General features: G+C 38.0%; 5 protein-coding genes and 1 long non-coding RNA gene across 8 annotated transcripts; 3 read left to right on the forward strand and 3 right to left on the reverse strand.

Moving 5' to 3' along the window:
• The first annotated feature begins 8,235 nt into the window (after positions 1-8,235).
• Positions 8,236-57,789, forward strand: LOC135119209 (uncharacterized). The gene is made up of 3 exons (XR_010278049.1): positions 8,236-8,482; positions 13,970-14,005; positions 57,762-57,789. It is a non-coding gene; the product is annotated as an uncharacterized LOC135119209 (long non-coding RNA).
• LOC135119242 (uncharacterized) lies at positions 21,056-45,033 on the reverse strand. Its single transcript, XM_064043450.1, has 4 exons — positions 44,912-45,033; positions 44,188-44,267; positions 34,488-34,591; positions 21,056-33,813 (listed from the first exon to the last, which is right to left on the reverse strand). The coding sequence occupies exons 2-4, from the start codon at positions 44,228-44,230 to the stop codon at positions 22,648-22,650; spliced, it is 11,313 nt and encodes a 3,770-aa protein (XP_063899520.1). The 5' UTR covers positions 44,231-44,267; positions 44,912-45,033; the 3' UTR covers positions 21,056-22,647.
• A 1,069-nt stretch (positions 57,790-58,858) lies between the features above and the next one.
• Positions 58,859-60,662, forward strand: LOC110381348 (spidroin-1). Its single transcript, XM_049839901.2, has 2 exons — positions 58,859-58,957; positions 59,386-60,662. Exons 1-2 carry the CDS (start codon positions 58,930-58,932, stop codon positions 60,429-60,431), a joined length of 1,074 nt encoding a protein of 357 aa, XP_049695858.2. The 5' UTR covers positions 58,859-58,929; the 3' UTR covers positions 60,432-60,662.
• Positions 60,663-61,245: 583 nt separating this feature from the next.
• On the reverse strand, positions 61,246-63,818 carry LOC110381356 (uncharacterized). The gene is made up of 4 exons (XM_021341661.3): positions 63,741-63,818; positions 63,024-63,209; positions 61,970-62,250; positions 61,246-61,668 (listed from the first exon to the last, which is right to left on the reverse strand). The coding sequence occupies exons 1-4, from the start codon at positions 63,769-63,771 to the stop codon at positions 61,363-61,365; spliced, it is 804 nt and encodes a 267-aa protein (XP_021197336.1). The 5' UTR covers positions 63,772-63,818; the 3' UTR covers positions 61,246-61,362.
• A 4,172-nt stretch (positions 63,819-67,990) lies between these two features.
• Positions 67,991-70,411, reverse strand: LOC110381355 (uncharacterized). Its single transcript, XM_064043432.1, has 3 exons — positions 70,286-70,411; positions 69,312-69,455; positions 67,991-68,751 (listed from the first exon to the last, which is right to left on the reverse strand). Exons 1-3 carry the CDS (start codon positions 70,314-70,316, stop codon positions 68,039-68,041), a joined length of 888 nt encoding a protein of 295 aa, XP_063899502.1. The 5' UTR covers positions 70,317-70,411; the 3' UTR covers positions 67,991-68,038.
• An 11,491-nt stretch (positions 70,412-81,902) lies between these two features.
• LOC110381349 (igLON family member 5) lies at positions 81,903-120,982 on the forward strand. Of its 3 annotated transcripts, none has more exons than XM_064043248.1 (11): positions 81,903-81,950; positions 96,623-96,726; positions 99,832-99,921; positions 105,576-105,703; positions 108,732-108,926; positions 110,679-110,838; positions 111,564-111,661; positions 112,098-112,219; positions 116,015-116,195; positions 116,856-117,023; positions 117,774-120,982. In XM_064043248.1, the coding sequence occupies exons 2-11, from the start codon at positions 96,663-96,665 to the stop codon at positions 117,921-117,923; spliced, it is 1,356 nt and encodes a 451-aa protein (XP_063899318.1). In that variant the 5' UTR covers positions 81,903-81,950; positions 96,623-96,662; the 3' UTR covers positions 117,924-120,982. The 3 variants fall into 3 exon arrangements, with proteins under 3 accessions (XP_063899318.1, XP_063899320.1, XP_063899319.1); XM_064043250.1 differs by having other exon boundaries at positions 110,697-110,838; XM_064043249.1 differs by lacking the exon at positions 81,903-81,950 and adding an exon at positions 83,516-83,626.
• The last annotated feature ends 360 nt before the right edge of the window (positions 120,983-121,342 follow it).

Raw genomic sequence — 121,342 nt, forward strand, 5'->3', positions numbered from 1 at the left:
TCTTGATAGACCTAACACAAATACCTACATATTAAACAAATAAACTACTGCTTAAAATAATGATTCAATTAAGTAATTGTTACTTATTGTTTTTACGTTGGTTTTTATTTTTGCTGCATTTTTTACCGAGTTTTATAATAAATAGGATTATGTCTACCCATAACGACTGCCAAAAGTTATAGTTATCGGCACGAATCTTGAGCTCTGACCTTCACCTGCGCAGAAGTAATTTATTGGGTCCCTTTTGTGGTATTTGTGAGGCGCGGGGGCTAAAGCGGTGATTGGCCCGCAGCGCATCGCGTCATAGCCGTCACTCGGGATTGGTTCTTTGCTAATAAATCACTTCTGCGCAGATGTAGGTCAGAGCTCAAGATTCGTGCCGGTAACTATATACAAAGGACAGCAGTTACCCACTAATTTAACATGGCTTCCGTAACACGGAAGAACTTATCATGACAAAGACGGTCACCCATCCACGCAGTGATGGCACCAAGCGTTGCTTAACCTTATGATCGACACGCGGCTGTTACTTAGCCACGAGCTCTTACCCTATTGTTCTAAATCCCATCTTAATTCATATCTCATCATCCTCCGAGGCTTTTCCCAACTATGTTGGGGTCGGCTTCCAGTCTAACCTGATTCAGCTGAGTACCAGTGTGCCACAAGGAGCGTCTGCCTATCTGACCTCCTCAACCCAGTTACCAGGGCAACCCGATGCCCCTAGTAAGACTGTTTGTCAGACAGACTTGTTGGCTTCTGACGACCAGTAACGACTGCCTATACCTAATGTTCAATAGACAAATAAATGTTAAACGTCAACCTTAAATGAATTTAAACACTGATTTCATGTCGACATAGAAAATATTAACCCGAGCAGAATGCTAATTATTTCTGAATAATCATTGTATGAGTTTGTTTCGTCGAGATAAAATGGCCTACATGTACCCTTAATTGGTTTAGCCAGCCCGTTTCATGGAATTATAATAAAAAAAACTGCCAGGGATGTATTTAAAACTTAAAAAGGAAGAAAGAAAAATTATTTGATTGGCACATAAAATGAAATAGCAACTTAATTACTAAAAACTATAAACCACCACAGTAAGGGCCACTTACTGTGTAGTATGTAAGGATTAGTAGTTGTTTTGTACTGTGTTATAGGTATAGTTAAGTTATAGTTAAGGAAATAATAATTCTAAGTAGGTACTATGTCGAATTAGACTAAGTCCATAATAGTTTCTATGAAAGATCCGAAACGCCGGGATAAATAATAGGTACCTATTAATATAAACGCGATAAAATCCGTTAAAGCAGTTTTATTTAGGTAAATGTTCGTGGGTGTACCTAGTGTCTAAAATGTTAAAATGCTAAACCCTATAAAAAGCAAAAAAAAATACTTCAACACCACGTAACTACCAACTAAAGCATGTCAGACTATCTACTCGGGACGTGCCTCGGGACGTGGGCTTTATAAGTCGGAGTCTTGGTTATCTGCTGTTGACCGTAAATAATTATTGAAACAAAAATAGATTTTGTAGCGACTTAACTAAAGGTAAAGGTAAATCTTGACATGACTTTAAATTAAAAGCCGAGTTTAAAAATAATAATGCAGCTGAATGTCAGAGTAAATACAATAAAAACAGTAGCTTAATAAATTGAATCATCAAGCAGTAGTTTTTTGTTTAATATGTTTTGGTGAAAACAGTCTTACATTGAACCAATTGCAATAGCCAAAATATAGCTAGATACCTAACCTACCTGCCTTCAAAAGGGACTTAAATATTCATATGTGATTTGTATTCAATATATTACACCTTTTTCTATCCGCCGAGCAACCAATTGATTTGGCATCATACATATGGACTATAGAGTACTCGTATGAACTATTTTATTTTGATAGACCGGGTCCTAGTTTATCCGAAACGAAACGAAAATACGGAAGTGTTATTTCTTATATCTACAATGTGTTACCCGTTATGCCGAAAGGGGGTAAAATGACCTCTTATAATAGAGTCAATTAACATAATTTTTAAATCATTAGGTACATCGATTTTTGATTTATCGCGAATTAAAAAGCAACAGTGAATTCATCATCGAATAGGCTCCAAAACCATTTAACTGATTTGAAAAATTCTTTCACTGTTGGGGCGCTACACTCTTCCCGAGTAACATAGGCTATGTTTTATCCCGGTACCGGCAGCAGTTTCCACAGAACTCGAGTAAAACCACAGACACAAGCTAGTATTACTCATAATTATAATCTCTCGCAGTCCGTGCCTGTACTCTGTCACTCAATTAAAAATAAAGGGGGCTGTCCTTCGCACCCTTGTATACAGGGGTGCAAGTATACTCGTCTACATAATGCGTTGTTTTGTGTGCAATAAAAAATCTATGTTTTTAACCAACTTTTAAAAAGGAAGAACATTCCTATATTTGAGTGTAACTAATAAAAAATGATTTTTTTTTTAAATTGGGATGACCTAATTCATTTAATTAATGTTTTCTTTAATTGATTTATTGCTGAAAACTATTATTAATAAGATGTATTTGGGTGTGAATTTTTATCTAGCAATACAGCTGTTATGTAAAAAATACATAATTGTCCTGTTTTTTTTGTAATATTGTAAGCTGAAACTTACTTATTTCGATTTAGGCTTAATAGATAGCGGAGTTAGCTCGGGACGTCATAAAAATCGTGAAAAATGTATTTCGAATTGTCTGTCACTGAATACTCAAATTCAAAAACGGTCATTTTAAAATTAGGCTGATAAATCAGCACGTTTCGACTGCAAAAACAAAAGACAGCCCCCAAAACGCCCACCCTTCACCACTTCCTATGAGTTATTGCTGGGAAGAAGAAGTGGCGCAACAAACTCCCCAGCAACACATGTCTGTCTGTAGGTTAGAAGAACCAGATTATCAGACGTGGGCAGGCAGCCTGAAACACTTTTGACGTGACAACGTCTTATAAATTGGTTTGCCGGGTGACACTTCAAGAAACTGCGTTACGCTCCGCTCACGTTATGCGTTCACAATGAGAGCGAGTGAGAGGCACGCGTCCCTTCCACTGGGGCATGGTTAGCCCGCCTAAGAGCGAGAGAGACAGACATAAAAAGTGAAAGGCACGCGTCTCTTCCACTCGAGCACAGTTAGCCCGCCTAAGAGCGAGAGAGACTCAAAGTCGTTGTCACGTAAAACTATCGCCCGTATACCGACTTTACAGGCAACCAATTTTTTTTATGACTTTTTTAACTACACCACTTGTGTGCTCAACTGTACAGTTAAACGTACAGTCGCCCACAAATGAGTCCCGCCAGAGATTGCGTTGTAATCTGTGTAATATGATTACGTGATGTCAGGGGGTAGCTATATGTATGTACCTATACCTTGTTGGTATAATAGGCATTTTGTTTTGTAGATATGACTTTAAAAAAGGTCAGTTAAACATTTTTTCTCGAGTATATTTTTAAGGTCGTCTGTCCACCTTGTTGGTGGACGTAATACGCTGCGCTTGCTAGTCCGTGGTCTCCACTCCAGCACTTTTCGACCCCATCGGCCATCTGCTCTGCGAGCAATATGCAATGCACTTTTCGCCTCCAACAGGTATCTGTGGAGATCTAAGGGGGAGGCCTATGTTCAGCAGTGGACTTCCTATGGCTGAGATGATGATGATGATATTTTTTTTATTTTTCTAGAAAAAAAATATATTTTTAGTAATATTTTAGGTAACGGCGATGGATAGAGAAAAGTGGAAGGCTATGGGGGACGCCTTTGCCCAGCAGTGGGACAGCATAGGCTAACAAAAAATACTTTTAGGTTGGGATGACAAACTTGGGATGAGTCTACTCTATGTTTATTAAAAAGGCGGTAAAAGATCTAAAAGGCTTCCAGTCTTACTAGATGCAGCTGAGAATCAGCGCTTTACAAGAAGCGACTGCCTATCTGATCTCCTCAACCCAGTTACCCAGGCAACCCAATACCCCTTGGCAAGACTGGTTTTTACGTCCTGGCTTCTGACTACCTGTAACGACTGCCAAAGATGTTTAATGACAGCCGGGACCTACAGTTTAACGTGTCATCCGAAAAACCGTCATTACTGTCCAAGATATACTTAGAAAGTGCATACAAACTTAGAAAAGATGCATTGGTACTTGCTTGAAGAATCGAACCCACACTCATTCTTGAGAGGTTAGCTTTTTACCCTACTACTAGGCTACCACGAGTAAAAATAAAGTATTATCTTGTTGAATAAGTAGTGGTGGCCTAGTGGGTAAATGACCAACCTCTCAACTATGAGGGCGCGGGTTCGATTCCAGGTCAGGTAAGTACCAACGCAACTTTTCTAAGTTTATCTAAGTATATCTTAGACACCAATGACTGAGTTTCGAATGGCACGTTAAACTGTAGGTCCCGGCTGTCATTGAACATCGTTGGCAGCCGCTATGGGTAGTCAGAAGCCAGTAAGTTTGACACCAGTCTAACCATGGGGTATCGGGTTGCCCGGTTAACTGGGTTGAGGAGGTCAGATAGGCAGTCGCTTCTTGTAAAGCGCTGGTACTCAGCTGAATCCGGTTAGACTGGAAGTCGACCCCAACATGGTTGGAGGTAAAGGCTTTTGACATTTTAACTTTTAGAGAAGGTAGCTTTTTTCATAATTTTATTCTTCCAAGAAGCTACTGTCGGCCTCTGTTGAATCAGTTTAAAAAGTACGTTGCCACGGGCAGACGCAACTTACACACTTTTCCTTTGTCCCAGCAATTAAATATATCTAGTATCAAAACCACACCACCGCTGTACACAAATTTTCACCATTTGTTAGTAGCATAGAGTCGTAACTTCTAGTTCTACTTATCTGTGCCGAGTTAGTTAGCCGATTGTGAATACGGGACACTTTTGACGTATGGCTGGTTTTATAACTATGTTGGTACCTGCGTTGTATGTGTTTTTAACCGACTTGACTTGAATAAAGGGGATGTTATGAGGATGCTTGTGTTTTTCGACATCAAGACTTAGGTTATTTTTGCTGAAGAATAATTTAATGTTTGGAAATGAAAATATTTTTGATTATTCTTCTATCTCTCTCACTGTCTCGTCCCTCATATGATAGGCATTTATTCATATTCATATTATTTATTTGCATATCACAATGTATAGAGTAGGTATTACAATTTGGCTTAGAGCTAGGTACAATTGGGGACCTTGTAGGGTACAGCAAAATAAAATTAAACTTACAACTAAAATAATAATAAATCTATAGAAAAAAAAAATAGAAGCGCTTCGCTAACTACATAATGTAATCTAAATAAATATTACTGGAAAAACATAAACGTTATTGAAAATACTAGGAAAGTCGATAAATGGAGTTATTTCAGTGGTGGAAAGCAAACACTAAAATAATTTTTCAAAACGGTCCAATAGTATCTGACTTTATCGCGTTCACACATATAAACCATACATAATTAGCACTATATTAATATTTTAACTATTTCCTAAGTATAGACCCCTTGAAATTTTCGTTCATAAGAACTAATGTAGGAGTGACAAAATCCATCCCTGTCACAGAAGGGGTTCATCAGGGTTCGGTTTTGAGCCCATTCTTATTCAGCCTCGTGCTGGACACGCTCACCGAGGACGCTCAACAGAAAGCATCGTGGACTTTTGTATACGCGGATGATGTAGCAATCTGTACAACGACTCGTGAGGCTCTGGAAGACGCTCTGGAGGCATGGAAGAGGCAGTTGCAGGCAGGTGGCCTAGTTCTGAGCGTTTCGAAGACCCAGTATATGGAGTGCAATGTGCCTATCCCCCGTACTGACCCTATAGTGGTTGATGGACAAGTAGTTCAACAGTGCGAAGAGTATAAATACCTGGGTAGCATAATTGCCAAATCCGGAAGCCTGGAAAATAACATTCAGAACCGAATATCAGCCGCCTGGCTTAAGTGGCGCGAGCTTACAGGAGTTACCTGCGACAGTCGAATGCCCATTAAACTGAAAGGGATTATTTACAAGTCTGTCATAAGACCAGTTCTCATTTATGGAAGCGAGACGTGGGCCGTAACAAAGAAGCATGTCAGTACCATCCAAGTTGCCGAGATGAAGATGTTGCGGTGGATGTGCGGAGAAACGAGGCTCGATAAGATCCGTAACGAGTACGCGATGTCGCCGACAAAATACAAGAAAAACGGCTGCGATGGTACGGACATGTTAAAAGGAGACCACCTGAGTACATCGGCAATGCGACACTCAATCTCGATATACCCGGTCAAAGGCGCAGAGGCAGGCCAAAACTGCGGTGGTTGAGTGTCGTAAAGAAAGACATGAAAATCTGCGAACTCAAAGAGGAAGATGTCTAGGATAGAGCGAAGTGGAAGAAGAAGATACGGAAAGCGGACCCCGTCACAAGACGGGATAAACGCTAAGAAGAAGAAGAAGAAGATAGACCCCTTGAAAACAAAAAAATAAACAAAAGCAAATCCACATTTAAGATACTACCCAATCAAAAATTATAGTTTCAACGACGCCTACGACGTAGCATGACGTAGTAATGGCTACGGCGTAGCGTTACCTACGAAAATATCGTAGTCAGTAAAAGTTGGATTTCAAAATCTTGATTTTTAAATCAATTTTATTAAAATATAAGTACTGGGATAAGTAAGTATGCTTAGTAAGTGCTATTTAGGTAACATTCTGACTATTTGACGGCAGTTTTACAGAACTTTAAATCATTCTTAGATATTTTTTTTTCATTTTTTTCGAAATATAAGTACTGAAATTTGACTGTTTTACGTCAATTTACCACTGGATTTTGAGAAAAAATTATCTTAGCTAAAAAAAGTGTAGAAAATATGTGCCTGTAGCTGTCTACAGAATGAATCGGGAGATATGAGAAAATACGTGTCCATTATTTAAGAGTTATCTAGAAGATGGATTAATTACTTTTTCATTCATTTTCATTTCATTAACTATTAACTAAACTAAAATTGTATACAAAGGTCTGTCTAGCTAGGTATATCTATCTCAGTCTCCATACTCAATTTCAATACAATCTGTTCAGATATATTACTACAAAAGCATACTTACTTACAAAAAGTGTATTTAATTGTAAATACATGAAAAACACAATAACGAATTGTAAAACCCTGTATTTAAGCACAAAACAAAACTTAATTATTTTCAAACAACTCCCAAATTACGTCACAAAGTAATATTTAATTACAATATGACAATTAAAAATAGATTAAATAAGTCTATACTATGTAATATACTAGTCATTTCCCGCGGTTTCACCCGCGTCCCGTGGGAACTACTGCCCGTACCGGGATAAAATATAGCCTATGTTACTCGGGAAGAGTGTAGCTTTCCAACAGTGAAAGAATTTTTCAAATCAGTGTAATAGTTTTTGAGTATATCCCTCACAAACAAAAATATATTTTTTTATCCTTAAAGTATAGATTGTAGGTACTAAAAATATACTGAAATATTAAAAATAGCTTTTTAAAGTAATATTAATATAAAAAACAGTGTATTAAAACAATAATATTATAATATTAAATATAAATATATGTGCTTATGTACTCGCGCCGATATGCTTTCTCTTTCGCACGCTATCTATCCTTGTCTAACATGGATCGTGATTTCTTAGCTTGGGGCATTGGATGTGGTAATGTGAAAAATATTTTGTGATAGCAAAAGACTTTTTGATATTATGTATATAGAATTGTTATAGTATATTGATAAACATACTTCAGGAAGGTATGTTTCGTTTCTAAATACTAGACATATGTATGTACATATTATCTACGCCAGCTATTGATACCTATTTTATCCGCACTCCCTGAGACCTACTCAGCGCACCCGGTTTAAAGGTAGCTTAAGCATTTCTCGATAAATGGGCTATCTAACACTGAAATTATTGTTCAAATTGTTCCGTATTTCTTAAGATAACCACGTACAAACAACCTCCTAAATACTTTTCAGCTTACTAATTCTCTGTCTGTGCAACTGTGGATCGCTATTGATATTCATAAAACATTGTGCAATAGAAATACTCTAAATATGTCTTTCCATAATTCATAAAACAATCTAATATCTCATTTTCAACTAGCAATCACTACAAAAACCATTCACACATTACAAACGCAACCCCAGAAAGCCAGATCCAAAACGGCACCCCAAACTTATAGACTCCTGGTCACAAAATATCGAACCTCCTCAGTGTATGCCGAGCGGTGTTAGGGAGACCCCGCGTTTCCATTCACAAGAAACCTTAACAAAAACCTATTGAAAAAACCCAAAATTTTTCATAAAAAAACTAATTTTTTGTCAAAAATTTCGTCTCGGTCAAATTGTGTTTATAATTTGTGTGGCTAAAAGTGTGAACTGGGAGTTTCGTTAAGAAATACTGTGAGACCAATATGGCTGAATTTCAGAGCCAGTCGTTGGATTTTCAGTCGTTCTAGGGTGTTGTCTATCTAAAAACAGCGGTAAGTCATCAAAATCTTTCATTTTAGTAGTTATTTTTTGTGTTTTGACGTATATTTTGAGTTCGGGAGTCGATTTTAAGTCAATACTCTATCTTTGTACAGGACAATTGCAATATGTGTGGTGTATTCGTTCCTTTCATGGTTTTTAGCTATAGCAGACGGTATATCGTCAAATCTTTAGTATAGAGTACAAAAAACCTTAAAAATTACAGTTAAAAGTATAGATAAAGACAATAGTAGCAAATTTGTGTAGAAAAAAGGCTTTCAGACTCCAAATTTTGTTAGCAATACATACATATGTATAGAAAGTATATTCGTACGAGTTCATGGTTGTACCAAATATACGTTTTTGTCTACCAATGACTGAGTAAAGGTGAAGGAAAACATCTTGAGGAAACCTGGATTTTAAAGTCTGAAATCTGTCTTGAGCAAGCGTGGTGATTAACGCTCAATCCTTCTCCGTGTGAGAGGAGGCCGCAGACCAGCAGTGGGACGATAAAAAGGCCGATGGTGATGAAGTAAGCAAATGTCAAAAATCTTGATATTGAGAAAGGTTATAAGTGAAAATATTTCAGTAAAATATAGTAGTACGTGGTTGATTGTGTGATCTTTTGAAAAGGTCAAAGGGGAGTCAATATTTTGTGCTGGCAAACCATAGTGATTGTGCAAGTATAAAGGCTATATTTTTAAGAAAAGTGTTAAGACACTGCTGCATCTGGTTAGACTGGAAGCCGACCCCAACATAGTTGGGAAAAGGTTAGGCAGATGATGATATACTCATATACCTACCAGTTAATTGTGAGATGACGGCAGATAGCAGAGTGTGATAGAAGAAAACATGCTGCGCCGACCACAAATAAAATTGATATAAAGGCAGGAGTACTAACTAGTCACGAAAGTCGTCTTTGGTTCTCGTGGCCCCTCTCTAAAAGGCAGAAGACGGCACAAAAGCTGAGGTTTTTAGTGGGTGCAAGCCCCACATAACCGTCTCCCCGGGCGGTGTGTGTATGCGTCAGGCATTTTCCTCAGCCTAAAAAAAGGGAGTACTAACTGGTTCCTACCAGTTTCGCTCACGTCCTGGTTGAACCACTTCTTGCAACCGGGTATAAAGTTGTTTATTTTGTTTCTCAGGTTCTAACTTCCAGGTAGGTCTTTTTTCAGCTTCAAGTTATATTTAAATGAGTAAGTCTGACTCCAGTCTAACCAAGGGGTATCGGGTTGCCCGGGTAACTGGGTTGAGGAGTTCAGATAGGCAGTCGCTTCTTGTAAAGCACTGGTACTCAGCTGAATCCGGTTAGACATACAAACTTAGAAAAGTTGCATTGGTACTTGCCTGACCTGGAATCGAACACACTCATACTTGAGAGGTTGGTTGTTTACCCACTAGGCTACCACGACTTTATATATTTAGTGATATGTTTATCAAAATTATTATTTCAGGTGACCTTGAGTTTTTATTTAATTTCACCTTTAGTTATCAAAGGTTAGGTGTCAAAACGTCTAAAAAAGTAAGTGGAAATATCATGATAATTGTGGTTTATAATAACGTAATATTCAATTATTAAATAACTATTATAATATGTTTGTGAATAAATAAATGGTATAATTATATTCACCTACAGTATTTTTTTTATTAACCGTTTTCCCGCGGTTTCACTCGCGTCCCGTGGGAACTACTGTCCGTACCGGGATAAAATATAGCCTATGTTACTCGCGGATAGATTAGCGTAGCATATCGCTACGAGAGGCCTACGATAGCACTACGTAGTTGCTACGAGATACCTACGAAAATACTACGTAGTTGCTACGAGAGACCTACGATAACACTACGTAGTTGCTACGAGAGGTCTACGATAATACTACGTAGATGCTACGAGAGGCCTACGATAATACTACGTAGTATCTACAAGAAAAAGATAGAAGGTTACTCACTGTTCAATGTAGGGCAATGACTGTCTTATAGTATTTTATATACAAGTTGAATGCCATGGCTTCGCTCGGTGTAGTTAAGTCTTTAATTTGTAATTAGAACATAAAAATATCCATTTAGTCGGGTTTTCGCTTTAGTTATCCGGATTCGGGAAGTAGGAAGCATGTGAAAACACTGGCCGAATATTATTAAACTATTATATAGTTTTTTACGTTTTTATGTTAAAATGGACAAATCAAATTACATTTATCTTTAGGGATATATTGCTCCGATTATAGCCTACTTTTAACCGTATCAACGAAATTATCAATATCTCTGGTATAAAGGTTTTTTTTTTATGCAAATGAAAAAGGTCCTGACTTGTCGATGTGTTGTATTTTTTAAAATTCGTGTATCAAACAAAAATACTATATTAATTTTATACCTTTGCAAGAAGCCTTACCAAGCCTATTTTTGTCCCATTCACAGTTAACTACTCAACTGATTTAAAGTAAAGTTTTCAAAAAAGCTATAAATCTCAAAGCTCACAAAACCATAGCAAACAGCTAGTATTATTTATTTATTTCAACCATCCCCACACACTTACAATATAATAATATAAAAAGGTTTTCAAACCCCCACAGGAATAGAGTTTATGCTACAAATTGGGTTTTAGACAGTCAGCTACAAATCAAAGAGGGTTTGCTTAAAAGCTTGCTTTTATATATGTATCTATACTAATATTATAAAGCTGAAGAGTTTGTTGGTTTGTTAGAAAGCGATAATTTCAGGAACTACTGGTCTAGTTGGAAAAAATTTTTCAGTGTTACATAACAAGTGTTATCGAGTAATGCTTATTTTATAGAGAAGTAATGACGACAGACAGAATAGAATAAAACAATAAATCTTTATTTTTTCTCTTCAATTACAGTGTTAAGTACCTACATTACAGTACAAGTTGCATTTTTAAGAGAATGGTGTCTGTTTAAATAGAACAGTATAATAGTTTATTTGCAATGGAATGTTGCTACAATATAAATACAGATGTTACAAAAATGCAATTGGCGATCCTTGTACATTCTGCCTTAACTTAGACATGCAAAAACTAAAACATTGAGGATAGGATTAAGTTAATTATAATATTAAAATTGCATGTTATAACACGTCATGAATGACATGAAATACAATTGCAGAAATTGATATTTTTCATGTGTTTTTCTTGCTTTCAGTAGAATTTCTATAGAATTGAAAAAAACATATCTTGTGTGAGAGCCCCGTCAAATATGTATTTATTACTACTTTTCAGTATTCATTTTTATAGCGGCAACAGAAACACACCATCTGTGAAAATAGATAATATAGTAATAGAGCCCGGTTTTACCCTTTGGTTACGAAATCCGAAAAACATTTTAATTAAATTATGTACTCAATTCATTAATAAAGTGAATAAAATAATTGATATAAAAAAATAATCATGCATATTAAATAAAAACGTCTTATAAAAGGAAGGTACTTACCTACCTTGAGTCTGTCATCAAAAATAGATCAAATGATCATTAACGTCTTTTAATACCTGTCGGAGATAAATTAATGAGTTTCCTTACTATGGATTAAGGGTGCTAAGATATATAGGGGTATTTAGGATGCTTTACAAATTGAGTGGCTCGTGGTTACTCGAGCAGACACGTGGTAAAGTGGCGGGCACAATACTGTTCTAAGATCAGAGAGCGCGCTGCGGGTTGTTCGAAAGAGATACCGCGGCCCTGGCACATAAAAAGGCCTATGACAGAACACGACGGTTTTTAGTCAGTAAGAGTCTGACACTCCCTCACCGCTGCTAACCCACAGCGGGAGGGGTCATTTGAGGATTTTTGAAAAAAAGATCAGAGAGCGCAGGACATATTATAATGGTGTCTAGTGTCGATTTTGGCCACGGCGGCTGTTCTCATGTAAGGAGATCAGTCAGCTGCGCAGGACATATTATAGTGCACGCACATTTGCTTGGACACAGGTGCACTCACTATTCCTTCACTCTTATAGTTTTTAGTGCGAGTGTGTGGGTTCAATGCCGGGTCAGGCAAGTAGTAATGTAACTATTCTATGTTTGTTTGTACTTTCTAAGTGTACATTGGATACTAATGAATATAACGTCTTGAGTAAGCGGTGATAAACGCAAATTCTTTCTCTGAATGAAAAGAGACTTGGTACACAGATAGTCTAGAGCCTGAGAAAGGATGCTACTAGGATAGGAGTTACTTTTTATCCTGATGCGGGAAGTAGTTACCTCTGCACGCGACTTGCATCATGTGGAACAGGTATTTATATTATAAGTACCTTTTTTTTTAAGACGTCAAAAATCATCAAATGACCCCTCCCGCTGTGGGTTAGCAGCGGTGAGGGAGTGTCAGACTCTTACTGACTAAACACCGTCGTGTTCCGTCGCAGGCCTTTTATGTACCAGGGCCGCGGTAACTCTTTCGAACAAACCCGCAGCATATTATAAGTACCTAAGTATCTTCCATACCAGTAAGAATTATAACCCTCCCTTCACTGCAGTCGGTAAAAAAACAACCAAATCCAAAGCACTTCACTATTTATTAAAAACTTCACCCAATAAACGTCAAATCTTTGCCTAAAATCAAACTTTAAAATCATTTGAATTTCATACAACGATACACAATCAATTTTCAACCATACTCTTATAACCATAAGGATTATATTCCCGTAGCAAGACGACGCACCCAATTTTTGAATCCCCCTCTAATACCGACAAAGGATTTTCGTTCTTAAGTCTTAGGCATTAAAGTATGTTTTTCCGTGTAAGTTTTTTTGTACGGGGTTTTGAAAAGTCTAGTAATTCAATTCTATAGGATTTTTGCTATAAGATCTTTTTAGCCATATGTCAGGGGCTCCCATTTAGAGTCCCCGGTTAGACTGGAAGCCGACCCCAACATAGTTGGGAAAAAGGCTCGGAGGATGATGATGTAAGGGGGTCCCATAAAATGCTATTATGGGGTGTGTCTGTTTATTGATAGCTTTTAAAAATAATAGGATCAGGTAGTGGGCTTTCAAGTTTTAAGGGTAGTAAGTTTGGTAAATTTTAAATATTAATTCGATTTTTTTGTTGTTAAAAACATTTTCAGTTGAAGAGTGCTATTTCTTTAAGCACTTTGTTTATTTTTTAAAAGAGTTTTATAAATTTCGATTCTACTTTTACCTATACCTTCATGCTAAATTTCATTGAGATCGGTTCAGCCGTTTGCATAAAAAAAATCAAATAGGTAAACTGGTAACCAGATAAACTGATAAACTGGTAGAAAACGCCTAAGGTGTTAAGTCCGCCCTTGTACAGAATGTGCACAAGTATTAAATAAAGAAATAAATTGAGTTAATTGCTGGATATAGCAACATCTATACTAAATGTAAAGACGTAAAGTTTGACCAAGTTATAGTTAAGTTTAGGCTACATTTTTTTCGCAGTACGTCCCTTGAGACGCGGGAGGGGGAAAACTGGCTATTTTCCTAATTATTATGGCAGTATTTTTCATTTATTAATTTATTTATCTTCTTTATTTTAGGTACACATTGCAGCCTCCTGCATTGGAAATTAAGAGGTATGTTTTTTTATTTTAAATTATTATTAGAATAAGTTTTAATCATCATTGCTATTCTCTCTAAGGAGATCAAGGTGTATCCATCACCAACTTCCAGGCTCTGGACTTTCTTAACACGCTTTTATTAGCTTCACTTGTAACTATGTATGTAAGAAAATCTTGGAATCTTAATTTGACCCTACTTCCCGGTGTTCCATTAGGATGAAATTTTGCACACGTTCTGAGTTCCGATGACAATACATGACTAGCGTGTTTTTTTAAGTCTTTTTTTTCTAAGAAATTTACATAAAAGTCGCATAGCCATTTTCTCGACCCGGCAATCGAACCCGAGACCCAGTGCACAGCAGTTGCGACGACTAGACCAAAGAGGCAATTAAAATTGAGCCGACCACAAAATAAAACAATTGTGATTTGAATAGGTTTTTGAAAATTAAGACCACCCGTCGTTCTTTTGTTTGTTTTAACAAATCTAGCACCCTCTTGATTGCTTTCAACCCTTTTATAAAAGTTATTGACTTTAGCCACCCTAAAAAACTAGTCTAGACTTTAATTTAGACTTTTTTAGGGTTCCGTACCCAAAGGGTAAAACGGGACCCTATTGTTTTCGTTCTTCTGTCCGTCCGTCTGTTCACCAGGCTGTATCTCATAAACCGTGATAGTTAGAGAGCTGAAATTTTCACAGATGATGTATTTCTGTTGCCGCTATAACAAACTGAAAACGAGAATTAAATAAATATTTTGGTGGGCTCCCATACAACAAACGTGTTTTTTTGTCCGTTGTATAAATAATGGTATGGATCCCTTCGTGCGCGAGTCCGACTCACATTTGGTCGTTTTTTTAGGTTTCTTTATACTACTGTCGGGGCTGCGGGATTGTTCGCGCTCATTACCGCGGCGCTGGTACATGGCTTAAGAAGGAACATGGCGGGGTTTAGTCAGTAAGAGTCTGACACTCCCTCACAGCGGGAGGAGTCATCTGATGATTTCCCATTAAAACAGGGTTCTTTGAACTTCTTTTGAGTCGGCAACTAACAGTAAACAAGTTTGATGCTAAGCACTTTTTACACAAATACATATTAAACAAATAAACTACTAGTTAAATAATGATTCAATTGATTAAATAATTTTTAAATAAATACATATATTTCTTTGTCAATCGCGAATTCAAAGTTTTTAATTGGTCCGATACCTGTTAAATACCTGATATTACCTGATATGATACCTTTGTAATGTTCGTAATCCCTACTAATATTATAAATGCGAAAGTAGCTCTGTCTCTCTGTTTGTTAGGTACGCTTTCACGCCTAAACCACAGAACTGTTAATAAAATTTGGTACAGAGATAGAGTTGACCTTGAGAAAGAACTTAGGATAGTTTTTATCCCGGACTTTTGAAGAATTCTCTTGGAAACGCGATATAACCGAACACTACGCGGGCGAAGCCGCGAGCGGAAGCCAGTGAGTAATATTGGTTAATTCGGGTCTAAATAACTATAGTAACTGAAAGGTTCACAAATAGATAATTTCTTGACATTTTAAACTTTTCTATTATTCTGACATTTAGCGCCCTCTACAGTGATATTTTGAAATTATTAGTTCTTTGACCTTTGAAATGCTACCTTGCTTACTCATCCAGTTACAAATTGAATATTTATTTGTTTTTTTATGGTTCCGTATGCAAAGGTAAGCCAATAAGTCTGACACCAGTCTAACCAAGGGGTACTGGGTTGCCCGGGTAAATGGATTGAGGAGGTCAGATAGGGCAATCGCTCTTTGTGGCACACTGGTACTCAGCTGAATCCGGTTAGACTGAAAGCCGACCCCAATATAGTTGGGAAAAGGCTCGGAAGATGATGATGATGTATGCAAAGGGAAAAAACGGGACCCTATTACTAAGACTTGGCTGTCCGTCTGTCACCAGGCTGTAACTCATACACCGTGATAAAGACAGTATTTCTGTTGCCGCTATAACAACAAATACTGAAAACTATAACAAAATCAAAAAATTTTACCACCCGTCTTACCAAGAAGTGTCATGGTATCCCCAAAAGATGACGTCAGATAGACAGTCGCTCCTTGTGGTACACTGGTACTCAGCTGCATGCGGTGAGACTGGAAGCCAACCCCAACAAACCTAGTTGGGAAAAGGCTAGACAGATGAGTCAATCTCTAAATTAACACTTTTTGAACGTTAAAAATATACAAAGACAGCCCCCAAAACGCCCGCCCTTCACCACTTCCTATGTGTTTTTGCTGGGAAGAAGAAGTGGCGCAACAAACTCCCCAGCAACACATGTCTGTCTATAGGTTAGAAGAACCTTTCAACAATGGTTTACCTATAAATTGATATACAATGTGCAAATTGCAGGAAAAAAATATACAGAAATGTCCTATTTTTTTGTGGAACTGTAAATTCTGTTGTAGAAAATTCCCAGTCTAGTTATAATAAGTTTATGCTATATTAAGTGATTAATAAATGAAGGCAGCACTATTTCTAGTTACAACAATAAACATATAGATGGCGCTGTACACAATTAGGTTGATTAAAGTTAAGAATAACAAGAGAAGGGTGGCTTAGGGTTATCACCACAAAAAAAAGATATCTCGGAAACGACTGGGCTGATTGAAATAATATTATTTTTATCTATACCCACTAATATAATTAAGAGGTCACATTTTCTTTTTTTCGCGGTTTTAATTAGAAGAGAGAAAAGAGTTTGTCAATTTGTGACATACTTTTGGAGCCTTTAAGGTTTGAGTATAGTCTAGCCACTATATTTCTACACGGTTCTAACCGAGTCCCGATGGAAATATTTCCCGGGCCACGATAAAAACCCACATTATACCTAACTTTCGCGTTTAAATAAAGCTGTCATTAGAGCATCTTTAGCAGTCGTTACGGGTAGTCAGAAGCCAGTAAGTCTGACACCAGTCTAACCAAGGGGTATCGGGTTGCCCGGGTTACTGGGTTGAGGAGGTCAGATAGGCAGTCGCTTCTTGTAAAGCACTGGTACTCAGCTGAATCCGGTTAGACTGGAAGCCGACCCCGACATGATTGGGAAAAAGGCTCGGAGGATGATGTGTTTGGCCGACTTATATAAATTCCATGATATGACGATTTATATGAACCGGCATGATAGGTATAAGAAGACTGATAAATATATTTTTTATTCCTTTATAAGAAAAATATTAGTTAAAAAGCTTGTGGCAACCCTACCATTGTATAAAGGTGTAGAGCTCGCGTGACAAGTAATAATATATTCTACTACCTGGTTAGGCCGTTGTTTTTACTGTTTAATTGTGAATGTGAATTAAAATCATTAGCACTGGGGTTTTCACTCGTTTAATTAAGACGTAATTTTTGGGAAAATCTGTATCTTCTGAGCTTATTTACTAATATTATAAAGAGATTGCCCTGGTAAGTCGCTCCTTGTGGCACACTGGTGCTCAGCTGCATTAGGTTAGACTGGAAGCCGACACCTACATAGTTGGGAGATGATTGTGAAAAGCACAGGAAACTTTGTGACATTGTCCTTACAATGTTAAGCGACTATCCCTTGATAGTCGCAAGATTTACTTAACCGATTTTGAAGAAAAATATTTACCAAGTGTCCAAGATATAGTTACTTTTATATAGTAGATACAAACTTGGAAAAGCTGCATTGGTACTTGCCTGTCCTTTAACCAAACACACTCATACTTGAGAGGTTGGTTCTTTACCCACTAGGCCTTCAAGACCTAATTAATAAATTGTGAAAATAATAACATAGTCGTGTTGGAAGCTATTATGAATAAAACAGTGTCAACACGTGATTATAATTCAATGTGCAGTTGCTTGCATGCAACGCTGCACTATTAACTATATTGATTTTAGTTAACTTTATAAGCTGTGAACATGGGAACATTTTTAGGGCTACGTACTTAAAGGGTAAAATGGGACCCTATTATTTAGTTATTCAAAGTATATTAAATTGTCTCTATTTTCATTGACTACAGTAGCAGGTTTTTTTTATTTACTTAAATAGTTATTTATATATTTACACAAACCCTATTACTACGACTTCCACGTTGGTCGAGTGATCGCAAGCGCGTCTGCTGTGCACGAGGTCTCGGGTTCGATTTCCAGGTCGAAAACACTTTGCGGGTTTTAGAAACTTTCACAAAGCAGCCCGAAGTCTGGAAGTTGGTGATTGATACACCCGTACATCGTGTCGCACATTAATGTCGGTCGACTGCTTGTGATCTCTCTCCGGTGGTGTCGGATTGTCGTCCCATCGCGCGCAGAGAGTGAAGGAATAGTGAGTGCACCTGTGACGGCTTAAAACTTTAAAATTACTTTTTTTGCCTGAATTATTCCACTTTTCGACTCTAATTTATTTTTCAATTGTTCTTTGCAGTCCTAAGTTCATAACCACAGTATACAAACATGTCACCCGATGGTATCGCTCACGCGAGCGCTACGTTATCATATCCTATGCACAGCACACAGTGCACCTACTGTGTGTAATTATACTGTGACATAACGTGATTGACGGCATGTAACTTGTGTTTGCTTAAACTAAATATTATAGGTACGCTAGAATGATTGGCTTATAGGATTTTCATGTGATTTTTATGAATTATATGGGTATTAGCTTCCACCCCCGGCTTTGCCCGCGTAGAGTTCGGTTATATCGCGTTTCCAAGAGAATTCTTCAAAAGTCCGGCGTAAAAACTATCCTATGTTCTTTCTCAAGGTCAACTCTAGATCTGTACCAAATTTTATTAAAATCAGTCCAGTGGTTTAGACGTGAAAGCGTTACAGACAAACAGACAGAGTTACTTTCGCATTTATAATATTAGTAGGGATGTGATGGCACGACTTCCTGAATCCGGGTAAAAAGTAGACTATATGTCCTTTCTCTCTTGTTTTGTCATGGTTTTGGAGGGTACTACATATTAATATTTGCATAATAAGTAAATTACTTCCTCTAAGAAATTGAAAATCATTATTGATATAGAACCAATTTAACATGCTCGAAACACAGAGGAACTCGTCATGACAAGATGGTTACCCATCCACCGAGTTTATCAAGCCTTGCTTAACCTTATGATCCATCGTTGATAACTAAGCCACAAACCCCACTTTTTTGATGGGAAATCATCAGATGACACCCGCTGTGGGTTAGCAGCGGCGAGGGAGTGTCAGACTCTTACTGACTAAACCCCGCCATGTTCCTTCTTAAGCCCTTTATGTACCAGCGCCGCGGTAATGAGCAAGAACAATCCCGCAGCCCCGACAGGCCTTTGGCCCCCACACTTTAAAATTACAGGTATCTCCAAGTTTTCGTTTGAATAATTGAATTGACTTTCTTACTGGAATATCCTACTTTGCAGGAGTTGTATGTTTAAATATTAGATGACTTTTAAAAGTAAAGTAAAGTCAATCTTTTGACTTCCAATCAGATATTGATGATGTTGTTTTCTTGACTAGAGTTTGCCTGCGGTTTTACTCGCATTTTCAAGTAATTTTAAGCAGGATCGTTTTTGGTGGGTTAGTAGATGTTAATACTATTATTATAAAGCCGAAGAGCTTGTTTGTAAAACTACTACTGGACCGATTCGAAAAATCTTTCAGTATTAAATACACAACCCAAATATGGGAGAAGGCTATACTATATATATGTATATATAAAGGCTACTTTGTATTTACAAAAAAGCTAGAAAAGACAACCAGTCTTTTCAAGATTTGCACGGGTAACTGGGTTGAGGAGATCAGATAGGCAGTCGCTCCTTGTAGCACACTGGTACTCAGCTGCATCCGGTTAGACTGGAAGCCGACCCCAACATAGTTGGGAAAAGGATGGGAGATGATGATGACTTTTTATTCAGGCAGGCGCGATGTAGTGTCTATGAGACGCCAGTGAAAGGATAGCGGAAGTTTTAACAAATAAAATCCACAAAATATTCAAAGGTTTTTACTCTTTAAAGGGTCAGGTAAAACTTTCCACTTAGCCACTCGTGAAATTGTGACATTCTTGGGGTTAACCCTCAAACCCTTTTGTGAAACAAAGATGTTACGTTACTGGACGCTGAGAGGGTTAAAATGAACTGAAAAAATCTCTATTTTACTTGGGTAAATAACATCCCGCGGTTTCACCCGCGTCCCGTGGGAACTACTGCCCGTACCGGGATAAAATATAGCCTATGTTACTCGGGAAGAGTGTAGCTTTCCAACAGTGAAAGAATTTTTCAAATTGGTTCAATAGTTTCGGAGCCTTTAGGGTACAAACAAATATGTGATTTCTCTTTATTATATTAGTATAGATAATTGAAAAACAATAGTTATTACTTTTATATTTTATTAGATAATACATTCAGTCTCACTTAAAAACAAAATTATAAACATTTATTTATTTCACTCATCACACTAGTTTGTGTACAGTCAGTTACAAAAAGTAAACCAACTAAATCAAGAGTTTTACAATATTTTTTCCCAAAGAAACTTATTTTTTATTTTTCATTACTTAAAAATTACCGAAATTGAGATATTAAGAAATTTTCATTGCATTAGTGGACTTTTGTGATAGACTGTAAGTTAACTTTGATGTTAAAAACACCTGAAGACATTCTTTGCAAATCTTGGTGGTGTGATACTTGTTTCTGACTTATATAACTTCTTGACCATATTTTGTAGTTTCTTATATTTGATGCCTATAGATATTTCACATCTGTCAAACATTTTGTGAAAAACATTTAGGGCTGTTTAAGTTTTTGTAGTAAGAAAAACTTAAACAGCTGTTGAACATTTGTCTAAAAAAAGTGTGGCTGCTAAACGGACCTTATTTCAAAGTCATAAATTAAAAGTTTTAAATTTTTTAGACATGTGTTCAACAGAAGTTTATAAGTTTTTGTTGTACGCCGTCTAAAGACATTGTTTGCAAACCGTGGTGGTATGATACTTGTTTCTGACGTTATAACTTCTCGGCCATATGTAGTTTCTTATATTTGTGTATATCTATCTGTAGATATTTCACATCTGTCAAACATTCCATGAAAATCATTTACAGAGTTGCACCATTTAACTATAACGATAACCGAACCATTTTCAGTTGTCAAATCGTCGACGTGACCAATGGGCGGCAAGTATACGGCTGGTTATGGTTTGGTTATCGTTATAGTTAAATGGTGCAACTGACGGCCAGTTTCTTCATCAAAAGTTAAAGTTAAAGTAATGTCTAAAGTAAAAGTAACGGTCAAATTCGTTTTTTCAAGGCTAAAGTGACAGCAAAATTCATAGAAAAATTGAATTTAACCGTTACTTTTACTTGAGACATTACTTTGACTTTTACTTTGGCTTTAACTTTTGATGAAGAAACTGGCTGTTAGACTTAATAAATAAGAATAATTTTACATTTTCTACTATAATTATAATGTCTAAATACTTAAAATTAAACCTATGTTTTGATTACACTTTTTATTTCTAACTTTTATATATTTTTTTGTATTTTTTTAGTATTTTTTTTAATCGGTGGTAGTTATTATTTTGTGTTATCATAGGCGATATTCCCCCTTGGTGCGGCACTGTTTGTCACACCGCATGTATCTCGCGGTGTACTCGCTGTAGCAAACAGTAACACATTGCGCGCGAACATTACTAACATGTCCGCGACACTGCAACCGCCGCGCAAACACATGCTAGCTGTCGACTCGCGACATAGCGTACAAATTTTGATAAAATCTCGAAGGGAGATGCAAATTACAATCTTTGTATTTTGGTTGCTAACTAGCTGTGTCCCGCGGTTTCACCCGCGTTCTGAGATAACTGCTATACGCTTCTAAAATCCTTTTGTCACAAAATAGTCAAAAATTCTTTCTTTACAACTGTATTTTTAAGTTCTTTTTTTTTTCATTTTAAATTTAAGTTTACGATTTATGTAATTGGCTGCTAAAGCCGTGTAAGTCGAATAAATAAATAAATAAATAAATAAATAAAAATGGTCAATGTTGAAATGACACCCCGGGCTAACTAATTTAACGTGCCTTCCGAAACACGGAGGAACTCGTCATGACAAAATGGTCGCTCGGAGACCAATCTTAGAAGGGTTTTTTGAACCGCTTAAGAGAACATCGATATTCAATTCTGATGACAGACCATTTCATATGGAGCCAGGAGTGTCTTCTCTTGAGAGAACTCTTCAACGGTTAAGAGCATACACATGAAACTATTTTAAAATAATTAAGTTTTTTAAGGTTCCGTACCCAAAGGTAAAACGGGACCCTATTGTTTTCGCTCCTCTATCCGTCCGTCCGTCCTTCCGTCTGTCACCAGGCTGTATCTCATGAACCGTGGTAGATAGAGAGTTGAAATTTTCACAGATGATGTATTTCTGTTGCCGCTTTAACAAAAAATACTACTGAAAACTAGTATAAAACAGATATTTTGGGGGGCTTCCATATAGCAAACGTGATTTTTAGGGTTCCGTACTCCAAGGGTAACACGGGACCCTATTGCTTTTTTGCTCATTTTTGCTCTGGTACGGAACTCTTCGTGCGCGAGTCCGAATCGCACTTGGCCGGATTTTTTATAGTACGCTAAAATCATGAAAGGATTAGATCAGCAGTTTTATTTTAAAAATTACAAACGTTATTAAGTTTATTTCTTCAAACATAATAAGTGGGCCAGAGCAAATTATATTTATCATTTTCATTACGATTCAAATCTTTTATAACTGTATACTGATTATCAATCGTATAAGGTTCATTCACCTCTATATGATTTCCATATTTATCATCAATATATTTCTTTATTATTTTCCGTATCTCTTGTATGTCATATTCATTCAAATTATTTAGTATAGGCATAAAGTTATACACTGATACTTCATTTGTTTTAAATTTAAGTTCTGCTTTAACTAATTTCACGTTAGATTGCCAAACTTTTAGACCTATTGATGGATTGCTTGTGGGTAAAACTTTAGCCGTATGTGGTTCTTTCTTTGTTATAGCAATATCACCTATAGGTATCGTTATTTCTTCATTATTAGTGTATAGTTTATCTTTTAAGCCTTTGCTATTAATATAGTTTATTATACAGTTCTTAATTTCATTGTTTCCATCAAAATTATCTTTCTTAACAGTAACTTCATTTGTAGGATAATAGTTATTGTAAATTGGACTCTGTGGCTGCACTTTAAGGTCTGATTTTGGTTGTATATGTGATTCTAGAGTTTCATATTCAGGTATGTAAGTTTCAGGACTTATTGTAGGTATATAAGAATATGGAATAGATGGTTTTGGTGTACTTAAAGGTACAGCAGGATAGTAAGTTTCTAAAGGTATATTAGAAGACTTTTCAGCTAATTTTTGAGTGGGTAACTGATAAGTTTTGTATCCAGAATACTTTATATCGTCTATATTATCTTTTGGAGGATAATAATATTGATTTTCAGGAAGATATTCTACTGGATTAGGGTGATATTTCATTTGTGGAGATTTGAAAGTAGGTTTGTCTAAATATTTTGTATCTAAAGAGATTGGATTTACTTCAGTTAAAGAAACAGGTATTGAACGCAAATTTTCACTTGGCGTAATGAAATTATAGTCTGAATCAGTAGCTAATTCAATATTACCGCTTGGGTTTTCATCAAGATATGTTATATCTGGGTTTATCTCATTATAAGGCAGTTTAGCATCAATTAAAGATTTTATAGGTTTTGATTCCCGCCTCGGATCTATCAGACAAATTAATGGACTCGCTCCTATATGGTTGTTAGCATAGAAATTGTCAAACGTAGCTGAATTTTGTGGTTTTTGAGGTAAATGTAAATTAATACCGATATTTTCAGGTTTATATATGTTTTTACATACATTGAAATCTAGAAGGTTTGTAGGTAACTCTTCATATTGATTTTCTTCTATTAGTTCTGAATATTTTTCAAATTCAGTTTTAGGTGTTTTTGATTCTAATAATTTTGCTAGTTTTAAGTACTCTGCTTCTGCTGGATTTTCAGTTGTTTCGGTATACTCGCACGGAGTTAATTTAGCATTTGTTTCATCAGCCATATTGTCATTATTTAGTAATACCCAATCCGAAGAGTCTTTTGGTAAATTCTGATATTCAGATATTTTGGGAATTTCGATTTTCGAAAGAGGATTATTAGGTAAGATTTTAGGAGCTTTAGCAAATAATTCTGAAATAGGAAAACCATCTAATTGTATTTGTTTAACATTTTTAGTCTTAGGAGCATATTGTGTGGAGTCTACCAAAGCTGGTTCCGTATACGATGGTATTTCACTTGGGCATATATTATTGATATCAGGCATATATTCTACAATAGATTTAGGACCGTATTGCATGGAAATAGGGTTGATTTTTGAAGGTCTGTGTGGAGGAGTAAAGATCGATGAAGGTTTAACAGTTGATGGGTGCAAAGTTTCTGCCAATTCTACTGGACATATTTCTTGGTAAGATGAAGTAAATAATGGTGATTTGGTGGTCGATAAAGGAGTCATAGTAATTGGTGATATTTTTTCAGTAGAATGAGATTGGTATTGGTCAAACAAGGGAGCTTTTATAGCACAAGGTTTAATATCTGGTAATTCAGATAGGATTGGTGCATTAGGACTTAAAGTTTCATCTATATTACAAATAATTGGTTCATGTGTTGATAGTTTTGCGTTATCAATTTCTGAAGGTTTATGTTCATTATTTTGTGGTACAAAGAATGGTGAATTATAAGCATTACCAATTAACTGTTTTAGTAGTGAATTAGTTGGCGATATATACTGTGGAATATCGGCACTTGAAGCAAAAACATTTTCAAATTCAATTGGTATTTCTTCTTTCATTAATTCAGGCAAAGCTTTAATTGGTATCATTAAAGGTTTGATTAAAGATGATGATTGTAATGGTTTAGGTAAAGGACAGGGTTCAATATATTCTTCATAATTATCAAGGCTTGAAATATCCGATACTGTATTACTTTCTTTAGGTGTAGAAGTAATTATATTAGTTGGAACAGATAACGGTGATCGTATATCGTTAACTTCTGATTTTATAAATGGATTTATAAGTGCGGGTGGTAATGTATTTATCATATCTAAAGGCATATAAGTTGGAGATAAATAAGGAAGCTTCACATTAGTAGCAAATGGTAAAGAATTGTAACCTGTAAAAGGTGGAGCTAACAATTGTTTTAATAACGGAGATGATTCTGAAATGTATTCAAAGTTAGAAGGAGTTTGAACTTTATTTACAGGTGCATAAAGTTGTTCTATTATTTGACAAGGACTGACATCTACAGGTAAATATTTAGCTAGGTCTGGTCTTGATTTAGGATGTGGTTTCAAAATATCTTGACTGTAAGGTTCTGTTTGATAAGAACTGTATGTTTCAAGAGGTTGAGTGTCAGATGACGATGGGAGAATAGTATATTCGTCTACTGGTAAATGAGGCTTAGGTTGAGGGGAACTTGGTTTTATCAAAGGTCTACATGGCAACGACGGAGAAGCTTCTAAGTATTCCTCTATAGGTGAGGTATAAGATGCATAGTTAATAGGTGATAAGTTATCTGATGCAGGTCTTCTAATATCCTCAGAAGACGGAGACATAGTGAAAGGTAAACTTTCAATAATGTTTGGAGATTTGACAAGTCTAGGAGATGAAGCTGGTTCAAAGAAAACTGGCGACTCCTTCAGTGGTACAGGTGTTGGTAGATGCTCAATGATGTTTTGATATTTTGGTGCGGAACTAGGTCCAGGTTGCTCATAAGATTCATATGAAACTGCAGCTTCTTGTGAAGGCAGAACATTTTGTATTGGCAATGCAGAAGTAGTGCTTGGACAAGGAATTGGTGTCATTGATTTTAAAGGTAAAGCGTTAATAGGTGATTGAACAGGCGTATACTCTATTGGAGATGGACTTTCTGTGATGGGGGATACAAATCTCAACTGTTCTGCGGTCGGTGGTGACAATTGAAGACCAGGCAATGGAGTCATATTAGATTGATATGATGGTAAATAACTAGCTGGTGAAGGTAACCTGGTATATGGTGAAGAAACAGCTGATGGTAAATATGGCGTACCTTCAAAAGGCACTAAGTTTTCTAATACATTTGAATTAAAAGGTAATAATGGAGTGTAATTTCTAAATGGTGCTGTAGTAGGTATTTCTGAATATTCTTCTACAGTAGCTGGATAATACGGAGAAGATGAGTATGGAAGAGAGTCTAGTTTATTTTTATATGGAGAACCTTGCAAAGTAGTTTGTAAAAATGATGGGAAGTGAGGTAACGCTTGAAGATATGGACTTTGATTAAACGAAGGTATGAAAGGTGGTGATTTTGAGCATGGTCTAGGTGAGCCTGGTGGAGAAATTGGAGAATAATCTGTATTAGATAATGGTAGCCATTCCATATTTGATGCTTGAGGAACTTCAAGAATAGGTTGATAATATTCAGGTTCTTTTACTTGACTATAAGATACCGGACGTCCATGATTTAATTTTGATTCTGTAGCATAATTACTTATAGGAGTCTTATAAACTTCAAGATTTTCTTCCGTTTCTAAACTATATGGTACAGTTTCTAAATGTCTTTCTGGTACAATATCTTCATGTATTTTTGTACCACTATCGTTGGTGTTGTAATTACTTTTTTCGTCGTAACTTGTCCATATTTCAGAAGAAGCTGTTTCTAGTTTTTGTGAATTCAACTCTAATATAGGGGCAGAAAGTTCATTTTTCTTTGAACTGTTTATTTTTATTGGTAAACTTTGAGTGACTGGTTTTGGTTTTGAAAGTTCTGTTCCAAAACTTAGTGTTTCTATTGGGCTTGAAGTCACATCTTCTTTTACCACAAGTTTAGGATATTCTTTTGAATCTAAAGTATATGGTACAGTTTGTAAATGACTTTCTGGTACTATATTTTCGTGTATTTTTGTACCACTGTCATTGGTATATGCGTAACTATTAGTTTCATCATACGCGGTCCATATTTCAGCAGGTGCATCCTTTAGTTTTTGCAAATTCGATTCTATTGCAGTGCTAAAGAGTTTATTTTTCTTTAAATTCTCAATATTTATTGGTATGGCTTCATACGGTAGATAATTTGGTGTTTGTAACATAAATGGGTTTGGCTTTATATTAGCGTTGTTCCATGGAAATATATTATTTGCTATGGGCTGTAAATTCATAGCTTTCATAAACTGACGATTTGCCATTAATTCTCTAAATATTGGATTTGTTTCTGGCAAAGGTCTAAAACATGGCAAACCTGATGTAGCTGATGAAAAACTTGGAGGTTCAGTTAATATATTAGCAGGGTTGATAAAAGGAGAATCAGTATATGCTGTAGAAGAAGGACTGTAGTAAGATGGAGACATAAATTCAGTAGGATTTAGTGGAGTAGAAGATAATGGCTTCAAAGGTGCGGGTAATATTGGTAACTCTTTTGACAAAGCTAATACAGGTAAATTGGGAGTTTCTATAGGTACACCAGTTTCAAATAATGGTGCATTTGAATGGGTAGGTAAATAAGGACTGGTATAAGGTTGAGAAGGTTTACAAGGAACACCTGGTTTCAGAGATTCTATAGGCATGTTATAGGTATCAATGTATGAAGGACTTGAATATTCTGGTAAATATGGACTACCATATGTCTTAGATGGTCTCGAAGGTACAGGAGTTGGCATTGGTCGAAGGTTAGAAGTTGGTAGATTTTCAGAAGCAGGTACACTTGTATATTCTTGTAAACATGGAGGTGATAATAATGGTGATATCTGAGGCTTAGCATAAGACGCTGGACTTGAACTAGGTTTAACAGGCAAAGCCAAAGGTTCTGGTAACATTTCATACGGATAAAATTGATCTGTATATGATAATTTTGGAATCTTCTGAGCTACACTAGGTTTCATCATCGGAGTGTTAACTGGTGTCTCAAGCAATTGATAGTCTTTGCAAATATCAGCTTCTTTTAATGGGTCATAGAAGACTTGTTCTTCTACTTTTGGCTTATATTTTGGCGGAGGATTTGTTGGTAAATCTATTGCATCAACAATATGTAATTCTGGCTCTAGTTTTATAAAGTCTGTTTCCTTAAGATTGAGTTGTTCTTTAGCTACATTCAATGGTTCTACAAACGTAGTAGCTTCAGCAATATATTTTTCTACATTATCCTCAAGTAAGTATTTAACTGTTTCACATGGCGGTATAGACGCTTCTTCAAAAGTTTCATAATTTCCAAGTTTATTATCATGTTTAGCTTCTTGAATGAATTTATCTAACTCCGATTCAATCATGTGATAGTTTTGATGATTTAAGTCAAATAAATTATCAGATTCTTTTATTTGTAAAGGCGAGTAAGTCTTAGGAATTGGTACTTGATTTTTGATTGGTTTAAACGTTGGTTTAACAGGTGTATTTTGAACTTCCACTGGAAGACTCTCTACTTCTTGCCAATTGATTTCAGTTGAAGATAGCGGAGTTTTTGTTTGAGGTGCGAATGGAATAGTAGATTTTAACGGTTGGAAATTAAAAGGTATGCCATTTAGTGCTTGCAAATATTGATTAGGTAGATCCTGGAAATTGGGTAGGCGTGGTAAACCAATTTGTGATAAAGGCTCGGGAGGCTGGATAGGTGAATAGTAAGTTATGGCATCTTTCAAATGTGGATTATTTAATAAAGCATTCAAAACCAGAGGGTTTTTAACAGATTGTAGATATTCAGGTTTCAGATAGGGATTGGAGAAAGGTGTATGAGGAAGGTTATGCAGTGGAGAATATTTTGAAAATGGCGAGAAAGGAGAGAAAGGAATGGTATTAGCATATAACGGAGATTGATGATCAGATAGTATATTGGAAGGAAGATTCAAAACAGATGCTGGTAATCCGTTATTTAATAAAGAACTTGTCAAAGGTGATGATGTAAAGAAGTTTTCGCATGGTAATGAATGCTGAGGTGCATTTTTAAAAGGCGTAGCTGGAAGGTATAGATCTGGTAGTTTTAAATATGTAGTAGGTTTTAATTCTTCAAGGAAACCGTTTGATACTATAGGAGTACCTGCTTGTGTAATATAGGGATTTGGTAATGAAGTGCCAGGGTGTAGTTTAGACAGACCAGGACCAATCAAATCATGAGTAAATGATATTTTAGGTGCAAAAGGTGGGAGACTTGGTAGTTCTTCATACGTAGGTTTAACTGCTGGATTAGGACAAATTACTGAAATATCAGCTTCCAAAGGTAATCCTTCTCTTTTTAAGTCAGATGATAAAATGTTTGCAGAAGATACAATTGAAGGACCGTTTGGTCCATTAATACTCTTTTCTGTATCAATAAGATTATCTATCAGAGATGAATCTAATGTTACTGAGTTTGTTTGATCAAACTTTGGTTTCACTTCATTTGTTTCAGCTTTTATATTTAAATCTGGTCCTATTAATGAGGCATCAAGTTGATATTCTGAATACGGTACTGATTCTTCAACCAAAGGTTTCCCATCTACTATTGTTGGACCTGGTTTACCATCATCAATTTTTGTACCAGCTTCTAATTTACGGAGCAAGTCTGGTTTGTTTGCATCTATAATAAGATTTGGTCCAATTAAGTTGCTACTGAAATTAAGTTTAGTATCTGTTTTACTGACCTCTTCTGGGGCATTTATAACCTGTTCTAAACCAGGGCCAACTAAAGAACTTTCTATATTTTCAAATGAGTCTTTTATGTTGTTATGTGGAAGCAAACTTGGGCCTAATAAATTACTTTCAAAGTTGATAGTCGGTGATTCTGAAGTAGGTAATATTTCTTGGAACTTTTCTGACGGTGTCGTTTCAAGTCCAGTCGTGTCATTTATTAAGGATGGACCAATCAAAGAATTTTCAAATGTTAAAGGATTAGAAGACAATAATATATCACTTTCCTTTATAGCACCTGAATGCTGTAGATTCTCAATATCTGATTGTCCTGAAACTTCTAATGGCTCTATACAAGGAGGTATAGTTGTTTTTCCTGAAATTGGTTTTATCAATGAACTATCAAGCTCAACAACTTTTGAAGGCACATCGTTCAATGTTTCATTTATATCAAATATTGTGGGACCTGTCAAATCAGCAGTAAAATCCAATTCAGTAGAAGCTATTCCTGGTTCTTCTTTTAGTTCATCCAGAGTGGGTCCTACTAAAGAGCTATTTAGTTTATTATTAGGTAATATTTCTGCCGTTATATCTTCAGTAGGTATATTCATTCCACTAGTAAAAGCTGGTATAAACTCTCCAGCTTCAAATTCGTTTATAGTATCTTTATCTTTTGTGTGTGTTGCATCAAGAGCGACGAATTCCGTTTCTTTGTTTGTAGTAATAGATTTTTCATTTGGTTTGGTTTCTACTAGTTCAGGTTCTAAAACATCGAGATTATTATCAGCAATGTCAACCGAAGTATTTATTGTTATATTTATTGTTGACCCAGTAGGTTTTTCAAGCAATTGTGGATTTTCAGCTTCAGGTTTAAGGTCGATATTTGTTTGTACTGATAAGTTTATATCGGGTTCACATACTGTTACATTAACATTAGGAATGCCGTCTACAGTTTCTAATTCTTGAGCCACACTTTCTGTGATATTATCTGATTCTAAATCTATAAGAGTTGAATCCAAAGGTTGTGGACCAGCGGTACCAATGTCTACTTTTAATTCTTTTTCAGTTAAGTCTGAAGGCAAAATTGTTATTGGTTCATCTGTAACGGAGTATTCAACATCTGTTTGGTTTGATTCTTGTTTTATGTTTACAGTTTGATTCAATTCTCTTTCAGCATTCTTATCAGACTGTTCTAATGGAATAAAGGCTGTTAAGCTTGAGTCTTCGGTCAAATTTACAGTATCAACTTTAGTAACGACTGAATCATCTGATGGTATTGGTAAATCTGTACCTATTAATGAACTATCGAATTCAGAAATTCCTGCTCCATCATTTAGTGCTTGTTCAGATTTAATGTTTATAGTTGCAGTGACGTTTATAGAAGGTTTATTATTATCTACGGCAGTACATGGAGCTGTATCTACATTTAGTTCTGTCGAACTACTATCTAGTATTAAGTTAGAATCTTCACTTAAATTAAATTCATCTTTAGGTTGTGGTTCTTGATTCAAATTAATAGTAGTGTTTAATTGGATATGAATTGTATCAGAATCAGGGTTTACAAGTGAACAATCTAAATGTGTTAATTTATTAAGTTCTGAACCAATAGAGCCATCACTTATATTGACATATGTATTAGAAACTATAGGTTTAGTAGGTTTAGTAGGATTTAGTTCAAATGAATGATCTCCTAATAGAGAAGCATCAAAAGTGACTAACGGTTCATTTTGAAGGTTTAGACAAGGTTTTTTAGTTATATGAGCAAGTTCTGAATAAAATGATGTTTCGTCCTGTGATTCTAAAAGTGGATTTTCTAAAGCATTAAATATGATTGGTTTATCTTGATTGGGTGTTGATGATGAAAATATGTTCGCCTGAGTTGGTCTAATATAGTTCGATGGAGTAGTTCTATATGGATGATCTATAACTGATAACGGTGTATTTTGTAAAGGAGAAAAAGAGTCTTGAACTTTAAGGTTAGCATTTAGAGCCAAATTGTCAGCAATTTGATAGTTTTCTAAATTCAATGGTGAAACATTATTATACGGAGATGTACCGACTGGTCTTGGACAAGGCGGTGAATAGTAATTTGGTCTTTCCTGCCTAAGACTTAAAGGTGACATTTGATTGACAGGTGAAAGAGGTAGAAATGAATTTGATACAGTTCCTGGTATTCGGTTTCCATTTAAGATAGAATTAGTATATGCAGATGGTGAAGAATTTATTACTGATCCAGGGCTCGGATAAGAAGCCATCGGATTAATAGGTTCAGCATATGAATATGAAAATTGAGGTCTGGTTATAAACGGATTAATCTTAATATCAAATATATCACGCGATGGCTGTGAAAACATATTATTTTGATTGAACATGGGTTTGGCAAAATTATTGTTTTGCTGCAATTGGTTAAGTAATCCTAAATTCATGTTAGGGGGAGAAAATTGTGAATATGGACTTGTATAAGGCATTTGTGGAAACTGACATATTTCTGGTCCTAATTTAGAATTTAGTGGCGAAGGCATTGTAGTTGTTGGTGAATATGAAGCAACACTTTCAAAAGATTTTGGTAAATTATTCAAAAATGAAGTAGCATCTATAGGCATTGTAACATCAGATGGTTGACTGAAATAAGTAGTTTCAGGATTAACTGGGGTTAATTTTTTGAATAAATGTGAATCTGCAAAAGACTTAGTTGCCTCAAAAGGTGAAGATAATAAATTAATTTTATATTTTTCTTCATTTGATGAGACTGTAGGTGGTGAAGAAGAAATAGTACCTTGTGATAAAGTTTTTAAGTCACATGGTGTTAGAGTCTCTGGACCTAGTGAGTAAGGTGAAGACCTTAAAGCAATATCAAATGGTGAATATTTAGGTATAGCAGCAGTTTCTGAAGAAGATGATACAATTGGAGAAGATCCACTTTGAGAAGAAAATGGAGTACCATGAGTTACTTTTGGAGAATAATAATTTATATGACCTGGAAGTAAATTATCGTTTGCAGTTTGTAAATTTCGATTTGTATACAAAGTTATTGGTGATTCTTTTTCAGTAGCATCTGACAATGATATGTCATAGTTCGAGAGTAAACTTGGGACCTCTTCATCATCAGGTAGATTTGGTAAAAGATGTATATCTTTATAACCGGTGTAATCCGAAATGATATCTGAATGATGACCAGTGTAATCAGGTAGAGAAAATATATGCATATTATTTCTATTACGCGGATTTTCAACATGAAATACAGGCTCGTTTAGCTGTACAGTATTCGTTCTTTTATATGTAAAATTATCGGCACTTAAATCGTTGTGATGCTTATTTGTTTCTACTAGATGTATTCTATGTAATTTATCATCATCATCTAAATTTTCATCATCTGTATCATTTACATCTGATAGCATTTTATCATTATCACCTAGTTTTATATCAGGTACTTTAGACTGATATTTATTTGTTTCTTCAATGTCTTCTGTTCTTGCAATTCTGTTGTCACTATGTTGACGATAAACGTCTTTTTTATTATGTTTGTCATGAATAACAAACTTTCCTTTATCATTACTTGAATATTCATTCAATTGAACTTTGATTGGTTTATCATTCAAGTCATTATTAAGCTCTTTGTCATTTTCTTTGTCACCGTCGATATCTACGTAGATAGTTCTTGGATCCCCTCTATGTTTATCTTTTGGTAGAAATACTTCGTAGTATTTCTGTTGTTTATTGAATTTAGGGTCTACTGATACGCGTTCTCCATTTATATATCGAGTTTTTTGATCACCTGTAAGTTTAGCTTTATGTCTTCTGTAATGTGTATCCAATTTAGTTGTATCTTGGATAAAATTGTTATCATAAACATTTCTATTGGCTTTCTCTGGTGTTTTATCATCAATTATATAAGTAGAATAAAGTTTATTACCGGATCCTTTTAACCTCACTTTGTGATTCGAATCTCTGCCATTTATTTCATCAATAGGTTCAGAAGTCATCAACCAATTCTCATATTTTGCCAGTAATTTATCGAATAGTTCTCTATTAACATCTATGGTGCCTAAATTATGGTATTTGTGGTCGGAATAATGGTAGAAAGTGCATTTGAAGTCGTTACCTCTGCAATATGCGCTTGCTTTGTGCAGTATTTCGTAAATGTTGCTATCGGCAGAGATGCAGTAGACCTTTGAGGATGATGGTGCGAGCTTGTGTGGGGCCTGAAACATAAACAGGAATATAAATAACTTAGGTTTATAATAGAAGGGCTGCGGGATTGTTCGCGCAAATTACCGCGGCCCTGGTACATAAACTACGAAGGAACACGACGGTTTTTAGTCAGTAAAAGTCTGACACTCCCTCGCCGCTGCTAACCCACAGCAGGAGAGGTCATTTGATGATTTAGCCATCGTACAAAAAGGAGGAAGGTAGCTTAGACCCAAAAATACATTGGATAGTTTTTGTCACCATCCAGCTACACGAAGAAGTTATTTAGGGACGCGGGTGAAACCGCGGGCAGAAGGATAGTCTATATATTAAAGACAGTCGTGTTAGTTACATTACTTATAACTCAAGAATGGCTGAAGCATTTAAGCTGACAATTTTAATGGAGGTAGCTAAGACCCAGAAATACATTGGATAGTTTTTGTTATCATCCGGAACGCGGGTGAAACCACGGGCAGAAGCTAGTAAATTATATGTAAGAGAAAGTCGTGTTTCTTAAAGTACTTATGACTCAAGAATGGCTGCAGCGTTTAAGCTGAAAATTAGACGGGAGGTAGCTTAGACCCATAAGGACATAGAATAGTTTTTGTCACCGTCCTGCTATGGGAAGCAGTTTTCGCGGGACGCAGGTGTAACCCCGGGCGGCTAGAGTAGTAATTTATGAGTATACCTGTGTACCACTTGGAGCGTGGTGCCTCCTCGCTGTGTCCTGGTGATGGGCCACGTTGTGACGAGCAGCAGGCTCGGCGACATTCTGCTCTATGAATATCAGACCTGGAATTATATTTAAATGGATTAATGTGCATTTTGTCACTTTTTCAAATCTAAACTGATTTTAAAGAAACTTGGTAATCATATAGCTTATATATAGGTACATTAGACAGCCCGTTTATTGAAGAAGACTATAGGCTTCTTTTGATACGGCTGCAGGAAGTTGCTGCGTTAAGAAGTGGATAAAATCGCAGGTGGTAGGTTTATATCCAGAGTATTTATTGTTATAATAATAATAATAATAATAAATCATTTATTTCGGATTCATCCTAAAATTACATCCATATTTGTTAGTAAAATTACAAGCTTATAAACTAGTGTTAGTAACTACTAATACCTAAAACATTTAAATCACAATAAATAATGAACTGGCAGGTTCGGTTGGACAGCTAGACGATTGCATGCAACCGTATCCAGCGTGCCAGTATCGGAGAGTCCCACCGATCCACCAGCGCGCGCAGAATGCTGTTGGGACTGTCGCGCGTGCGGCGCATGATAGAAGCGCACCGCTTGCGCATAATGGCAGCAAAGCCGTCTGTGCCAGCCGCCGCAAACATCGCGGAGGCGCTGCAGTGGCGCGGCAGCCCCATCAGCACCCGGAACGCGTTATTGTATTGAACGCGCAGATCGCTGTACGTCCGCTGCGTATAGTTAACCCACAGGGTACAGGTGTAAAAGGACTGACAGTATGCTTTAAAAAGCGCAACTTTGACAGTCCCTGTGCACCGTGAAAACCTGCGGGCCAACATGTTACAACGGACGGACAGCGCTCTGCGCTCCCTTTCAATATCCTCACTGTCCTTAAGATCCTCGGTGACCCAGTGGCCCAAATACTTAAATTTTTCAACTTTATTTAGAGCTGTTCCACTTAGAGTGAACTTCGGAACGAATGTGTATCGCTTGTTGTCCGGTCTGAAAATCATTATTTCACTCTTTTTTGCGTTATATTTGAGCCCATGAGCCACCGCATAGGACTCACAAATTTTAGGAGCTTTCGTAAGGCACCAATCGATGGACTCAGCAGCACCATATCGTCTGCGTAGCTGATGTTATTCACGCATACTCCATCTATATGACACCCTATGCCGGTGCTGCTGAGCTCATCGATCAGCCCATTGACGTACAGGCTGAACAACGTGGGAGAGGTCAGCCCCCCCTGCCTCACCCCGCAATCCAGCCTATATTCCTCCGAAAGAGAGCCTGCCCATCTTACACAATTCTTTTGCTTATTATACCAATACATAAATAATAGCACAAATTCCCTAGGTAAACAAGTTTCGTCCTTTAATTTATCCCATAGAATATCGTACGATACTAGATCGAATGCTTTCGATAAATCTAGGTAGCATGCATAGACTGGGGTCTTTCTACTCGTGTAGTATTGTACAGTCTGCTTGAGGCACAGGATAGCACTCTCGGTGGAAAGCCCAGGCCTGAATCCAAACTGCGCATCATTTAGCGAGACGTGTTTATCCAGGTGCTGACCAAGCAGACTGTCCAACACTTTGGCTATCACTGTGGCTAGTGAGATCGGTCTATAGTTGTTTACATCCGATGTATCACCAGTTTTATTTTTAATGACAGGTACAACTATAGTGCGCATTAGATTATCAGGCAGATGAGCGTGGCCTAAACACAGAGTAAAAAACATAGCAAGCACTCTGGGTAAGTGTACACCTGCGTGCTGCAGGTGCTCGATGCTGAGGCTGTCGTGACCCGGGGATTTACCCCTCACCATGCCTTTGATCACCGAACGCACTTCCTTCGCAGTAAAATAAACACTACGTTCACCACCTTCCTCAGCATCGGGCTCCTGCCGCGCTGGCCCCAGAGGCGAGACCACTCTGAAATGGTGGGAGAACATAGTGGCGATCTCACTAGGCTCGTGCATTCCCGCCACGCTGACGGGGAGGCCCGGCTTATGATTCATTTTATTGGTATTTTTCCAGAACTGACCGAATTTTTTATTTGAGTGAAGTTCGGCAATAATATCCATTTTTATCTGTTCTTGGTTCTTTTGACACCACTTTAATTTTGATTTAAAAGCGCGCCTTGTTGCACACATATCATCATAAAGACGTCCCGCCTCAGGCTTACCCCCATACAGCCAAGCCAGAAAACATATCCGAGCCCTCTCATGAGCGCCTCGGACATGCCTATTCCACCCAGTAATGTGTTTACCTCTACGCTTTTCAGTAACATTATAACTACTTAAAGCGGCCTCCGACATTATACAAATAATCTCGTCATACATGTTATCTAACAGGATTTTATGACTTTTGTTACAACACATATTATCTGAGCAACTTCTTAATTCTGAGGGAAAATCAATTTCACGAAGTCTAGAGTGACATACACTATTATATTTCGCTATTTGAGTCGAGTCACGTTCGCCCCAGACTATTCTATTTATACAAACAGTGGGTATACAAATCTTAGGCTTAATCAAATTAAAATTACAACGTATAGATATGGGGTAATGATCAGACCAATAAGTATTATATAACACGCAGGCTGCGGACACGGACTGCCGCGCATCACCTGTCACAAGACAGTGATCGAGCCAGCGCCGACAACCGTGCGCATCACTGACAAACGTATGACTGTCCGACGGCATAAGTTCTAGGTCTACACAGTACCACGATTGTTCTGCACAAAAAGATAAAAGTTCGGTAGCAAATGACTCACCGGGGTGCGCATTGTAGTCCCCTAACATGAACACTGACTGTACATTGTGACTGTCAATTATAGCTGTCATTTCACTAAGACACTCTGTGAATTCCACTAAGTTATCATTGATTCGGTAGGCATATACACAGAAAATATTAAGATGGAACGATCACTGAGCTCGATTTTTATCGCGGCGAGACGCACACTATCGCACTTTACTACGGTTACCGTCGGAAACGCAACCTTTCTCCACAGTAGGGCAACTCCGCCATAGGGCCTGCCGCGTAACACTCCTGCCGCTGTATCCACTGCAGAGGTACCCGTGCAGGCGAAGTCGTTGTCTATCGTGGCCAGGTATCCAAGGTCGTGCGGCATAAGCCACGTCTCCTGCAGCGCCACAACATCTGCCGAGCGACAAAGCTGCCGCACGCATTCCACTGACCTCGTCACATTTTTGCAGTTAAAACTTATCAAGTTGATATTATTCATAAATTATTCGATTTGCCTATATTCTCGCTAGTCACACGGACATTTTCCTTATCACGTTTGATAATGTTAACAAATCGACGATAGGCTACCCCCTTTGGCCAGAAGTCATCATTAAGGAAATTTATTAAGGAATGTTTTGGTACGAATATTTTGTATGATTCGTAATCCTTCGCTAACTTCATGTCCATTTTTTCAATTTTAACATCCATGTTAGTTTTTTTCTTTATGTAGGTATGGATATCACACACAGACACGCATCAATTATAGCAGCATCAAAATCAAAATCAAAACTCATTTATTCAAACTTGGCTGCGAAACAGCACTTTTCGAACGTCAAAAAAATATACAAAAGACAGCCCCCAAAACGCTCGCCCTTCACCATCGCCATCAGAAATACATCATTTTAGAAATTTTACTTGTCTTTAACTTTAACATTAATACATAGTATACCAATTACGTGGTTGAAGTTCCGTGCTTTCGCCGGGATCAGTCAGTTAGGAAATGCCGACCTCGTTCTTAAAATGACGTGTAAAAGTGATTTTATGCCCAAATTGCAAAATAAACGATTTCATTTCATTATATTTTATTATGAGTAAGTAGGAATATGGGTACGATACCCTAACAATACGTAAGAAAATACATAAGAATAGAACTTAAAATTGTTTAAAAAATCTTCAATGCCGTGTTTTCACGTTGCCTAGCAACCTATTAAGAATTTGTACCAATTAGGCGGAATCTCGGCAGATAGCAGCGATTAATTAATGACAACATTACAACAATGCTCAGGTGTTCTACAAGATACAGATTTGTTTATATTTAAGTCTTAATTTGTTTTTCTTTTGGGGTGAAACTCTTCTTGAAGAAAAGTGTGCTTAATGTTGGCTAGCTAACTATTTTTTAATGGCAATTTTCTAGATTTTCAGTTTTTTTTATTGGTACCTAAGTTTCACACCACCACAAACTGGGTCCCTGAGGATGGAAGGCGACCGAGAGGGAGACCAAGAAAACGCTGGAGAAAAGACTTGGACAGCTTCCTCTCGGACTGGCCTCAAGCAGCGATGGACAGAGAAAAATGGAAGGCTATGGGGGAGGCCTTTGCCCAGCAGTGGGACAGCGTAGGCTAATTAAAAAAAAAAAGTTTCTCTAGGAATCACTGTAACACACCATATGAAAATGTTCTTCTTCATGATTCAACGTATGTTCAATATCTACTGATATTCTTATATCCTAATCTATCTTTCTATATTATTACCTAGGTATATAATTAAGAAAGAGAAAACAAACTAAAAAATGTTTTCTCTGATCTGAAACGACAGAACCGATTTGAAAAATACATTCACTGTTGGGACAACATAGGCTGTATTTCAACCCTACACGGGCATTAGTTGAACGACTGTCTATCTGACCTCCTCAACCCAGTTACCCGGACAACCCAATCAGCCCCGGATCTAGGGGGGGGCAAGCCGGGGCCCATGCCCCGGGCGGCAAATTCAGGGGGCGGCAAAATCAGGCAGCTGCCTGATTTTAAATCCTAATAATACCAATAATAGTTACTTACAGGGCCGTCTTAACTTACGGTGCAGGGTGTGCGAATAACCCGGGCGCCTCGGTCTCAGGGGCGCCGCACCACCAGGAAATTTCGATGAAATTACACCCGTTTGATAAGGAAGTTCCATTGTATCATGATAGTGCAAGCAAAATTTCTAAAAAAGTCGCTTCGCTTTGTTTAATTGATCATTTTGATTATTTTTCACTTTTAACATCCTCCAACTAAGTGAAAAAAATTTCGCTCGCTACGCTCGCGGCTAAATGACAATGTTGTTTTTCTGTTGGTTTATCATTTTTATTGACGAATCAACAAACACAAATGGCACTCGCTCTAATCACGGTTTCTTTTTATCCTACTAATATTATAAACGCGAAAGTTTGTATGTATGGATGTATGGATGTTTGTTACTCTTTCACGCAAAAACTACTGAATGGATTTTAATGAAACTTTACAATAATATAGCTTATACATCAGAATAACACATAGGCTACAATTTGTAAACATATTGTTCGAAATACTAAACCTGCGCAGACGAAGTCGCGGGCACCAGCTAGTTTGTACATAATTCCCAGTTTAATTTGTGAGTCTTCAAACAAATAATTTAAAAAAGTTCGTGGCTTTACAATGTACTCAGTCACTATTACTGTGTCGTAGGCTCAAAAAAATTCGCGCTCGCTTCGCTCGCGCAATATTATACATACGTTACTTTCATAACTTTATGACTCAAATCCACGCTGTATTACCTTTTATAAGGTCAAATGTAGCAAAAAATATTATTTATGGAGTCCTCAAAAACAAAAAAGTTTGCGCTTCGGACTGCTTGTTTGTTACTTTACAGTGCTTTTTAAAATTTATTAACTTTTTGTGTCCTAAAATCAAAAAATTTGCGCACTACTTTCGCTCGCGCAAATTTTTACAATAATTGCATTATTCTGTCTCGACATTCATAACTTAAACCTGGCCAACAGTTTGAGCCTACCAAAAAAGTGACTTTCATTCGAACGTTCTTATTTATATTCCTTGTCACTATTCTAAGTACTTCGATCATATGTACTACTCAAAATCTTCCAATACATAGGTGGCGCTTGGGTGATGATTGCACCCAGGCGCTACATGAGCTAGAGACGGCCCTGTGAGTCTTCAAACAAATAACTTAAAAAAGTTCGCGCTCGCTACGCTCGCGGCTACTTGTTGCTTGACGATGTACTTATTCAGGTACTTTTGTGTCGTAGGCTCAAAAATTTCGCGCTCGCTTCGCTCGCGCAATATTATACAGGACTTACGTTGTTGATTGCAAAAGTCAAATTCACGCTGTCTTACCTTTTATAAGACAAATGTAGCAAAAAAATATTTATGGATTCCTCAAAAACAAAAAAGTTTGCGCTTCCAACTGCTTGTTACTTAACAGCGCTTTTTTTAACTTTTTGCCTACATTAATCTGTCTCGACTTTCATAACTTAAACCTGGCCAACAGTTTGAGCCTACAATGATTTGGATACTTTTTTTAAGTCATTTACCTACCAAAAAAGTGACTTTCGTTGGTGAAAATAAACATAAGTAGGTAGGTAGGCGGGGCGGCATTTTTCAGTTTTTGCCCCGCCTAAAAAAAATTGAAGATCCGTTGCTGAACCCAATATCCTTGTTAAGACTGGTTGTCACACTTTCTGACTTCTGACTACCGGTAACGACTGCCAAAGATTTTCAAATTAATGCGAAAACAAAAGCTAGTACCTACAAAATATATTAAACAATCGAATCACGTCGTCATTATTAACTTTGGAACAATTATATAAAAGGCCATCTTCTTGAAAAACATTATTTTTGAAAACCACTGAAAAAGTGACGGACGAAAACTGAATATACAATGAGGAAGGTATTTTGAAGATAGCAACGAGAATCGAATTATTAAGTACAATCCGCTCGAAGCTTCGCCCGCGTGGAGTTCGGTTATATCGCGTTTCCAAGAGAATTCTTCAAAAGTCCGGGATAAAAACTATCCTATGTTCTTTCTCAAGGTCAACTCTATCTCTGTACCAAATTTTATTAAAATCAGTTCAGTGGTTTAGACGTGAAAGCGTAACAGACAGACAGACAGAGTTAATTTCGTATTTATAATATTAGTAGGGATACGTACTAAGAATCTTTGAGAATAAATGAAGACAATACTACATATACAGACCTATCAAAGCTACATCCGGTTAGACTGGAAGCCGACCCCAACATAGTTTGGAAACAGGCTCGGAAGATGATGATATTTTTTTTCAGGAAGCAGTAACTCTGACTATTTATAAGAGCCTTATTTTTAGAAACGCGTAATGTTTCACCTTCTTCCCGAGGTTATATTATTCTGATATCATAGGTCAATAGGTCATAGGTATATCGATGTTTCATCAAAATCCATGTAGTAGTTTTTTGCGTGAAAGAGGAACAAATGCATAAACTTTCGTGTTAAAATATTAATAGGAATTTAAATACAAACATCTGCTGTGCTCATGTGTCTTAAATGGCTGAACCAATTGAGATAAAATTGAAAACGCGATTGTTAGAACCCCAGAGACGGCTACAGGGTACGGTTTTCCTGCTGCCACTAGACGCGAGTAAAACAGCCTTTTTGAGTTAGTCACCTAATATTTGTTATCTACTTAACAATTAATCATTGCTCATTACTTAGCATAAGCTAGCATGTAAAACTATCATTAGTTCGAAGCTTTTGTTAATTAATTCACATAAATCCAAGTGTTGACCTAAATTAATTGGCGCTATATTTAAACGACTCCCTCAAAATAGAAAGGTACAAATTGTCATTTCATTTACCCGCGTCCCGTGGGAACTACTGCCCGTACCGGGATAAAATATAGCCTATGTTACTCGGGAAGAGTGTAGCTTTCTAAAAGCGAAAGAATTTTTCAAATCGTTTCAGTAGTGTAGCCTTTAGAGCACAGAGACAGAAACTAAAAAAAATCTTTGTCATGAAGTTTATCTGTTTGTTGTGTAAGAATGGTTCTCATTTAAGGAGATCAGTCAGCTGCGCAGGACATATTATAGTGCACGCACATTTGCTTGGACACAGGTGCACTCACTATTCCTTCACTCTCATAGCGCGATGGGACGACAATCCGACACCACCGGAGAGAGATTAGGCGCAGAACCGACATTAAACGAGCTTGATGGAGCAGAAAGAATGTTACTTGACTTTACTGGTGTTGATGTCAAACAGAGAGTGTTTTGTCCACTTCAGTGAACGTCACAAAAATATTGACATTCGCTTTAATGCGATTTGTCAAGGTTGGAATGCACGTGGCATGATACTGAAGGAGCTGGTGCCCGATTCTCCTAAGTTAATAATGTCAAAATCGAATAGAAATCGAATCGCAATATGATCGCAATAGCAGTTTTAACCATATCTTGCATTCTGCTACTTATATAAGACCAATCGTATTCCAACGACATTCGATTGGTTTGCAATTGGTCAGCTATTTTGGTGATTTTGGTCTATACGGTAGTTTGCTCTACAATCATATTGCAATCGTAAATCATTTGCCGACACAATGATTCATTATTGAATGACAGAAAAGGATAAAAACGTTTATTTAAAAGAAAAAATAGCGGAACGTCACATACACTTCAATCGTAATTGAGTCGGGATTGGATCTCAGTCAAATGTGAATCGTATGTCGCTTGAGTAAAATTAGGAGAATCGGGCCCCTGGTGGCTCAGTCACAGCCGCAAGGGATCGATCGAATATAGGAACGCTTGGCTTGACTTCTTGTCATGACGAGTTCAATACTCAATGCTCAAGTCTTTATTAGCATTCCACATGTAATATACTGGTGGTACATTTTAAAATAGGTACAGTCTAGAAACAATATGGACCCAATAGGGCACAGCTTAAAGAAGTTCCCCCGTGTTACGGAAGGCATGTTAAATAGGTGGGTCCCGGCTGTCATTTGAACATCTTTGGCAGTCGTTATGGGTAATCAGAAGCCAGAAAGGTGACAACAAGTTTTATGAAAGGGTATAGAGTTGCCCGGGTAACTGGGTTGAGGAGGTCAGATGAGCAGTTCCTCCATATAAAACTGGTACTGACAACAAACGAATTGAGAAAAAAAGCTAAGCTTTTCTGATGTTATTAAATGGTGAGATTCCACCAATGTGCAGCACATTGACACACACATATGTTTGCTTACGAGCTAATGTGCGCGAACAAGTTTGGCAGAATCTTGCCATACATAACAGATTGAATTTCGTTTCGGATAGTGAGAGTCTAGAAAGTTCATAGCAAAGCAAATTCGTATATAACACTCGCATGGTCCGCGGTCGATTACCGACAAAAATTACAAACATTGCTTGTTTGATAGTTCTAGTATGATAAGAAATTAAAAACTTTGCACCAGCAATATACCTACTACCAAAAATTATGAACGTAGAAAATGTCTGGGGAAATACTAGAATTGCCCAATTGATAGGGTCTCACCTTGCGTGGACCATAATATGAGTCGTAAACAATATATCCCAGCTAAGTCGTCATCATCTATTTTAATACCCCACTGCAGGGTACAGACCTTTTCTCATACAGAGAAGGAATGATTGAGATTTAATAATCACGCTTGCTCAGGGCAGATGAATTGTAAAATCCAGGTTTTCTCAAAATGCTTTCCTTTACTCAGTCGTATCTGTCCAGGATATACTTAGACATATTGCTTATACCTACTATAACAATGTATCTCGTGGTGTACTCGCTGTAGCAAACAGTAACACATTGCGCGCGAACATTACTAACATGTCCGCGACACTGCAACCGCCGCGCGAACACATGCTAGCTGTGGACTCGCAACATAGCGTACTTACTTAGGTAGAATCTAGTCATAATGAATAACTTTTGAATACTTACATAATAATAAAATCCTGGCCGTGGTCGCTTTTAATGTTTTCATATCTTGCTATGCATTTAATTGGCATTTAGATTTTTATCTGTAACATAAAACAAAGATTTTTTAACTTCAAAATCATTGGAAATAACGTACACGATGCTAAGATTTTAAATCGTAAACTCTTTCAATTCTCCTTTAGAGCACGCACTTTTAGTCTGCCGGTAGTTGGTTTTTACTCATAGATCAGTATGACGACGAATGGTAGTACGCACATTACAAAGATCAGGTGCTAAACCGGTCAAAAAATAAATCAGACCAACAAAGAACTTTGATCAGAGTCAACATTTAAAAAAATAATGTTTTTCCAACCATTCGGCCAGCTGTCAGCAAGACTGTTTACACCATACTTTTCTATAACACAAGATTCTTATCATCATTCTTTCATTCATATACCGTGTTTTGTTTCGTTGAAATTGCTCCACCCTGCCCCGTCTATCTCTCCTATGTTTTATTTTTTGACACAGGATTAACATATTAACAATCTGACACCAGTCTAACCAAGGGTTGCCCGGGTAACTGGGTTGAGGAGGTCAGATAGGGCAGTCGCTCCTTGTGGCACACTGGTACTCAGTTGCATGCAGTTAGACTGGAAGCCGACCCCAACATAGTTGGGAAAAGGTTCAGACGATGAGAACACGGAATTAACATAATTAACTGTATGCCATAGAATAAAGAGTTAAAAACCTGCAATTTCACTGCCGTCCATACCAATAAGACACAAACCACTATCAGAAAAAAAATTGACAAACTGCTGGTTTTCGGCGAGAGTTACCTACGCCGAGACTCGCACTGTGAGTCTGATGACGGACTGAAGGCAGAAGACTGTAACTCTTCAAGGTCACATAGGTAATTCTTATCTGCCTGTTTATTTCTAGGCCTTTGGCAGTCGTTACGGGTAGTCAGAAGCCAGAAAGTGTGACAACCAGTCTTACCAAGAATTGGGTTGCTAGGGTAACTGGGTTGAGGAGATCAGATAGGCAGTCGCTCCTTGTAAAATACTGGGACTTATCCGGTTAGATTGGAAGCTGACCTTAACATGCGTTTTGAAAAAAGTCCAGTAATTTCGTAGATTGAGCTACACATACAAGTTTTTTTTTATAGAAAAATATATATGTAAAAATACTTACTTTTTTAAAAGATATATTTTAATTACATTATTTAAAACACTACTATATAGCTATAAAAATACTGGAATACTAATTGAAAACTGTTTAAAAATACTACAGTATGACGAATTTGGAATTTTCAAACAGAGATATTTTCAATCTTTATGCTTACATACTAACTTTTGTTCGCGGTTTCTCTTGCGAAATATGTATGTAGAAGCATTTTTTTACGCTTAGGTACTAATATTATAGAGATATGTCATAAAGTCACTCAGTCTGTCGGTTGCGCTTTCATGCTAAAAGTCCAAAGGCAGTCGCTCCTTGTGGCACACTGGTACTCAGCTGCATCCAGTTAGACTGGAAGCCGACCTCAACATAGTTGGGAAAAGGTTGAACGTCCTCTGCACTACAGAACTCAGTTATTTATAAATCAGAATGTTTGGGTATTAAATATAGGAGCTAAAGTGACAAAATGTAGCCAAAATCTTGCGCACATTTGTTCGCGAACGAATAGTGTGCACGCTATGTCTTGAGTCCACAGCTAGCATGTGTTCGCGCGGCGGTTGCAGTGTCGCGGACATGTTAGTAATGTTCGCGCGCGATGTGTTACTGTTTGCTGCAGCGAGTACACCACGAGATACATGCGGTGTGCCGCACCAAGGGGGAATCTCTTTAGATATAAGAATAAAAATACTCACATTTAGGAGTAGGACGAATTTAGGTAACATTGTTGTTTCTTGAAACATATTTTAACAAGTCGCGATGATAACTGAAACATAATACATCATTTTTTTCAAAGCACAATTAAGCTATTAATGTAGGTATATCTATACTAGTTTTATAAAGCATGCTTATCTTAGGATATATAGACCAATGTTGTCCAAGACTTATTGAAAGTAGAGCAAACCAAAAACAAACCATTTTCGTCGAAACGTCAATATAACTTAGAAATATAAGTATGTACCTACTTACATACAAATATTGATTAAGTAAACGGCCTTGTTTTTATGCAGCATTATTTACTATTGAATATTATTATTATTTAGTTTTTAAAGTTACTAATTAGAAGTATATTAAAGTAAATACTTCTTTCTATATACTTTTCTAAATCCCAACTAAATGGTCGACAAGATTTTTTTATTGGAATAAAAATAACAAAATCACTATTAAATCGATTACACATTGTTTTTAATTATTTTAATAATATAATTCCATTATATTAAATAATGTATTTTATTACTGTATAGAAATTATTATTAAAAATCTTATGTTTTGATTGTTTAAAATAAAAACATGTCACAAGTGAATGCTTCTTTAATTATGTTTAAATTATATCTAATATTATTATTTGATAAGAAAAGTCGTGAAGGTCTAGTGGGTAAAAAACCAACCTCTCAAGTATGAGCGTGTGGGTTCGATTCCAGTTCAGGCAAGTACCAATGCAACTTTTCTGAGTTTGTTTACTAGGTATATCTTGAAAGTCTATGACCGTGTAGGTACGATAAATTGGTTGGTCCTGTCTGTTATTTGAATATGTTTGGCAGTCGCCACGGAAGCCAGTAGGTCTGACACCAGTCTTACCTAAGAGGTTTTGGGTTGCCCAGGTAACTGGGTTGGGGACGTCACAAAGGCAGTTGCTCTTTGTGGCTCACTGGTACCTACGGTAAACTGCACATCAGTGGTAACTGTCATGCACCTTAACTCAATAGTAATAAGTACGATTTTCCTATAAAACTGTTACCACTGACCTGAAGTTAACTGTACTCAGCTGCATCCGGTTAGACTGGAAGCCGACCCCAAAATAGTTTTGAAAAAAGGCTCGGAGGAGGATACTATAGGCTATTTTTTAGCCATGTGCGTGGAATTCTCAAGGAGGTTAGTGAAACCATGGGCTAGAGCTTGGCTAACCTAATATCATAATGTATGAAACATGTATTACGCTAAAGACTCCGAAACTACTAAATCGATTTGAAAAATTATTTCACTGTTGGGAAGCTACACAATCCCAAGTAACATAGGCATTTTATGCATTAAGCATTTTATCCGGGTACGGCAAGTAATTCCCCCGGGACGCGGGTAAAGCTAGGACATTATAAAACCACGAATTTTAAATCAATCCAAATACAGAATTGGGGTAAAAAATTAATAAAAAAAACAATTTTCGGATTCCAAAAAGTTTGTTCATCATCAAAAGTTTTTATTTAACTTGGAATTTCAATTTAAATAAATACGTCTCAATGGAATACCTACGGAAAAAGTAATTAAAAATACCTTTAAAAATATTGTTTTTGTTAATTTCCCCACTTTTCCTCTGGTTTATTAAAAAGAGGGTCTTCCTCAGGCTTTTTAAATAGATCTATGGTGTGTTTTGGGGTTTTATCCGCATCTAGAAGAAACTGTGTACTGTAGACTGCACATCAGTGGTAGCTGTCATGCACCTTAACTCAATAGTAATAAGTACGATTTTCCTATAAAACTATTACCACTGACCTGAAGTTGACTGTACTTACTTCTCAAAAGCTCTAAGAAGCCAATTGTGTAATTCTAGTATATACTTAAGTAATCATCTGCCTAGCCTTTTCCCAACTATGTTGGGGTCGGCTTCCAGTCTAACCGGATGCAGCTGAGTACCAGTGTGCCACAAGGAGCGACTGCCTATCTGAACTCCTCGACCCAGTTACCCGGGCAACCCAATACTCCTTGGTTAGACTGTTGTCAAACTTACTGGGTTCTGACTACCCGTAGGGACTGCTAAAGATGTTCAAATGACAGCCGGGACCGACCAATTTATCGTGCATTCCGAAACATGAACTCTTCATGACAAGAAGGTCTTCCACGGAGCGACCGCGTCAAGCGTTGCTTAACCTTATGATCGATCTATCCTTGCAGCTGCTACATAGCCACAAATTCATAGCCATAAGTCAGGAAAAAGGGATGCTGACAGCTGCAACTTTATTATTGAAGTGCCAGCAAGCGTCCGGAGAGCCCTAGTGAATCAAAACAGGATCTATATTAACTGGACCTCATGCCCGGTACGAGATTTCACCCTCGTGACTCGGTGCTTCAAGTGTCAGCAGTATGGTCATGCATCCAAGACTTGCAAGTCCATCACCTCTACTTGTAGCCACTGTGGTGCAGAAGGACACACGACTCAAGAGTGCTCTTCGAAGGAACAACCACCGAAATGTGCAACCTGCAAGCGCTACAATAAACCCCACAACCATAACACAGGAGATTTGGATTGCCCTGCTAGGAAAGCCGCTGAATACAGGTACATTAACTCGGTGGATTATGAAGGCGCCTGAGAGCGCCACGCATTAGATTTTATCAATTTTACACAATACATAATTGTATGTTTTTACTTAGAGATAGTTTGTTTACTGATTTTATACGCCAATTGTAATAAATCAAAATTACCTAGAGATAATCGGAACATTTAGTTTTAAATTAGTATGTAAGCATTATAATAAATATGTGTAATAATAACACTGTGTTTGTCACATTGACCTAGTTTTTAGTTACTATAGCAATTTATTGTTAATTCGCTATAAATATTATAATAAGCACTTTTACGCCCGAGACACAGGTTTTTACCTAGTTCGGGCAAATTATACATCAGCACTTTTTAGAATTAAGCAAATATTGTAAAAATTATGTACAAAGTGAAGTAATAAACAATTTATTTATTTATTTATTTATTTATTTATATTCTTAGGCCGAAGATTATTCAGTTTTATTTTCTGCAAAGCCTTTATAAACAAAATATAATAATTTAAACAAATATTTGTAGTAAAATTGAACTTTTAGAGTACCCATACACTGTAGACTAAACAGTTGACATATAGTTGACCGATGGCATGCAATATTTTTTTAAAAGAAACTCTTCATTCCAATCAAAGTTTTCAGTCGGTCTGACACCGGCTAAATACCTGATCTTTGTAATGTGCGTACTACCATTCATCTTCATACTGATTTATGAACCCAACCAAACTATCGGCCGACTAAAAGTTTGCAGTGTGCAAATCTGTTTGTCCGTTTGATGGATTAGACAGTTTTGCTGAAAATAGATATTGGTAAACTGTATAGATTGATACCCTTTCATAATATTTGATAGTTTTACGAGAATCTTCAATATAAATATCATTTTTAGGGTTCCGTACCCAAAGGGTAAAACAGGACCCTACTGTTTTCGCTCCTCTGTCCGTCCGCCCGTCTGTCACCAGGCTGTATCTCATGAACCGTGATAGTTGGAGAGCTGAAATTTTCACAGATGATGTATTTCTGTTGCCGCTATAGCAACAAATACTGAAAACAGAATTAAATAAATATTTTGGGGGGCTCCCAGACAACAAACGTGATTTCAAATAATGGTACGGAACCCTTCTTGTGCGAGTCCAAGTCGCACTTGGCCGGTTTTATTCAATAATATTTGTTACGTAGTGAAATTCCCTCAGTGTGCGGCACTGTGACTTTGAGATTTGACATTACTTGTTTGGGTCTAATATTAAAATCCTATCTCTATTTATTTTTCAATATTGGGACCTCCAATTATTGAACAACACATGTACTATTGTAGGTAGGGTAATAAAACAATGTATATTTTTCTGTCTTTAATTTTACAATGTCTTAACTATGAAAAATTATTATAGGCACTTAGTACAATCTCTTAACTCAACATCAGTACCATATTCACTTGAAAATAAAAACACATCGTTTTTTCTGAGGTGCCGATTACCGATTTGCCAATTCTGAAGTTGCCTGCTTGCAACTGATGATTTTTGGAGGTCATAAAAATGGCAAGAAGCGAGCGGCAATACCTCTTTTTTATTAACATAAGTTTCCAAGTTTATATTTTTGATGCACAGATTTTAAAGGTACTAAACCAATTATTTGTGGTTAGATTTCGCCATCATAAGGCCAAAGTACACTAACGTCTGTTTTCTTAAAACAACTGTTTATTTTGAAAATTGATGGTAAAAATTAATCGTAAAATGTTGATTAAAGAAAACAGACGTTTATGTTGTCAGGGAGCTAGGGCCCTAATATGTGTCCTTACCCTAATGTAGGTAGGACAAAAAAAACAACAGCCAGATTTTTTTATGTATTTAATTTTACAATATTCATTAAACTACACTATTTTAAACTGTAATTTCCCCACTTAACATTGTATCAACGACCGCCCCAGGTATAGAACATAGAGACGCAAAAAATTGTTTAGGCGGCGAAGGACACAAGAACATCGCTCTTTTTTCTTAGGTGCCAAAATCAAAATCAAAAATCATTTATTCAAACTTGGCTGCAAGACAGCGCTTTTAGAACGTCAGGAATTTACAAAAGACCGCCCTCAAAACGCCCACCCTTCACCACTTCCTATGTGTTATTGCTGGGAAGAAGAAGTGGCGCAACAAACTCCCCAGCAACACATGTCTGTCTGTAGGTTAGATGAACCAAACCGATTCTGGAGGTGCTGTTTCTGAAGTCGCTTGCTTAAATCAAATTAATATTTTTGGAGGTAAAAAAAAAATACAAGAAACAAGACGCCTAGGATACCTCTCTTTTTCATTAATATCCTATTTTTGATGCATAGATAGATATAATTCTGGGTTAAGCTTGCCGTTGTACATACACTGTCTTTATTATTTTTATGTTTATTGTTAAGTGTGCAATAAGTGGCTGTCATTGAACATCCCAGAACATCACAGAAGCCAATAAGTCTGACACCAGTCTAACCAAGGGGTATTGGGTTGCCCGGGTAACTCGGTTGAGGACAGTCGCTCCTTGTGGCACACTGGTACTCAGCTTCATCCGGTTAGACTGGAAGCCGACCCCAAAGTAGTTGGGAAAAGGCTCGGGAGATGATGGTGAAATGTCGACATTATAAGTGTTTTTGTACCCTAATCTACGTAGGTCAACAAAAAAAACAACAGCCAGATTTGTTATATTAACTACACTATTTTAAACTGTAATTTCCCCGCTTAACATTGTATCAACGACTGCCCCGGGTATAGAACATAGAGAAGCAAAAAATCGTTTAGGAGGCGGCGAAGGACAGGGACAAGAACATCGCTCTTTCTTCTTAGGTACCGAATCTTGAGTCGTTTCTTCAGGAGCCGATTCCTCCGAAGGTTTTGGCTTCTTGACCTTTGGGGGTTCAGGCTTGGGCTCTGGTTTCGGGTCTGGTTTCGGTATCTCTATTTGTCGGTATCGAGTTCTAAAGCGTTGGGGAGGACATTCTGGTAGGTCTTCGTAGTCTTCGTACTCTGAAAGGGGGGTAATGTTTTTAGTGGTTTTGTTAGTGGTTTGTAGAGTTCGTGGATAAATAACAGACTTATGCGTTGATTGATTACTAGGCAATGCTTGACGTGGTCACTCCGCGGACCATTTTATCGTGACGAGTTTGGCAAGTCACGTAAAATTGGTTCAGGCTATCATTTGAACATTTTTAACTGTCGTAGTGGATAGTCAAACCAAGAAATTATGATAATCAGACTTTGTAGGAGTGTCGGGTTGCCGGTTAACTGGCTCCAGCAGGTCAGATTGGCAGTCGCTCCATGTGGTCACTGTTACTTAACCGTGCTCATTTAGGCTGAAAGCAGACCCCAACATAGCTGGGAAAAGGCTAGGCAGACGTAGATCCTATAGTTGTTGTTAAAGATAAAACTGACTCAAAATAACCGCAAGTAACTCTATCTGTCTATCACGCTTTCATGGCAAAACCACTGAACCGATTTAAAGAAAGGTACATAGATAGTCTAGACTTCTAGAGCCTAAGAAAGAACATAGGCTACTTTTAAACTGGGTGCGAGAGCGAGTTCCCTCTTGTATGCTACTGGCATATAGGAATATGTAAATCATAGCTGATATATTTCTGAAGTTATCCTTACCATAATACGTAGTTCTCCCTACAGCACTGGGTTTCCTAGGAGGCGGTGCCCCACCAAACGCCTTCGGAGCTGAAGCCGGGCAGAAGAATGGACACGGTACTGAACAGTAGGTGTTCACAGCGATGCTCACGTCCCAGGGGACTGTAGACAAAGAACCAGGGTCAAAGCCAAATCATTTATATCATTCAGGCCTTCACAAGTACATAGGACTGTCAAAAATATAAATGATGATGATGCGACGCCTAGGCGCATATTGGCTATTGACATGGCGGCTGTTCTCATGTAAGGAGACCAAATTTTTTACTCTAACTACTTTAATGACCCCATATAGCTCTACATACTATTTTGACCCCAAGTAGCTTCGGAATAAAGGCAGAAGATTGGTAGTAAATTATGGGTTTTATTTATTACTATACTTTTGGAATTTACTTACCTTTCTAGAATAACTCGTGGCTAAGTCAAAGCCGTCAGATTGATCGATCATAAGGTTAAGTTAAGCAACTCTTCAACTCTTGGTGTGGTTGGTTAGGTGACCGTGGATAGGTAACCATCTTATCAGGACGAGTCCTTCCATATTTCATGATAAACTGGTGAGTACCGGCTGTCATTTGCACATCTTTGACAGTCGTAACGCGTAGTCAGAAGCCAGAAAGTCTGACAACCAGTCTGAAGGGGTATCGGGTTGCCCGGGTAACTGGGTTAGGGTGATCAGAGAGGCAGTCGCTATAACACACTAGTACTCAGCTGCATCCAGTTAGACTGGAAGCCGACCTCATAGTTGGGAAAAGGCTCGGCAGATGTTAAGATTAAACTTACCAATAAATATTAATAATAGAGTAACACTAAAACCCGTCATATTTAACATCTATTCATGGACTACATTATATTAAAGCCAGTTTATTACTTAAGGCCTTATCAATTTTATATTCTTCAAATAGTTATAACAGGTACAATGAAAATGCAACCTTATACCTTTAACTGTAGAGTCTAAAATAACAATTTCTAAAGTGTTAATATTATATTTTCAATCGATACATTTGATTGGCAATTAAAAATCAACTTTGAATTTGTTTAAGAAAAAAACTGATATTATTTCAGACTAATCATTAATGTTATTAAAATTTCAAGATGTGTGTTAGTGTGTGATAGTTTTCAGCGTGTAATTATTTTAAGTATAAAGCAGGTCTATCTAAAATGTTGTTAAGTCTGTTTTTCAGTTTAACGATTTTTTTAAGGTTTTTCTTAAGCCTATGTCATCATCTCCCGAGCCTTTTCCCAACTGTGTTGATGTCGGCTTCCAGTCTAACTGAATGCAGCTGAGTACCAGTGTGCCACAAGGAGGGACTGGCCTACCTGGTTAGATGTGTTGAGGTGGTTACTTCAACACATTTATTGGTTAGAAAGAAAGAAAGAAGAAGAAAGAAAATAAATTTTATTGCGCAACCAGAAACTTAAAATTAGACACAGAAATAATAATATAATAGACACCTCTTTTCGTCAACTCCTTAATTTGATTTCAAATAATAAACTTTAAAACGCACATCTGGGCTAAATATAAAAAATACAATAAATTTGCAACTAGAAATATTAAATACAGACGTACTAGCGGTGAAAAATTGTTCTCTAAACATTATTTATAAATTAATCAGTTCTTCTTATGGTGTTACTGAAATCATAATATACATATCGCTATAAAATTTATTACGCCTACATTTTTCACTCGGTTTTACCCAGATTTTTCAAGTTCACAGTTTAATAAATAGTCCAAAATACGTCAGTTGTATTTAAAAAACTGTTTACCTTCTTTGAAAAAATAGAAAAAAAAATGTCGTTTGGACAGAAAAGGGCCCTATATTGTACAAATACATTGAATTTTTATGCAGATATTCTCGGATCTGTCTTTAAGCATGATTTCTCATAGAATAATTTTTGAATTGACATCATACTCGTACTAAAGATTTCTACACCCTATCCATCCCTTGTTTTGCTATTACATATTGAAAGACATAATTTACATAAATCTGTAATCGCAAAATCAACGGAAATGTAGGATATATAAATCCATCCTTAGAAAGTTCTCATCTGCTTAGCCTTTTCCCAACTATGTTGGGGTCGGCTTCCAGTCTAACCGGATGCAGCTGAGTACCAGTGTGCCACAAGGAGCGACTGCCTATCTGACCTCCTCAACCCAGTTACCTGGGCAACCCAATACCCCTTGGTAAGACTGGTTGTCAGACTTTCTGGCTTCTGACTACCCGTAACGACTACCACAGATGTTTAAATGGCAGCCGGGACCTACAGTTTATCGTGCCATCCGAAACACGGAAGAACTCATTATGACAAGATGGTCACCCATCCACGGACCGACCGCGCCAGGCGTTGCTTAACCTTATGATCGATCGATCCGCGCGGCTTTGACTTTGCCACGAGCTTAGAAAGTTCTATAGTATTCTAATGTCAATACCGTCGAGACCGAAGCTGTATGACGTCACGATAAATCAAGATGGCTACCTGTCAAGTTGACAAGACAAATAGTGTACACACTGTTAGTCTAGACTAGGCTAGACTATTGTAAATATTAGGTAGAAAATAATTTGTTAATATTGTTGAAATGTAGGCACATATTTTAATGTAAAAAACTGGTATACTGACTTCAGGTCAGGGTGATTTTGGTCTTAGGTACTGATATTATAAATGTGAAAGTACCTAACTATGTTTGCCTTTCCGAGTTTTACAACAAAACTTTCTTAAATAATAATAATAATAGAGGAACTCTCTGAAACACTGAAATTAGAAAGAACCTTTCAAATCGTAATCGTGGTACCTCAGATTTGCATGCGCAAACAAAAATATTTTTTCAACTACTTAGATAAAGAGTCGTGGTTCCTGAGATTTGCGTGTTCCAAGAAAAAAATATTTTAAGCTAGATATAGATTAGAAAAACATAGGATTTACGTGAGGTAAATAAAAAACAGGCATTTGTGTTTCTAATTTTATTTATATAAAGATGTACATATGAAGTAAACAAATAAAGCTTAAAATTATTTAAAGACAAATTTTTGACCCCCAAGACAAAACCACAAATTGTTTAGTTCATACAGATTTAATAACTTCTAATACACTAGGTACTACAATTAAGTCATAACTAGACTCCAAATTATTAAACAAAACACTTTCATAACTCCTTCCAGTTCTTAAAATTTTACCCCAATATCTAATTTCTAAGTACTTTAATGACCCCACGCAGCTCCACAATTTTTGACCCCCAAATAACACTATGCACTTTTTTGACCCCAACTAGACCACACAATTTTTTGACCCCAAATAGCTCTAAGTAATGACTTTAGTTCCTCGTCCCCCTCGCCCCGCATGTCGCGCTACTTTCTCAGGAGATATTGCGTTATGACATCTCCGCTAGTCATTTTGTGCCCCACCACAAACTTCCGAGCTAAGATGATGTAGATGGTTGCATATTAACACTTGGTATATTGATTAATTTTGGAGGAAATCTGGGTATAAAGTTATATTTAAAAAGCAGCTGCTTTTTATCCGTGTCCATACCTACTCCCAGTCCTGATTTTGATGGCACTGGACATAGAAGTAATCCTGAAATTAATTTTGAAAAATATTATGAGATTATTTCAAGAAATAAATTAGTCTAAAGCCCAAGTTCACTGACAACAAATACGTCAGTTTATTTAAAACAATTGTGTGGGTAATATGATTTTTCAAAGTAGCGCAAAGTAACCGTTTTTAGGGGGTAAAACGGGACCCTATATTGTTTTCGCTCCTCTGTCCGTCCGTCCGTCTGTCACCAGTCTGTATCTCATGAACCGTGATAGTTAGAGAGTTGAAATTTTCACAGATGCTGTATTTCTGTTGCCGCTATAACAACAAATACTGAAAACTAGAATAAAATAAATATTTATAATTATTACAACAATCGTGATTTTTTGGCTCTGGTACGGAACTCTTCGAGCGCGACTCCGACTCGCACTTGGCCAGTTTTTTTTACGTAAAATGACGTTTAAGTTGTCGGTGGAAATGGGCCTAAAGTTAAAATGTGTAAACAAAACGCTACATATTTTGCTTGTTCAATGCGTCAATATTCTTCAAAACGACAAAATTATTTGATGACAACTGTCAGGTGAAATTCCGCCTTAGTGCAGCACAGTGACCACAAATACATCTCCTGTAGACCCGGGAATAGAACCCGAGACTTCGTACACAGCAGCCGCGCTTGGAACTTGACCAACGAGGCAGTTAAAAATACGAATAAAAGAAATACGTACCTAATAATATGATAAGAAATATCCGCAACGCCATTCGGACCAAACTGAAAGAATCTTTTCAATACCTTTTAATACATGCAATGGTTTTTCCAAAACATGCATCCACGGTCATTGCGCTTGTTTTGCTAAAATCAACTTTGAAACTAAGCGGGTAAGGTTTAAATTCCCTTGTCTTGCGTTACACGGTTAATTTCCGATTAAAAGTCAATATTTTTCTGATATGAGACGTTTCGTATAATTTGTTTAATTTATAGAAGATTTGGAAATGATTATAATCCAAGAGCTAGCGAACGCCAGACTTAGGTTATTTTATAAAGGCTGAAATATATATATATGTTTTTAACTATGCTAAAAATCATCAAATGCCCGCTGTGGGTTAGAAGCGGTGAGGGACTGTCAGACTCTTACTGACTAAAAACCGTCGTGTTCCGTCGTAGACTTTTTATGTACCAGGGCCGCGGTAACTGTTTCGGACAATCCCGCACCCTCGTGTGTGTATCTACATTACAGTGAGTATGAACGAAAGACTACCACGAAGTCGTACTGACATTGGCTTTATATGCCAGCAATCGTTGATTTCGTACAGGAGAAAAGTCCTAGAACTTCAAAGGATGTCCCACCTCATCACATGTCCACTGTGCCCTGAAACTTGCTCGCGGCAGGACCTCATGAGTGCATCCGGCCGTGCTCTCGCTGTGGCGGCATATTGGGCTGACAAAGTGTAGTCTCACTATAAGACATGTCATCGACACGAAAGAAGAAGAAGAAGAAAGGATGTTTAAAGGTTGATTGGTTGAAATGAATAATTGCTCTCATAGAAAAAGTAGACCGTTTTAATATAAAGGAAAATACGACTGTCAAAAAAAAAATATTTAAAGATAATAGTTTCAGCCTTTATAAAATAACGAAGGTCTAGAAGTCGCTGGCTCTTGATCTAAAAAGAAAAACAACCACTTTTTGAGCAAGATTAACCGACTTTTAAAAAAGAGGTTTTCCCTTTTGTTTGTATGTTGTATTGAATGTTAATTTTGAAACTTGTTTAGGGGTACCGAATATTTTGTGCAGTTGACAGCTGTCAGTTTTCAAGGGAAACTGACAGCTCACAGCAACTGTCAACTGCACGAAAAATCAGTCAGACTGTACCTACGTGAAAATTCTGACGTTCTGACCATTTACTTTTTTTTAAACTTAGGCCTAAATGGCCTCTCTTTTTAAATACTGATAATTAAATCTGTATTTTGTCTATTTTCAGGTACGTTAAGGAACATAATTATAAATTGGTAAGTTAATTAATATAAGTTGTTTGTGACCCGGTAGGTATATACTTCGCTACATAAATCTGACTCGACTTGATTTTGTGTAAACTTCACATAAATCAGCTATTTATTTTTCATTCATCTTATTTATTTTTATAAACATAAATAATTTATAAAAATAATTACAGCAAAATATTATTTTTGCTGTAAATTTTGCTATAAAGCAAATATTCGCAAAAATATTATTTTTGCTGTAAATATATTAAGGTTGTTACAAGTGCATTTAAGTCATATTTTTTCGGCAAAAAATTATAATTTAAATTAAGATGTTCATTTAAGTAGGTAAGTATTTGGCTTAAATAATAATTTGAATACACCCCCATGCGATTACTTGTTATGAGGAACATCTCATCCTCCGAGCCTTTTTCCCAAACTATGTCGGGGTCGGCTTCCAGTTTAATCGGATTCAGCTGAGTACCAGTGCTTTATAAGAAGCGACTGCCTATCTGACCTCCTCAACCCAGTTACCCGGGCAACCCGATACCCCATAATTAGACTGGTGTCAGACTTACTGGCTTCTGACTACCCGTAACGACTGCCAAGGATGTTCAATGACAGCCAGCCGGGACCTACAGTTTAACGTGCCATCCGAAACACAGTCATTGGTGTCTAAGATATACTTAGAAAGTACATACAAACTTAGAAAAGTTGCATTGGTACTTGCCTGACCTGGAATCGAACCCGTGCCCCTATACTCGAGAGGTTGGTTCTTTGCCCACTAGGCCAAAACGACTTTTTTTGTTATGAGGAACAAGAAAGAAAAAAAAATTGAAATAAATAAAAATAAGTTCAAGTAATACAACAACTTACCATTTTCTGATTAAAACAACTTACCATATTCTAAAATCTTTTAAAACTGAAAATCACACCTTCAAAGCCACTAATACTTATACCAAAAAAACTTTAATTTACCATTATTTATAAAACACAATTTTAATTAAAACTTTCAAATCAAAAAAATCACAAAATATTATTCGAAAGACAAATTGTTTGATAAAACTATTGAACCGTGTTAGATGAATTCCCAAATATACTTTGATTAATTCTTTTAGTATAAAAAGTGACATTTTCGTAGTTTTTGTCACAGACTGTCAAAAGCGTAAAATGGCATCTAAGGCTTTAGTACTATCTGGTGAGTAAAGATTTAATTTTAATAATTATTTTAATTTAATTTTCCAATAATTTCTATATAACATAATCTTCTGCCTAGAATTTTCCCAACTATGTTGGGGTCGACTTCCAGTCTAACAGGATACATAGATTGCCTATCTGTCCACTCAGTTACCAGAGCAACTCAAAATTCCTTGGTAAGACTGCCAAAAAACATCCATGGCAGTCTTTACGAGTAGTGAGAAGCCAGTAAGTCAGACAACCAGTCTTACCAAAGGGTTGGGTTACCCGTGTAACTCGGTTGAGGAGGTCAGATAGGGCAGTCACTCCTTGTGGCACACTGGTACTCAGCTGCATGCGGTTAGACTGGAAGCCGACCCCCAACATAGTTGGGAAAAGACTCGGGAGATAATATGAGTTCATTTCATAATGTATAATTTTTCTTTTCAGCGCTCTTGTGTGTCGCTCGCTGCAACCCTCTTGGGCTCGGTGGCACCACAGTATGTGAGTCCACTGGTAATTATTTACCCGGGCTTGGCGCAACAGTCTGTGAAGGGTCCCTTGGGCTAGGAGGCCTCGGATATCTCGGCGGCCTCGGCGGCTTAGGCGGCCTAGGCCTTGGCCTCGGCGGCTTGGGCACTGGCACCGTTTGCGAATCCGTGCCTAACTATGGCTGGGCTGGTTTAGGAGGCCTAGGCGGGCTTGGTGCCATCGGAGGAATCGGTCTCGGCGGATTAGGAGGCCAAACTACAGTCTGCGAGTCTACTCCTAATATTGGATATGGACCCCTACTTGGCGGCATAGGAGGGATTGGCGGCATCGGCTTAGGAGGCCTAGGCAGTGCGACTGTATGCGAATCTGTACCCAATTTCGGACTCGGGAGAATTGGCCTCGGTGGATTATCTGGCCTTGGCGGTATTGGCTATGGAGGTGTAGGCACAGTATGCGAATCGGTCCCTAACTTACCCTTCGGTTACGGCCTTGGCGGCTTAGGTTATGGAGGCGTCGGCACAGTATGCGAATCAGTCCCTAACTTACCCTTCGGCTACGGCCTTGGCGGCTTAGGTTATGGAGGCGTCGGCACAGTATGCGAATCGGTCCCTAACTTACCCTTTGGCTATGGCCTTGGTGGTATAGGTTTGGGCGGAGTGGGTACTGTATGCGAATCAGTCCCTAACTTACCTTTTGGGTATGGCCTTGGCGGCTTAGGTTTGGGCGGAGTCGGCACAGTTTGTGAGTCAGTTAATAACTTACCCTTCGGCTACGGCCTTGGCGGCTTAGGAGGCCTTGGAGGTATAGGCCTTAACGGATTAGGCGGGTATGGCGGCTTTGCCGGTATAGGAGGACTAGGCAGTACGAGTGTATGCGAATCTGTCCCCAATTATTTGGGAGGATATGGAGGCATAGGCTTAGGCGGTTACGGAGGGGGAATAGGAGGCCTCGGTCTTGGCTTAAACGGCTTGGGTTACGGTGTAGTAGGCCGTCCTTTTTTATAAACAGCAGTACGTCGTCGGCTAATCATTGTAGTAACTTCGAAATGATTGGTTTTCACCCGAGGATCTCGACACAATCTTCTTCCAGTTACAATAACCACGCTCAAATTATGACCTACTGATATAATATATTTAAATTGAAACTGGCATTACAAAAAAATACTTCAGATATATTTTTTTGATACTCCTCCCATCACAGTTTTTTTTCGAAATTTTTGCTCTTTTTATTTTCTTATTTTTTTAAATTGACAGAATAACAATTTGTGTTTTTAATTTTTCATAGTTGAACAGATCTCAATGGAGTTTCAAAAATATGTCTGGATAGAAAAAAAATGTGTATTTTTTCAAAATTTGTTCTGATATAATATATTTGTATTCATGTATGTATCTATTTCTCATTGGCAAATAAAAGTATGTATTTGAGTTTTTGTTTAATTTAAAATGTGATTTTACTTCCTATTTTATTGAACTACTTCCAATCCTTTTTGTTCATCATTTTCCGAGCCTTTTCCAAAACTACATTGGTCGGTTTTCACTCTAACTGGATACAGATCTCCAAGAAATACTTAGAAAGTACAAATAAAGTTGCATTGGTACTTGCCTGACCTTAGCTCTCGAGCCTTTTCCCAACTATGTTGGTGTCGGTTTCCAGTCTAACCGGGTGCAGCTGAGTACCAGTGTGCCACAAGGAGCGACTGCCTATCTGACCTCTTCCACACACAGTCAGTTTGCTTTCAACGAAGCCTTAGAACAATTTGGTTTTTGGTCAATGGTTTGATGGCAAATATTTTATGTATATAGAAAAAAAAAACAAAAATTAATAATTGCTCAAATTACCCGTACTTTATTTCGAACGCTCATTCATTTACAAATGTATACTTAATCATATTTTATATCATATACATATATACATAAATCTACATATATTTTTTATTTAGAGGCCACAGAGGCACGGTGGGGGCGGACATGGGTTGGGGCAATTGCAGGGGCAAGGTGGGGGCGGTGGGGGTGGTGATGGCCCACATGGGCAAGGTGGTGGGGGCCCGCATGGGCAAGGCGATGGCAAGATAGCATCGTTCTGTGCACCCGTAGCTCTGCATATAGTTGCCGCCCCCAAAGTCCTGAATATTTGGGGCGGGTTGGGGCGGAAGCAAATGGTTGGGGGCGCAGGTACGACGATCTTGGGTGGTCTGACTACCAACGCGTCTGGTACTGGTGGCTGCACTGGGGGCGGTTGTACCTGGGGGCAGATTGGGGTTGATATATAAAGAAATATTTTTTCAATTGGTAGCATTCTTTAAATAATGTCATTTCATTTATCGGTGATGTAATGATTTTATATTTTCTTATTAATAACTGTTTGCCGCGGTTTCAGTCGTGTCCTTATGAAACTATGTCTTTTCTAGAATGTCTATGTACATACATTAGTATGTGCATACACAGTCTAGCATAGACCTATCTTAATAGATAGGTTCAGTAGTTTTGACTTGAAAGCCAGACAGAGTCTCACATTCGCATCTATAATATCAGGGTTAACTTACCCTAATCGGGGCTGGTCTGGGCACAGGCACGGGTGGAGGTCTGACGATCAGTGGCGGCGGGGTTGGTGGATTCACTGGGGGCACTCTCACGTAGAATGGCGGTGGGGTTGGTGGCTGTACTGGGGGCGGTCGCACTGTTATCGGCGCTGGGGTCGGTGGCTGGACTGGGGCGGGTTTCACCCAAATTGCGGGTGGTGTCGGCAGCCTGATCTCACCAGGACGGACCACGATCGGGGGTGGTGTTGGGAACCTTATTTGTCCTGGCCTGATGAGGATGGAACCTGCAATAGAAACGATATTAGAAAGGAAGAAAGGAAATACATTTCATCATCATCATCATCATCTCAGGCATAGGACGTCCACTGCTGAACATAGGCCTCCCCCTTAGATCTCCACAGATACCTGTTGAAAATACATTTATTCACTAGAAAATGACGCGTAGACAGAAATAGAGAGAGTTACTTTCTTGAACAACTAAAGCCGTACGATTCGATCGATCATAAAGTTAAACAACGCTTAACGCGATTAGTGAGTGACCATCTTAGCATGACGACTTCCTCCGTGTTTCGGAAGGCACGTTGTATTGGTGAATCTCGGCTGTCATACAACATCCTTGGCAGTCGTTATGGGTAGTCTGAAGCCAGATAGTATTGATCAGTCTTGCCAGAGACTATCGGGTTGTCCGGGTAACTGGGTTGAGGAGATCAAATAGGCAGTCGCTCCTTGTAGCATACTCAGCTGCATCTGACTAAACTGGAAGCCGACCCCAACATAGTTGGGACTTTTTCCCAACCATGTTGAGCTCGGGAGATGATGACTAATTCATGAGCTCAAACCAACTACCAGCCTACTTTGGCACTATGGTACTCTCAATAGGGAAAAGGCTAGGCAAATTGTGAGCCCTTGAAGCCGACCCTTATATACTCGTAGTTAGGCATGGGCTAGAGCCCTTAAATCTGACCCCACCATAGTTGGGCAAGGGCTAAAGTACAAAAACCCGAACCCAATAGTTTCCATAGTTGGGAAAAAGGCTTGGACGATGATATGAACTTACCCGTAGGTGCCTGACCATAGACATAGTTAACGGGTGGCTCGCAAGGATTGCATGGTCCAATCTGCTGGGCTGGTTGGGCGGCATCGCAGGGAGTGGGGGCTGGTTGGGGCTGGCAGGGGCACGGGCAAGGGAACTGCGGTTCCGGTTGCGCTAAAGGCTGCCCCAAAGCGGTGCCCAGGAAAAGAACTGTGGACAAAAGAAAGGGGGTTGATGATGATCCTCCCAGCCGATAATCGGCTACGACAGCTGTTCTCATGTAAGGAGATCAGCCAGCTGCGCAGGACATATTATAGTGCACGAGCATTTGCGCAGAAACAGGTGCACTCTCTATTCCTTCACTCTTATAGCGCGATGGGACTTTTCTTTGTCCAATGCGATTATTAGAAATTATAAAAGAATGAGAATATATTAAAGCAGTTATGATATAACTATAGGCAGATGGAACTTGTACTGGCTAAGACTAAAAGTCTCACGGTGGGAACTACTCCACACAATCGTATAAAAAGTAGCCTATTGCCTTTCTCAATAAATGGGCTATCTAACATCGAAAGATTTTATCAAATTGACCCAGTGAGCCTGACATTGACGCGTTCAAATATGCTTTTCAGCTTTATAATATTAGTATATGAAAGTGCATTTTTATTTAAATTGAAGCTAGATCAAATTAAAGTCTTTTTTTATATCGAAAATAACGAATAAATGGATATATATATTTACCCGATAACCATATGACTTTGCCCTTCGCCATTTTTCGATCGTCTGATGAAAATTAACAAGAAAAATTGCCTTTTATACTCTACGACATCCGCCATTTGCAATATTCACTGTCATTCAAAATTCAACCTTATTGGTAAGACTTAAGTATGAAAATTCAATTGACAAATTATTTTTAGATGATCTTCAAATATTTTTTTTAATGTTTTAAAATGGTAGGTGAATATTATTACCAAAATATAGAATTATTTAGACATGCAACACTGAAAATGGGTAACGGTTTTGATTTTTGAAAATTTCGTATTTTTTTAAATAAAAAAGTTTATTTCATTTTAATTTCTTTTGCTTTATGATAGTTTATGGTTTTGACTATTAAGATTAAATAATTATATGTTTGATTTTTGGCTAATACGTGCGTGAAAGAGCTGGTTGCTAAGTATTAACAGCCGCACGGGTAAATCGATCATAAGGTTAAGCAGCGCTTGGCGCGGTCTTTCCGTTGATGGGTGACCATCTTGTCATGATGAGTTCCTCCGTGTTTCGGAAGGCACTCTAGATTAGTCCCTTCTGTCATTTGAACATCTTTGACAGTCGTTACAGGTAGTCAGAAGATAGAAAGGTTGACAAACAGTCTTCGGGTTGCTTAAGTAACTAGGTAATAATAATATAATCTTTATTCACCATGATTTGGTTGTGGAGGTCAAATACGCAGTTGCTTCGCTTAGAGCACTGGTACTCAGACGTATCCAGTAAGACTAGAAGACGACCCCTACATAATTGGAAAAAACTGGGCAAATAAAATACTTAAGTACTACTTGAAATAAACTTAGAATTTGGATCTTCATATTATATATCGGTACATATAGTAAGCATTTTCGACATTTTGAAGCAGGCTCTTCCCATATAAGCATATAGGGGTTAATGTTGCCTAGAAGCTTTTGACCGCAGGTTCACCCCTTCACAAATTCAAAAAATTATGCAAAACGTCGCACGTAAATATGACTCTATCACTCTGTTCCTTTTTCACAACAAAACTTTTGAACTGATTTAAACGCAATTTGGTACACAACTAGCCTAGTTCTTAAAAAAAGGACATCGGCTACTTTTTACCCAGTTCCACAAAGTACTTCTCCCTTGACATAAGTGAAACTGCAGAGAGCAGCTAGTCGTCTATACTATAGACGACTAGACCATAGACTCTATACCTACATATGTATGTACTTAGAATTCTGACATTCACAAAATTTTCGCAAGTCAAGCCAAACTTGTTATTTTTCTTTGCAACAGAACTTCCAAAGTTTCTATTCCCATACAGTTTTAGAAAAACAAATAGTTATACTATACGAGTTGCTTGAATTCCAATGTTTCATAAGTTTTCGGAGATAAGTTTCGAAGACGGGTTCTAGAAATTTTAGTTCTCATATTGTGATAGTGCTTTTCCACTGGTTTTGTATTATTAGGAAGTACTTCTCGTACTAAGAGCTACGGAGAGGTCTATGCTCGGTGTTTCTCCACGTGATCGAATCCAAAATGAGGAGATCCGTAGACGAACTTAAGTCACCGATATAGCCCACCGGATTAGCAAGTTGAAGTGGCAATGGGCAGGCCATATTGCTCGCAGAGCGGATGGCCAAAGGGGTCGAAAAGTACTGGAGTGGAGACCACGGACTAGCAAGCGCAGCGTAGGACGTCCACCAATAAGGTGGACAGACGACCTTATAAAGGTCGCCGTCGACGCTGGATGCAGGTCGCCTCCAACAGGTATCTGTGGAGATCTAAGGGGGAGGCCTATGTTCAGCAGTGGACGTCCGCCGGCTGAGATGATGATGATGATGATGACTTCTCGTACATGGATGGAAAGTAACTGTTATGTTATTTTGATACAGATATAAATTGTACTGCAACTAGAAGCTGTAAAGTCTGAGTTTGAGCAGATAGGCACGTAATGCACATACGTACTTGCATATGAACACCATGGTTCGAGTAGGTATGTAACTGAATCACACATAGTCACATAGTAATCTAAGGTAAGTAACTAAATATTCCAAGGATCGTAGCGTCATGAAAATTGTCAGCTGTATGTAGTTCCGATGACAATACAAAATATGGTACTGTCGAACTGATCTGATGATGGAGCCGGATCTCTTGATTCTTACGTGCATTTCTGATTCATTCATTTATTTCATTATGTAATTTTACTGTAAAAATAAAATAAAATTGTATTGTTGGATACAGTTTCGAAATTGGTCATCATCTTACATATTACCTTCATATTGCTAGGACCTGTGCAAGATTCGTCATAAAACATGACGTTAATTGTGAGGTTTCTAAGGTCAATTACATAAATATAACATTTTTTTTTATTGCTGCCATCATGCATATTCGTTGTGTATTTTTGGAGTAGATAAGAAAACATGCGCCGACTAATAAGTGAAATTGGGACAGGCGGCCGAAGGTGGAATAGCGGCAGGACGACGTATTTTCGATGAATAAGTTATAAATAAAAAGGGATATGTTTAAAATTAAAACATTAATTTATTATAACAGTTTAAACATTATTATTTCTGTTTATTGTTTTCACCGTTCGCCTATTTAACCTTCATAGGGAGAGCATGTAGTTGCCAACTTTCGTCATATTTATATCAACACACGTTATTTCCCTCATTTCACCTATTAATCATTTGAAAACGTCAAAACAACAAAAAGTCCCTCTTTACTTACCCACTTATAATTTTTTAAATATTAGCAAACTACGCAGTTGAGTCGTAGAAATATGTAATTTCAAACTTTGTTATCACGACAGTAACAAATATTTGAAATGCATCAATGCTCGCATTAGTTGTCATGTTTTGCCAAAGGCGCAGCTAAACACGTTTACACGCGCTGAACAGGAATTTAATTTACATGAAAATAATGAGCTAATCTGAAACCACTTTAAGCTCTCGACAAAGATGGAAAATGACAAAAAACTTTCTTACATTTATTTTTGTATATAACGATCACCGACAGATTTCATTGGCCATCTTCGACTTTTGTTGAACATCAGCGCTAGGACTCAGTCAGGTATAGAGTCACAGCAATATACTAAGTGAGACCCGTTTAAGATGGGTGTGACGAATATATCCCCTCACCTCTTCTCATCTGTCGAGTAAGAGACTCGTTATTATTTTTAAAAACGTCATGAAAGTTTGGTGGACACAGAATCTTGATCTAACTGATATCAGATCTGGTAGCGAAAATTGGAATTATTTCCCGGACTTCACTTTATTTTGTCGGTACTTCAACCATGAATATTGGAACCTTGGACAGGCAAAGATAAAATATAATTGCATAAGGTTTATTATAAATATCTTGGTGTACCTAGTGCCCCAACAATCCCTGTTTCTATAACAATTATGCCAGAGGGCTGGCCTATACTTCGGTCAAAGGATATGCATTGCCATCCAGCGTGGCAATGCAGCCAGCCTTTTGGGCACGATCCCAGCTGACAGCGATGCGGATGAATATTTTGATACCTAGTTTTAATATTTCCCTATAATAAGATCATTTTGTAAAAGTTTAAATATGAATAATAACGTTTTAAAAGTATTATGGCAAGCCACAATGTTTATCTTTTTTTTTCCAAAACTAAATGTAGAAAGAAGTTTTTGGATTTCTATGGTATTTCTCCAATTAATGCAAAATATGTATTTTAAAACTCTTGTTGGAGCTTTAGAAATTCTTAATAGGTTGTAACAGATTGTAAAACAAATCAGGGTTACCTATTTTGTTGATTGCTCTACAAATTCTTTTAAAAATGGTTTCTGATTTTTATTATTCTTTTTTTTTCACAAGGGTCCTAATAAATAAAAAGGAAACAAAATTCTATAATACATATGCGTATAATTCAATATTACAATACACAAATACTTATAAAGTATACATTTGCAAACTCATCACATTCGAAACTTGTACGGGTAATTCTAATCACAAAACCAATTGCATGCCGGGTCAATACATAAACCGTTTAGAGATCTTTTAGTTAAACACTAGTAAAAACCATTTAAATCTAAAACGACCACCATGACAAGAAAACAGTAAAAAACACGTCACAGATTCGTCACACTTCTTCTCTCAAACCTGTGACTACACTCGCTCGTTTGTGACGAAAAGGGCACAACTGAGATTTTACAAGGAACTTTCGATGACGAAACTCAGTTGATGGCTGTTATTTAGTGCCCTATTCGTCACATCAGTCTCGATATAGTTGTCTTTCAATCAGTTGGTGTAACAGGCCGTTATAGAAAAAGTTGTTTAGTTACTTAGCATGGCGAAGGTGGCTGATCGCATGAGCACGGAGGAGGGGGGAGAGGCTCACACCCGCACGGTGGGGGTGGTGGTGCAGGATTCTCGCATGGGCAACCACATGAGCATGGGCACGGGCTAGGCGCTGGGGCCGGCTGGCCACAAGTCAGCTGCTGTGATAACTGCTGTGAAATCTGCTGACCCAGCTGCTGTGACAACTGATTTGATGACTGCTGGTTCTGCAGCGACGAGGTCGACACACAAATCGTAGGGGGCTGGATAGTCTGAGGCTTAGGAGGCCTTACAACGATCTGTGCGGGATGAATCGGCGATGGACGCGGCTGGGTCACGCTGATAGGCGCTGGCTGGATTGGAGCAGGCTTCGGGACCCTCACAACTAGAGGAGGTGGTTGGATGGGCGACAACGGTCCAGGACGGGCCAATACCGGTGGGGGAGTGATGGCCGGTAGAGGAGGAGGCCTTACAATAATCGCTGGGGGAGTAACCGGAGCAATTGCGGGTGGCTGAACCGTCAAAGCTGGTGGTGTGATCGCAGCCTGTTGAGGAGGACGGACTAAGATCGCGGGTGGCTGGATGATCACGTCAGGGGAGGCGCTGATGTAGAACGTGCCTCCGGGGACGGCGATTTCTTGGAAACCAGCTGATCGTAGACGCTCGGGGGTCGGGTTCTTTTGGAGAAGTACCTTGACTGGCCCATCGCCGCATGGTGCTGGAATGACATGACAAAGATTAATTTTAGGATGATGATGTCCTATGATCCTAGTCGATTGTCAGCCACGGTGGCTGTTCTCGTATAAGGAGATCAGCCAGCTCCGCACGACATAATATATTATAGTACAGGCACATTTGCTTGGACACAGGTGCACTCACTATTCCTTCACTCTCATAGCGCGATGGGACGGTAATTGGGTGTAGCAACCACCAATTTCCGGGGCTGCTTTGTTTCTAAAACCTGCAAAGCGATGTCCGACCCGGGAATCGAACCCGAGACCTTGTGCACAGCAGCAGCGCTTGTGACAGCTAGACCAACGAGGCACCGCCTTACAAAGCCTTCCTCGATTAAATGGACTATCTAACACTGAAAGATTTTTTTAAATCAGTTCAGTTGTTCATGCGTATATAGCTGGACAGTGTCAGCTTCCTGATACCCTAGCTGGTCATAGACCGACATGTCGGACTGCCAAACCGAAGGGTTTTAGCGGAATCTCGCCATAAGTGTATCAACACTTTATCACTTCAGTTAATAGCTGTAGATCCTCGAATACTCACAAGGTGGAGGAGCGCAAGGATCGCAGGGGCACGGAGGAGGTACCGGCGGAGCTGGCGGCGCGGGGCAGGGACACGGCGGCGGAGGCCCGCACGGACACGGACAGAACTGGGGCGCAGGCGCCGCGGCCGCTGAGGCTACCAATGCTGGAACAGATAGAAACATTAATGGAGAAAAACTAAAATTAAGGGTCCGTTGAGACAGACCGGCTCGGAGAACATCGGCGCGCATGTTTCATTTCACACAGACCGGAATCGGCTCCGATCGGCTGCGTGAGATGCAATCGGAGCTAAACTTCAGCAAAACCGAGAAAAAGTACGCGATCGGAGCCAGTCAGCTCCTCTTATTATTTCACACCGAGCACCTTCGGGCATTCTTAATGACAAAAGCAGTGCACATGCAAAAATAAACCTTACTTCAAATGCTAAGTACCCGATTTTCAACGAGTTAAGAATTTGCTCTCCTCTCCGAGCCGGCCTGTCTGAACGGACCCTAAAAGGGTCAACAAATTCGTCCCCATCGCTGTCGACTAGGAGCGTGTTGGGCTGGCAGCATTACCTCGTTGGATGGCCTTGCTGATGCTTTGTCCGAGGTAGCCAGCCTTTCGGTCACGAGAAGCAGAAGTCAACTACCCGGCTAGATAGACGTTAGTTAATTGACAATGGCGTCCAAGGCCAATTTCAACCACGGCAGTTGTTCTCTCTAAGATCACCTTTCTTTAAAAGCCCCTATATACTGCGAAGTTTTAGTCGGCCGATAGTTTTGATCAGGCTCATAAATCAGTATGGAGATTGGTAGATCGGCCGGACTAAAAAGTTCGATTGGACTTCCGATAAATTGTCGGCCAACCATCGGGCCAACTATTGGCCGACAGTTTGGTCTGCACTGTATATTGGCTTAAGATTTTCACAACACAAAATTATTTCTTTACTTTTATAACAGTTTTATCAATTAAATTATTTATATTATTAATTACCTATTATTCCCAATGCCGTTAAACGCCCCATGATCGACAACCTTGTGTATTACACTCGATTTTGTACAACCTTTTATACTCCAAATGTATCCTAGTATTGTTTTGAAAAAGAATATTTCAAAGTTTAAGAACCATGGTTGATGGAGCGTCTTAAAAACTTGGAATGTTTGAATTATAAAGATAAAATATTTTACGGTAATTATTGGACTTGTAAAATTTACGAAGTTTAACTTATGTAATTGGCAGTAAGAAACTTCATCATCTGCGTAGCCTTTTCCCAACTATGTTGGGGTCGGCTTCCAGTCTAACCGGGTGCAGCTGAGTACCAGTGCTTTACAAGAAGCGACTGCCTATCTGATCTCGTCAACCCAGTTGCCAATGCAACCCTACACGCTTTGCCAGACTGGTTTCTGACTACCAGTAACGACTGCCAATGACGTTCAAATAAACCGGGACCTACTTATTTATCGTGCCTTCCGAAACACTCAAAAAGAATTCGTTATGACAAGATGTTCGGGTTGACTATGCATGGACCGACCATGCCCAGTGTTGCTTAACCTTAATATTTTAGTAATTTAATAGCTTCGAAAACTGCAATAGAACCACATAAATTTTCTGTCGAAAAGGTCCACGTGCGCGATACTCCCTATGGACCAGGCCACAACAGTGCGTTGCGGCGTCGCATCGCAAAAACAACATTGCACAGCTATGCGATTAATATGATATGCGTCGTTGATTTTTGCGATGCGACGCCGCAACGCACTGTTGTGGCCTGGCCCTATCACTCCCTCTTGGCGATTTTATACATTAAAAGTCTAGGTTTCCTCGAGATGTTTTACTTCCCCTTTATTCAATGATAGGTGTCCAAGGTATGCAGCACATACATGCCTGGTGTTGAACCTGCATACTTCTACATGAGCAGGAGGTTGGTGCTTTAACCACTAGGTCAGCACGACTTACAAAATCTATGTAGGCTTAACAATAATCCAAAGTCAAAATCCTTGGCTTAATTAATTCCTCAGTACTGGCCATAACTTTGTAAAACCACCATGATCTTACCTATATCCATTCACCAGTTTTACCAATGGGGTCCCGGGTAACCGGGACGACTAGATCTGACAGGGCAGGCGCTCCTTGTGGCACACTGGTACTCAGCTGCATGCGGTTAGACTGGAAGCCGACCCCAACATAGTTGGGAAAAGGCTCGGGAGATGATGATGAGTTTCATATGTTTAATATGACGTATTAGTGTAAAAAGTCCTATCAAGGTTGTTTATCTTTAGTTAAGTGCCTACTCAAATAGAGTAGGTATATGTTTTATCTGAAGTTGACGTTATAGTTAATGAAGCTTTCAATAATAGTTAAATATTAAGTATATAAGCGGTAACCGCGGTTAGTGAATGCACTGAAGGCAATATGGGTTTACAGGCATTCGTGGTTCTTGGTAAGTGATCTATATTTTTTTTTACAGTCAACTTTTTCTTGTATTGTAATGAAACTTTTTTACGGACTTGAAAGCCGAGTCTTTAGATAAAATCTATTTACTTATTTTATTTAGTGAAAAGAATTTGCGTAATAATTGAATAGATTTAAACAGAAGTTTTCACAATCCTTTTTTAAATATGTATACTTATAGGTATTAACTTCACTTGTAACTATGTATGTAAGAAAATCTTGGAATCTTAATTTGTCCCACTTACCGGTCTTCGATTAGGATGAAATTTTGCACACGCTCTGATGACAATAGATGACTAGCTAAGAAACGTCATTACAAATCCAATATGGCGGCCTCCCCAAGATGGCGGACTGGCTAGGTAGTTGAAATGCACCACTATGGTATGAGTATCAGATGAAAGGGTTTGCTGCCAGGAATACAAATAAAAAAATCTCGATTGAACATCCTCTTTATGTATTTTTTTCCTTCTTTTTTCTCCAAGCTCTGATCAGCGTAGCAGCAGCCGCTCCCTGGCGATGCTACAGCACATGTGATGGAAGCACCGTCTGCTTCGGCGAAGTCGGCCAACCCACCATCAACCCACCAGCGATCTGCATCGGCCGCCCCAGCCCACCCTGCACGGGCCCAGCGACAGTCTACACCCCCTGTCAGTGCCAAAACCCATTGCCTCCACCCCCACCGTGTCCATGCCAGCCACCTTGCCCAGAGCCCCCCCCACCGTGTCCCTGTCAAAACCCCTGTCCTTTATATTAAAAAAATAAAGGAATAGAACGATTTTTAAAATTTGTATTTCGAAATTTTGAATTGGAATAAAGAAAATGTGTTTCGGATTCTATTTTTTTTGCTCAAATTGATTTTTTTGTAAAGTTGTGAAATTAAAATTTGAAGGTTTGGAATTGAAAATATATTGTGATGTTTTTTTTTATTTAAGTACTTATTTTTCTTTTCCTTCCTTTTTTGGTTTTTAAGTATCTTATACTTTTACATAGAAAAATACAGAAAATGTATCAATGTGTGTGTACAAGACAATATATTTATGAGCTAACCTAACAAAGATCAACGTTTGCTGCCATATTAATACCTACCTCTTGGGAGTCGGTTAAAAAGTGGTCGATTTTATCACATTTTTAATAGAATTTCTTGGACACCAATGACTTCATAAATGTGAAGAAAAACATCTTGAGAAAACCTAGACTTTCAAGTGTGAAATGGCCAATCCGCCTTGGACTTGCATTGATTGTTGCAAGGCGCTCATTGCTTCTCTGTACAAGAAGAGGCCACAGCACGCAAAGGCTGAAAGAAAAGTCCAGTCTTTACTTCATCTGCACCGTATTTTATTGAAATCAGTTTTACAGTTTGAAGTAGAAATTTTCTATAGAAACAGAACTCTTGTTCTTAGAATCTTGTCTAATATCAATACGAAAGTCTGGACAATTTTTATACCCTAACCGAAGAGTCTTAGTCTGAAGCCAGCCAGAAATGAGTAGGTAACTAAGGAAACATACAGGTGTTTCAATTTATTTTTAACACGTTTCCTAAGAAAGAGATTTTTCTACTATTTCCATTATTGCTATACCTGCAGTTTGTTGTTGTTGTGAATTTTGTAAACCTGAAGAGAGATGTGGTCGACATGCTTTGTTTGTCCGAAGTTGGCTTCTATTGATTTCACAAGAGTAAAGAAAATGATGTTCTGAGATGCGTGATGCATCAAATGGCTAACTTCAGAATTGCAAAGTTACGTGGCATGAACTATATCAGGTGTTAACTATAATTTTTATCTTATTTAAATTCCTTACATTCAGTGGGTACTAGTTGAAAAATATCTGGTACTGATGTAGGTAAACCTAACTTCAAAAAAACACAATTACTTATCATTTTTATTTTATTTTCTTAAACAAAAATAAAATTGAAGTTATGTTTTCCGCACGTCTGGCTATGTGCGCGACGGTGGCGACGCGTAGCGTTTACAACATTTGCGGAAGCTGTCAAATAATAACCATGTAAACATTATAATTTTCTTTGCGAATATAAATAAAACCAAAGATTAAAATAGTGTTGTTGACATTATTTAAGTGCAATTTATTCAATAGTTTTACTGTAAAATGAATATAATGATAAAAACCGGGTTTGAAACATCCGCATTTGTTTCCAATTTCTGCCGTGTTGTGCGCTGCGGTCGTTATTGTCCGCCGCAGGCGGATGAAGAAGAAGCTACATAAAAGCCTAGTCTATGATATACAAATAAACTGCCTAGTTGGTCTTAGCCTAGTCGCAAAGCACGACTGCGGTCCACGGAGTGTTTTGTTCGATTCCTAAGTCGTACCAAAATCGCTTTGGTAAAAGCAGCACGTTGCTGTCAGTCCTGCTCGTGATCTCTCTCCTGTGGTGATGAGAGTGAAGAAATAGATACCTAGGCAGTGAGTGCACCTGTGTCCAAGCAAATGTGCGTGCACTGTAACATGTCCTGCGCAGCTGATCTACGAGAGCACAGCCTTAGCGAGACCTTAGCCGAAAATCGGATATGAAGTCATTTTTGTTGCCATGTGCAACCCCATTGCTTTAAAAAAAAAACAGAATTCAGTAATATACTTTCTCCTAAGTCTAACAAATGCTACAATGAAATCGGTTCAGCCAAACAGTGAAATAATCTTGCACACTAAAATTCATATAACTAAGAAACTTCTTTTTAGGGTTCCGTACCCAAAGGGTAAAACGGGACCCTATTGTTTTCGCTCCTCTGTCCGTCCGTCCGTCCATCTGTCACCAGGCTGTAGGTATATCATGAATCGTGATAATTAGAGAGCTGACTTTTTCACAGGATGATTTATTTCTGTTGCCTCTATAACAACAAATACTAGAATTAAATACATATTTTGGGGGGATCCCACACAACAAACGGATTTTTTTGTCCGTTTTTTATAAATAATGGTACGGAACCCTTCGTGCGCGAGTCCGACTCGCACTTGGCCGGTTTCTATATCTATCGGCGTGCGACTGACATGTTTATTTGCATGTATGTGTATTTTGAACCCCTCGCCAACAGTTTATCTGTCTGTCACAGCTAGTAGTTTGTTCCCATACCCCTTCCCATAGTGATTTTTAATTGAAAAGGGATTAATTTTAATCTTATTTAATACTACTCGGTCTGGTTTTGAATGGACGCAAAATGTTTATTTGTGTTGAATAAAATATATAGATTTTTGTGAGTTTCTGTTGTTTTTGTGTAAATAATAGTTTTATTTTGATTGACATAAGAGTAATATTCCAAGTAATAGCCGTAGTATGGTTTGTACGTTTTCTGATACAGTTGAAAAATGCTACCGTATAATTTAAGTAATTTCTCGTGGTACCCTAATGGGTAAAACGCCAACCATTCAGGTATTCAATGAGTATTGTTTGGATTCCTGGTCATGCAAGTTACAAATGCAAATAGATATGTTTGTAGATATGATACGTTTGTATGTATTTTCTTAGAATATATTGAACAACAACCAATTACCAAGTTTCGGACGGCATGATAATATTTTGGGACCGGCCAGTCGTTAACTTTCAGGCATCTTTAGAAAGTGTAAGAACCAGATCAGTAATCTTACTAAGGGGGTATCAGGTTGCACTAGTAACTAAGATGGATAGAAAGGCAGACCCTCTTTGTCAATCGTTCTCAGCTGCATCCAGTTAGACTGAAAGCCGACCCCAACTTAGTTGGTAAGAGGTTCGACAAATGATAGGTGTTTATACTTAAATATTTAGGTGTAAATAAAACAACAACAATAAAGTTTATCCTTTCATTAAACTAGTGAGGAAGTTAAGCGGCATAGATAGTAGAGACAGCGGGTTCTGTGCCCCTTCCGTGGGTGGGGCAGACCCCTGTTGGGGACTTGCTGCTGATAAGCTCAGGAACACTGAGGACAAGAGAAAAATATACAAGTAGGTAAATGTGGGTTACAGCCTTTTTATCGTAAGAAGGTAATACTCCATTTGTTACAGCCTTTGTATCGTCCCACTGCTGGGCTGCGGCCTCCTCTCACACGGAGTAGGATTGAGCGTTAATCACCACGCTTGCTCAATGCGAGTTGGTGATTTCAGACTATATAGTCCAGGTTTCCTCAAGATGTTTTCGTTCACCTTTTTATCAGCCATTGGTGTCTAAGATATTCTTAGAAAATACATGTACTTGAGTTGTTGTGGTACATATTTGAGTAGCCACTTATCTAAAGGGAAGCAATCTTGATATGACTTATCATTTGAAAATTCAGTTTTAAGATAAAATGCAGCTAAAAATCAATGTAAATACAATAATATCAATTGAATAATTTGGGCTGTCATTGAATATCCTTGACAGTCGTTACGAGTAGTCAGAAGCTAATACCTAAGTCTGACACCAGTCTAACCAAGGGGTATTGGGTTGCCCGGGTAACTGGGATGAGGAGGTCAGATAGGGCAGTCGCTCCTTGTAAAAGACTAGGACCCCAAAACAGTTGGTAAAAGGCTCGGGAGATATAATTATTGGAACTAATTCCCGTAGACGGCTAAAATATAGTCCATGTCACCCGGGAATAGTGTAGTAGCGAGGATTTTTCGAAGTTTTCGGTTCAGTACTGTCGGAGCGTTTAGTTTACAAACAAAATTGCAACAATTTATTGAAATTGGAAATAATATATAAGTAATTAAGCTTAAAATTATAAAATAATATGAATTTCTTACCACTCAAAACAGCCAAAACAAAGAATAACCAACAACCACACATTTTGATGTATTTTTAAACAATTTTGAACCGACGTGGTTATCCCTAGGTTTTAAAACCTAAACTAATTTATAAGAAATAAATATTATAACTGTTATATAAGAGTACGTACTTATATAAATATTAACATTGTTTAAGTTACGTGGAAAATCGATTCAAAATATTTTCATATTTTCATATAAGCTAATGATAATTTGTCGGGTTTTCTTGCTATTTTTTATAACAGAAAATATCATCTTAAAATCTTTTCATATACTTATTTCTAGAAAATTCATCATATCCCGAGCCTTTTCCCAACTATGTTGGTGTCGGCTTCCAGTCTTACCGAATGCAGCTGAGTACCAGTGTGTTACAAGGAGCGACTGCCCTGCCTGACCTCCTCAACCCAGTTACCCAGGCAACGAGATACCCCTTGGCAAGATTGGTTGTCAGACTTACTGGCTTCTGACTACCCGTAACAACTGCCAAGGATGTTCAATGACAGCCGGGACCTACAGATTAACGTGCCATCCGAAACACAGTCATTGGTGTCTAAGATATACATAAACGTAAGTACATACAAACTTAGAAAAGTTGCATTGGTACTTGCGTTACAAACATACATACAGATAATATTGAATATATAATGACCAGTAGCTATTGTATTATTATAGATTTAGTATGCTTTAATTACATTTTGTATAAATAATCTGAAATCAATTATTTTTGTTAAAAACTGCGTTTTAAAAATTTGTATGACGATTCATTACATCGCTAAATCGATACTAATATAATATAGAAACACTTTTTGTTTGTTTGTAAAGAAGGCTCGTTTCTGAACCGATGTGAAAAATTCTTCCACTATTGGAAAGCTACACTCTTCCCGAGTAACATAGGCTATATTTTATCCCGGTACGGGCAGTAGTTCCCACGGAAAGGTTGAAAACAAGGCAAACACTTACAGCCTTACTACAAACACTTAAACATCTGTTGAACACTTGTCTAAAAAAAGTGTGGCAAAGTGGACCTTATTTCAACGTCATAATTTGATTTTTTTAGACTACTGTTCAACAGACGTTTAAAAGTTTTTGTGGTACGACGGTTAGAAGATAATATAAAAAAAAATATTTCGCCTGCATTTTTAAACAGCACATATTAAAAACTTCGACAATACAGAGTAAAATTATAATCACAACCATTTTGCATTCAAAACAGCTCAAAATTGTCAAAACAAAAACTTTTTGACAACTCATTAGGAGACTTTTAAAATATGTAAATGTACTAAAGTTTGGCAAAACGTGTTTCTGACTCAATGACAGCCGTTTTGTAATTATGTCGTTACAGACGAACAGACAACCAGTCTTACCGAGGGGTATTGGGTTGCCCGGGTAACTGGGTTGAGGAGGTTAGATAGGCAATCGCTCCTTGTGGCACACTGGTACTCAGCTGCATGCGGTTAGACTGGAAGCCGACCCCAACATAGTTGGGACAAGGCTAGGTAGATGATGACAGACAGCTGAGAAACTACCAATTTTTAGTCGGCCGACAGTTTGTTTGGGCTCATAAATCAGTATGAAGATGAATGGTAGTACGCACATTACAGAGATCAGGTATTTAGCCGGTATCAGACTGACTGAAAACTTTGATTTGGATCAAGATTTTCTTTAAAAAATTCTTGCTAACCATCGGGTCAACTGTTTATTCTGCAGTGGGTAGGTACTATAATATACTTACCTTTCTGTCACCCCTACAAAATGAAGAAGAGCGTAAAGATAAAAACAGAATCACTGAAATAAAAGTACATTCATTGTAGGCAACGTTCACTAAACTTTTTAAATACTGACAAGAGGATTTTTTAGGGTTCCATCGTCATTTTAAAGGTGGTGGAAACCCTAGGGGACAATGTATTTCATTTGTCTTGTATGCATATTTTTATAAAAAAGGCTTAGTTACATAGATATTTACATATTCACAATGAATATAAAAACTATGCTAGTAAAAAAAAAAAACACTATATCAAAAACGCGTCAAAAAAATCATCCCCATCGCTGTCAACTGGGAGCGTACCCAAGAGGCTGGCAGCATTACCTCGTTGGATGGCCATGTTGATCCTTTGTCCGAGGTAATAGCCAGCCTTCTGGTCACGTCTATCAGTCTACCTGTTTAAAATACAGAAATAAGCAACTATATAGCTATTTGTGTGTCTTCTGATATCCGGATAAATATTATAGCCTATGTTTCTTGAGGATAGTGAAGCTTCCTAACAGTGAAATATTTTTTTTTAATTAGTTAAATAGTTTTTGATCCTTTTAGATACAGGCAAACAAAAAACAAAAATTGCTGCTGTAACAACAACTTAGAAAAATTATTATAAGTTGAAGACTACGGAACCTTTCGCAAATAAAAGTTTAACTTGACCATTTTTATTGTAACTTTCAATTCATTAAATTCACTGACTTTTGGTCTGATATTCTCAAAGTTTAAGTTGTTGTGCACCTTTTTGTTGTCAAGTTTAATATTTTCTTTTAAATATTTTAGTATTTATTTTACTTGTGGCAAAATATAAGTCCATTTATTGAGAAAGACTATATTATACTATTTTTCATCGATGCGGACGTAGGATATATTATTACTTAGTTTTTCAAAATGCGTCAAGAATTTCCCATCCATATAATCTAAACTTTAACGTTCACTATGTTAAAATAGGCTTTACTCACCGTAAACAACTTTTCTTTTTCTCTTTTTCCACAGTCCTATAGAAAAAAAAAAACATACTTTTTCACATTTCGAAACTTTGAAAGCCACTGGTATTAAAAGACTGACTATTCCTTTTCATTGACTTTTAAAAAGTTTTTTAATTAAAAAAACAGAAACAGTTTTTATTCAAACCTTTTGAATAATGGTTTCCTCTTTATATATTTATTTTTTAATTTAAATAGTTTAGTTTTTGAAAGGAAAAAAAAGTACTCAGCTGCATCCGGTTAGACTGGAAGCCGACCCCAACATAGTTGGGAAAAGACTCGGGAGATGATGATGAGTTTTGAAAGGAAAAGAGTTTCTTTGGAATTATTCCGTTTTGTGGTAAATTAACGATGTCTTTTTTTATTACTTATGTTAAAGTTCTTGAAAAGGGAAGTTCATTAAGCAATGTTTTTCTCATTTTTGCGTCGTTTTGAAGGAAAACCTTCATTGGACAGTAATAATAAAAAGTAGGATAACTGATTTAATTTAAGTCTATTTAGTGTTTAAACACACTATGCCGAACGTACGCGACCGAAGTTCCGCGGCTGATTTTACGTTCCAACGTAATCGCCTGATATGACACACCATAAGTGCCGAACTTACGCGGCAGAAGTTCAGTTGCGCAATTTACGCGGGGCGCGGGCGGGGGCATGCCTGCCTCCCGCTGCTCGCCGCTCCCGATCTCCGTCGACAGTCGAACCGAACTTCGGTCGCGTATAATGTGTTTTCTACAGAATACGTTGCCGCCGAATTTCCGCTGAACTTACGCCCGACTGAAGTTCGGCTGAACGCTATAACGCAACGTAATTTCGGCATAATGTGCCAGTAATTCAAATAGCATTGCAGGCGTAATCATGCCGAACTTCCGTCGCGTATTCTCGGCATAGTGTGTTTAGACACTTACAGTTTTTCTAATTATCTTTGCAATTTTGAAGTCAGGTAAAAAGACACACTTATGTATAATCTTACTATCCTATCCTTCTAGTCCTACTTCCTACTAATATCATAAATGTGAAAAGTGAGAATGTGTGTTTGTTATTCTTTCACGCAAAAACGGCTGGACCGTTTTGTTTCAAAGGTAGATATATAGATAGATGATACCCTGGATTAGACAAAAGGCTACTTTTGATCAACACACCACGCGTGCGAAGCCGCGAGCGGAAGCTAGTAATGTAATGAAGACAACATATAATTGTTTGTAGAGGCTTTGAAACTTCAGAACCGATTTGAAAAATTATTTCACTGTTGGAAAGCTACACTCTTCCCTAATAACATAGGCTATATTTTATCCATATACGGGAAGTAGTTCTATCGGAACTCAGGTGAAACCGCGGAGAAGAGCTAGGTAGTAAATTATAATAAAAATGCCATATGTAATATCAGGTAAAATATTACAAAAGACATGTTATATCATCAATCTTTAGATAGCTTAGATATTTTTACCGACTGGAACCGCCGAGTACTTTCTATGTGAAAGATTGCCAACTTACAAGCGAGAAACAAGGAATTGTAATGAAATAGTGAATTGATACGTATAGATGTTTTATCTCACTAAAGCGGGTGAGCCATACTTGTGTGTGTAAATGTACATGCACATAGTGTTTGTACCTATGTGTGTGCTCGCTCGCGCTCAGTAGTGGCCGAGTCCCAAACTCACTTCTACGCAGCCGAGCACGAACGAAATGCTCGCAGCGCGCTCGTTAGAGGCTTGTAAGTTGGTCCACACTAGACGAATTGTGTTCGGCTCGTGCTCCGCTCGTGCTCGGCTCTCCTAGTGTAGACTCAGCTTTACACATTTAAGTATGTATGGTTTGCCTCAAAATGTGGCTGTATCTAATGGCTAACTTCAGAACTGTAAAGATACTTGGCGCTATCTGCATGTTTTTACATCTTTGGTAAAGAAAAGTTTATGTCATCTCCAGTTGGTTCAACAGTCTAAGTTCTTTATCGTTACCTCACCTTACAGTCGAAAGATAATTTATTAGTTTTAATATAACACATATTGAGGTCTTCATGGCTCCTGGCTCGTGGCTAAGTAGCAGCTACACGTGTCAATCCTAACTAATATTATAAATGTGAAAGTAACTCTGTCTGTCTGTCTGTCTGTCTTTTCTTCACGCCTAAACTACTGAACCGATTTGTGTGAAATTTGGTACAGACATAGTTTGGAACTTGAGAAAGGACATAGTTTTTATTAAAAAAAAAATAAAAAATAAAATTTGTTCCGAACATATAGCGCCATCTATTGGTCAAACCAAAAATATGCCGGAAGTCACTATATCATGCGAACGAAGTCGCGGGCAAAAGCTGGTTGATCATAAGGTTAAGCAACGCTTGGTGCGGTCGGTCCGTAGATGGATTACGAGTTCCTCCGTGTTTCGGAAGGCACGTTAAATTGGTGAATCCCGGCTGTCATTTGAACATCTTTGGCAGTCGTTACGGGTAGTCAGAAGCCTGATAATCTGACTTAGTATAAAAAGTAGTACTTATCGGATTGCCCGGGTAACTGGGTTGAGGAGGTCAGATTGACAGTCGCTCCTTGTGGCACACTGGTACTCAGCTACATCCGGTTAGACTGGAAGCCGACCCCAACATAGTTGGATTTGCATTTTCATACTTTTCACGGTTCAATAAAGTATTTTTGACTAGATAACAATTAACGTTCCATTTGTTTAAAATAGTTTTTGTTTTGTTACAGATTTTAAACCGAGCTTCAAATCACACAAGGTGGCGTCAAAGAAGAGGTAAGTAATATAATCCTTCATAATTATGAATTATTATGAACCGATCTCTCTCCGGTGGTGTCGGATTGTCGACCCATCGCGCTATGAGAGTGAAGGAATAGTGAGTGCACCTGTGTCCGAGCAAATGTGCGTGCACTATAATATGTCCTGCGCAGCTGGCTCATCTCCCAGCCGCTATGGCTTGCAATCTGCTAGAAGTATATTGGCGTTATTTTTAATATTATAAATGCGAAAGAATATGTGTTTGTCTATCGGGCTTGCATGACAAAACTATTTAACCGATTTTACTTAACTTCAGGAACATTCATGTATTATAGAGCTCTATGCATTTCCTATAAATACTCAAGAATGCGGGCTTAACGAAATTAATATTATCTCGTCAAATGATTTCCAGCTTTTAAACGGAACAAGCCAATTGATCTATATTGAGACTTATGGCATTTTGATAGAATGAATTATCTATGCATAAGATACTTAATGCAATAAAGATACTTATACCTATTCAGTTGACTGGAATCGTCTGTTTTGTCTAAAAATGTTGCCTAAATTAATGTTAAAGCTAAAAAGCTTCTATTTCACCACCACCCTAAGGTAGACTGACAGAGAACGCCTATGGCGATATCATCATCCTCCGAGCCTTTTTCCCAACTGTGTTGGGATCGGCTTCCAGTCTAACCAGATGTAGCTGAGTACCAGTGTGCCACAAGGGCACCCGGGCAACTCAATACCCCTTGGTTAGACTAGTGTCAGACTTACTGGCTTCTGACTACCCGTAACTAGTGTCAAGGATGTTCAATGACAGCCGGGACCTACAGTTTAACGTGCCATCCGAAACAGTCATTGGTGTCTGAGATCTACTTAGAAAGTACATACAAACTTAGAAAACTTGTTGCCTATGGCGATAAGTCCGCCATTATATATTCAGCAAACATTTTTGCTTGGACGCGCTTATGAATCTCAGAAAATGATTAGAAAAATAGTCACATCTAAATTCGAAACCTCCTCTTGTAAATCGGTTAAAAAAATATTTGTAAAAAACCAAAAAAAAAAAAAAACTCAAAAAGCTTTGAAATCACAAAATTACAAAAAAAACTTTGATCCAAATGCAACCGCCCTTGTTATGTTCCCTCCCTTTTTGAGATTGCACCAAAGACCCTTTAGAACCAGTCGTTGTCAAATAATAGAGGGACGCAGAGGTCTCGTTCGTAACCAATAAATACACACGTATTTAAAAATATTGTAAATAGCAAAAAAAGTGTTAAAAAAAATCGTGAAAAGTGGGAAAAAAAGGATTTTTTTTTTTTTTAATTACAAATAGTTTACAAAAAAAATTTCTTACAAAATGCTTGTTTTATAAAACAGTAAATTTTATGTTTTGTAAAACATGTAAAACAAATTCGACTCATTAGTCGTAAATTAGATAGGATAGTGGTATTTTGACCTTTAGTGATATTTTGATTATAAATAATGCGAACTGTAACTGATAGTAAAAAATAAACAGTATAAAAGTTGAGATATTTATTAAAGAAGATTTAGTATATGTTGGAATGAACTAACTATAGTGGTACCTAAGTATCTACAGTGTTTTTCTACAAATATTCAAGGAGAGTGAAAAGTGTGATATTTTTGTGTTATTCTCGAAAAGTGTTTTTATTGGATTGTTTCTTTTTTAGTTGGTGAGTTGAACTTATTTATACTTCTTTAATTTCTGTAGTAGTCTGAGGAAATATAATTTGGTTTGTTTATTTGTAAAGGCTTTGAAACTACTGAACCAAATTGAAAAATTATTTCACAGTTACATAGCCCATGGCGTGCACTTAGAGAGGCCTATGTCCAGCAGTGGACTGCGATAGGCTGATGATGATGATGATGAACATAGCCCATTTATCGTAGAAGACTATACCATTAAGATAATTCTTACTTAGCTGCGCGAAATAGTTCCTACAGTTGAAAATAAACAAACAATTACTAAGCCAGCAACATTTTTAATTACTGGAAAAAAGTTCCCTCCAAAATTGTGTAACTTTCTCGAACATTCCAGCATCAAACTTCCCGGTCCCTCCCAAACTTGAGAGCGACTTCGAAACATTCTTTGGAAGTCGTTAGACTTTAAAATTTACGATATCGAACAAGCGGACAGCGGAATTTTTGATATTACATACTTCAAAGTGATAGATATTTGTAACAGCGCCATCTAGTTAAGAATTTGAGTAACTGGACAGTTAGAAATATGGTATAAGTCACGGAAGAAGGAAAGAAAGCAGAGATTCTATAAGGTAGGTCAGACGCCTTCTTGTAGCTCAAGCAACGTACGGTAGCCGTGATCAGTTACTAGAACTAACGAGGCGTTCAGGGGCGCGATTCTACTAATTTTACTTAAGCGACATACGATTCACATCCGACTGAGATCCAATCACGACTCAATTACGATTGAAGCGTATGTGGCATTCCGCTATTTTTACTTTTAAATAAACGTTTTTACCCGTTTCTGTGATTCAATAATGAATCATATTGTCTGCAAATTATTAACGATTGCAATATGATTGTACAAACTACCGTATAGGCCAAATGGCAGACCAATCGCAAACCAATCGAATGTCATTGGAATACGATTGGTCTTTTATTAGTAGCAGAATGTCCGCAAGATTAAAACTGCTATTGCGATTCAATTTCTATTCAATTTTGACATTATTAAATCAGGTCCCAGGTTCCTTGTCAAATCAAAACGAAACTGTCAAAAATTGGTGCATTGATTGTTTTATATGGGTGATGGTGATTTCTAAAGGCGTGTTAAGGCGAAGACAGTAACATTCCTCGTCCCCCTCGCCCCGCTTGTTGTCGCGCTACTTTCTTAGGAGATTTTCCGTTAAAACACCTCCACTAGTCATTTTGTTCTCCAGACTAAATAATTTTGTAATAAAATTTAGACTGATTTGTCTAAATTTTATTACAATCTAAAATTATGACATTACCGAACATCAAACTTACTACTATCCATTTTAGAAAACGATCAACCTACCTAGGTTCGAACACAGGAATTTTCAATTTCGACCGCAAACTACGACAATAGGGCTGGCACGGATATACCCGGATATCCGAGATGCGGATAAAATAGAAAAAGAACCGCTTTTGTCAATGGACTTTTTGATCCTTTTTGCTTTATTGTCTACTAGTTTTTGAATTGATTTAATTGAGCTTCGGTATTTAGAAATATTGTATATGTCATCTTTCTAGCCCTTTCCTAACTATGTTGGGGTCGACTTCCAGTCTAACCGGGTGCAGCTGAGTATCAGCGTGCCTCATGGTGCGACTGCCTATCTGACCTCCTCAACCCAGTTACTCGGGCAACAAAATACCCCTGGGTAAGACTGGTTGTCGGACTTACTGGATGTTCAGTGGTAGCCGGAAATCTGACTTAATATTATAAATGCGAAAGCTTTTAAGTACGGATGGAAGTTTGTTCCTCTGTCACGCAAAAACTACCGAATAGATTTTGATGAAACTTGGCAGTAATGTAGCTTATATACCAGACTAATACATAGGCTACTTTTTATCCATATATCTGAAGTAGTTTCCTTGCTACGCGGGTGAAACCGCCGGTAGAAGGTAGTATTTATTTATCCGCGTTGTGCCACCCCTAATACAGATTTAGTTAACGTACAGTAATTGGAAATTGTTCCCTGGTGACGTCACCGCTTCTACTAAACGAGTTTATGTTCACTTAACTAACATACATACATATATACGTACATATAGGAGGTAGTAGTTAAATTGAAGTCACGACAGGATTCAATCACATAACATCTACATATGCTTCTACATATCTATACTAATATAATAAAGAAAGAGGAATTATTTTTGTTTCCTTGTACCTAAATGCTCCCTGTCCTAAAAAAGTTTATGTCCTTTCTCAAAATCTAGACTATCTGTGTACCAAATTACATTTAAATCGGTTCAGTAGTTTGGCGTGACAGCGCACAGCGCAGAGTTACTTTCGCATTCCTAATGATTGTAGGTACCTACTTAAAGATGTAGTAAATAGATTGAACGGTGACACATATACCTAAATAGTTTGTACTTGTGAAAAGGTGAAAAGATACGTTGACAGTTGTGTCTTTTTAACCGACTTCCCAAAAAGGAGGAGGTTATCAATTCGGCCGGTATGTTTTTTTAGCCATAACACTAAGCATTCTATAAACGGTTTTGACTTTGACTTTGATGAAACTTTATAGAAATATAACTTACACATCAGACATTTTATTCGCATGCCAGACGTAGCTCCCCTGAGACGTGGGTTAAACCGCCCAAAAATTAAGGGTATCGTTTTAAAATCAACCATATCTATACAATAGTTATACAATGCAACCAGTTTCTACTGATAAACAATTGAGCGTAACAAATGCTACTCGTTATCGTCTCACAGTCGGCACGCGGTCGGCACGTGGTCGGCACGCGATCGGCACGTGGTCGGCACGTGCACGCTTTACGTAGGGGTCAAGAAATCCTGTTAATTTTCCAAGCAAATGTCGTGTTTTGTTTGTTATTTTCTTCTATACTTATAGTAATGTTATGAAGAGGAATTGCTGTGTGATGTTTGTTTGTAGGCTCCAAAACTATTGAGCCGATTTGAGAAATTCGTTTCGAAGTTTCTTCGGGACGGTAATGAAACCTGGTTTTACCCGCATTCCAAAGAATAAGCATTCATGAATAATATGTATTTTAGTTGATAAGCCTTACTGTTACAGCCTTTTTATCGTCCCACTGCTGGGCTGCGGCCTCCTCTCACACGGAGAAGGATTGAGCATTAATCACCACGCTTGCTCAATGCGGGTTGCTGATTTCAGACTATATAGTCCAGGTTTCCTCAAGATGTTTTCCTTCACTTTTAAATAAGCCTTAATAAATAAAATAAAATTGCTTTAAAGTGCTTTTTGAAGTCGTTTTTCTCTTACATTAAACTAGATTTTCCACTGATATTAAATCATCTATACTAATATTATAAAGCTGAAGAGTTTGTTTGTTTGTTTGAACGCGCTAATCTCAGGAACTACTGGTCCGATTTGAAAATTTCTTTCAGTGTCAGATAGCCCATTTATCGAGGAAGGCTATAGGCTACTTTTTATCCCGGTACGGGAAGTAGTTCCCACGGGATGCGGGTGAAACCGCTGGCAGAAGCTAGTGGAGAATAAAATGACTCATTTTTCCTTACTCCGTGTATTAAATGTAGAGTACCTATACCAAATACCGTTGTTATTAAACCTTCTACATTCTCCCCAGAGAGACATAGCTACCCCTAATTGTAACTACCCTGACGTCACGCGTGGCTCGCATTTATCAATATATATCAGTATTTGGGGGAAGAGGGTAGCTTTCTGTGGGATAGTGTTGTTAGTAGCTTAGTTTTTTTGTGGGTTTTGCTGTGTAAATTGTGTTTTAAGTAAACATCAATCCTTTAGTAATATAATCGCGCACAAATTATTTCAATTTCATTGCCAGTTTTTTTTATTAAATTATGCGTGGCGAGATAAAAACAACTTTAGGTAATTTTTATATAACTGTCAAGAAAACCGTCTTATCGTGAAAAGTGTAGTTAAAAATCCTGAAAATCAGTGTATTAGTTTCAAAAATTATCCAATGCAGAAAAAAACATTTAAAATACTCTATCTTTCAAGTTTAGTGATATACTACTTTGGTGGGCTTGCCATGTATTAAATCACACCATAATTTATGTTACTACACCAAGTAATAACCAAAAGATATCTTTAACCAATAAATAATATTTGGTTGGAAACATACGGGACTATAATGCATGCGGTTACACTGAGAGATTCCTTAGGTAGTATTAAGAGTTCCGTATCTTAGGGCGCCCATACAAAAGTGCAAGGACAAAACTGGGGAGTTTGTTCCACCACTTCTTCTTCCCAGCAAAAACACATAGGAAGTGGTGAAGGGCGGGCGTTTTGGGGCTGTCTTTTGTTATTTTGACCTTCAAAAAGTGCAGATTTTCTTCCTATTTTGAATTAATAACTTTTGATTTTGCACTGCCGCATCGCATCCCAGTTTTGTGTATGAACCCTTAAGGGAAAACCCTGTTATAAAACTTCATTGTCCGTCTGTCACCAGGCTGTATCTCATACCTATTATTGTTGCCCCTATGTGTAACCAAAAATAAATACTGAAAGTTATAATATTCCATTTTCATTATTTGTTATTACAGCGGTAACAGTAATATATTATCTTCTGTGGTGTATGAGATACAGTCTAGTGACAGACAGACAGCGAGGTCTTAGTAATAGGGTCCCGTTTTACCATTTAAGTACGTAACCCAAAAAAAATTGTAGGTACATACGTTGAATTAAAAATCCCGCGATGCGTTTTTTACACAATGAACTCCCGTATGTTTACACAAACAATTAATATTCATAAGTCTGAGTCGTTAGCGGCACCTGTCGCTTCGACAATTTGCGAACTCAACACCCGTCTTATTTGTTATTAGATAATATAGATAGATGTACTAGTGGTAGCCTAGTGGGTAAAGAACCAACCTCTCAAGTATGAGTGCATCCGATTCCAGGTCAGGCAAGTACCAATGCAACTTTTCTAAGTTTGTATGTACTTTCTAAGTATATCTTGGCCACCAATGACTGTGTTTCGAAAGGCACGATAACTGTAGGTCCCGGCTGTCATTGAACATTTTTGGCAGTCGTTACGGGTAGTCAGAAGCCAGTAAGTCTGACAACCAGTGTTACCAAGGGGTTGCCCCGGTAACTGGGTTGAGGAGATCAGATAAGGCAGTCGCTCTATAACACACTGGCACTCAGCTGCATCTGGTTAGACTGGAAGCCGACCCCAAAATAGTTGGGAAAAGGCTCGGAAGAAGGGGAGTTTGTTGCGCCACTTCTTCTTCCCAGCAATAACACATAGGAAGTGGTGAAGGGTGGGCGTTTTGGGGGCTGTCTTTTGTTTTGACGTTCGAAAAGTGCTGATTTTCAGCCTACTTTGAATAAATGACTTTTGATTTTGATTGATTTTGAAGAAGATGATGATTAGTATAAACTAATATACAAGCATATTTGTTACGGAACCCTTCAAGCACGACTTTTTTTTGACCCACGTCAATTCAGACCCTTACAAAGATCAAAGCTCACACAGGGGTTGTCGCTAATATGACATTAAAACCAATATTGACTGCTCGGTGGTGCAACCCCGTGGGACGCGCGTTCGGTTCCCGGGCGGCGTAATAATTGATATTGTAATTTATGACCTTGTATTGTGTTTGTTTTATTTTTGTTTTTTTGAATTTTGGGTGTGATTTTGGGTATTTGAGATTTAAGCAATTATTGTTTTTGTGCTCTACGTTTTCCAAATGTTCAATGATTAACTATCATATATATACTATGTAGGTGCATTAAAGAAAAACGCAATATGCCTTGCCATTGTATCCAAAAAGCAAATTATTATTATATTTATTTATGTAAGCGAGGACAAATACGCTGTTACTTACATAAAAGTTTTTTAAGCATTTTTTCTAAGCTTATCAGTTTTCAGCTTACTTGACTACGAGCCCCTTTTCTTAAAACTTAGCCCCCTAAATTTGTCTAATTGAATCCAACCTCTTGACCACCCGGTATATATTTTGAAAAAAGTACCTACCTACAGACCCCCGACGTCATTTATTTACCCAGAAATAGGGGAGTGTGCACTCAAAATGTAAAAATGCGTGAAATTGTATCCCTATTATCGGTCTTTGAGTTGAGAGGTTGCACAAGCAATTTGGTTTGCCAAATGTCGGTTTTTCTTTTGGAAAAATTCAAGAAGTTCATGTTTTAGTTCAGAAAAGCTTAAATATGTGTAATATAAATTAAAAATAGAAATACAATAGCAATTGGATTTTTCTCGAACCAAAAATGTGTTCGCCGGTTGCAGTGTCGCGGACACTTTAGTAATGTTCGCGTGCAATGTGTTACTGTTTGCTACAGCGAGTACACCGCGAGATACATGCGGTGTGTGTCACTGTGGTAAAACCGTCAACTTTTTTTAGGAATGGAGCATAAATCAAAAGTCATTGACCTTTTGACACAACAGATAAAATAAAGAAAGAAATACGAAATGATTTAAATGCAGCTAATTTATGCAAAATCACATCCCCTACAATTAAATGTCACCAAAAAGTTAGGGAACTTTTAAATTTCAACTTTCCCATGGTACTGTTTTAATTAACCCGGGATTATACTGACAAATCTCTTAAATGTTTAGCTTAAATATCACTGGTTCGAGGGGACAGTATTTTAAGAGCACACTGCAAACTTTCAGTCGGCCGATAGTTTGTTTGGGCTCATAAATCAGTATGAAGATGAATGGTAGTACGCACATTACAAAGATCAGGTATTTAGCCGGTATCATACCGACCGAAAACTATGAATAGAATTAAGATTTTACGTACAACGTGGCAATACAGCCAGTCTTCTGGGCACGTTTCCGGAGGACTGTGATGCGGAGGAATACTTCGACGCCTAATCAATGTTCTTTTATACATGATTTTATTTTTGTATGTATGTAGTATTTTATTTTATTTTTAAGAAGATAAGCAGTTTTAGGTTGTATGAGTATATAGTGTATAATCATCGGCAAGGATATTGAGCCCTGACCTTCACCTGCGCAGAAGTGATTTATTTGTTTATTGCCATAAGTGTACAGTGCGCAAAGCGATCCCCACTCTTCCGCCGAGAGCTCATTATCCGTGCCGATAACTATACATATATTTGATTGAAAATAAAGACAAACCCTTCTTTAAAAAAAATGCAAACTATCGGGCCAACTGTCGGCCGACTGTTTAGTCTCCGGTTTGCGGGTACACTAAATGTCATTGGTAAGAGGGGACAGCTATTTTAAAGGGTATTTTTCAAAAGGGGTGTAAAAGGAGTGTCTCTTGTATTTTCGAATTTGTTTTGGTATTGTCATTATGGTGTTTGTGGGCTTTTAGTTGTTAATTTTTATTTTGTGATATTATAATTAAGTACGTAGTAGAGGTCAGATAGGCAGTCGCTTCTTGTAAAGCACTGGTACTCAGCTGAATCCGGTTAGACTGGAAGCCGACCCCAACTTGGTTGGGAAAAAGGCTCGGAGGATGATGATAATTAAGTAGTGGTCCGCTCTGGTTTCGCGGGGGTAATTTAGTTTTTAACTGACTTCCCAAAAAAGAGGAGAATCTCAATTCGGCTTCCAGTCCCGGATGCAGCTGAGTACCAGTGTTCTACAAGAAGCGACTGCCTCTACGTAAGACTGGTTATCAAACTCACTATCTTCTAACTATGTACACGTAACGGCTGCCAAAGATGTTCAATGACAGCCGGGACCTACAGTTTAACGTGTCCTCCGAAACACAGTCATTGGTGTGCAAGATATAATTAGAAAGTACATACAAACTAATATTTGCATAGGTACTTGCCTTTTTAGCTACAAATTATTACCAAAAGAGTGCAATACACATTTCTTAAATTCAATTTATTTTAGACCCCCTCCACTTTACGTAGACCCCCAAACGTTTGAGAAATGTCTTAATTCGATAATGCCTACATTTCGTGGTTGTAAGGAATGTAATATATACGTGTGTGTGTGTGCATGTTTTTTTAAGTATAATATGTCTGGTATCACAGGAGGGGGTGAAATCATTCGGAATTAATGTGGTTAAGGCGAATGTGGGGTCAAAGTTTTTTTGATGATATCGAGAAAAAAATTGACGGTGAAGAAGTTAAAATAATACTTTTTGCAGTTTAGAATGTGATATGGAGTAAAAGTAAGAATAGATAAAACTGAAAAACAAAATGTTTTTTAACTCCTGTAATATAACATGAATGTCTGAAAAATGAATAGAATAATAAATAAAGAATAAATTTTTACCGACTGCAAGCTGCAGTGGAAGAGGACGTTTGTAATTGGTTAAAAATCTTTATGCAAAAAAGTCACAAAAAAGCTAGTCTGTTCCATATTTCCCATAAAATTTTATTCAAGTGAATAAAAGTACGTATATTTTTTAATCATTTTACCATAGAAATTAAACAAATAATTTCTCATGCGCAAAACATTTTCCGCCTATTCTACAACACAAAAAAAAAACATTTCACTACCACAAATAAAAACGCAGTAACCAGCTTTAAATTTGTCCTTTCGTCTCCCCCTTAACGCGTCACCCCAATCCACGGAATCAATCGCTCGGCCAAGATTGTCGGTCCCCACACGAAGTATTTATTTATTTATTATTAGGGGGCCCAAGTTTTTTGTACGGAATTCATTTATATCTTGACATAGAACATGTTTTTGTAAGAAGATTTATTTGAAGTGGGATTTTTCATTGGTTTTGATGAATTTTTCTTATGGTTGTGCTAGGGTGCAATGGTATGTCAATATTTTTTTATGTTAACGTGTAATTGGAATTTGAATGTCGGTTTCACTACCGAATATTTTTTACACGGCCACATAAGTCGGGTTCGCTTCATAGATTCAGAGATATTCCGTGTTTCGGAAGGCACGTTAAATTGGTGGATTCCGGCTGTCATTTGAACATCTTTGGTAATCTTTACGGGTAGTCAGATACCTGAAAGTCTGAAAATCAGTCTTACCAAAGAGTATTGGGTTGCCCAGGTCTTACTATAGAGAATCGTTCTGGCCAGGAACCTGGGTTGAGGAAATCAGATCGGCAGCCGTTCCATTTAGCACACTGGTGTCATGGTAACATGTTTTTATTAAACGGTTTTATTTAGCTCACCCCGTTTGTTTTATTCATTCTTGGGTCAAATTTAGTAATTCAAATTTCACCCTCTTCCTGTCAACCGATTAATCTGAAATTTTGTATACACCTTTAATTCCGATGACAATACAATATAGTAATATCAATAACATTGTAAATCCAATATGGCCGCCGGCACAAAATGGCGGATAACGTAGATTTTATCAATCCCATCAATATGGGTATCAAATGAAAGGGCTCAACAAGCAGAATACAATGTACTATAAAAAATTGAAATCCAAGATGGCGGCCGCTACAAAATGGCGGACAACGTAGGTTTTATCAATCCCATCAATATGGGTATCAAATGAAAGTTCTCAACCAGTAGAATACAATGTACTATATAAAATTAAAATCCAAGATGGCGGCCTCTACAAAATGGCGGATAACTTAGGTTTTATAAATCCCATCAACATGGGTATTAAATGAAAGGTCTCAACAAGTAGAATACAATTTACTATGCAAAATTGAAATCTAAGATGGCCGCTGCTACCAAATGCCTGATAACAATTTTTTATCAATCCCACCAATATGGGTATCAAATGAAAGGGCTTCACAAGTAGAAAACCGTCAGTAACTCCAGCGGGGCCCAACAGGGCCAAGGCCTGCCTGGGCTGCGAGATTGTTCGAAAGAGTTACCGCGGCCCTGGTACATAAAAGGCCTACGACGCACATAGGGGTATTTTGCATTTTTAGCCGGGCGAAACTATTAGTGCGGGTTTTTCTGCTGTAAAGTAGATAGGACTTACTAATATTTACAGAAAACCATTGAGACGGCCTTAATTCAAAAGTGAGTATTATGGGCTGATACGATGATAAAATAAAGGAATATTCATGATTTGGAGAAGGTTTTATTGACTAACTAATTAGATAAAAATCATATTGAACAGGTATTCTTTACTTAAATGTTTGTAGTTAGAGCTTCTTGGTATGCCTAAAACAATAAATAAGCGTGTTAAAAAGAAAACATTTAATAATTTGCTTGAAAATAATGGTTAATTGTTTTTAGTTTACACCAGCAGTAACATCTAAGTTCTGACAAAAGTAGCAAAAAGTAGCACCTAATGTGTGTAATATCTATCATCTGACAGTGTTTGTAATACGTTACAACAGAAATCATTAGCCGGAAGCGCTCGGAAGATAACTATATTCACTGTGGAAAGTACAATTCATTAAAAAACGGTTCAAACATTTTGAACTTTAAGAATTGATTTTGAACCTTAAAAAATACACGTAAACATTATTAAATCCTAACAAATAAAACTGTTCTTACCTGTATTATGATAACCAACAGTAGTTTTGGTTAAATAGCTCACAATAAAAAAGTTCTGAGGTTTCAAACACGGTACGTTTTTAATGTTTTTAAAACTGACGCGAGTGCATGTCACAATGATCAAGTTCAGAGAGGTTTGTGGCTGGATGGCGCGGGAGTAGGAGCCTGAAAATGGTCGGATTTTGTTCAGTAGTTACCTGGCTTTCTAACAAGCATTAAATTTTTCTTTTCTGTTGAAGTTTGTTTTTCTAGTTTCGCCCGGCTAGAAATGCAAAATACCCCTATGTGCGACGGAACAAAACGATTTTTAGTCAAGAGTCTGGCACTCCCTCACCGCTGCTGACCCACAGCAGGAGAGGTCATGTGATGATTTTTGGGGTTGTTACAAAAAAAAGTATCTGGAAGGGCTATGTATTGAGGAATTGGATTGTAATAAATTTTCAGGTAAGAGACCGTGTAATAATGATGCACTAAATGAATTAGATAGAATGAGGAATATTCGGTAGGCATTTTCATTAAATACTAAAAACTAGAAAATAAAAAATCGGTAAAAAAAACTTTTAAGTTAAACGGTTTTATCTTATGTGTACTGAAAACTAGAAAATAAAAAAATAGTTACTTACCTGTCAACCTACGTAGGTGGTCCCGGTCATATTAAACTAAAATAAAAACGTGGGGCCCCTGTGAAATCCTACCTATGGCAAAGCATATCTTTATACTTTGGTAGATCGTGAGCTCGGCGTTCGCTGGTGAAGCCAAAAAAATCCACACCTATTATACCTCTAGAAGAAAGTACTACAGCAATAGTTAATGGGCCCCACGTTTTTATTTTAGTTTAATATGACCGGGACCACCTACGTAGGTTGACAGGTAAGTAACTATTTTTTTATTTTCTAGTTTTCAGTACACATAAGATAAAACCGTTTAACTTAAAAGTTTTTTTTACCGATTTTATTACATTTTTGAATAAGTTATCTGATGTTAAAGTACGTTTTGAACTCTGCAATATGTGCAGTCGCTGTCAAAAATCGATGTCAGATGTCTGACATGCTGCTTCAGCTTCGATCCAGAACGGTTTCATTTCATGTAAATACATACAAATCAGTAGTGAAGCTGCAGCCGACTTCATACAGTCGCAGCATGTTCGGTCGCCAGTTGCGGGGTCGGGGTCGGCTTCCAGTCTAACCGGATGTAGCTGAGAACCAGTGCTTTACAAGGAGGGACTGCCTATCTGACCTCCTCAACCCAGTTACCCGGGCAACCCGATACCCCTTGGTTAGACTGGTTTCAGACTTACTGGCTTCTGACTACCCGTAATGACTGCCAGAGATGTTCAATGACAGCCGGGACCTACAGTGTCTAAGATATACTTAGAAAGTACATACAAACTTAAAATAGTTGCATTGGTACTTGCCTGATCTGGAAACGAATACACTCATACTTGAAAGGTTGATTCTTTACCCACTAAGCCACCACTACGAGCGGTCGGCAGTTGCAGCAGTAACTACTTGGCTAAGAGGCAGTGGTCGCCTTTGTTACCACAAACATAACGACAGTCTTCATTATTTATGACTTTAAACTTATATTTAGCTTGCCAAGATAAACTGCAGTGTCGGCAAGTTTTTCTGAGTAAAGCCGGTAAAATAGTTTTTATTAGCATTTATAATGAAGTAATTTATCTTCTAGATCTTATGCAGAGATAATACGACTTTGATGCATCGCTTCTACTTTGTAGTGGAGTTATTAAATGATAGTTACCTTTTTAAAATGGTGGTGTTATCACCTGGATTGTGGTTTTTTCTTGAATATGCTTGATCGGTATAATAAACGTTTTTAGTCAAGTAATAATTAATTATAAAAACTTCAGGGTGTTAAATACAGTCGCCATTATTCATTGTCAAGCTAGCCCTTAAAAGACTTGTCTTAAATCTAACTACTGGTCTTGAAGTATATATCTAGGACATTTCAGTTTCTGTACTTAGAAAATGGCTCGAATCATGATGACTTACGGAGTCTCTATTTATTTATCATACATATATTTTTTTTTAATATCGAACATCATTTGTTTATATTCAAAGTAAATAAGTTCATTGGAAAGTTTTTCACTTACCTCTGAATATAGCGAATGTGTTATAACTTATTAAATGTTATAATTTATTGTGAGCCTTTAATATTTATCATACATATTTACTTTGCTACGAGTATATATCTGGTGTGTCGCACCTAATCAAGTTAAATTCTATCACATATACTTTATGATATTTTATAGCGAATTGTTAAAAAAACCCAATCCACTCAGTGGTTTAGCCACACACAGGAGTCATTTTTCGTTTTCATAATTTACAACATCATTTGAAAAGCAGATATACATAGTTAGGAGTATCAAATATTTTGTACCACCAGTATATTAACGTAGATATTTAATTTAATGTGATTAGGTACGACACACTCTGTATATATCTTACCACAACTTACTTAACTGCCCCTTTCGTCCCAACTGTCACTCGCCCAGTTTTCATTCCTGGATTCGTCCGAAATCACCTTGTAGGCTTTCACCAGGCTATCCTCGGCTCTTAAGCTAAATGTTCAACGTATGTTTATCCATTGTTACAGATGAGGTATTCCAGTTCGTGGGGGGGTCTCGGTTGACACGATGGAGGTGTCGTGGCTGGTGCTCGCCGCCATCTTCATAGCGGCGCACGCGCAGAATAATAGAAGTAAGTTCATATTGTAAAGGAAATCAAATGAAAACCGTTTATTTTTGTTTTGTTTTAAAAAATTGGTTCCAAACTAGATCAGCTTGTCTTTTCAGGAAAATCGTAACAGAATTTTATATATTTCTTGGTCAATTGAAAGTTAATATTTTTAGAAACTATTAGAAATAAATGTATCAAGACAATAGAAATACCTTTTGCCAGCAGTTTCACCAGCATGCCTTGGAATTACTCCACGCACCCAGAAAATTTGAAGTAGCCTATAGCTTCCGGCAGTCCGGCATGGTGACCATTGCGCCATCGAGGTCGTTAAAATACATATGTATAGTTATGATCTATATTCACATACAAGTATCATCTTCCTAGCCTTTTAAAACTATGTTGGTGTCGGCTTCCAGTCTAACCTGATGCAGCTGAATACCAGTGTGCCACAAGGAGCGACTGCCTATCTGACCTCATCAACATAGTTACCCGGGCAACCTGATACACCTTGGTAAGACTGGTGTCAGACTTACTGGCTTCTGACTACCCGTAACGGCTGCCAAGGATGTTCAATGACAGCCAGAATCTACAGTTTAATTTTCCATCGGAAACACAGTCATTAGTGTCAAAGATATACTTAGAAAGTAATACAAAGTTAGAAAAGTTGCATTGGTACTTGCCTGACCTGGAATCGAACCCACATCCTCATACTTGAGAGGTTGGCTCTTTACCCACTAAGTCAACACGACACGTTTCCTCGCGTAAATTGGTAGATATTTTCACATCGAGTGGTCATGTCCTCTCCAGCTGGTAACTGCTCTAAGTAGAAAAACCATTAAAATAAAACAGACCCCTTTTCCGGTCGGATATAATAAATATGTCGGACATCACTTCCGCTACTGAAAATGTTACTATGCTGATAATTTAATTGAGTTACCATGTTCCGATTGTCAACAGCCGTTTGTTTTGGGGGGTCAATTAAGGGGTCAGATAATTTTGACCCCCTTTTTCCGGCATTTTATGGGGTCTAGATTTATGTGGCAATGTTTTCCATAGTTTTCCCCTATAGATATGTATGATATATTGAGGATTAAATGAAACGAATTTGTTTCTCTGAAACAATCAAAGGTTTTTTGTTTTATTTACGCACATTTTTACAAAACATAGTTTAAATTAGACAATTTCTTACCTGAAACAATCAAAGAAACGACATTTAAGTTTAGAACATCGTCTCCTCAATAATCCTTTTCTATATTAGTTAATTTTATCCAAAAAATTCACACAGCAAAATTAGTAGAAAGACATCGTCCGCCATTATATGGCGTCACTCGCCACAGACAACTTATAAACGCGCGAAGCGCGGCAAGTTTAAATTAAATAAAGTAATTAATGAAATTACATTTCATTACAGATATACCACAATATTTTCTAAACCTTTCTCTATCTACTATAAGAATTAGCCAGCAACCATGATACCTATAGTTTTCCAAAAATAATAATTATTAAAGTAATAAAAAAATAGTAAACGCGAAAAAAATCTTTCGGAACGCAGGCAAGACCGCAAGAAACAGTTTCTTCCTATCGAGTGAGCTGCAGGTTTAATCAGCTAACAAGCCCTAGTGTCAGAGTGTACTCAACTCCGCCTGACGGCCTCTGACGTGGAATTGTAACAACGACTGCTTCTGAGGAGCATTCGGGGACGCCCGCGACACGTGCCCTCCCAGGCACGGGGGTGTAACACCGACAACTTCCAGACTACCGGCTGCTTTTTGAAAGTTTCCAAAGCGATTTTGGTCCTTCCCGGGAACAGAACCCGAGATCTCATACTCAGCAGTCGCACCACGCGACAGCTAGACCAACGAGAAACAGCTCAAACACAGAAAAAATGAATTTTCTTTTTTTACCTACCTACCTTTAAAAAAATCCGCTAAAACTTTTATCGTTCAATATTTCAGCTGCCATTTTGAAAACCTATTCGAATTTGTTCAAATGAAAAATAATAGAGTGCCAAAGTTTTGCGGGTTTTAAAACAGAACTTTGCAGAACTTTGTGAAAGATATGCAATGTATGATTTTGACAGATAGAAGATGTATGGTACTTGTCTTAAATTCTTAATGGTTTTCTTTGATGAGACGAGAAGTTTATGTATACGTAAAATATAATGTGTATTGTGTAGCTGATTTATACTCTATTTGAGTAGGCTGTTGACTAAAAGTAAACATTATATTGATAAAAATAAAAATAGGTTTAGTAGTTTTTGATTATTCACGAACAAACTTGACAAAGAACTTTGTTAAGTGGTAGCTTTCGCGTACATGGTGACACTCACACATAATATTATTTGATTATAACATGTTTGGACTTTAAAGAGACTATGACCCTCGAGTTTGTTTCGGCGTTTCTTCTCAGGGATCAGTCAGTTAGGAAATGTCGACCCCGACGTTCTTAAAAAGACGTGTTAAAGCGATGTAATGTCCAACTTGCAAAATAAACGATTTCATTTTATTCCATTTCTGTTAAAGTATAATAAACCCCGAATAGAACGTCAAAATTGCAGTTGTTTGAATAAAGATAAATTCCCTTTAATTTTTCTAATTTTATAACCCGGCTTCCTAAAAAGAACCACCTAAATTCAACCGCGTATTTTCAATAGCTGCTTAGAAAATTATACGGATTCTGCTGAAAAGCGCTCTATAAGGCTGCTAGGATTTTAAGCATATGATATGAACTGCATTATTTCATTTGAATGGCATTTAAACATGTGTGTATATAGGCGATTATATTAAATGAATCATCTACAACATACCCATTTATCGAGGAGTGCGTGTTTTCTTAAACTTTCACAAAGCAGCCCGTACCCTGGAAGTTGGTGATTGATTCTCCCGTGCATCGGAGAGTACGTAAATGTCAGTCCTGCACATGATCTCTTTCCGGTCGTGTCGGATTGCGGTCCCATCGCGCTATGAGAGTGAAGGAATAGTGAGTGCACCTGTGTCCAAGCAAATGCTCGTGCACTATAATATGTCCTGCGCAACTGACTGATATCCCTATATGAGAACAGCCGCCGTGACCGATAATCCGCTAGGAGGACATCGTCATCTTTAAATGTATGTCTTTTGTTTTCAGATGACGGCCCGAGGTTTTTATCAAGAGGTCACTCGTTCAGGACTGTAGTTGGAGACACACTGCTTCTACCATGCCAAGTCCAGAATTTAGGTAAGTTGTCATTACTTCTGTAGTAAAACAACAAGATAGCTTGACACAGACTGATTTATTTCGAGACACCCTCAACTTCACTAATATTAAATATGCTACATCTCCCTCCTTAAACAATAACATTTTAATGTAGGTTGAGCTTAGCATACTTAAATAGTAACCATACAAGTTGCAACAAAATAAAAACATAAGTAAGTACAGTAACAATGATGTGACCCAAGGAATAGGAGCTATATTTAGTTGCAATACAATTTTAATTTAAACTTAATACTGCAAGTTATTTATACATATATACCTAATTACCTACCTTATCGCTTTTACACTCAAAATGGGAATCAGTAATACACGTTACATATAATTATCATATCCCTCATATTGCTTACAACCATCTTAAAACAAAATAAGAGTGTAACAATATCTACATAATAATTAATTACACACATTCTAAAATATTAATAGAATAATAGAAGTACGATACAACAATAATAGATATATTTTTCTTTCCACAAAGTAAATTGGTTTCAATTATAAGCAAACATGCAAAATGAACATATTAATACCTACTCATCAACCTGATCAAGACATTATTCAATGAATTAATATTATAATAATAAGTAGGTAAATATGGGGGTTTAGGTAATTAATTCATAAATTTTAACTTTTCTTTAGCTACCCTTGCAGCTGCCCTTTCAGTTCGCTTATTTTGTATTTGGCCAACTGATGATTTTGGAGATACATTATCATATAGTTCAGGACAGGAATCGTAACATTCCGACTCGCTAGAAGAATGGTTTAATCCAGTATCTTCCTGGGTGACATCGTCCTCACAAGTCGTCTGTTGCGACGATGTCGCGGGAGACGGCTCAGGATCAGGAGAACTAACCCTCACTAGGTGCCTACGATTCCTACGCAGCACCCTGCCCGCACCATCGAGCACGAAGTACGAGCGAGGCTGGGCCGCGCGCCGCAGCACTCGCGCATACTCCCGGCGCGGCCCCTCCAGCGCCACGACGTTGTCGCCTACTTTTAATTCAGGAAGCGGCCGGGCACGAGAGTCGTACCACGATTTGCTTCTAATTTGATTTCGTATCAAGTTGTTATAATCAGCTGTATTGTCCCTTTCTGGCAACAGTTTATTATGGTGACACGGAAGACGAGTATTTAACCTTCGGCCCATCAGCAATTGGGCAGGGCTCGCTATGCCATCTCGTGGCGTTGCTCTGTAATTAAGCAAGCTTAAATAGAAATCTTCATTCGAATGTACTGACTTGGATATCAAGCCTTTTATTGTTCGCACTGCACGCTCACTACGTCCGTTTGACTGCGGATAATTAGGTGACGATGTCGAGTGCTTAAATCCCCAGTTCTCAACAAAATTTCTAAACTCCTTAGAGGAATAGGCAGGTCCATTGTCAGATATCAATTCCTGGGGTATGCCATGCCTGGCAAATTGATCCCTCATGGCTAATATCACCTGCTTTGAAGAAATACTTGTTAACGGCGAAACTTCCACGAAATTTGAAAAATAATCGACTAGTATCAAGAAATATTTCTTATTGACTTCAAAAATATCCGAGCCTATCTTTGCCCATGGTAACCCAGGTATGTGGTGTGCTATGATCGGCTCGCGCTGCGGCAGGGGTGCATGCAGCGAGCACACTCGACACGCACGCACAGCGCGCTCCACGTCGCGTGACATCCCTGGCCAAAACATGACGTCACGCGCACGCCTCTTGCACCTGTCTATACCGAGATGTCCCTCGTGCACGCGTTCTATCATCTCCGACCTGAGTGTTTTAGGAATAAATACCAAGTTATTCATTAACAACGTTCCATCAACATATTCCAAACACTCTCTGTAGCTCCAATGCGGGCGAGCTATTTCTTTCACATTGTACTTGTTAATGGGCCAGCCGTTCAATACATAATTAATTAAAGTTTGACATTCCTCATCTCGTTCAGTATGCACCCTTACAGTTTCAAGCCGACCACCACTAAATCTTAGGTTTTGTATTAAGAAACATGTCTGTTCTTCGAGTTCCTCCGATACCTTATTATTTAATAAATCAGGAAGCGGGGCCCTAGATAAAGTGTCGGCAACAAACATATATTTTCCCGGCGTATACTTTACCTGAAAGTCATAACGCTGCACGCGAAGCATCATTCGCTGAAGTCTAGCCGGCACAGAGTCAAGTGACTTTTTGAACAAAGCCTCCAAAGGTTTGTGATCGGTTTCAACGATTACATCATTTTTTCCAAAGATGTATTGATGAAACCTTTCCAAAGCGAAAACTATTGCCAGCATCTCCTTTTCAATTTGAGCGTATCTTTGCTGTGTGTCCGTGAGCGTCATTGAAGCGAATTCGACAGGTCGGCCGGCCTGCAGCAGCACCGCGCCGAGAGCGCGCGCGCTCGCGTCCACCGACAGCACGGCGGGTTCGCGCGGCTCGAACAGCGCCAGCACGGGCGCCGCACACAACGCACGCTTCAACTCGCTTACCACGACCTCCTCGCACTCACCCCAACACCACTCACTATCTTTTTTCAACAAATTACGCAACGGTGCAACCTTTTCCGAATAATGAGGAATAAATTTACTAACATAATTAACCATACCGAGGAAGCGTTCGAGTGATGAACGATCTGTTGGACTCGGCATATTAGTAATCGCCTTTAATTTAGTTTGGTCTATTTTCATACCATCAATACTAAATCTATGGCCCAAATAAGTAACCTCATTCACACCGAACTCACACTTTTCTGGATTGAATTTTATACCTACCTCATTGGCTCTCCAGAAGGCTTCGAAGGCGCTCATCATGCTCCTCCTTAGTAGAACCCCAGACGATGACGTCATCAACGAATGAGTCGACGCCTTCCAGGTCTTCTAACAACTGCCTAACTCGAGCATGAAACACCTCAGAAGCCGAATTTATGCCGTATGGCAAACGTAAATATTGGTACCGGCCGAATGGCGTCCCAAATGTACACAAGTCAGCACTCTTGTCATCCAGCTGTATCATCCAAAAGCCAGATTTTGCATCTAGTTTACTAAAATACCGCGCACCTTTCAACTTGGTCGCTATTTCAGTCAATGTAGGCAAAGGATAATGTTGACGTCGTATTACTCGATTTAGTGGCCGCGGATCTAGACATATTCGAAAGCTACCATCTTTTTTTCCTGCCATAACAATACCATTAACCCAGGATGTAGGATGATGAACCTTTCGTATCACCCCTAACCTTTCCATGCGAGTCAATTCCTCTTTAAGTTGGTCTCTCACACCCAATGGGATTTTTCTGACCGGACATATGCAAGGGCTCGCATTACTCTCAATAGGAATAGTGTAAGTACCGGGTAATTTCCTAGACCCCGAAATAAATTTTATAATTGTCCAAGTTCAATGAAAACACTCTTTTTACAAGGCCTATTTGTTCAAGGGCATCTTTACCTAATATGCTCTGACAGTTTTGTTCCGATATAATAAACTTCAAATTATAAGTAACATTCTTATACATCCATTTGATTATACAAGACCCTATAATTGACAAGAAATTGCCGCAAAAAGATTTTGCACGAGTATGGTCTTTAATAACATTCGACATAGATAAACCTAATTTTATATAATCATTTTTTGATAAAACATTAAGATCCGAACCTGTGTCTAATTTGAAACGATGTTCGATGCCTGTATAGGATAAATAAAGAGTTTCATACCACTTCGAGGCTTCTGCTTGCACAATCGTATCCACATATTCCAATGATGATATGTAGTACAAGTCTTTCTTATCATCTTCATCGTAATCTTCGTACAGTTCATAAACCTTTCTTGACTTACGCACTGGACACATTACCTTGAAATGGCCCTTGCCACCACAATTAAAACACTTCACTTTACGCGCCGCACAACGTTCATCGCTATCACAGTGTACCGAAGCGCAGGCCGCACAGGCGCGCGCTGGGCCCGGCCGCCTCGCCTGGCCCGCTTGCAACGCTGCGCATGTCAGCAAACGCGCCGCCACCGTCGCCGCCGCCCGCAAGCCGGCGCCCGCGCTGCCGCTGCCCCGGCCGCCGCCGACAGCTCCGCGCCCACGCCGTGATTCCACACTCAAACTTGCGCCTCTGACACTACGGCGGCCGTCTCGCCGTCCACCTTTCCAAATAGTGTCCACCGATGCACTTTTTAAGGCCTCCGTTTTAATACCTTCAATCTGCTTTTCACCGTCGTTGGATATTTCATTTGCTTGACATATTTTACCGCCTTCTCTAAAGTCAATTCGTCTGTCCGCAGCAATCTATCGCGTACACTCGTGTCCTTGACCCCACACACAATCCGATCACGCAATAAGCTATCCTCCAGTTGTTCAAATTCACAACGCTGACTTAACAGCTTCAAAGCAGTGACATATTCATCTATGCTCTCACCAATTTCTTGACATCTTGTGAAGAATTTAAATCTCACCATGGTAGTATTAGATTTTGTACCGAAATGGGCATTAAATTGTTCAACAATTTTTTCTAGTTTGTCTTTGTCTTCGTCCGCTGCAAATTTAAACGTTGTAAAGATGTCGTATCCCTCCGGTCCGATCAAATTTATCAATAAACTGGCTTGAACATCCGACGGCTCCTTATGAACACCTGACGCTTTCAAAAACACTTGAAATTGACGTAACCATTTACGCCATGCGTCGGCCCGGTTGGCGGGCCCTCCTTCCAGGCTCAATTCCGCTGGTGGTCGCGCATGTTCCATTGTACTCGATGATTAATATGTTTATACAGCAAATACAATCAATATTAACAACTTTTAACCACCAATTACACGATTATTTAATTTATTTCACGCACCGCTGTCACCATGTAGTAAAACAACAAGATAGCTTGACACAGACTGATTTATTTCGAGACACCCTCAACTTCACTAATATTAAATATGCTACAACTTCATCATCACCTCCCGAGCCTTTTCCCAACTATGTTGGGGTCGACTTCCAGTCTAACCGGATGCAGCTGAGTACCAGTGTGCCACAAGGAGCGACTTCCTATCTGATCTCCTCAACCCAGTTACCCGGGCAACCCAATACCCCTTGGTTAGACTGGTGTCAGACTTACTGGCTTCTGACTACCCGTAACGACTGCCAAGGATGTTCTATGGCAACCGGGACCTACAGTTTAACGTTCCATCCGAAACACAGTCATTAATGTCCAAGATATACTTAGAAAGTACATACAAACTTAGAAAAGTTGTATTGGTACTTGCCTGACCTGGTATTGATCCCACACTCATACTTGAGAGGTTGGTTCTTTACCCATTAGGCCACCACTCTAACCGTCAGTTGCAAAAACCTCCATTAAAGTTCAAGCTTCATTAAATCTATTGCGTCTCAACAAGAATATCTTTCCGTCTCAACAAGATAAAAAGTGACAGCTATAGATTTAAGAGGACGAATTGGAAATTTTGGCGCCAAGGATCTCATTTTTTCTCAGTAAATACAAAACGGATCATAATACAACTTGGTTACCTGAAAGTTATCGTCACCTCTTAGCCCCTTAGGTGCGCGTGCGCCAGTTATGGAATGATTGTTTACCAATTCGTCGCCTTAATGAAGCTTGAACTTTAAAACATGAACTAATATCATCCTTGTTCTCTCAACAGGCTCATTAGTCCTACTATGGCGAAGAGGCCCGGCAGTGCTGACAGCTGCCAGCCTGATGGTGACGAGAGACGAACGGTTTCGACTCGTCGACGGCTATAACCTGCAGATTACTGATGTGGGACCTCAGGTAAGATACCTTCTTTTACTTTTCTGATATTTTTATGGGAAATCTTCGAATGACCCCTCCCGCTGTGGGTGTAGCGTGAGAGAGTGTCAGACTCTTACTGACTAAACCCCGCCATGTTCCTTCTTAAGCCCGTTTATGTAAAGTTATCGGCACGGATAATGAGCTCTCAGCGGAAGAGTGGGGATCGCTTTGCGCACTGTACATTTAAGGCAATAAACCAATAAATCACTTCTGCGCAGGTGAAGGTCAGGGCTCAATATCCTTGCCGATGATTATACCAGCGGTAATGAGTGCGAACATACCGCAGCCCCGGCAGGTTCACTGCACTGGTGTGCAAAAAATCTTTCTCTTTTGGGAAGCTACACTGTCCCCGTGTAACATAGGCTATATTTTAATGTAATATTAGTGTAAAAAACCGACTTATTGCGTTTTTTGTAACCTTGGCTGCTTGAACAGTCTTGTGCCCACCCACCTTAAAAATTCGGACTTGAATCTATTTGTGAAAACGCCAGCAGTTAATACCAATGGCCTAAGATTTAATTAAAAGATAACTAAATCAATTCCTTGATTGAATACTAATTAAAATTCATTGACTGACAAAGGAGGAAGATTTAATGGTGATTTTAAGATTCCAGCGTTTTAAGTCCTTACTTGACTGCAGAAAGAGGGGTTATGGTTTTAGCAGTCATAGTCAAAGTCAAATGTTTTTATTTCAAATACGCCTTTGCAGGCTCCTATGAAACGTCACACTAGTTGAACGGTTCCAAAAAGTTGGTCTCATGGAGAAGAGCCGGCAAGAAACTCCATAGATACACTCTTTTTTAAAAAGTAACATACTAGTAACATAGTTCACAAACATTCTATTACATTTTAATACAATTTCTATAGAACGGGTGCAAAAATAGTGACAGATTTCAGGAATCTAAAATCTTACAGTGAGTTGCACCATTTAACTATAACGATAACCGAACCATTGTCAGTTGTCAAATCGCCGATGTGACCAATGGGCGGCAAGTATACGGCTGGTTATGGTTTGGTTATCGTTATAGTTAAATGGTGCAACTTAACCTTAGTATCTATGTTTAATATAAACGCATTTTGTATATGTGGATGTTTGTTTCTCTTTAACATAAAAACTAAAGGACGATTTTTGGGAATTTAAAAAAAAACTAAAAATTTAATCATTTTAACATGGCTTTTGATCAATAAACGTACATAACATTCAACATTTTATATAGGTTTGTTAACAATAATAATATACATGTTACTATCGCGATTTGTAATTTTTAAGTTTCCAAATTAGTAGACGCCTAATTTTCCCAGCAATTCATTCACAATTTTACCCAAATCTCTCAAAATAGTTCCCAAACGGAACTTAAAATTCAAAACCTCATTTCTTACCGCGAAATAAGGTTTTATAATACCAAAAATCGTTTCACATTATTTTTTTCACCGTCAAAAAATGCTAAATTGAGCCCTAAACGGTAATTGGGCGGGGGAAATATGATAATGGGAGCATAAAAACCTTTGTGGTCTACAGCCTCGTTATTTTTTACGCGTTGCAACACTGAGGTACGATTTCCCGCGCAATTCAGGCGGCCATGTTGCTTTTTATTTTTTTATTTTCGTATTTTGTGCGTGAAAAAGGTTTGACATGGAAAACGGTTTGTTCTGAAATTCAGATTTTCCGTTTTTTTTGTGCGTATTTTAAATGTACTATGCATTTTTTTTTGGCAAGATAAAGCTAAAATAAAGTGGAAGTTTAAAAGATTTATTTTTCATTAAAATAAATGTAAAAAATATACTGTTTTAACATTTATTCATTCATTTTCATTTTAATGAAAACAGTATTAAGTACCTACTTAAATTCAATAGTAATTCTAACGGTTTCCCCGCGTCCTCTAGGAACTGCTGCCGGGATAAAATAACATATTTTCGGAGAGCTCGGGAAGAGCTTTCCAACATTGAGAGATTTTTTCAAATCGGTTCAGTAGTTTCGTAGCCTTTTGGATATAAGCAAACAAACAAATGTTTCTTCTGTATCACTCGTATATAAGTATAGATATCTATATTTTTTATTTCCAAATTCAATGCTAGATTTTTTTATATAAAAGCAACAAAACTGCATTTCTACCGACGTCACACAGCTTTTTTCTTTTTTATTCGGGTTATATCGAATATCCGTGTTCATTGAATACCCAGTCAGTTTTTCAAACCAGCGAAACGTTTTTCGGTGTTCAATATGGCTGAAATCCACTCCGACCTGCTTTTATAAAAGTTACTTAAAACGCACAAAGCGATTTCAGTGCTTGATCACCGCTAGACCAACGATTACTTAAATATAGTACCTAAAATTACTGAGGATTAGCTAAAAACTAGGTAAACATACACTAATTTTCTTATACTATTAAAAATTGACTGTTTTCGGGCTGTTTCACCCGCATACTAATAAAATTACTTCCCATTTTCGGTAACAATACAGCCTATTTCATCTGGGGAAGAGTGGAGCTTTCCAACAGTTAAATATTTTTTCAAATCAGTTCAGAAGCTTCTAAGCCTGTAGGGCACAAACAAACAAACCTAACTAAAGGTAAACTATCTTCATATACTTTTTAATACTAATTAAACTGATTAAGATTTTTAATTAAATTCTATTTTTAACGGGGTTTTTACATAAATTAAAGTTATATCAAGATAGTTTTGCTTTAGAAAAGTTCCTACCTACTTAAATGGCCTATATCTAATACTAGCTTCTGCCAGCGGTTTCACCCGCATCCCGTGGGAACTACTTCCCGTACCGGGATAAAAAAAGTAGCCTATAGCCTTCCTCGATAAATGGGCTATCTAACGCTGAAAGAAATTTTCAAATCGGACCAGTAGTTCCTGAGATTAGCGCGTTCAAACAAACAAACAAACTCTTCAGCTTTATAATATTAGTATAGATATCAATATAACCGCGATAGCAATAAAACCGTAAAAGTAATTCTATTTAAATGTTCTCTACATATATTTTTTTCTTCTCTTCCAGGACGCCGGAGACTACGTGTGCCAGATCTCCGACCGCGTCGCCCGGGACCAGGTCCACACAGTCGAAGTCCTAGTCCCACCATCAGTTCGCGCCATGCCCGAGTCGCGGCATGCAGCGGCGCGGCGAGGCGGCGCGGCCGTGCTCGAGTGCAGGGCCGCCGGCAACCCCGTGCCGACTGTCACTTGGCATAAGCTTGTGAGTGCTATAGTGACGTCTGTGTGACTTTAGGAGGGATAGGGAGTCAATTTAAGACAGTTGTGGTGCGTTTTTCAGTGACCCTGACTATTAAGAGGGTTTTTTCAGCGTCCCTGGCTATTAAAAGGGTTTTTTTCAGCGACCCTGACTATTAAGAGGGTTTTTCGGCGATCCTGACTATTAAGAGGGTTTTTTCGGCGACCCCAACGCATGATAGGTGTTTTTCGGCGACCGTGACAGTAAAGTCGCTAGAAATAATAGGCATAAGCTTGTGAGTGCTATAGCGACGTCTATGCCTATAGGAGGGATAGGGGGCACTAGTGTAAGACAGTTGTGGTGGGTTTTTCAGCGACCGCAACGCATGAGAAGGCGCTTGTAATGAGCGAGGTCGCTAAAATGAGACAGTCGTTTCTAGCGACATCTGTTGATGAAAATGGTGTACTAATATTGCTAATTGGGATGTTTCAGCGTCGTAAATAATAGGTGTAATATAGTCTGTATGTTTAAGGAGGGATAGGTGGCTGGTTTAGGACAATTTTAGAGGTCTCTTTCAGCGTCTTTTAAGTTTGCAGGCGGCAGAATAAGAAGGTTCGTTTAGGCGCCCTCTTTTGATGCAAATTAGATCACTAATGTTTATACTTGGGGTGGCCTTTTTAGACACTACTGGTAAGTAGGTCCTGACCGGTCTAGCATTGGTCTACCATTGGTCTAGCATTGCAGTCACTTTGCATAAGCTTGTGAGTGCTATAGCGACGTCTGTGTCCACACAGTGAGGTGTTGCACCGTCAGTACGCGCTATGCCCGGCGAGGCGGCGCGGCCGTGCTCGAGTGCAGGGCCGCCGGCAACCCCGTGCCGACTGTCACTTGGCATAAGCTTGTGAGTGCTATAGTGACGTCTGTGTGACTTTAGGAAGGATGGGGCACTGGTTTAAGATACTTTTTCAGTGTCTTAAGTGTAAGAGCGCCGGAATGAGACGGTTTGTTTCGGCGATTTGTTTTGCTTGACTAAAATCTCAGTCGCCAACAAAGATTGCGTGCGACGCATTGGGTCGTGTTTAAAACACACTAGTCGCGGCTAGAGAGGGGACACAGCGATTGGTGCGCGTGTACTGTCGTTATGTTTAATTAGGTAGCCTGTGAACCATTTTGGATGCTGTACGTCGATTCTATAAAATTCAGACAACAACACTTCGCTATTCACTCTCACTTCGCGTTCGGTTAAAAACGTTCTAAAAGTCATCTCATACTTTATCTGTCAAAATCTCGAGTTTAATTTAGTTCAACTCGCAAACACGCTCGCAAGAGTAGCGCTAGTGTAGTTTGAGAATGCCATCACGAAACCCACGGCGGATTCAGATGCGAAGTTAAGAATGAAGTCTTACAGAATCACACCACTGTGTTGGTGACCTAAGCTTTTGCGTTTAAATCGTTTGTAGTTGGGAGTCAGATTTGGATGTCCTTTTGGCGGCTATAATAAGTGAGTTTGCTAGAATTTCTGTGTTGATGTAGCCACTTGAGTTGCTAGAAATATGTTCGTCAAATAATGATCTATAGAATGAGTAAAGGCAGTAAGTAACTGTGGGGTATTTATTACACTTGAAAAGGACCTAAATCTGACACTGTAGCCATACTAACAAGGATTGTTTGCCCCCATATCTGTCATTATATTGCTGATTCCAATAAAATTCCCATATTCCTTTTTTATTTGCTTTCCTATTGCGACAGTTAGAGTCCATCATTATATAAGCGCAGGTGATACCGGTGTTGCAGAACGACTCGAAGACGCGGCTCGGGGAGGGCCCGCAGCTGCAACTGTCGCGGCTAGAGAGGGGACACAGCGGCCGGTACGCCTGCACTGTCGATAACGGGGTCGGCGCACCACTAGTCGCGGAGTTTCAGCTGCAAGTGCTGTGTAAGTATCGATAATGAGTTGATTGTAAAAGGTTCTATAGTCAACTGCGAACCCGAATAGTTCTTCCATGTCTGTCCGTCCGCGGATATTCTAAGTGATCATTAATAATGGTGTCCAAGGCCGATTTTGGTAACGACAGCTGTTCCCTCTAAGGAGATCAGCGAGCGCAGGACATATTATAGTGCAAGCACATTTGCTTGAACACAGGTGCACTCACTATTCCTTCACTCTCATAGCGCGATGGGACGGCAATCCGACTCAACTGGAGTGACGCTGCCCAAATGATTTTAAGTATCACGAGTAGCTTAAATACTTGCATCATGTGCCGGGCCTTTTCCCAACTATGTTGTGGTCGGCTTCCAGTCTAACCGGATGCAGCTAAGTACCAGTTTGCCACAAGGAGCGACTATCTATTTGACCTTCCTAACAGAGTTGCCTGGGCTATTAACCCAGTAAGGTAACCTTATATCCCCTAGCCTAAAATGCCTAAACATGAGGCTGTTCCCGTTTACATAGGATTTTCATATAACCGGCAAAAAGTGGGTGTATATGCAATAATGGCAGGAGCTGGATGCGAGAAGCCGAAAATCGATTTCAGTGGCGTGCACTTGGAGAGGCCTGTCCAGCAGTGGACTGCGATGATGATATGCAATGACTGATGATGATGATGATATGCAATAAGAAATATGCAAGATTTTAACACAACCTACATGATACTTTTACAGATCCTCCCGAGATCACAGTGGAGCGCTCGTGGGTGCACACGGGTGAAGGATTCAGAGCTGAACTGCTCTGCACAGTACTCGCTGACCCACCGGCTGAGGTAAGTCCATGTCTTATGGTAGAATTCATACTACTGTTGTAGCGATCATGAGGACATGAATAAGATGGGAGTGGATATTATTAGGCTGAAAGAGGGGAATGGAAGCGGTAAACTTATTGTGCAGACCACAAATTACTTGGATTCATGACAGAAAGAAGAAGAAGCGATCTGATATTCCATCCGTATCTATTTTTTGTTTTTAGAGAACTACCACAGAATAACGAAAGATTCGTAGCTTTATATTTCAATAATTCTATGGGGAAATTAAAAGCTGTCACACGCGTGAAGAAATGTATTTTCTTTCTTTACTTTTCTTTTCTTTCTTTCTTTCTATTTCATCAAAAATGGCTCTATCGGCTGGTCTACTGTTTTGTTTATCATTCTAATCATATTAATTGCCCATTTGGTCTTAACGTTCTTCAAACTCTATTCCCAGGTGACCTGGTACCAGAACTCGTTCCCACTGAGCGCATCGGAGCGCGTGACGATGTCGGCGCGAGGAAACAACCACACGCTACTCATAGCTAATGTGCAGCCTGAGGACTTTGGCAATTACAGGTAATACATACACCTTCAACTGCCTTGCTCTGGGGTATTGGGTTGCCCGGGTAACTGGGTTGAGGAGGTCAGATAGGCAGTCGCTTCTTGTAAAGCACTGGTACTCAGCTGAATCCGGTTAGACTGGAAGCCGACCCCAACATAGTTGGGAAAATGCTCGGAAGAAGATCTGCTTAGCCTTTTCCCAACTATGTTTGAGTCTCAGGATGCAGCTGGGATGACCAGTGTGCCCATAAAGTAAATAACCAAGTCTTTGAGTATGCCACATAGAGGGATGATCTGAAGGCAACCGCGATACGTATTTTTTTAAGGAACGTTTCGGAAGCCAGCTCGTGACTACCAACTACCAACAGCATATGTAGCGACAACAACTCCAACAACACACACCGGGGACATACAAAAGCAAAATAATACACATACAAATAAAAAGAAATAAATCACAACAACAAGACTCCTCGGTGAGAAGATCAAACAGCGTCTCAGAAGGAGTATTAAAACCGAGCATGCTAAACTTCTTAGTTAATAAAAACACTACACTAACTCAAGAAACCTCCAAAAACTATGCATAGCAATTAGCTGCTCCTATCCACACAAATTCAACAAAGAAACATTTAAATGAAAAAAACATAGCAACTCCTCCAACCCGGTTGGTCACCGTGGAGGAATATGACCAAAACCCTCCAAAGAAAACCACAATTCCAAGGAACAAAAACATGAAAGAAAATCATCAATTAAGAATATTAACATACAATGTCAGGACTCTATCTTCATACGAACGCCTATTGGAGCTTGAAGAATGCTTAAGCGTTATAAACTATGACATAATGGGAATCTCAGAAGTAAGACGCCTGGGCTGCGAAATTAAAGAGTATGAGAACTTTATACTGTGCTACATAGGACAGACAGCAGGACAATATGGGGTGGGCTTCATAATTAACAAAGCAATAAAAAACAATATAGAGAGCTTCATTGGTATATCAGAGCGCTTAGCTATACTCAATATAGCCATAGGAAGCTACAAAATAACGATTCTGCAAGTCTACTTCCCCACGTCAGATGCTAAAGAGATTGAAACTGATGCATTATATAAGTCAATTGATAAAGCACTAAAAACGGCGCACACACACATTATAATTATGGGCGACTTCAACGCTAAAGTAGGAGCACCTAAAGAAAAAGAAAATGTGGTCGTGAAACAGCATGGTTATGGCACAAGGAATAACAGAGGCCAGAAACTTGTAAACTTTGCACTTGAGCATAAGTTTACAATAGTAAATACCTGTTTTAAGAAAAAACCAAACCAAAAATGGACTTGGAGGACACCGGACGGGCTTCATAAAAACGAAATTGATTACATCCTGACAAATCAACCAAAATCATTTACAAACTTCGAAGTTATGAACCTGAACTACCCGTCTGACCACCGAGCAATCAGAGGAACAATCAATATTTCCAAACACAAACTAAGTAGAGCTCGATTTACAAATAATCAAGGATGCCAACTAAGAAGTGAAGAGGAAATAGAAAAATATAAAGACATCCTTAATTCAAGACTATCGGAGGCTTCAAATCACCAAGCCAGCGAAACAGTACAAAATTGTTATGATATGATCAGTAATGCTATTGTTGAAAGCCGAAAATTCGCACAAAAAAACAACAAAAATCATAAATACAAAATAATACAAGAGAGAACAGAAAAGCTCCTACAAAGAAGAAGAGTACTACAGTCAACCAAAAATAAAACACGTTCCATGAAAAATGAACTCTCAGCTTTATACAAAATAGTCAACAAATATATAAAAAAAGACTACTTAAAATACAGACAAGAAACCATAATGAGACACCTAGAACTTCGCGGTAGCACAAAGAAACCATTTAAGGAACTTAGAAAAAATAAATGCTGGATAAAAGAATTAAAAAATCTAGATAAAGATGTATATAAACGAAGCGATATAGTAAAAACTGCTACGGAGTTTTATAGTAATCTATATAGTGACAATCAAAACAACATAATAACACCAAATAACATCAAATGTGACCAATTTAAAGATTTTATAGAGATAAATGAAATGGAAGTTATAGATACCATAAAGAAACTCAAATTAGAAAAAAGTCCAGGCACAGACAATATCACAAACGAAGCACTGAAAGATGCTCAGTTCATTTTGGCTGCGCCACTAACAAAACTGTTCAACTTGATACTCCAACACTCTGTAACACCCATTCAGTGGTCAGAAGCAAATATCATACTGTTATATAAAAAAGGAGATCCCAAAAATATTGGCAACTATAGACCAATCAGCCTTCTTCCGAGCCTCTACAAATTGTTCTCTACCATTATCAACAAAAGAATAAGTATAACACTTGAAACAAAACAACCCATAGAACAAGCGGGCTTCAGGAAAGGTTTTTCAACCATTGATCACATCCATACAATGGAGCTAATCATAGAAAAATATCAAGAACAACAGAGGATCCTATATATAACTTTTATTGACTACCAAAAAGCCTTCGACTCCGTTTCACACAACAGCATATGGGAAAGTATGGTAGAGCAAGGAGTTGAAGAAATATACATAAGAACAATCCAAAGTATATACAAGGACAATAAAGGAAGGATCAAACTCGAGTCCATTGGCCCTTGTTTTCCCATAAGAAGAGGAGTAAGACAGGGAGACCCCCTCTCTCCAACACTATTCATATCAATTCTGGAAAACATCATTGGAAAGTTGGAGTGGCGCAAACTGGGAATCTTTATAAAAGGTGAATATTTAAGCCATCTTAGGTTCGCAGACGACCTAGTAATCCTCTCAGAGACGGCCAGCCAGATGCAACACATGATAGAGACTCTTCACCAAGCTAGTACCAGGGTTGGACTGGAGATGAACCTAACTAAAACCAAGATAATGACAAATGACAGATGGAAAAAACCTATAATAATAAACAAAGAGCCACTAGAACATGTTGAAAAGTACATATACTTAGGAAAATTGTTAAGTTTTGACAAAAACAACGAAACATTAGAAATAGAAAGAAGGGTACAATTAACTTGGAACAAGTACTGGTATTTGAAGGAAATTTTCAAGAGTAATATGCCGACAGACATCAAAACCAAAGTGATGAACTCGAGTCTCTTACCTTGTCTGACATATGGGTGCCAAACGTGGAAGTTCTCTTCTAAGTCCACAAACAAAATCAGATCCTGCCAAAGGGGCATAGAGAGGAGCATGCTGAATATTAGGAAGATAGACAGGGTAAGACATACTAATATAAGAAAAACCACCAAAGCAATAGATGCTCAAACCTACGCACTTCAGCAGAAGTGGAGATGGGCTGGTCATGTCGCAAGATGTACAGACCAGAGATGGACTGCGAGAGTAACATCGTGGAGAGGCCCCATGGGTAAGAGAAGCCGAGGGAAACCACTAACAAGATGGGAAGATGACCTTAAACGGACTGCTGGCCCATCCTGGCAAGACGTAGCACGTGACAGAGAGACATGGGCATCTTTGGAGGAGGCCTATACCCAATCCGGGGTTCATGCTGAATAAACATAAAGTGTATAAAAAATGTAAATACTTAAACTATGCAGAAGCATGAAATAAATGGCTTATTTATTTATTTATTTATTTATTTATTTATGTAGCGACTACATTTACTAATAATGCAGATAATTATGTTCTGTCACTGATTCAGAATTACTGATTGGAACCACACTTTTTTTTGCGCACTGCTTAAATAACAATTTTACATATATTGTGTATATTTATGTATATGTTATGTTACTACTTCCAGTTGCGTAGCAGACAACAGCCTCGGCCGAGCCCGTCAGCACGTCGAAGTCTCAGGCCGGCCCGGACCCGCGCGGTTCACATCGGCTCCTCTAGCTCGATCCCATACAAGATACGTGCTGGCGTTCGCAGTAGACAGCTATCCACCGCTTGATGAACTGAGGCTGTTGTATCGACAATTGGCGGTAAGTTTTTTATGTTAATTTTGAGGTTAGAAAAGTTTTTTAAGCAAGTTGAAGCATCAGTCGTGGTGGCCTAGTGGATAAAAAACCAACCTCTCAAGTATGAGTGAGCGGGTTCGACTTCAGGTCAGGCAAGTACTTAATGCAACTTTTCTACGTTTGTATGTAATTTCTAAGTATACTTATCTTGGACACCAATGGCTGATAAAAAGGTGAAGGAAAACATCTCGAGGAAACCTGGACTAAATAGTTTGAAATCACCAACCCGAATCGAGTTTATGGCGGCTTTTGACTACCAGTCAAACCTATCAAAAATCTTCTAACGATAGTTAGGACTCTAGAATACTCGTCATGACAAGATGGTCTCTCATTCAATGATCTGGTCCTATGACAAGTTTACATGCGGCTGTTATTTAGCCATAAGCTCTTCCCTTATTTATATACCTGCCAACAATAACAACAATATAGGTACTCCTAACATGTTACCAACGAATGGCACTAGCACCACCTCCTATGTCACCAGGAGCACAATTCGGTTATAGACGTTGCGATTGGCGCTGCCGCCCCCTTATAGGGCTTGTTAGCCATCAACAACAAATGTAGATGATGAGGCTAGAAGGCCATTGACTGACTTCTAACTCCTCCCCTCTTCTCGTCTTCCAGATAAACGAATCCTTCCAGCAACCAGGCCGCTGGCACGACGTCGTCATCCCAGCCCCCGCGCCCGCCGGCTCGCTCACACACCGCGTTACTCACGAGCTGCGCGGGCTGGAGCCGGGAGCTGTGTACGAGTCTATCGTGCAGGCGAAGAACAGATATGGATGGAATGAGGTGGGTGGTAACTTTAGTTGCAAGTAGGGCTGCCATACGTCCAGATTCCCCCGGATTTGTACTAGTTTGGAGTCCGTCCGGGCGGGGTTTCAAGAAGTGACCCGGCCACTTTTCTTGTTAGCAAGGACCTATCTTTCCGTATTATTGTGTACCGTGACCTCATGTGCGCATCCGGCCGTGCTCTCGCTGTGGCGGCATATTGGGCTGACAAAGTGTAGATTCATTATATGACATGTCATCGATACGAAAGAAGATAGGATTACTAAGTTTTTTGTGTTACATAAGATTAAGAATAAGAACAAGAATCTTTATTTGTATGAAACACGGGGTACATAGATGTAACATTTGTTATGTTGCATGTTTCGCCGTAGCATCGGCATACAAATATAAATAAAAACGTATTGTTGTAACGATTAATTGGTTTGTGTAATTTTGGGATTTTAGAACAAACTTTGATAGCATTACCTTATGCCATCAGATATCTGAACCAATCATTTCCCTGTGTCCCCTTTTCGTTGCCCACCCAAGTCAGACCTTTAGTAGGACAGAAAATCGGGCCTTTTTTGTGTAAGACGTTCTGACAGACTTTTTGTAGGACGTGTGCGTGGCACTATAGTTATCAGTGTATTTCTTTCTTACCTACAAAAAATCGAAACCGATTATTGAACGAAGGTGGACAGCTTTGACTTTCATTATAACCTTCATTTGTTTACATTCTATCTAACAAAACCCGTAATTTTTCAATTTCAGGTCAGCGACATATTCCAGTTCCACACTCTAGGCGGCACCCACACGGCCCACGCAGACGAACTAACCCCCATGTTTTCATCATCAACAAGAAAACAGCTAACAAAATCCATAATATTCGCCTTATATACGTTTTTAACGTATTTTATTTGAACCGACCAATCACAGCGCCCCGTTTGACGTTTCAAATTTTTGACGTTTATTTTTTTTAATCGTAAAACGATAAGACACCAAACTCTTTAGTGTTAAGCTTTTTTAAGAGTGACAGTGACAGTTTTTTTGGCGCCAGATTTTTTGACAGCTTTTTTTCGCGCGGGATTTTAATAAAAGTAATACCTATGTATTTAACGAATTCTTTTAATAAATCAATGATAAAATTATCAAACTAATGTACTTGAAATTAAAATTGCGCGCGAATTAATAAATATGGCGTTCTTGAGCTTGTTATCAGTGTTACCATACCTTGAATAAAGCTACCATTTTGTATAAATCGCATAAAGTTTAGGGTTCCTTCGAGTTTATATTTAAAATACCTGACAATGACTGTTTACGCACACTATTTTTAAATTAAAAATATGTTTTTGTTTAATTTTAAGCTGAATTTCAGTAAAATGTGCTTATGCATATCGTTGGTCGTTGAATCAAATTATTTATTTGTATTAATTTGGTTTAATGACAAACCTCACCTGCCCAAATCATTAGAATATTAATAATAATAGAATATCAGCTAGTTGCATCAAATTTTACGTTTTTCATTTGTACGTATTAATAGAAAGTAAATCAAAGAACATTTTTTTTTATAAAACTGACAGTTTTATTTTATTCTTTCGTGTATCTGTCATCGGAAATTAATAAGAACCGCAAGTTTATAAACCTAGGAAAATTAAAAGTTATAAACTGAACTCACACGTAAAATAATAAGAAAGCAATAATCTAAAGCTATGTGCGCTCTGATTGGTTGCGTGTCACGTGGTAGCATCACTGTCAATATCGACCAATCAGAGAGCACTGTCTTATTTGCTTTTACCGTTTAGAATCCTACTAAAGTTTATAAATTCGCAGTTCTTATTATTTTCCGGTAATATACACATATTTTGAAATAATACGATTTCGGTGCAACTGGTTAAAAAATGTATATATCGCTATTGTGTGCAATAGAATATAATTTGCTTAACATAATCATAAAATGCATTAACTTAAACCTTACTTTACATAGAGGAACCTAATAAGATCTAGTCGTAACATAGTAAAAACTATAATTTCGCATATATAGTCGCTTTTTAACATATATATGTAATATTTTACGATACATAATAATATTTTTTACTAAATTACATCCATGTAAAGTGAATTTACTAATATATTGTAGTTATAATAATATTCTAAGGTTTTTCCAAATGAAAAATGCTTTTGTCACAAAATGGCCGACTAGTCAAGTCAGTAGTATTGTAAATGAAATGATTTTGATGTAAATGCGATTAAGTAATTGAACGTTCGACTGTTTTTGCTGCGATTGACACTACACACTGAAGTTTGGACATTACTTTAACCGACTCAGATTATCTTCAAATTGTAATTTTAATGCTACTTGATAGAAACAAGCAAGACTTAATAGTCTTGCTTTGCTGGTTATACCTTCTTAAGAATCTTATAACAGCTCTATATGTCATCATCATGATTCTACCAACCTGGGGCGAATTGTGAAAATCTCATAAGTCTAAAAAAGTTTATAATAGGATGTGAAGTTTTCTTCCGAGTTTTCACTCTTAAAGACGCGCTTCGTTACATGTGCGCAAAACTTCGCTTCATCTTTTCAGTGCTCTTAAAATGAATGAGTAATAGGTATGGCTAATCATATCTCTTCTTGTCAAGATCTTATCTTAATTAGTAATATATTTATATTTACATACATTTTCAGTGTGTAGTGTCTATCTTAACCTTCTCGGTCCCCATATAAGCAGTTAGGCTCCTAGTTATTATTTTAATTAAGCAATAAATCGTGTTAGTGATAAAATCTATCTCTAGGAGTAAAGTAACGTGTATTTATTATTTTAATTTCAAACGTTTCTTGAGGTTTCGTGTCAAATTGATGATGGTAGTGACAATCATCTGCGTAGCCTTTTTCCAACTATGTTGGGTTCGGCTACCTGTCTAATGGATGTAGCTGAGTACCGATGTTTTACAAGGAGTGACTATTTGACCTCAACAACTGAAAAAAAAATACATTTTTTTTTTTATAACTAACAGCTTTCACTGTTTTCCATACAGAAATAAAATATAGCCTCTATCACTCGGGAAGACTGTAGCTTTCCAATACTGTAGCTTTGACGAGACTTTATGGTTTAAACAAACAAATATTTCCTCTCAATTATGTATATTAGTACAGGTTAACGACTGAGCGTCTCGTATGAAAGTCGCTACCACCATCAATATGAACACATTTTAAGTCTTGAAGTCGGAAGTCGAAGTCCTCAGCGATTAAAAACGTAATTTAGGTGCAATATTAATTTAAGTGTGAATTCGAAAGCAATATTGGAACACATCACTAGTTTTTTGTAAGAAAACAAAAATTTATTGAAGATTTTTTATTTGTTTATTTAAATTCACATGATTTATTTTAACTTGTTTATTTTGTTGAATGTAATAAGGAAAAAAAACATGAATAGATTATGATTTACAGTTCCCATACATGGGTCTGAATAAAACTGTAAAATAGCAGCGAAAATTGCTTACTTTCTTGCAAAAAAATACTATTATAACAGATTTTTTGTATTTAAATTGTACCTAGCACTGTACTACCACATTACTTTTTCTGGGCTACATTTCTTCTGGGCACTTATGTTATTATAATTTAAAATTAAATAATTTTCAAAACAACTATGTAAATGAACACTGCCGAGGTATTTTTAAAAACTTTTTTACAATATTTTTTTTAAGATTTTATTTTTGACAAACGCATCATAAATAAATAAATTAATTAATGTAATAAATTAAAGAAAATCGGCCATAATTCTTTGGACAAGAATTTAGATGTATTTTTTTTTAGAAAAAAAAAAATAATACTTGGTATAATATTATATAAAAAAAATATTATATAGTTCGAGTGAAAAATTGTAAATTTGATGGGCTGTAGAAAAGCGCCTTTTTATTTAAAGAAAAAAAGAAAATACTGAACCCTGTATGTAGTAAATAAACGTGTAAGTTTATTATAATATCGTGGTTTTATTTTTACGACATTTCACCTATAATTACTGTATTCTACTACACTACGTATTAGGCTGCGGCTCCACTGATAATTAGACGAGCGGAGCGGAGAGGAAATGTGTGGGAATCGACCAATCATATTACATGAAACCCACATCTCGTCTCCGCTCCACTTCAATGCCGAAGGAAAGCGCTCCGCTCATCTCCGCCTCAGTGGAGCCGCAGCCTTAACGTTTTGCACGCTAGAAGGCGCAGTAGTGGGTAGCGTGGCTAGCGAGTCGCTAGGCACTAGACACGTACTCCGAACTGAACCGCCGAGCGATTAAGTTTGTTACAAATATATTCCGGTGTTTTATTTTCCGTGTACT

Source organism: Helicoverpa armigera, chromosome 31, assembly GCF_030705265.1.
Source record: "Helicoverpa armigera isolate CAAS_96S chromosome 31, ASM3070526v1, whole genome shotgun sequence".
NCBI lineage: Eukaryota > Metazoa > Arthropoda > Insecta > Lepidoptera > Noctuidae > Helicoverpa > Helicoverpa armigera.

Excerpts from the sequence above, each read along its gene's own strand:
- LOC135119242 (XM_064043450.1), bottom strand. The coding sequence starts at position 44,230 with ATGAAAACATTAAAAGCGACCACGGCCAGGATTTTATTATTAT. Across the intron at positions 34,592-44,187 it reads GGCCAGGATTTTATTATTAT|GTCTGATATTCATAGAGCAG; the intron begins GTAAGTATTCAA and ends ATATAATTCCAG. Across the intron at positions 33,814-34,487 it reads ACGCTCCAAGTGGTACACAG|GCCCCACACAAGCTCGCACC; the intron begins GTATACTCATAA and ends TTTATGTTTCAG.
- LOC110381348 (XM_049839901.2), top strand. The coding sequence starts at position 58,930 with ATGGCATCTAAGGCTTTAGTACTATCTG. Across the intron at positions 58,958-59,385 it reads TAAGGCTTTAGTACTATCTG|CGCTCTTGTGTGTCGCTCGC; the intron begins GTGAGTAAAGAT and ends TTTTCTTTTCAG.
- LOC110381356 (XM_021341661.3), bottom strand. The coding sequence starts at position 63,771 with ATGGCGAAGGGCAAAGTCATATGGTTATCGG. Across the intron at positions 62,251-63,023 it reads CTATGGTCAGGCACCTACGG|GTTCCATCCTCATCAGGCCA; the intron begins GTAAGTTCATAT and ends TTTCTATTGCAG. Across the intron at positions 61,669-61,969 it reads CCAGACCAGCCCCGATTAGG|GTACAACCGCCCCCAGTGCA; the intron begins GTAAGTTAACCC and ends ATCTGCCCCCAG.
- LOC110381355 (XM_064043432.1), bottom strand. The coding sequence starts at position 70,316 with ATGGGGCGTTTAACGGCATTGGGAATAATAG. Across the intron at positions 69,456-70,285 it reads AACGGCATTGGGAATAATAG|CATTGGTAGCCTCAGCGGCC; the intron begins GTAATTAATAAT and ends TATCTGTTCCAG. Across the intron at positions 68,752-69,311 it reads TCCTTGCGCTCCTCCACCTT|CACCATGCGGCGATGGGCCA; the intron begins GTGAGTATTCGA and ends ATGTCATTCCAG.
- LOC110381349 (XM_064043248.1), top strand. The coding sequence starts at position 96,663 with ATGGAGGTGTCGTGGCTGGTGCTCGCCGCCATCTTCATAGCGGCGCAC. Across the intron at positions 112,220-116,014 it reads GAGGACTTTGGCAATTACAG|TTGCGTAGCAGACAACAGCC; the intron begins GTAATACATACA and ends TACTACTTCCAG. Across the intron at positions 116,196-116,855 it reads TGTTGTATCGACAATTGGCG|ATAAACGAATCCTTCCAGCA; the intron begins GTAAGTTTTTTA and ends CTCGTCTTCCAG.